Source organism: Crocodylus siamensis, chromosome 5 (assembly GCF_052110815.1).
Source record: "Crocodylus siamensis isolate JL-2025a chromosome 5, ASM5211081v1, whole genome shotgun sequence".
In the NCBI taxonomy this organism is placed as follows: Eukaryota; Metazoa; Chordata; order Crocodylia; family Crocodylidae; genus Crocodylus; species Crocodylus siamensis.
In genome coordinates this window covers 135,015,536-135,159,714 of record NC_143399.1, presented here as the reverse complement: position 1 = coordinate 135,159,714, position 144,179 = coordinate 135,015,536, and the positions used below count along the sequence as shown (strand labels likewise).

Below are 144,179 nucleotides of genomic sequence, written 5' to 3'. Positions count from 1 at the left end.
AGTAAACAGGGAAACCTAGGCTTGCCCCACTTACCCAGACCCACCTCCAGGATCTCTCTGGATACATCTGGGTAAGCGGGAAAAGCTGGGCAGGCATTTGCAGGGCTTAAGGGGCCCTGCCCAGGAATTTCTAAAACATGCAAGACTAGGCCTCTTAAACCGTGGGAGAATGCATCACCCCTTATCATGCTGGGACAAGGGGTGACATGTTTCGCCCAATAAAATGAAGCAGCGGTGCCGTGACATGTTGTACTTAATGTGACATGCTCCATTTCATTTAGTGATGTCCAAGAGACTTGTTGTGCACCCCCATTGCAGCCAAGAACAATCTAGCAATTATCCTTTGGAAATGCATGTCTGACCCTTCAAACAAAGTATCCCCATTCACAGGCAGTGTGAAATTCTAGTGCTTTATTGTAACCAGCTGTGATATTTAGCAGGTGTACAGTAAAATACTTCTTATTGTTTTTTAGGGGAATGAAGTCTAGTTCCATTGGATATGAAACAAGCTTCTTTATGCATCCAGATATTACCTTACCTTTCCCTTTCATAGGAAGTGATAGTGTTTGACAGATTAATAAATTCATGAAATCTCATGTATATGACCTTTTTGGCATTGGGATCTAATTCTGTAAGGTACTGACTACCTATGTCACCTGGTCAGAGTCCTAAGGAGTTTAGAAGATGTACTCCAGTACCCTGGGAGTTTGGTACATGGGAAACATTGTGGAAACATCCAGTATCCCTTTCCAGAATACTTAGAATAACTGGAATAATTGTTTGAAAACATTGGCATCTTCTTTTCTTTGAACATCAGATTTAAAGCAAAATGAAAAGGGGGATTGTTCCCATTTATTTAGTTCTCCTGTGTATGCATTGCACTTTACCCGGTAAAGTTTCAGTAGCATATTAGTAAAATTTCAATTTTTTTGAACATCAGCAAAACGAAAAGGGGGATTGTTCCCATTTATTTAGTTCTCCTGTGTATGCATTGCACTTTACCTGATAAAGCTTCAGTAGCATTTAAATTATTACCAAAATAGGTTCACAACTGCTCCCAGAATTATGCATGAACCTTCTGTGACAGATGCTTTTAGAGACCTTTAAATGTCATCATAAAAGGCCTTTAAGGTTCCTTTTCCAAGTCATACTGAAGTCAGCAGTAGTGTTTCTATTTGTTTCAATGGATCTTAGGCCTGCACTGAAGCAGAGATTGCCACAAATAATGCCAGTGACTGAAAACCGGTAAATAGAAGAGGAAGCAATTATAATGTAATAAGACCTAGTAGTGTGAGTTTCTGAGCCCGTTCTGTGAATCATGCATTCAATTCCTTTTAACTTCCGTGGGACTTAGGATGTTGGTCCTCTTGCAGGGGCCTGCCTTATAGTTTTCTGATTGTAATCATGCCTTAAATTTTCATAGATTATTAGAAATATACTAGAAATATTTATGTTATAGCATAGGGAACTATAATGTGCAAAACATCATGCCACTTGAGTTCAGGTACTTGTTCATCGGTTCTCATCTACTGTTACTTAAAAAGAGAAACCCTAACTAAAGTTATGTTCACTTACAGACAAATGTAAACCAGATGACCTTTGCAAGGGTCCAAGAGCCCTTTCACGACGGGCCTATGTGGATGCGACTTTCATTTTGGACAGCTCCCAGAAAATGAGCAGTGCGGAATTTGGGAAAGTAAAAGACTTCCTGAGCAGATCACTTGATGTCTTTGACATTTCCTCTAACCCAGGAGCTGTTTCTACAGGTGACAGAGTGGCTGTGGTGAGCCATGCTCCCCCAGGTTTCAAGCCCAAGAATCGAAAGAGCCCGGTAAAGGTTGAGTTCAGTTTAATCACCTACAACAGCAAAGATGTAATAAGGAATCATATTGAAAAATCTCTTCAGCAGCTGAGTGGAGAAGGTGCTCTTGGCCATGCCATCGAGTGGACAATGAAAAATATTTTCTCAATGGCTCCGAAACCAAGAAACCGCAAGGTTATTATTGTTATATCTGCTGGAGAAACAAGTCCATGGGACAAGGAAATATTAAAGAAGGCATCTCTGAGAGCCAAGTGCCAAGGATATGCTGTGTTTGTAATTTCATTAGGACAGTTTCATAATGCCAAAGAACTGGAAGAGCTCACTAGCATTCCCTTGGAACAGCATTTGGTTCAGCTTGGTAGAACTCACAAACCTGATCTTGAATACGCGGAGAAGTTCATGAAAGCATTTGTACGTCTCCTCAGGGGTAAGTAGTTATTTCATCCAGTGAGCCTTCCATGCTCAATCAGTCCTAGGATTTTGGTTTTAGTGTCTGGGAGGGTGGCAGTCTATGCTACTGACATGGCCACTCTACCACATTATGGAGGTTATGGTATGGAGTTGTAGTCTCAAGCAGAAATGTTCACATGTAACAGTTACAGACAGCATGAAAATCAGAGTTTTTGAAAATGCCCTAATTCCACTAGAGATCAATGGGAGTATGGTGCCTAATTTATTTAGCTGCCTTTTTGTTTACATAGTAAAGTAATATAACATGTTTCATAGCCTTTTGCAAATGTAAATCTGGCATAGGGTAACTAAACATATATATTATATCCCCATAATGTGGAATATCCTTCCCAGTGCTTTGTTGTGTACAGAACCCAGGGCAAAGGAAAACAAAGATATGATTTGGCAGTTTGCAAGCTGCTTTTATTTTCAAAATGGACAGAATAATACACAATGAAAAATCAGCTAGCAGTGTTTCCTCATACAGTTTTTAGAACTTAAGCATAGAGGTCTCATTCCTTTATCCATTTAGTGGGAATCTTGATAATGATTTTAGGGTGTAGAACCAGACCCTTTAACTTCACTTTGCTATTTTCAGTGTACCTAATATCCCTATAAAATAAATTAATTCACTTATGTAAGAAGAAGGTTTTAAACTAAAGGAAAAGCTTTTACAAAAAATGTTAAATTCTATGAAACTGATCAGTCTCATTGCCGTGTTATAAACAGATACAGCCAAGAAGTATCCACCAGAAGAGCTTGGGATAAAATGTGACAAGTCCAACTTTCAGAGCCAATGAGCTGTGTAAGTGCAACCATGTTGTTTCATAATTTTTTGAAAATAGTAAGAAGACGAGTTTGTAAATGAGAACTACTTGAAGAGTTCTCCTTGTTTGAGGCTTTCCAATAGGTGATAAGATTCTCCTTTTAATACGTCATTCATGCATATTAAAAGGCACAACCCAAATACTGTGTTCCACCAGGGAACTGTCCAGCCACAAGAGTCTTCTGAAGAGTGTTGGCAGTCAGGGGTGTCAGTGTTGACATTGAGATCCACCATTGCTGAGAGCTCTGCTCAGGGAATCTGAGGAGACAGGAAGGAGGAGGCACCTTTAAGCCACAATCCCAAGGGATATTAGAGATTCCTCCTAAAATAATTAGCCCCATAGTTGGCTTGTGCCATGCTTGTTATTGTATGGGTAATTACATTCACTGCAAGTCTCTAGAGCATACACTGTCCATGGTGTACAGAAAGAGAGCACAGCAGTATCTATTAGGCTAATTCAAGATGCTTCATTTAGGGCAGTTTAACAGTTCCATGGTTCCAGGGGTGGTCATATGGCTCCTGTTTGGCTCTAGCTGTAGGGTACCCTCGATTATCTCCTGCCTGCCATGCCTTGATGTTCTTAATTGATTTTTGAAAGGGAAGCTGTCCAAAGGGTCCTAGAGGAAGCTCCATTCTATCCTACTAGCAAATCCCTCCTAGGCTTTTCTGGTCCCTGTGGCAAGGTGGGCATCTCTCGCTAGCTGCACCTGCATCTGGGCATGCTGCCCACCTGTCTTTCCCACCACACCTTGATGGTAATTAATAAAGTTGTTAACTAAGGCAGGAGGCTGCCCATTGTTGCACCCCAGTATTGGGGGGGGATCTATCCACAGCTCTGTTCCACCCCTGCGCCATGGCCAAGCCTCACAGATGGCATCTCAGGCAGTTAGCTAAACCCCCACCTTCACCCATTAGCTGTGGCCCCCAACTGTGGGGACCTTCAGCTTTCATAAGCCCTGGCCCTGTCTCAGGCCCAGTTGGGACCCCAAGCTTCTACGCTCATCATGGCTGTCCCTCATGGTGGGCCCCTGGCCCTTTTGACCCTTAGGTCCTGGACCCAGCATTGACCAGTCGAGTCCCTCAGTGGGGTCTTTGCCTCCTACCTGCACTTCTGGAGTGGGGTTCCACATTCCCAGCTCAGGTGTTCCTGGGAGTGTGCCTGCCCCTGCAGGTCTCTCCCCAGCTGGCTCAGGTGCTTCCAGAAGCTCACCTGGCCTATACTCTTCCTTTGATGTTACCCTTCGCACACACTATGACTGGTGCTCCAGGGTCTTACAGGGACTCTCACTCTCCACCTGGAGCAGCAGGTCACTGTGCTTGACTACTGATCTTATTCTCAACCCACCCAAAGGTGAGGGGTGGGGTTAAGGCGCCCCTACTCACCTTTCACCAGGGTGGTCACTGGCTTGGCATTTCAGGCCACCCACTCCCAGCAGGGTGCAGTTTTAGGTCATGTCCAGGACCAGGAGCCTCCAGCCATCCCCTACAACTCCTGGCCTTACCTCCAGGATAACAGCTGCAGCCTTGCGGCCAGTGGATGTTGCTGCCTCTTCTGCCAGCAGGAAATTGATCTGGTTATAAAGGCAGCCAGGGATCTAAAATGGCTGCCACAAGCAAGCACCTGCTGGCAGCTTGGCTCAGGCCCTTAAAGTGGAAGGCACCTACAGTGCCCTGCCACAGCCCCCAATTCCATCCTAACTCTAAATTGGCCCTCCTAGCCTGTATATGCCCCCAGGTCACCTGTTGCCTTAGGCAGAGGTGGGCAAAATGTGGGCCATGGGCCAGATGCAGCCCACCAGGCCATTCTGTCCACCCACAGAGCCCCTAAAAAGTTTAGAAAATTTATATTCATCACCCCCTGGCTGGCTGTCATGCAGCCCTCAATGGCTTGCCAAAACTCAGTAAGTGGACTTCCGCCCAAAATAACTGCCCATCCCTACCTTAGGGACTATTCATGGTATCTGAATAGGCCTTGCAGGTGGTATCACTCAGTCATTTCTGTTGGAGCTTTCTTCTTCTCAGCCTCTGCCCCTTTTCTCTTGCTGTAGCTTAGGCCCACAGTGTTGGTCCTGGCTTCTGGGCTCCATCCCTTGCCTCACCCTCTCGGGCTCTTATCTTTGCCTCTATCTGGACTGTGGGCTTTCTAGCCCCAGGCTCTGCTCCTCTGGTGTTGCAGGCCTCTGTCCCCACTGTCTGCCCCATCTGGGGCTCTGGACTTAGCCTTCTTGGCCTCAGGCCACTTCTCTTTCACTTTCTTAGGTATCAGTCCTCTCAGATTCCAGTTGCCTTTTTCTTGACCCCAGCCCCATTCAGGGCTCCAAAACACTGGTGCCCCTGATACTGTGTGGCCCCAGTTAACTGCAGTGCCACACAGACACCCCACAGTGTGTTAACCAGAATGCACCCCCTCAGACACCTTTCTGTGGTCTCCACATATTCCCCTTAGAGATGCACCCAAACCACCACTGGAAAACTGCCAACAGAAAAATATAGGCACCATGACTTTAACATACACTCTCAACCCACTGGCTCACTCCAAAACTCCCTCTTCCTTCTGGGTCTCAGTCCCCTACCAGCCCTCAGCTCCTTGCTGATCTCAAGCTGAGTGGGGTCTTAGTCATCCCACAAGGTATCTTACAGTAGAGCTCCTTTCCCTTCGGCGTCTGGGGCTATACTACCTTCCCTGCCACAAGCCTGGGTTTGTGCATCTCTCAGGCCCTGTCCCTTTTCAGTCAAGTGACTTCCCTGGGCTGACTGCAGATCTTCCCTAAGTAGGCTTGCTGTATGGCTTGCAGAGCACCCATAGCAGTGCCTGGTCTCCTATGCTGGGTTCTGCCTTACAGTACCATTGCTGAGAAGCTCACACTGCAAAAGACACTCTGCTGCCCCTGCAAAGTCCGCTTTATAGTACTGTTGTGGCACAGCTTGCTCTACAATAAGCCCTGCTAGCCTGAGGGCTCTGGCGAATGCTAGTTAGGTGCACTGCAAGACTATCTTATATGCAAGTTATATGGAAAACTTTCAGTTAGCGTGGAGTGGCTTGCGCCTCCTGCGCTTATCAGTCTGTTTGCATGCAAAGCTTGCCAGTAGGCACAGCTGCTGGGGTTTTTTCTGCAGATCCACATGTGCTGCTTTGTGCAGGTACAAAAAAAGTCACTGGTCTTCTGTTCACTCCATGCAGTCACTGTAGCAAGGGCTCATAAGATGATGCTTTAGTCTTTTTGAAACAGATAGACAAAAAAAAAAGTCTTGGTGGCTAGGAGGAACAGTGGCAGCTGATCGTAATGGGAAAGTCCATGGGGACTGTGGTTTTGGAAGAAGTCTAGAAGGAGGGATTGGTGGGTGGAGAGAGTCTGGGCAAGTGTGAACATGGGACAGTGGGAGCTGGACCATGTTTGGGTTGTAGATTTCTGTCTATAACCTTCAATTTTCCACCTCGGTTGCTCTACTTACTTAGCCTGTTTGTTCCCCAGACACTGTAGTTTGTTCTGGTACCAGCACAAAGATGGGACAGAGAAGCACTGGGTTCATTTCCCTACATGAAGCCATGCATCACTGGGGCTGCTAGTGGCTAGGAGAAATAGCTCCAGCACCCTTCCTGGGGCAGATGTGAGACCTTTCAACTGTGCTGCAGAGTAGCTGAATTCATGGGTGTCCTAAGAGACGCATAACACCTGGTAACCCTGAAAAAACAGGCCCAAATAAGGCATCAAGTAAAGGCAGGAGAACTAGGGCAGAGCCAGAAAACTTTGGTACAAGTATGGGTTGCGGTGGGGATGGCTGTTAGTAAGGGCTGTTGCTTAAGAGGAGAGATGCAATAAAAACTAAACTACACTAACATAAAATACACAGAAGCGAAGGGCAGGGCTTTATTCTAGTTCGTGGTGTGACTGCATAGGCAGGCTTGGTATAACAAAAATAACTGATTTTAGGAGCTTGCCTCTATCATGTTACAGATGAAGGTTGTAAGACAGGAGCAGTGAGCCAGTAGCAGGACTGCTGACCCAGATGTTTTTATTACCAGTAAGTAAACCAGAAGGAGCAGGCACTGCAGGCTATGGGCCAGCCAGAATGATATGTTAGCATACCCTACTACACTGAGCAACTGGCCTGGAGCTGTCATAGTCACAGCTGTATCGGCAGCTGTCCCTACTCTATTTCTTCTAAGTGAAGCCCAGAGACAAACACTGTCATGCTCCTTAGCTAGAAGTAGGAGTAACATGTAACCAATAACCATACAGTTGTTTGCTATACATATTTATTTCCATTCACCACCTTGCACTTGAGCACTTCAGCCTTGCCCATGCCTTGTCCATAGCAGACCTGCTGGCTTTCTCCTGTAGTATACAGTTGCCTTTACAATTAGGAAATCTTTAAATCTTTAAATAAAAATGAGAGCTTGTCAAGAAAATTGCCTGCAAGGGATGAGTGAGAGAATATTACTAGGGTGCTCTGAGAGAGCTTAATCTGCTGCTATATATTGTACCTGTTCTGTGGATAAAGAAAATCCATGGTACATTAATTTAATTCTCTTTGGGTGCATCTACGCATTCAATTGGTGTGGCACAATAAACTCCAGTGCAGTTTGCACCAGAGTTAATGGCTCCTGAGACCACGGCAGTTTGAGCTGGGGCAGCGCATCCCCAGGCTGATAGCAGGTTCAGTCAGCCCTGCTGCTTCTAGGGAAGGCTATTCTCCAGCTGGTTCAGACTCTGATTCTCTTTTTTTCTTTGTCTGTTCCTTTTTTTTTCTTTTTTTCCATTTAGTACAAATATTCCTCCTCCCTGTTAAAAACTTAAGAGTCAGCTATAGGCAGTACAGTTTTGACCTTTTTTGTTTTTTTAGTCATGTTAGTTATTTCTTTATACTGTGACTGTCCAGGACTACATTTTAATCATAATACTGGGAGGATTGTTTCTTTCCCTTATCACTTAAATTGTCTGTTTGCTGTTTGCTTGTCCTGCTTTTTGTCACTTTAGAGTCCCTTTTTTGGTGGTTTATTTTTTTTTCTCATACTGGTGGTAACTGATAACAACATGGACATTTGCCTTGTCCTGTTTGTTTGTCTTAAAGGATCTGTAAATACTTTGTACATTTTTGTATGAGTCCACTGAAGTTTTGTGTTCTCCTACTTGATCTTTAACACATTCACAGTTCCACTATCCAGTGATAACTGGGCTTTTAACTGACTTGTTCCTAGTCATTTACCAGAACAGTGTCATTGCTAACACATAGGTGGATATTCAGATTTCAAGCTCAGCTACTTCTGCTTGCAGTAACTGACTTGCTGGTTGGGAACTTGCATTTGAGCCCTCTCTGCTAAACACTTTGATTTCCAATTTTAGATTGTATTTGTAGCTGTGTGGACACCTCTTTTCTCTCTTATTTTCATAGCACTGGGTAGAGATGCCTAAGCCCCAGTAAAGCTTTTGCTAGGGCTATTTTGGCTATGCTGTAAACCAGTGGTGCAAATCCCTTTCCTCTTTGGAGAAGAAGGAGAAGGAAGTGTTTCACCACTCACAGCAGAGTTTCATCTTACTGGAAGTGCAGTTGAGCTTGTAGTTTTGCTGTAGTTGCTTGCCAGTGTTCACCTCCAGCCTGCCTTCTGCCTGACCTCAGACTAACATGACTAACTACCTCTCTGTAATGAGCATGGGAGACTGCCCTTTTCAGCTCCGGTTCTTCTGCATCCCTTTGTCTGGGGGGACATCCCCCAGTTTCTTTGCTATCTCTTGCAATTGCTGACACTTCTCAGAGAGTACTTCTTTCTTGCTGGTCACTCATCCCAGCACCTCCTAGGACAGCTGGGCAGCCTGTACTACCTGCAGGTTATGTTAAATCATTTGCTGGGCTTGCTGCTTGCCCATAACTTGTCCTTGCAAAACACCTAGTTCTGCCTAGCCATGTTCTAAACCTGTCAGGGTTCTCCCTATTCGCTTGCATCAGCCTTGGAATAATGCCTTGTTTTAAATGTAGCTGTCCCACATTTAGTAGCCTCAAGCTTTCCCCACTGTTTATAACATGGATTAAGGATGACCAGGAAAGGAAATTTAAAATACCAGTGCTTAATTGTGTCTGTTATTTCTTATTTGTATACAGAAGGCAGGCATATTATTGTTGTAACATATCCCAAGGTGATCAGTTAGGATCTACTAAAATATGTCCTGGAACCAGTAAGATCTTCCATGAGAGGAGATGTGTATATCAACTAAACATATCAATTGAACATGAGATTACATCTTTGCCTTGCTAAACTTAGCAAAGACATCATTTTTTTCAGAGAGGCATTTAGCAGTGTTAGTCTGAAATAAGGCAGAAGGCAGGGTGGAGTTGGATGGTTGCATACAAAAGCTTGTGCTGATTTAGTTAATCTATGAGCTGCAGCTCTGTTTTTCATACTGTTTTGTTTTCAGTCAGGCTGTCTAAATCACACTTATTACCACTTGGTCTAGGTCAAGGGTAGGCAACGTTATTTGGCCAGACTGCCGAAAAACCCACAGTGTCTACCTTGGAAGGTGCCGGAGTGCTGACATGCTGCAGCCTGGAGCAGCTGTTTGCAGCCTCCCGGCTGCAGCTGGCCCACAGAGCCTGGTCTGCTTGCAGTGGGGCTTGCAGCCTCCCAGCCTCCTGCTGGGAGCAGCCTAGGCTCCGTGGCTGCCAGCAGCTGCTTAGAGCCTGGGCGGGCGGTGGTGTGCTGACCAAAATGGCCTTGCGTGTCATGCTTGACACATGTGCTGGGGGGTTGCTGACATGTAGCTTAGGTTTTAACTGGTTGGCTTTACCTACAAGATTGTGGTTTTTTCCCCTCACTTTGAAGTTGCAGAAATTGTTGCTTTCCCAGGAACTCCTACCAGATGTGATCTGAAAGGGGCTTCAGGCTCTGAATAAGATGTCCCAGAATTGGGTCCTATGGTTCACTCTGCTTAGTTAATGGGTTCCAGCTGGATTTTGGCCATCACCAGTTGCCTTGTAAAAGCTGAATCAAAGGTTCCCGGAACGATGTGATTAAGAAATCGTGTCAGGCCTTCATAACAGGATGGTTTAGTTGTTTTGCTTTTCAGATGGCTGGAAAGTGAGAGCATGGTTCCAGCATGAAAATAATCCTGTATTTATGCTACCCAACTCCCCTTACTGTCCTCAACAAAGTTGCACAATACATCTGGGCATGTTCTGTCAAATACCTACCTAGTTCTCCCACTTTCTGTTATTTTTATAGAAACACAAAAATGCCATTGTTTTAAACGGTTTGAAAAATCGAAAATATGCCTTCATTGAAAACTGCTAAGTGATCTTTTTCATTTCACAGAGTTGACGATACGGGTATCAGTTCCTCTCAGGATCAGACTCTTGAAGAAATATTCTCTGTCTCCTTCCTTGGTTAATTTGGACTCTGTTAGCATTGGGCAATAAGAACTTTTTGTACAATGTTTCATATTTCAGCTATTAAACTATTGGGAAAAAACCTGCTCGTTTCAATGACTTCACCCTCCATTTTGCTTTCATGAGCATACAGACAGTAAGAAGGTTGATTAATCACTATTATAGTAACTATAAAGAGCAGCCATATTTTTCACGTTTGTATGATTCACTTCAAGTAAGGGGAAACTATACGGTAAGACAAATTTTAAATCTTCATGAGAGCACAGTCTATATCTCTTCTGCAACAATTTCTGTCTCATGGATTAACAGCAGCATGTCAAGAGAGGCCACAACTGAGCAATGTAGAAATAACAGACAAAAAAGTCTTAGAATTTTTGTACCCAATAGCTGCCAGCTAATAACTGGGTTTAATGAAGTCCTGATATACGTGGTATTTGTATTTATGTACCACACATGTTTCTGAATACTACAATTTCAAGTTGTCTTGAGAAAAAGAATTGATGAATAGTCAGGCTTGTTATATATTTACAAAGCTTCAAGGTAATGATTGTGCATAGAAAAATGCAATAAATTCAAGTGGGCATGTGCTATAGTTCACTTGAACATTTTATCTGTAAAACTAAAAAGCTTGAGGAAAAGGTCAGCTCAGCAAAACACCTTCCCCCTTCAGTGGTTAAAGTAGCTGAATGCTGCACATGTTAAACTTTTGAATGCAGAATTGTGCTGAGCCCAACATAGCATGGGAAAAAATAGTTCTATAATGTATATTTTACCTGTGTATGTTTGCTCCAAGAAGAAAGAAAATACATTTTTTAACAAAATATCACTGAAGTTTTTTTAACTATTTTTCTGAAACTTCTGCTGCAGTTGTTTCATGGTCTCATAATAAATAAAAATAAATAGGAGGGATTCATTTAATGAGTTTACACCGATTAAAAGAATGGATGCAATGTATAAAGAGGCATCTTTTGCTAAAAAGGTTTATATAATAGCACTAGTAGGAACCACTTCTAAAAACAGTTTTTTCATACTAAATCTGTACCTATTTGTCAGAGAAAAATTGGAACTATGTGCTGATAACAAATCTCCTCACACTACACAAGTGGCTGCAAAAGATGTCCTGTATCTGGGATAAATCATTTTATCCTGAAGCAAAAGTGAAAGCATATAGACATTCATATCCTTTATCCTGGGATAAATGATAAAAAGTTGCCTGGATAAGAAGTAGGAATGACTTGTTCTGGGAAATTGCAAAATATATCTGTACAGATATCCCACTATTACATCATTGAATCAATGGCAGAAAAGAGCACTGCATTCAGCAATCAACTAAAACATGATTAGAAGAGTGATGTTTCTGTTCGGGACAAACTCAAGCACAGCTTACCCCAGTACAAATACAACATCTGTTCCTAGCCAATGTTCCTTTTCTCAAACTCTCTTTGAGCAGGGAGAATATGTGAAGGTGGTAGAACAGGGGTAGGCAACATTTTCTGGCCAGAGTGCCAAAAAAACCACGCTGGTCTACCTTGGAAGGTGCCAGAGTGCCAGCATGCCAGAAAAACAAAATGAGGGCAAGGGGGTACATGGCAGGATGCACTGCATACTAGTATAGTTAATAATCATAAATGTTGCTTTTTTATGGTAAATACCAGATTTTCTAAAAATTGTAAACCTGGTAACAATAAATAAAACTGTTGATAATGCCTTCAATCTCGTGTATTTGTTTTGTGCGGGTCCCCACACAACAGCTCCACAGCCCTGCCCATGCCCCTTGCCCCCCCCACCCAAAGCCCCTGGCCCCTAACCCTGCCTGAAGGGACCCCCAGCTGGCAGGGCTGTGGGGCCAGGGACCCAGGTCTGCAGCTCCCTGCCTGCCCCCAACAGAAGGCAGTGGCTGCTGCAGCGGGAGCACAAGCCGGATCCCCCACTGCTGCTGTCTGCGAGCTCACAGAGGGGTTGCACAGGGAACCTGCCTGCCTCTGCAGGCTCTGCACTGCCCTGGTCACACTTCCCCTGTGTGCACAGGGGCAGCGCAGGCAGCAGTGCAGGGTTGCGTCCCTCATTGCTGCCCTGCCTGCAGGGGAAGTGTGGCCCAGGCACCGGGGAGCTCAGAGTGGCAGGCAGCTTTCATGTGTCCCCGCCGTGCCCTGCTGCGCTGGTTCCACACGCCGCACTGCAGAGGCAGTGAGGGAGGCCAGCGTGGTGGGGAGCATCACTGGTATCTGCTGCCTGCCCAGGGCTGGGGCTGGGGTAGGGAGGCAGCGGCCCAGGCTCTGGGTAGCTGCTGCCAGCCAAGGTGCCCAGGCTGCTTGCAGCAGGGCTTGCAGCCTCCGGCCACCTGCTGGGAGCAGCCCAGGCTGGCAGCAGCTGCCTAGAGCCCAGGCTGGCGGTGGCATGCCAAACCAAATGGTTGCCGACCCCTGTGGTAGAATATAAGAAGTCATGTGTCATTCTTTCTGTGGCATGAGAGTTTTTGCAGATGAAGGTGGAGATCCAGCAGTAAAACTCATTCTAAACTCATTTCTTTTTTTTACAGTACCATTGTGTTTTCAATCTTTTTTTATACAAGGCATTCAAATAAATAGGACAGTGAATGCTGAAATCTGGCTTAGCAGATTTCCTACAGGTTTCCCATACAACAGAAACTTGTTTGATGGAGCAGTATTGTAGGAGGTCTGCAGTTCTACCTCTGCAATGATAAGAATCACTATTGTCAGTCTTAAGAGTATGGATTAGCAATGCTACCAAAGAACTTAAAGAAAAACTCTTTGGACTTCAGGTAAGATTGGGGCAACACGGATGCTATTGTTTTCTGTGTGATGTTGGGTGACTCAGAACTCTCGGAGTTGGTCGCTAATTGTGTGTTCTTTATTTTTTGGATATTCATGTTGGGATTGCTAAGGTCTTAGCTTTCAAAGGCACTCAGCTTCTGCAATTCCTACAATGTCTTTCCAGAGTGGCTTACCAAAGTGGCTTACCAAATATCACTCGTCGTGTCTGTCCATGGCTAGAGAGCATAGTTTTGAGTCCCAGATTCCTGCCTAAAACCTGCCATGTTTTTACTTCCCCTTCCCTCATTTGCAAACAACTTTCAGTTTCTATAGAAAGTGAGTGAGAGAGGAGCTCTATAGATACCAGCCTCTTTCATTATAGATTCACTGTCCCTCTTGTGTACTGAGTAAAGCAGGGTTCATGAATAAAATATAGCATGATATCTCATAAACATGAATGCCGCCTGCCCCTGGACACTGGAGGGGCACAGCAAGCTCCCACAGGTGGCAGTGGTGCTGTCGGTGGCCGTGGTGCTGTTGGTGGCCGTGGTGCTGTCAGTGGCAAGGGGAGGTGGTGCGACCACCCACCGGTAGAGCCTTTTCACAGGGGGTGCACTGCCACATTCAGGGGGTCCATGTGCACCCCCTACATGTCACCAATGCTTCTAACTAAAGGTTATTTCATAACAGAACTATACACTACAGTGGAGCAGTTTTATACCTGGTTGGGTATAACTTGTATTTCTTTTCTACAATACTACAAGTTTTCATTGCTGCAAAGTTCACAGCACTTCCAGCTAGATCCCCCAGCCTTTACAGATAATTTGTTGGTGCTATTTAGCTTTCAATGATTTATGTACTCCTCTCATAAACCCCCCTACTCATTTCATCTTGTTTCCTTCATCCAGCTCCACAAGAATTCCTCAATATCCTTTTCTACCAAACACAGTCAATGACCTTTCCCATGTCTTGTACCTCTCCTGTAAACTTCATTTCTCTTCCTTACCCATGAAGTCCAGTTACAAGCAGGACTCAAATATTGTTAAGCAGGATGAGCCTACTGAAAGAGATGTTTTGGATGAAAAACTATGTTGAAGATTAGCTACTTCTAGGTTAAAAGGGAGTGGACTGATCTAGTTTTTATCACAAATCTGGAACCATTTTTGCCAAAGTTGCTGAGTACATATGACTCAGAGAGACCAGCAGGTTGGGGAGGGGGGAAGATTTTAGCTTAAGGAGAAATCAGAACTTTACTGTAGCTAGTACTTTTTTTCTGATTATAATAGTGCCATCATGCAATGTAAAACATTGTTACACAGCATCCTAGAAATACTTTTTCCAAATAGAAAGCTGTCTTTAATGCAAGCAATAGCTTTGGATCAATTAGAAAGCAAGAGAAAAATTATAATTGATTTATATCAATTTGTACAAACAACTTTCCTAATGAAGGAGCATCCAAATATGACAGGGTATGAAAAGAAATGAGCTTTGGTCAGAAAAAGTGATCAGCAACCTTATATGATAGCACAAACATAGAATTTCAGACAGACCTCACCCCTGTCAGGTCAAAGTACAGGGAAACGGAGAGAAAATGAAAAAAATCTTATGAAAGTTGTTAAGAAAAAAAGGATTTTATGCACAAAAGTGATATATGTTTAGTTAGAGACTATGGGTATGCAAAGTATACTAAACTATTACAAACGGTCGACTGTTTATTAGCAAATGATTTCTTGGGAGTAATCCTTCTGGGATTTCTGTGTGGAAATTCGAATGGTGAAGGAAACGAAGAATTAATTTCTTGCCTGCTGGTAACTGCTAAACCTTCTATAGTTTCTCTTTGGCTTGTAGATGAAAAATTGTCCCAAACTAGAGGAATAGTTCAAAATAGTTCAAAATATGGGAGGTTGTTGTGGAAATTAATGTCTCAAGTACATACCTAGGTAGATATTACTTATTCAGCCTGCAGAAAAAGAACAGTTGCCTGCAAACGGGTTTTTAATAATGCTGTTTGATGGTCAGGCCTGCTTTCATAAACAGGAGTAAAGTCAGTAGTCTCACTCAATTTAATGGAGTCTCCAGAAACAACATATCCTGGGTGGTATAAGAAAGGTCATTTTGTAGCACAGCAACACCCTGTTAAGTAGAGAGCATATGATTACATTCTGGGATTAATGTTTTTCTAAATATGAAAAAACCCTCATTCGTAATCACTTTTTTTAGGTATTTACATGACAAGTGACTCGCAAAATCTTCTTAAATAAATACATTTTTTAAAAAGACCTTGGACTTGATTTGGAGTTCAGTGAAGTCAGACTCTGAAAATAGGTCCCCAGTTGGTTTCAATAGGACTGGGACGTCATGGGGATAACACTGCGGAAGATAGGTGGTTTGAGCCAAACATGAGGTATTTTGCTTTGTGTTGTTGGTTCTCTCTGCTGTATTTTCTTGTGTAATCCAAATTTCATATAACATTGCTCTGAAGGCAAAGGAACTTAGTTCATTAAAAGTTAGACTATGCCCTTTCTTTTTTTTCTCTCTCTCTCTGCAAGCCTTCATGTATTTAGTTTGCCAGATATGCCAGCAAACCGTAATGCAAAGAAGTCAACACTCATTTTAAGAATATAAAGAAAGACCTATGCAAATCAAGATGGACTATGAGGATCACCTTGCTCACCCCTGACTCTGACAGTACCACTCCCTTCCTTGTATCTCTCCGCTCTCTCTCTTTTTCACCACATAAAATTCATGCTACTTATCCTCACTTCCAGGATGTTTCGTAACTGCCTTCCACTGCCTTGTTTGCTCTCCTTCCTCACCATCCCCTGCCCCTTTCACTCTTCTGACGGTGCCAGTCTTGACTACCTGTTTGTCAGCTTGTACCACAGCCATCTCTGCATCTTCTACATCACAACTTTATAAAGAGAGGCCCATCTTCCCTCCCAGCTCCAGATCTCATTACCTTCCTCTGTTACAAAACCTACTAGGAATCATACAACAATTGATGGGTTGTGTTTCAGTTGGGATGGAGGGGGTTTTGTTTCTTTTAAGGAAATTAAGACTCAAACTAATAAAATACTTGGAAACACCTGTGTTGTGTAACAGCTTGCTTAAATGCAGGTAAATGTTTGTTTCTCCTAGTTTTGGAGACATCTCTGGGTGCCATGGCATGGTTGAGGATATCACTGCTATCCACAGTAAATTTTACCTTATTGACATAGCCTTAATTACCCTTGTGCTACCTCTTTCACTTCTGTTTGTCACACTTGGTTTTATATTTTGTAGGGCTTTTAATTAATTGCAGTTAGCACATGCAATTAACACATCAATTGGTTCTCATATTAATTTTTTTAACACCTTAATAGTGTACATGATTTTGGAGCCCATGCCTTGGCTCCACTCTGCCACCTCTGGATCACCCAGTGGGGCAGCAGTGGCAGCATAGAGGACTGGAGGGCAGCCCAAGCATGGGCTCTAGGTGGCTGCAGCAGAAGGTTGGATGGGGGGAGCGCAGTGCCAACAGGCACAAAGACACACAGGAGCAGTCACAACCTGCATGCTGCATGTAGAGCAGCACCACACCAGTAAGTCTATGGAGGGAGAGGGGTGGGGCAGGGGTTAATGGGGCCCAGGGCTGGCATGGGTTGTGGGCAGCTCATCCATGGGTGAGTGGGGAGCGCCTCCCTGCCACTGAGCACACTCCTGGGGGAGGCATGGGCGACACATGCCCCCCAGATCTGTGCATGGGGAAGAGGCATGCAGCTTGATGTAGGCTGGGGCCCTGTGCCTTTCTGCCTTTGCCCCAGGAGCTGTGCACTGGCCATGCTGCATCCCCTGCCCACCCAGAGCATGGCATCACACCGCTCACAAGGTAAAGGTAGCAGGGCACAGAGCCCCAGCACACAGTAAACCACCTGCCTCTGCCCCATGCACAAATCCAGGGAACACATGCCTCTCATGCCTCCCCTGGGAGTGAGCACAGCCTCAGGGAGCCATACAGTGCCAAATGTTCAACCATAATTTGGAAGTACTGGTAGATTTTTGAATGGTTTTGTTGCAGTTTAGCAACTATACATCTCTGTCCACTTAAGCTTTACAGTTTTGCCTATCAGCAGCTAGGGGTGCAGGGCCCCAACCTCCTCCCCCACCCCACACCCATCTCCTTAACAGCTGGAAGGTTTGTGGTCACAGCAGGGGCTAGCAGCCAGGCCTGCAGTAGTTCCCCACCACCACCACCTGCCCCCATGCCCCAAAACAGACAAGGTTATACAAGCACCCATGTCACGAGTTTTACCAGTCAGCAGCTAGAAATGGAGGGCCCCAGAACCCAGAAGCCCTGCACCTATCTCCTTGACAGCTGGCAGACTTTGTGGCCTCAGCAGGGGTTAGCAGGCCTTCAGTTTTGACCCTGCTGGGCTAAACACATACATGACATGAGTTTTCCTTTCAAAAATTTGGGGTGCAGTTTCCCTGAACCCCCTATATCTATCTCCTTGAAACTTGACAGACATCTTGCCCTCAGGAGGGGCTACCATTTCTGCAAGCCAGAAATGACAAAGTTATAGGCTGTTTTGTCCTTCCTCATTGTATCCTATGGGTGAAACATCGAAACAGTTTCGCCATTTCAACCCTGTTCCGACAGAACAAAATGGAACAGCTGTTTTGAATCAAAACAAAGCACTGTTCCACTGAAATGTCGAAACAGTGGTTGAAAAGGAACGCTACCGTTTCACACAGCCCTACTGCCCGGAGTCATGCTGCAGCTGCCAGCCAGGCTCTGCACAGCAGAATTGCCACTGCTGCAACCCTGGCAGGCCCCCAGAATCCCAGATAAGGCTGCTGGGGCCAGCACAGTGCTGGCCCCCGCCTCCCCTACTGCCCCCAGGGTAACCTGCTATGCATCAAAGCATCCATGCCATGTGTGGGTGCAGCCTGTGAGTTAACTTGAATCTGGAGGGGACCTGGGACAGAAGTTCAGTAAGTCAGTTTGAGGGGGGAAGCAGAAGCCCCCCTCCCAACATGTCCCAGGATCCTGCCTGAAAGCCCCCATACTCACCACAGGAACCGGGATGAGCAGCAGTTGTGAGAACACACCAACGCAAGCTCAGCAGTTCCACAGTTGCCTGAGCCTGAGGATCAGTGAGCCCCAGGGGCTCAAAAAGCAGCTGGAGAAACACCCAGCTGGCCAGAGGGAGAGGAGGACGCTGCCAGCAAAAGATGTGCGGTGGAGCCAAGCGGGGACAAGCAGGACACCAGCTGAGAGAGGCAGAGCGCTGGTGGGCAGAGACAGGGCTCTGGTGGGGGGACACAGGTAGCAGAGCCGGGTAGGAGCAGTGGAGCTGGGTGTGGGGCAAGAAGCCCCAGTGCTCACCAGGGAAGCCCAGTGGGGAGAACCACAGTGGAGAACCACAGTTCTGGGCTCAGGGAGCTGAAGCTGGCTGGAGGGACACAGCAGGGAGGCAGAGGTTGTGCCCGAGAGAAGACCAGGCTGCGCTGGAGCGTTCAGGTACCCTAGTGGGGAAGGGCAGTGAGCAATGGCAAGACCCAGTGGGTGGCTGGGTGAAGAGGGAGGAGTAGGTGGCTACAAGTCCCGAGCACTGTGGGGAAGAGGTGACCCCCGCCAGGTGGTGGGAGCAGGAGTGATTAACTCCTAGCCTGCTGGTCCCAGGGAAAAGTAACCAGAGGGACAGACAAAGATTCCTTCTCCCATCCCAGGAAGGCAGAAGGGGTCCTGGGGAGCCAAAGTCCCCTTATATTTCACTGGCAGATGCCGAACATCTTCTAAGTTATTGTTACCCCAGGCAGGGGCATGTTTAGTTATGCACAGGCGGACCTGAAGACAAGGGTCAATTCAGGAGAAATTGACGGCCAAACATACCCGACCCAGCTCGGAGCAGGCCTCATAGGTGAGAAGAAATCATCCCAGGGGAGCTTACAGGGAGCAGAGCCCTCCCAGGCCATGGATGTGGTAAGGGTGGGGTAAAGGGGAGGTTTGGAGCCCCGCAAAGAAAGACCAGGGCCACGACTTCTCTGGGACCACCGACAGGGAGCTGCCTCCCTATGTATCGACATCAAAGTTATGGCAGGCAAGTAGGGGCAGCGCTCAGAACCATCTAGGTGGCCCCAGGGTGAGGTCTCACCCTGACGTCGCTAGGGAGGAAGGCGCCAACCAAAAAAGGGCCAAAGCCTTACAACACCTACCAGCAACAGTCAGTTTAACCTAAATTGGTCAAATCTGCTACTACATCCATCCAGGTTTATCTTAAACCAGTTTTGGCTATTTTCAAAGCTGTTTCTGTGCACTGAACTTCTGTTATGATACAGATTTGAAACAGTTTGTGATCACTTCTACCATTTTTGTGTAATTACTATCCCTAGCCCAAATTACCAACTCATTGTGTAGGTGGAAAACTTTTTTTCTTTTTAAAATGAATATTATGTAAGTCCTGATAAGCAGTTTCCCCAGAATTTCTGCAGTACTCCAGGGTGTCCTTAGCTGATGAAATGAGAGCCTTCCAACTAATTCTCCCTGGGTGAACTGTCAAAAAGAAGATAGAAAATGTACTTGGTACATCATCAAACCTGAGTTCCCGCAGTATGAATCCCTACAGAAAAATGACAAAAGTCCAGATAATTTCTTTATAGCATACTCCATCAGCTGTGGGGATCACTTAATACTCCAGCAGGAAGAAGAACTTGTGATCAGAGGCATGGGAAGGAATTAATACAGCTAAAAAAAGAAAGCATCAGCACCCTGATTAAGACCAAACACTTACCAATAGCTGTTACCCAGCCCTCAGCTGCAGAATTTACTGGAATTAGCTAAGATCAGGTTAATTGGAAACCAACAACAGCTAAGTGAAGACTGAGTCCCACCCTGACAGCTGCTGTTGCTGGCAGTGAACACAGCATTGAAGACCGGCCTTGTTCACTGTGTCAAAAAAAAGGGGAAGTTCATTTTGGTAGTTTGGAAGACTTTAAAAGACATACTTGCATTGCTGTATTTGGAGGGCTTTTGTAGCAAACTGATAATAGAGTTCCTTTGAAAAGAGTGTGCATCTTTCCTCAGCCGCTTTGAAGGGGATGAAGTTTTATACTGAGCCTTTTATGTGGTAAGTATCACCAAGGAAAGTGAAATACCATGTTTTTCTGACTGCAACAATATGTTTGTTTTGATCTTAAACTTTTACTTTTAAATTTTGTTGATATACCACTTTTTTCCCTAAAATATCTTCAATTATTTGATAATGTATATAAAAATAAGCTGAAGATATATCTTTATATATGAATGGATATACAAATTAAATATACTCTTGCTCTCTCCTGATAAACACACACATGCTTGATGTCTATATACATATTTAAGTTTAACTTTTTAACTTAGAATTTCCCAAGTTTGCATTGCTGGTTTTTAGATTATTTCAAAATTCTTGTATTATTATATACCATTTAAGTTACTGATGTATATGTTCTCCCTTAACCCTAGCATAACATTTAGTTTTATCTAATAAGAATATGTTGACACAATCAAAACATCCTTTAAATGGTTTTTTTTCCTTCCACAAATAAATACGGAAATGCAGTATGTATATATATCACTATTTATACCGATACTAAAATGCAAAGTTCACCAGCAACCTTTAAAATGCAGTAAAGTGTAATGATGTTATGTATAGACATAGACTACATGATGATCAGATACGTCAGTTGATACAGGACAGTCTGAGGCTGAAATTAAGATTTGCATTAATATGCAAGTTTGAAGCTGGGGTATATATAAAGGGGGATGACAGTTTGAATGTTATTGAGCTTTGCAGTGTGTTGCTGATGACATGACAGCGACAATGAATGCTGGAGGCCTTTTCTTTAATTTGGTATTTCAGTGTTTTAAGGGATGGGTGAATTGGTGACGTCTTCGTGTCAACCTTACCTGTCATTTTTTTGTTTGTGGTAACTTTATTATATATAGACCTATATACACATGCACAGAACTTTCATTATTAAAAGGTAATGATTTGTAAATAAGGATGTTATAGCCTTTGAAAGTCAAAAATACCCCTAGGTATTTTTCTTCTCTTCTGCTCTGACAGTTTCACAAAACTAGCTTTTTGAAACCTACTTTTTTAAGATTTGAATTTTACAAATCAATGTAATATATAGAATAATAAAAAGCCTGTTAGTTTTATCGTGGTAGTTTTTAATTTATAGTTTCACTTTAAGATAAGGAGTCATGCTGAGGTAATTTATATTTGAGAAATTATTCTACTAAAAATAGATCCTGTTGACCCCCAAAATATAGTCCAAGCGACCGAGGTAATCTAGTATCTGGTTATAAGAAAACTTTAATAAAACTCTTAATTTGAAAATATCACAGGGGATTACGCAACCATACAATACCAGTGATTTAAAACAAAAATTGTGTTACTACAATTGCAGCCTATCAAATGTTCTTAGATCTGGGAAAGTGATGGTTCCAAATGATTATATAATTTAAAAATGAAAGATTTAATGAAACTAAAGTTAGAAACCCGGAAAAATTTCAAATAAAATGTTTAAGAATCTGGAAAAACCCATAAATGGTTATAAAACTAAAAGGAGAAAAAAAATCCTGAAGAAGTGTATCTTAATACCCCAAATGTACTAAGCTTTAAGGTTTTAAAATTACTAACATGTGGTCACCTGTTAAGGAAACCTACTTCACCCAAGTTTCAGAAACAGAGTCCTGAAAGCAAGGGCATCTAACATCTGCACACGGGTTCCTCTGCCCAAACAAGGTTTTGGTGCAAAGGGAACACCACGCAAAGACAGAAGCTCCTTTTTTATTAGCCAACTGAAGAAGCTGACATGCTTAGTGCTAATATAGAAAGTGAATCTTTTATTTTCTGTTCTATTGTTTTGCAATTAGACTAGATACAGCTGGTCAGATTGAACTCGCATCCTTTCACTTTCCTGTTCTCGTCTCATATCTCATCTTGTACCCTGGTCCTACACATCTCTCACCTGTGATGTTCCTTAAATTCCTTACATTTACCCATTCCTTAAATTTCATTTCCCTTAGCCCAACTGTCTGAGGTTTGCTTGTCCTGTCTTATCCTAATCTATTACTAAAAGGCAGCCTAAAGTTTACTACGCATAAACCCATCTAACAGAAGGATTTTTTTAAAACGTACTTGATAAATTCGTGTTTTAGCCTGATGATTATATAGGCAGAGACCACTCAGTTTATCAGAGCTGCAGGAAACTGTGATAGTTTGTTTGTAAAGGAATAGATTCAGGCCTGAAGTACATGCCTAAGTAGGCAAGTAAGATCTTCTGTAGGCTTCAATCTGGGCTTCCCAGACCTAGATTCTGGGAATATTGAGGTCCTGGATGTTACGTGCATGCTTGCGCTCCATTTTCTACACACACAGTTAACTCTGGAAGAGGGGAATCGTAGAATCATAGAAAATTAGGGGTTGAGCTAGATCATCCCACCCAAGACTTTGTCTACCCAAGTCTTAAAAACCTCCAAGGATTCCACAACGGCCCTAGGTAACCTGTTCCAGTGTTTAGTTACCCTCCCAGTGACAGAGTTTTTCCTAATATCCAACCTAAACTTCCCTTATTGCAACCATTGCTCTTTGTTTTGTCATCTGCCACCACTGAGGGTGTATACAGAAGTTGCTTGTTCTGCCATTTAAAGTGCTTTATTGCCATGACTTAACAAAAGCGTATGACTTAATAGTACTTTAAAAATAGGTAGTGTTTTAAATTAACCCTTGTTAAATGAGGTATTAAATTTGAATTGTACATAACTTGTACAGCATGTTACATAACTTTTGCACACTGGTCTCATTTCTGATCAGTGGAGAAGTCCCAGGGGAATATGAAGTGACCCCTGCCTCCTAGCCTGGAAAGTGTATGGAGGCTCAGAGGCCCCCTCCACCAAACACTGCACTTCTGTCATGCTTAAGACTGCTGTACCTTTATTGTGCTGTACAAAAGTGCTTTAAAATACAGTGCTGTAAACATGCACAGAGTCAAGTTGATATGCAGGGAAATAATTTAGTGGAGACAGCGACTGGCCAATAAACAGAAAAACCTCAATCTGAAGTACAGCTTGCTGTAACTTATTGTGACATAGGTCAGTGTGAAATCTAGTCCCGGTACAAAATATTTATATTCTGGTTGCTGTCCAGATGAACTTAGCATGGGAAGGAGTGCTGGCTACATTGTATCTTTCTCCTTTCCAGCAATCTTATGGAAGCTGTTTCTTGGGTGTATTTCAAAGCATAGGCTCTGCAAGGGAATCATGGAGGGAGTCCCATTTAAGAAAATGGACCCATGCCAATGCAGACTTTAAATAATTTTAATGGTAATGCAAGGTTTTCATGGGGGGTGGGGGTGGGCATCATTTCCTTTACTTGTCCTCCTAGCCTCCCCTACCAAGAGGCTTCTAGCACTCTTATCTCCCCTGCCAACATTGACTACCCCACTCTTCCACTGTCTTCCTATTAAGCAAAGCAGTTTCCATTACTCTCACTCCCAAAACATAGGCAGACAGCAGGCAAAATATGCCACGTGTGTCTACATGTGTGTGTATCTTTAAGAACAAACTAAGTGTGGGAAAAAAAATTGATTTGAGTTGAAAAGGAAGCAAATTGTTCCAAGGAAACATTTTGACCCCAAATTAAAAAATGTGTGTTTTTTTAGGCTACTTAACTCTTTCTGAAACATTTTCTTTCTTTTTTTCCCTTGTCCTAAATTTAGGCTATTTTTTAAGCAAAAACAGTTGTTTTGAAATGAGAAGTCAAATATTATTTTGAAGAGGTCAAAATGAAACATGCCATTTTCCAATTTCCCTCTGTTATGTGCCAAATTCTATCCAAATGTAATCTCAGTGTTGTCACAGATAATAAGTATATTGTTTGTCAAAACAAATTCACTGATATCTACTCCCCATAGATCTCTTTGCATTGAGCAAAGTTACCTAAAACAGTGCTTTCTGCTAGGCCTGTGCAAATAAGGAAGTATTCAATTTGGATTCAGCCAATTCGGAGGACAGTGCTTCAATTCAGAGATTCAGATTGCTGTCCTGAATTGATTCAGCCGAATTGGCTTTGGAAGATTCAGTGGTGATTTGGACAGATTTGGGCATTTGGATCAGCCAGGAAGAGGCAGGCACAGCTGGGCAGCTGTAGGTTCTCCCACGACTCCTCTAGCTATGCCTGCTTCTGCTCCAGTGGGGGGAGCCACAGGGGCTATGCCCTGCTGCCGCTTGCCCAGCCAGCACAGGGCAGGGGGCATGTGATGCAGGTGCGGCTCGCTCTGGGCAGCAACAGGGCATAGCCCCCACTCCCAACACTGGCATGCCTGCATCAGCACTAGGAGTAGGGGCTCTGCCTTGCTGCCACTTGCCAGCAGGCATGGCAGTGCTGGGAGCGGGGACTCTGCCCTGCTGCCACGTGCCCCCTTCCACATGGAGGGAGCCATGCCCCACCCCACCCTGGCTGGGCAGCTTGTCCCAGTCCCAGCCCCAATCCCTCCCAACCCCAGCAGACTTACCAGCTGAAGGCAGCTGTGTCATCTGCCTGTTTAGTCTATGGCTGAATCTCCAAAGCAGCTGAATCTTTTCTGAAGCTTTTCTTAGTTGACTTGGATGCTTCAAATTGATTCAGAGCTTTTAATTGGTCTCCTGATTCAATTCAGATTCAGAGATTTGGTCCCCGAATTGGGCCAAATTTCTGAATCCTATTGGCTACCAAAGCTTCTCACAGCCCTACTTTCTGCACTCCCCACTTGGATCCCTCTCTGAAGAATTTTTTTTTTTTTTTTTTTGCTGGTATGGCTACTGGGCTCATGGCATGCTGATGATCATGGAGGCAATACTACCCATGGGTAAAAAGGCTGCCGGAGAAGTGGCAAAAAAGAGCCAACTTCGGGAGGCTGTGAAGCTGCTTCTTCCCTAAAGATCACCCCCAGAGATTCCAGCTGAGTCTGGAAGATGGTGCCATCCTTAGTTCATGACCCTTTTGATCTATTTGAGTGAGGAGACAGTTTGAAGCTAATCCTTGAGAAGAAGCTTGTGATGTCTTTTGCTCCTCCTGAGGGTGGAAAGAGGTGTCACCTTTGTGCTGTCATAAAAAAAAATAATAATAATGACAGTGCAAAGTGAAAGTTAACAGATGTCCACAACTTCTGTCTTAGCACAAACTCTCAAATTTGTAGCCATAACAGAAGACAGTGATCAACTGAGTTGCTTTGTTGAGGCTCTTTGTTGGGAGAGGGCAAGCAGCCTAAAGCTGCCTGTGTTCTCCAGCTGCCCGGGGCAGGGGTCTGCAGGCCTGAGGAGCCGGTTGTGCATACTCTGGGAAATCCACAGCAGGATCAGGACCCCTCAACCCTTGGGAGTGCCTGCCCCATTTTCCCTGCTTACCCAGATGCTTCCCAGGGATCTCTGGGGATGCATATCAGAAAGTGGAGAAAGTCAGGGTTTCCCCACTTACCGAACTGCATCCCTGGGGTCTCCAGGGTGTATCTGGGTAAGCAGAGAAATTTGGAGCTTCAACCTAACATGGGGCATGTGTCGGTAAGTGAGGAGTCCCTGTTTGCAGACATGTGCCTGTATTGGAGCACAGTGGTGATAGGCATGCCAGGGGGATCCCGCTGCAAGGGAGTTCCCCAGCAGTGTCTGCAAGCACTCCACATTTGCAGACTGCTAGCAGCAGTATGGGTCACAGGCTGCAAACATGGATGGGGCCCCCCCTCTTGGGGTTTCCCCTCTCCACATTTGCAGATGCATCCCAGGGAAATCCCTTGCAGGGGACTCCCCTGCTTACCAACATGGGGGGGTGGGCATCTTCAAGGAAGGGGCTTCCAGTACCCCAAGTTGTGGCACGGCACCTGGAGATGTGTTGTGGCACAGCTGATTACACTTTACAGAAGACATCTGTTTCCAGCCTCTGTATCTCTCGCATGAGCATTTACCGGAAGGGCACAATTTGGCTCTTTGAGTGTTGATTTTCTGATATGATAAAAGTGAAGTCCTGTATTTTCTAGCAAAATCCTTCTAACAATTATGCCCCCTTTTCCTTGTAAATCTCTGTTTCCTCTGCTTCCACTTGTGGATCATCAAGAACCAGGTGGCATAGCGATGTTGCAGAGCAGGGTGGCCAACCTGCAGCACAGGTGCCACAAGTAGCATGTACAGCCCCTGCATATGGCACCTGGCAGACTGGGGACAGGACAGGCAATGCAGTGGCAGATACGGCAGGAAGCAAAAAGCAGAGCAGAGATGAGGCAGGAAGCACAGGGCAGGGAGAAGAAAGCAGAGCAACAGATTAGGCAGGGGAAGGGAAGCAGAGTGGCACTTGAGGAGGGTGCAGAGCCAGTATGTGGTAAGCCTGCCAAAAAGGTTGGCTCCTGCTGTAGTAGGGGACAATGTGGTGTTCTCCGAGGTTACTTCTGCACGTCAAGCGACTCCTAGGAGGAGCTGCTCATGCCTCTCTCTTGTGGAGTCTGCTGTTTTAAGTTCATGGCAAACATCTGTGCTATGAGGTTTTCTATGGAATCTTAAAATAGGCTTTAGCTAATTTCCTTGCCAAAGACATATGAATAATGGTTGGCATAGTCTCATTAATTAAACTCACACATCCATCAGAGCATGCTTTTGAGATTAACAATTACATTATGCTTCAGCAAGATATCATGCACAGCTTCAAGTTACATGGGGTACATACAGCTATTAAACTTACGTCCACCTAATTAGTGTTAGGTCAGTCTAAGTGCTGATCCGTACAGATATTTGGGGAGGTTAGATTGGGCAAAAAATGGCTGGCTGAATCTAAGTTCACATGAAAAGGTCTAAGTTGGATCAGGAATGGGTTAGTCAGATCTAATGAACATTTGAATATGTTTGGAGCACGGTCCCAGGTCTGGGAAAGCCTCAACGTTTGCTCCAGCCCTGAGGCAGCTCTTTTCCTACCTGCCCCACACCCTGACTAGGCCAATTTTAGTGTATCCCCCACTTCCTATTCTTGGATTGACTCCTCCACCCCCAAACCCACCCCCAATCCTGGCAACTCCCTCCTCTGCAGTCCCACTAGCTCCCTGCCTGATCCCACCAACCCCTCCTCTTACCCTGACTTACTTAGATTGGTTCCTAGCACAGCTCCCAGCACTGGTGAATATTTTTTGCACAAAAGTGGGACCCAATCTGTAATCACATGGCTTAAAGCAAGCTATGTGATTGTAGATCAGGTCCCATAAATGTGTACACATACTTATGTAAAGTGATTCATGCACAATCCCGTGGTTATGAATATAGGATCCTAAGCAAGAAGAATACCCTGTGAAGTAAGTATCATGATTAGCAGTGATAAATAAAATTTAGTTTAATGAAACCTACTGTGAATGTCAAATATGATTTGCAAATAGTAAATTTGACCTACCTCATATCCCTAAAACCTTCTTTATTTTATTTTATTATATTTTCATTTTTATTTTGCCATTGGGCTGGTACATGCACCTTCTGTGAAAGTTTGTACTTTGTGTCAAACAATGAAACATGTCCACCTTTCAAAAAAATGAACATTTCATACATTACCTTTTTGATCTAAACATAATTTATGCAGGACTGAATTTGTTTTCAGCTCTTACTTAGTCTGCAATGATTACTTAAATAAAGTGCTAGAGTGATAAATTATGGCCATTATTTTGTGACTTTAAAATACACAGGATAATAGGCTTGTTTGGCCTCAATGAATATTATTTTTTTGTGCACAATTTCCATTATCTGGATTCAGAGCTCTACAGTGGGCCAAAGAGAAAGCAATGCAACTCCTTTTGCCTGGAGTTTGCAGGAACTTGCCAGGCCTCCAGCATAATTTAGAGCAGGCCAGTAGTGGACCTCTAACGATCTGGCCAGAGTCCCTGCCCTTGCATGGCTCTAGAGTCCAAGGGGTGAACACTGCTGCTGATTTCAGCAGAAGGGGAAGGAAGGAATGAGTGAGTAGCACCAGTGGCAGCGGTGCTTACCCCTGGACTCCAGAGCTGTGTGAAAGCAGGGGCTGTACCCAGGCTCCACACGGAAAGCTTACATGCAGCACAGCCAAAGCGGTTGTGACTCTGCCCCTGCACCCCACTCTGGATCTGCCTCAGGGGCAGGCCTGATCATTGTCTTAACTTGATGCCAGCCCCTTGGATTCCTGTGACCATTGTCCACAGCTCTTTCCCAGCTGCCACAGAATTGTCTCTGCCACACTTGTCCTATTTCCAAAGTCCCCCAACACACTCCCAATGCTGGGAACTTATGTGACAGGGACAAGAGCTGGCAGAACTGGAAAAGCTGACTGCACAACAGTTTGGAAATCCTATTGGAAAGAGACATTCAAGGGGAAGCCAGAAGGCAGAGGGAGTCACCAGGAAGGGGGAGAGACCTGCATATACTTTGCACAAAGGTGTGGTCCAGAGACCACTGCTAATTCTCAGCATCTTGCCACCTGTGGGGATTCTGGTTTTCATCCTCCAGTGAGCAAGGAGAATGAGGCGAGCAGGAAAAGGCTGACTTTGCACTGCGTGTGTTGTGTTCATCCGTTCTGAGACATGTCAGCGAGCGCACATCCATTAAAAACAATGTTCTGTAGAGCCCTCTGTGAAATGGAGGCTATTCTATAAATAATGTTATTCAACAATGTTTTTCAACATTATTATTCAACAATGTGAGCTCACACCACACTAATAGTAGGGCCTGAGTTTTGGGGTTATCCATCTCTCCTTTCTGCGTTCACTAGTGTGACAGGTTGCAAACGCAACACAGTTTGATTTCAGTGCTCACAGAAAGGAGGAGGAGGCAAGGAACCTACACCAACTGCGTGCCACAAAGTATAGCCCCAGAGGAGCTCCATGCACAACAGCACAGTGAACATTGTGGAATACAAGCGAGTGAATTTGCTTTATTCTGGAACCAATTAATAGTACTCCCTATGTAGGAAAGGAGGGTGGGGAGAACAAACACAGTGACTCTTGTGGACTTTTGTGGCAATGATCACAGAAGGAGCACTTACTGTACCACATTTCCTCCCCCTGCCTCCAACCCCCACCATTTTTTTGTTTCTAGTTACGTTTAAGTATTATGTTGTGTTTTAATAGCCGTACCAAAGGATCACATACAAGTGCCCATTGAACATGAACTCTTTGCTGTCATCTGTTTATATTAAACCTGAAAAGCAGAGAAAGAGAATAAAGAACACTGGCGTGAATGATACCTGTAATTTTATATGAGTATTATATGATCTTCTATGTGTTTGCTTAGGTCATGAGTTAAGTCAGTCTTCAGTTAGCTTCGTCGTCAGGGTTTTGGACAGGTCATTCACTGGCATACTTAGTGGACAGTGCAGGTGTCAAGGTTTTTTTTTTAAAGTTTTTTTCCTGTTAAAGCTGAGTGAATCAAGGTGAGGACAGCTATCAGACGCAAATACAAGTAACAAGAGATTCCCTCATTTTGATTGATGTTCTCTAAAGCTCAGAGCAGTTGAAGAAGCATATTCTAGTGGAAGGTGCTGGAAGGAGCCCCATCCCCAGAAGCAGGGGTACAAAGCAAAAATCAGGCCTACCCATGTCTTCAAGGAAATACTAAGATGAAGTAAAATGATAAGCATGGGTGGTTTTGTTATTTTAGCTCCTCTCTCCAACTTGTTCTGATTCAGTGGATAAAAAATATGTAAGGACTTAGTGTTTTCTGTATAGGTATCTTGCAATCCTGCTTAGCCAGCTTCCCCTCTTGTTGACTAATCTTGTTTAGACATGTATTTCTTTGGAGGCAGTGGGTGCATCCACCTGAGATGCTGGACTCGAGATTACAGTTAATTACTGCTTAGTAATCATCTGCAATGTAGACTGTGACACTACTGTGGAGTAATTGGCTCTAATCATGAGTAAATTGGCTACCTGAAAATGCAAGTAACAAATTAACTCTTGACTGCTTACTGCACAGTAGCACACATGTAGATGCCTGACCAGGAACACATTTGCTCCCAGTCAGCCAGGCAGCAGGGGGCGGGAGACTGCTTCTTGCTCCGGGAGCTGCCTGATGCTGGGGCAGACTCTGCCACTACAGTCCAGATGGGGACATTGTCCCTCTGCCCCAGAGCAGGCAGCTGCCAGCCCCCATTCCATGATCATGGGACCAGTACTTGGAAATCCTTATCTCCCAGCCTGAGCCCCGTGATCACAGGACCCAAGCTGGGAGATTCTTATCTCACAGAGCCAGCTCCGCTGTCATGGGGCTGGTGCTTGGAGATGCTTATCTCCCAGCACAAGGTCTGCAGTCACAGGGTCATGCTGGGAGATTCTTCACTACCAGCACCAGCTCCACAGTCATGAGGCCTGAGCTATAGGTAATTATCTCCCAGCCTGAGCCCCACAGTTGTGGGACCCTGGCTGGGAGATCTTTATCTTGTGGGTCCTGGGCTGGGAGATCTTTATCCTACAACTGTGGGGCTCAGGCTGGGATACAAGAATCTCCCAGCCCTGGCCCTGCTATCACAGAGTGGGGGCTGGGAGCTCCCTGCTGCCAGGGCTTGGAAACATTGTCCCTTCCTGGGGTCTGGTGGCAGAGCCAGCCCCAGCAGCGGGCAGCTCCTAGGGGCAGGGAGCAATCTTCCAACCTCTGCTGCCCAGCTGATTGAGAGCACATTTTCTCCCGGTCAGGCGTCTACAAGTGCACTACTGCACAGTTACCAATGTTGAATAAATTTTCTACTTGGATTTGCAGGTAGCAAATTTACTCATGATTAAGTCAAGTACTGTGTAATAATCATCTGCACATGTAGACATGGGCATAGTAATTAGCTCTACTGCACAATTAAGCATCTCATGTAGACGCATCCACTGACTGCTGTTTTTGCTATTGTCAATACAAATGCACTACTTATTACAAGTGCTTTAACTGTTTTGCCTTCTTTTTCTATTTCTTAAAATACCAAACTTAAAAGATTTTTTTTCCAGTAATAAGCAGGTGTGTAGTTCCTGGGTAAAGGCAATGTATATTTTACAATTTCTCTCTGAGTCCATAAGACAACCAACTGATATCAGACTATATCTCTCCAAATCCTGGAAGGCTACCTTTATAGTAACACACTACACAATTTTGTGTCAATAACCTAGTGATACTTGGTATACGGGATTTTAAACATCTTTATTTCCCCCCCAGAATTAAAGCTTGAAGCTTCGTTTCACAATATGAAGATGCTACTGACTTTGTTCCTCCTCTTTATTGGGATTCAGACTTCAAAGAATCAGGACACTGGTATTTTAGTATCCTTTTTTTATTCCATTATGTTGCAAGAGGTTCTTTTTTTCCCTTTTTCTTTTTTGATACAGTTTTCTGTCTCCACTTTATCCCTTAAAATTGTGAAGTCTGAGCCTCTTGAGTTTGGATCCTTCTGTGTTGTTAGAATATACATAGCTCACTCAAGTCATGTTTGAATAATGGAGATGGGCTCTTGGTTTAAATACTGGAAGTTGTGACTAACATGGTCAGAAAACTTGATGTTCTTGCACAGATGGAGTGTCATATTCAAACTTCAGGCTGAAAATGCACGAAGTCCAAGCACTGTGCTTAGTTGTTTCAGAGCTATGCCTAGTATTCAGTGGGGCAGCTGTGGTCCCGTAGAACACTGAGGGCTCTCTTGAAGCTGAGAATGATCATCAGCTTACCAAAAGTACTCAGCACTTGTGAGTGACAGATAATTAACACAGGAATCAAGACAAAAAGAAAAAGAAGCTTTTGCCATGTAGCAAGTAGCAGAATGGAGCTCTAAACAGGGTGGTGCAGGGGTCCATAGTCACTACACAGAAATATAAAAAATATAAAATCTATGTTCTCAGAACATGGCAATAAAAAAGAGAAAATGGGTTGGGTTAGAAGAGCAATTTTTAGCTTTTTGACATGTCTTTCTAAAAATCTCAGATAAACTCTTCTACGTTATGTTGTTTTATCTATTGTTTTATTTATCTAAGTATTGTAGTAATAAAGTGTAAGTAATAAGTAATAACATTTGCTTTTCTAATTTTTCAGCCCCTGAGTCTGCAGATATTGTCTTTTTGATTGACAGCTCCGATACCCTGGGAAAGAAGGCATTCCCTATGTTAAAAAGTTTCATTATCAAAGTCCTTAATAATCTACCAGTTGCTCCTAAAAAATACCGCATTGCACTTGCCCAGTACAGTGATGATTTGCACAATGAATTTCTGGTAGACAGCTATAAAACAAAGCCCCTTATGATAAACCACATCAAAAAGAATTTGGTATTCAAGGGTGGGTCCTTAAGAACTGGCAATGCTCTGCAAAAGGCTCGTGCAACCTATTTCAAAGAACCAATTCATCCAAGTGACAAACCACAGATTTTGGTAGTTGTGACTTCGGGGACCTCAGAGGATGATGTAAAGCAGGCTGCCAATATTTTAAGAAGAAGTGGGGTGAAAATCATAGCTGTAGGACTACAGAAAGCTTCTCGTGAAGAACTGCAATCAATGGCAACCCATGATTATTTTTATGAGTATCCCACATTACGAAACCTCTCTGAGTTTTCTCAAAATATTCCCATGATCATAAGGGAAGTTATCCAAACAGATGTTAATGGCATAATCCCTACACCTGTGGTTGACCTTGATACTGTAGAAGGTAAGAAATGCAATGTTGTAATAGAAAGATTGATCAAATTGTTCAAGAAATGCATCCAATTTTTAAAAGAAAAAAAACCTTAGTAATGTATTTTGGTCTGATTTTTTTAATATATTAGATGATAGGCATATTTTAAAATAAAGAAAAAAGCAGACATGCATGTAGCATCTGTGCACCATTAAATATGCATGCGACACTGAGCTTCTGAAAACCAGTACCTATGTATTCATGACTGTACGCATGATTATCTCTGCACTCTGCAAAATTGAAGGGAGAGTGGGCAGAGTCATAAGTATTCTTACAGTTGTGGTAATTTTGAAGAGAGTAGATTTAGACCTCTTACATTCACATGAATGACTGATAATAGGTACCAGTTTACTATAATAAGTACTAGATAGCTGCAAACCTGTGACCTGTTTGCAGTGTAAAACTGTTTATGTTCCTTTCCTAGTTCCTTTAACCACTATAATCGGGGACCTACTGAATTCATGATTTTGTGGAAATTGTGAAACTGGGCATTGTCTGTGAAATCCGTGGGGGGGAAAGCTTACTAAAAATAAAATGCTAGCTCCCCAGTGCTCCTCATGGCCACTGCAGCCTGGATGTACAGGAAGGGAGTGGCTACCAACACAAAGGGGAGCAGCCAAGGCGTGTGGGGGACCCCACTGTAATAAGCCCACAAAAATGGCAGGCAGTCCTGCAATCTGTCTGTGAAATTGGCCGCCTGCCTCCTCAATTTGGGTAGGTCCCTAACTATAATTAGTCTGGATGTTGCAGATGGCGTATGTCTTTTTGTTGAATCCAAGACTGGTCTAGGACCAAGGTCATTCAAAACAATTGTCAATGCTGTCTCTGAAAGGAACGTTCTCCATCCTCCAGACCCACAGCTGGAAGATCCATGATAGTTTTGTCTGCCTAATAAGAACTTTCAGAAGTACATTTGCCAAGTTAAAATGAGCATGCATATGTGCATACATGCACACGCACGCACACACATACCCAGTACTGCCATACCCCAAGAATTTGAGTGCTCTAAACCTGTACCCTTCAAGGCATAGACAGCAAATGCTAAATGGTGAAGGAATAAAATTTCCTGTCGGCAGATTACTTTATAACTGCCTCCTTCAGGATTTGGTAAACTTTCCTGTAAAGCAGGTGGTATTGATTGACTACTGTTAGAGGCAAGCTACTACCTTAAGAGGAATTCCTAGTTTTGTTGAGCATGGCAACATGGATGAGAGGAGTTATTTTAGAAGATTATTCCATTAATTGGGGTGAAAGCAAAAACACCCATGACCAAGGAGTAGATAAGTAATATTGCATTCTTTTCCTTTTTTTCATTATTGCAGTCTGTGAAAGAGATTCAGTCTCTGATGTTGTGTTCATAGTGGATGAAGGTGTTCCAAAAGCAAACTTTGAGCATGTTAAAACGTTTCTGGAAAGCACAGTGTCCTTGCTTGATGTGAAGAAGGACTGCATAAGAACTGGCCTGGTGACATACAGCTCTGAGCCACATGTGATATCTTTACTCAAAGAAACAAACCGTGCTGAGATTCTAAATAAAATACGGCAGCTTTCTTCCAGGGAAGGGAAGGCCAATATGGGCACAGCCCTTGAAATGACAAGGAAAAAAGTTTTTGCTGAATATGCTGGAAGCAGAAAGACTCAAAGTGTAAACCAGGTAGCCATACTGATCACTCACAGATCCTCAGACGACCCTGTGAGTGAAACAGCTCGTGATCTTCGTAGGGCTGATGTCACTGTGTTTGCCATAGGTGCTGAAAATGCTAATGAAACCCAGTTGACTCAGATAGCATCACATCCTCACCTGCAGTATGTTACTACTCTAAAAAAATCTGTTGACTTGACAAAAGAGGATATAATCAGAAGTTTTAAAAAGAAACTCTTCAATCAAATACAGAACAAGCTCTATGTCCAGACTGAGAGAAGCAATGATCTCAAAACAGGTAGAGTTTTCCATTGTTTCCCAATAACGCTATTTCTTTCCTTCATAGCAGTGGAAGAGTTTTGAACCAGAGACACTCCAAAAACAAAATGTGGATCCAGAAAATTCCAAATTGTGGATTATTTTCTAACTTTTGCATTTGAACTATTTCTGTTCCTTGGCTGAATACCCTAAGACTTTAGAGAAGTGCAATTCTTGCCAGGAGCTTGGACCTGTCTCTCAGACCTATGTGTTGTCCAGTTCATTCTATGTCTTGGCTCTGGTTCAGGATCTCCTAAAGCAAAAAAAGTCTGTCTTGAGTCCCAAAAATATTATGTCTAAATTACTGCATATTTCATGGGTTTATCAAGGTAGGCAGTTTCTGAAAAATGTATTACATGATATCATAAATGTGACTGGATGTTCTAGATGCATCGTAGGGTACCTTATTGGTTTTGAGATGTGAAAGTTTCCAAAGCCAAATCATCCTTTCTTTAATCTAAAATATATTCAAGATCTGTTGCCTGCTATTTGCAGAATATAGAAATGAAAAATTCCTAGCAATGAAATGTTGAGTAAATGCTGTTTTTATTAATTCTTTTAAAAGTTGGGCAATTCCTAATAAACACAGTTACCACAGTTTTGTATATTCTTAAATATATAAAAATGTATTATACTATCTCCAATCCCAGTTCATTATTATTCTTAATAACAATAACGATAATCTCACCTTCCATGGAATTATGCCAATACAGAAAAGGAGTTTTGCAAATTTGAAGTAAAAAAAAGAAAATGATATGAAACCATGTAATGGGTGGTGAGGGAGAGTGGGGAATGATGGGATGCTCGGAGGATCAAGAGACCCCCTATAGTGCTAAAGTGTGCTGAACAGATGTTATACATAGTGCTACAGAGAAGTTCCTATTTTACCCAGGAACACTTTTGTGACACTTCTCCCTTTTTTGTAGTATTATAGGGGAGGTGCAAGTCTTTCCAATCAACTTTGGTAGTGCTAAAAGGCATTTCTGGTATCACAATTGTAATGTCTATCCATGGCCTTTATGAAAGGTTTGGGATGAAACTGGGTCTTTGCCTTTTTGTGTTTGGAAGGGTGTTCAGCCTAGGAGAGGACAGGTTGTCTCCTCTGCTGCTCTGGCAAGCATGCCAGCAAGAAGATAATATGAAATGTCAATCTATTTCCTTTGAAACCTTTGGTGTATGGGTGTCAAAGTTATGGTTTGCAGGACAGATACCCATCACTGAGCCCCCAGTGCTGCCTGTAAGTCTTAGGGTGACCCACAGGCAGCACTCTGGGCATACGGGATGGTGCTGCCTACCACATGGAGCTCCGGAGCAGCCACCACATGTAGTGCAGCCGCTCTGGGGCTGTTCCTCATGCAAAGGTTGCTTCGCTGCTCTGGTACACAAGCACCCACAATGCCCGCTCTGGATCCAAAATGCTGATCTGCAGTCTCTGATGTTTCTTTCTCTCATTTTCCCCTCCACACTAACATTACATACATTTTCTGCTTCCATGTAGGATGTATGGACACAGAGGAAGCTGATATATATCTTCTTATTGATGGCTCATCAAGCATCAACGTCCCTGACTTCAAGGACATAAAAGAGTTTGTGAAGGGAGTGATTGAGATGTTTAACATAGGACCAAATAACGTTCGGTTTGGAGTTGTGCAGTATTCAGGCAAAATACAACTGGAGTTTACACTTGATCAATACCAGAAAACAAGTGATTTAGTGAGGGCCATTGACAATGTTAGGCAACTATATGGAGACACTTATACAGGAAAGGCTCTAGAATACATGCAGCCACTGTTTACAAAAGCAAAGGAGAAGCGCAAGCGGACAGTACCTTGTCACCTCATCGTCCTCACAGATGGAGAAGCACATGATAGGGTAAAAGAACCTGCTGATAGACTGAGGGCTGACCAAGTTAATGTTTATGCCATCGGTATAAAAGGTGCTAAGGAAGCACAACTAGAAGAGATTTCAGGCTCAAAAGCCAGGACCTATTTTGTAAATGACTTTGACTCCTTGAAGGTCTTAAAAGATGAATTAGTTCAAAAGATCTGTTCCAAAGAAGGTAAGGGAAATGTTGACTTTGAACACAGTCCACAGGTTGCCTTCTGTTGATTTACCAAACAAGTATTTCAGATTTCAGAAAGGATACTCTTACTCTAGTCTCAACAACTGAAACTTTTAAATGGAGATGAACACCTATTGAACTGAAGCGTACAAGACATGCCGTTTTGTAATAAAATTCTCCAGTGCAGGTATTGCAGGCACTTTTAAAAATTAAGGTGATTCAGGACATGTGTTTCCCCAACAATGTGACAAACAATATGGTTTTTCAGCTACAGGGAGTGGCTCAATAACACACCTAGAAATGGAAATTTGGATGGACCCCACATATGATGGATGGGCCATAACCAAAGGCTCAATGCCACAGCAAATCATTTATATTACAAATGATTTTAAGTTATTAAAATTCAAAGTACATTAAACATTGTCCATATAAATTCCAACTTCAACATGCAAATTGGGAAAAAAGAAACCCAAATACTCTACATCAATTGACTTCATCTTTGCATACACATAGTCTGGGTGAGTCTGCACTGAGCTTTTTTTTCCCTCTCACCTTCCCTCTGCCCTCCAGTACTTTTGTGTTGCTGGTTTCCCAGTATAGACAACTTAATTGTACATTGTGCCGCTGTCCACAGAACACTTTTTTTCTCCTGGTAGGTGGTACTCAGATGGGATGACATCTGAGATCTTTATCTCTGTAAAGTCAAATTTTGATGCCTGAAAGTCTTCAAAAACTCCCAAAAAGTAGGGGGAAAGTTAATAAAGCTGTCATGGATTTAATAGGGGGTTTTTTCCCCTTGAGATACCAGTCTTAATACAGTGTCTCTGAGCTAACCTTGAAGCAAGCTGCAGTCACAGCTTCTTTATAAGGCTGAGCAAAATGGCTTCTTCCACACAGAGATTGCGCCTTAAGGTATAACAGCTCTGTATATCACCATGGCTCCATCAGCAAGTCCAGTTTAGCTTAACTTCCAAAGATGATTTTATGCTTACAGAAAAGGCCACCAGAAATAACTACAAGGACACATGCAGCCTTACTAAGACAAGACAACATTTATTAGTGGCTCTTAACCAAAAAACAACATGCAAAGATTTTAGGTTAGTGTGGCCAAACCAACCTTATGCCAGAGTCCATAGACACAGAGTAACTGCCCAAACTACCACGTACTTTGGGAATCCATCTTGTTAGACTGGCCTATGTCTTTCTGCTTCTGGGCTGCAGCTGAACTTATCAGGGTATGCTCACAGGCACTTTTGGAGCAGTTTCAAAAGAAAAGCATTTCAAAAGGGCAGCGGCTGTTACTTTCCAGTTGTTATGGGTGAACAAGCTGAGAACAATACAAATGAAACAAATTATTCCAACTTTATCTTCCTTTGGTGGGCAGACCCATTCAGTTGTTAAGAGATGGCTTTCTACCAGTGAAGGTACCTAAATGCTGTTCACCCACACTTTACTTTCCTCATTATGGAGTGGAGGTTAACCATTTTACCACCGGCTTCAACAGTTGGGGAAGTTGTGGCAAGAAAATTATTCATTTTATGAAATGAGAACATTCTCTGTTAGGCAAAATCTTCTAGCAATGAACTTTATACAGTTGGTACCTGTAATAGATAGATATGCTTTCTTATAGTGTTGTTTGCTTTATCACCTGTAAATCCTTGAATCTTTTGTGCCTGTTTTGCTTTGAAAATGATTTATTTTGCTTAAGTGGAAGTGAATTACACAACAAACTGCAAGATACAGCTCTCGCATGCATGTAGTTATATGTGCTCAGCTCTTCTCTGGTATTTTACTTAAGCTGTAGCAGGGCTGTCAGCCCTTTGACATCTTCCATCAGCCCAGATGTTTTCGCACACATAAGGACACACATCTGAAATAATGACAGAAGCCTTAAATAAGGCAGTTGGGCTAAAACCAGACAACTTGTTTAATGCAGCTCAGATTGATCTGGGATATGACTCCCCTCCAAACAGATATGGCACAGTCATTATTTACACATGGGACAATTAATTCAACTTAGCCCTGGTGATTCTGAGGCAGTGTTAATTCATACCATTCACAGGTACTTAATGTGGAATAATAGGCTTGTCCCCCTGTAGAGGCCCTCTCTAAGGGGTTTGTTGTGAGATAAAATGCTTAAGTGCAAATCCAGCTGGTTGTCTGTTTATAGCCTGGTACTACCAGAGAGTGATGCTGCAGGCACTGCCCTGAAGCGGGCTGCACCTAGTCTGTCAGGGCTACCTCTTGAACTGGGAGGTATATAGCTGTCTCCATGCACTGCTGTATACCATCCTGGCGTGGTATAAGTTACTCAGCAGTGTAATATATTCATCTTCTTGGGACAAAATCACTAATTTTTAACAAAGTTTGGGAATGCCTGGGTACCCTTTTTTCAAGTTGAGACTGTCCCAGCTAAACCCAGAAATTTGGTAGCTCCACTGATGCCGCCTGGTGGGCTGCAGGGATCTCCTTGCAGCTGCCTCGTCCAAAAACCACTATGGCATTTCAGGTGGTCATTTCACCTTATTTCTCTCTGCTCCTCCCCTTCCCCCTCAGTGGAATCTAATAATGAAGTAGGTAGCAACTGTAACCAAATGTAACGGGGGACGTCATTTTTGTACAACACATTTATCCTTCAGGCAGCACATATATGTACCCATTTATTCTTCCATGTGCCAATTCTCCTCCGCCATTCTTTCCCTATCATGTTTTAATTAAAAATATAACCTGGGTTATACTAATTTTAAACAAATTCTTCTGTAGCCTGCAAAGAAATGAAAGCTGACATCATGTTCCTGGTCGACAGTTCTGGGAGTATCGGAGATGAAAACTATGCCAAAATGAAAAGCTTTATGAGAGAACTGGTGAACAAATCTGACATTGGCACGGGCCAAGTGCAAGTTGGGGTTGTCCAGTTCAGTGATGTTCCCAAGGAAGAGTTCCAGCTCAGCCAATACTCTTCCAAAAGCGATATTGTTAGTGCTATTGATAGAATGTATCTTATAAATCAAAATACACTAACTGGAAATGCATTGACATTTGTGGCTCAGTATTTCCAGTCTTCCAAAGGAGCACGTCCCAATGTCAAAAAAATTCTCATCCTGATCACCGATGGTGAAGCGCAAGATGCAGTAAAAGAACCAGCAACAGCCCTACGACAGCATGGCATTATTATTTACTCAGTTGGAGTTTTTAATGCAAATAAAACTCAGCTAGAAGAGATTTCTGGGAAGCCTGAATTTGTTTATTATGTTGAAAATTTTGATTCGCTGAAGCACATAGAAAACAATATCATTTTTGGGGTATGCAATCTTCCTGACGGTAAGTACTGAAGTTTCTAGTACCTCACCTTGATCTCTGTGTGTTTGGGTGGCAGCAGTTTAGATCATGAACTCATCTGTTTCAATGAAGAATAAAAAAAGAGCATCTTTCCCTCTGAATGTCAGCTTGTTGTGCAGAGGTATACAAGGATGAGATGTATGGGCTTAAACAAAGGTAGGTCACCTTACCAGAAGGCCTAACCAATGAGTTTTCAAAGCTATTATATTTCTTAGGTAATAGAAATGTCAAAATCTTTAAAATATAATACATACAATAACATGTGCATTAAGGCTGAGAAGCATTTACTGTACTTATACCTAGGGTCCTTCCAGCAGTTCTGGCTAAGTTAAGGGATTTCAGGGACTGATTCTCATTTGCACTTTCTGTCTAATGTTGTCCTCTTTACAGAGGTGCAGCTTCTATTGAAGATCTTCCATAGAAGACCAACTTGTAAATACTGGATGAATCAGGCCCTATGAGATTGTATTTTCCTGAGAAATGTATCATTTACACTGAAACCCTAAAAAGACCAGGGTATGGTTTATTTTCTAGAAGTTTGGCTCCTCTCCAAGCTAACCAGTAAATTAATATTGGAAACCAATTTTGTTGGATCCATATTTAAGAGGATTAGGAACAATATTTAAAAGCTTTTGCCAGTTTGGTTTTCAAATACGGTTCAGTCCCATTGTACTTCAGACCTTCCTTTGTTTAAGCCCAACCTTCAAAAAAATGTATTGGGAGAAGCAGTAGAGGAAATGGATGGAAATTGATTGAGAGTAATGTACACTCTTCATGATAACTGTTGTATATTAACTACAGTGTAGGTCCAGTGGAAGCACTGAAAATGTATTAGTTCTGCTTGATGTATTAGTTCTGCTTTATAAGTGCTACTTCAAGCATTATGCATCTTATAAATTACAAGTAATGTTGTTGGTGGATTAAAACTTGTTGCACCTGGTAGATTGAACAGCATCTCTTTATGTAAGGTATCTGTAAGTGGAGTATTAAGATATAGCATGTACTGAAGGAGCCATTATAAATTTTGCAGTAATATGCACAGAACATTGGGCTACATTTTCAGCCTGTGCATTTGTAACCAGGTTGAAAGAATTTGGCCTGTACAGAATATAGCTTATTCTTCTGGCAGAAAATCCAGGAACGCTTTTACACGTGCTACAGGAGCGGGGGGGGGGGCAGGAGCAGCACTTTAATTAGAGTGGCTCTGAGAACCATCCTAATTAAAGTGCCACCGCGCCTTGTGTATCAGTATCCCTGTGCTTTAAAATGGCAGTGGGGAGTGCTTGAACTAAAGCTCATCGAACAAGCTTTAGTTCAAGCATCCCGCCAACATTTTTAAGCACAGGGATGCTGATGCACAAGATGCAGGAGGCTGCTGGAGCATGGTAATGGCCACGCTAGAATTCTAGCCCCAATGCACTGGAATTCCGTTGTGTTGGAGCAGCCTCTGTGCTCTTGTATAGGCACCCTCAGGGAGCAACCTGTAGGATGAAAAGAGAGGCAGCTGCCCATAGCAATAAATTAAAACATTGAGCTAGATTGCTGTTTAGCTTAGGTGTGAAAGAAGCATCTGATTGTTTTCCTTTGTGAAAAGAATGCAACTATTTACAAAAGGATCCATAGACTTAAGAGACAGGTGAAAATTTTCCCTATATATATTTTGTGAAAGCATTGCTTTATGTACTCTAAGTTCAATAGAAACAGTTTCACCATGATATTTTAACTCCAGGTTTTTGTTTTCTTAAGGCGGGTGGGGTGAGGGCTGAATCAAAAGAATAGTATAATGTTTTCTAAGTGATAAGAAGTTTTATTCACATGGGGGCACATCATTTTTATTAGAGTGAACTAAATGCTTGTGAAGTTGAATCTGATCCATGTTCTGAAAACCACTACTTGACACTGGGCATGCTTAGGAACTTAATTGAACTTTTTACATGGTCAGTTCCATATAATATTCTGGGCCACAGATACCTAAATGCTAGACCGAAGTCCCGTCATGAAGACAGTGGTCAGCAACTTTGCTTCTGTGCATCATGGAACTTTCTAAAATAAAGGTAAAACTCACCTTGGCAGAAGACAAAGCTTTCTTGATGGCCAGCAAAGACTGTGGAAAGAATTCCCACAGAAACTCAGAGCTATTGCATATCATTATAGAGCTGGGAGGCTTGTTCCCTGGCCAGTTCCCTGTGGAGCTGGGGGGGTGGGGAGGGGGTCCAGCTGCGGGGGAGCTTGTTCCCTTGCCAGGTCCATGAGTGTGGAGCTGGGGGGGGCAGGGAGGAAGCAGGCTGGAGGGCTTGTTCCCTGGCCAGCTCCATCAGCGCAGAGCTGAGCAGGGAACAAGCTCCTTAGTTCCACGCTTGCCCGCACCAGAAGAGAGCTTCCAAAGCCAGTTCCACAATCACAGAGCTGGCACTAGGAGACCCTTACCACGGGGTCAGTGCTAGGAGATCCTTATCCCCAAATGCTGGCTCCACAACTGCGGGGCCAGTGCTGGGAAACCCTTATCTCCCAACGTTGGCCCCGTGGTCATGGAGCCGGCACTGGGAGATAAGGATCTTCCAGCCCCGCATTCCCTAATCTCAATGGCGGAGCAGGGGCTGGGAGATAAAGATCATAATCTCAGAGCAGGGGTCTTGGAGCTCCCTGCTGTCATAGCAGGGGGACGTAGTCTCTGCCTGGGCTTTTGTGGCAGAACCCACCCTGGCAGCAAGCAGCTCCCAAGGGCAAGGAACTATCTCCTGCCCCCGGTAGACAGCTCACCAGGGGCAGATTTTGCTTCTGGTCAGGTATCTACACGAGTGCTACTGCCCCATTACTAATCTCGAGTAAATTTGCTACTTGATTTGCAGGTAGGAAATTTACTTGGAATGAAGGGGGTTTACTGTGTGGTAAGCATGTGCACATGTAGACCCACATGCTTACTTTGCAGTAAACTGTGCTAATGCACAGTTAAGTGTTTCATGTAGATGTGCCCACAGAGTAGTATATGGTATGTTAATCTTGAAGTAGCTTTCACCCAAGCATTACATTTGAATATAAGAACCTGAAAAATAGAATTGACTGGATACTAATTATAAACAAAACACCCTACTTCATCGCCTCAGTGAAATAAAAACAAGATACAAGATGCAGATAATGAAAAGTATATTCAATATTTCAAATTATTTTACTTCTAAAAAGCTAGAGCCAAACCATACCTGGGTCTTTACATGGAACTGCAATGTGATGGCCCATATTGCATATACCAGTCACAGTGCATCTACCAGTTTTTTCAGAGGCCGGAGAAACTGAGCTCTACAGTGTGTATGCTTTGTTGCTGCATCTACATGAGATGCTGGCTGTGCAATAGCTAATTACTACTACTCTGTAGCTTGTTTCTACTGTGCAATACATCACATGGCATGAAGTGTGATGTGACACTACTGTGCAGTAGTAACGAGCTACTGCACAGTTCTAACGAGCTACTGAGAAGTCAGCATCACCAAAAAGCCATTCGGGGATGCTACTGCGCAGTATCTCTGGTTACTGTGCAGTTTATACTTTAATATGCAAGTACTAAATGACTGCACAGTAACAACTGCACAGTCAGTATCTCATGCAGACACAACCAGTATATCTGATTGCAGAAAAGACATGTTTTCTGTTGCAAAGGGAGAGAAGTCTAATAAAGATCAGAGGTCCATACCTGCTATTGTGTTGGCATATCTACATGTGCATTTAATGGGAGTGAATGTACTCTGGCTCAAACTGAACCAGAGTAAACTAATCCTGATGTCACTGTCTACACATCATTTATGTGCAGTAATTTACTGTGCTGCCAGATACCAGTTGCATCTGACTGGAATATTTGGCTGTGCAGTAAATTAGTCTACTGCACCCTAATTGCCATGCGTGTGTAGATAGTGATACTTTACTGTGCAACAAATTAGTCTGCTTCACAGTAAAGCATCTTGTGTAGATGCGCCTTGTCTTCTGCTCATGACATAGCAGATACATTTTAAAGGATTATAATATCCTTTTCATTTATATGTTAATCAGGTAGTGGCTAGTGATCCCCCTCCTATTAATATTGATTTAATTTAACAGTATGGGCTTTACAATGAGTCTCATTCAGACCTTTTTTGGTCACAGCAACATGGAGTCTTGGGGCTTGTGTTCTGACAGAAGAGGGAGAAGTCCTTAGGCTCTAAAGTTAGTAAAGGTGATGACTGTCTTGACTACAAAAAGAAAAAAAAATTGCAATAGATCCAAAGAACACAGACCCCCGGACTATTTTTGCGGGGATTGATACATGTGGAACTTCATTCATTTCTATAGGGTTCTATGGGTACAGGCTATAGTAGAATATGCATCGACTACATTAGCTACTGTTCCAAAAGCTGTGTAGAAGAGGCAGCATGCGCAAAAGTGACTGAAATGTGGTTAGTTTCAATGATATTCAAGTATATGATATGGAAAGAAAGTAAGTACTTTTGCATTCTATTTTGATACAGATTTCATAGATATTAAAGCCAGAAGGCACCAGACTACAAAAAAACCCCCTGATGTGACCACCCAAGCATGCTCAGCTATATCACAGACCATTTATTTTCCTCATCACTTAGACTACAGAACACACTGAAAAAGTAATTTTGGTCTTAGCCATACTAGATGGCTGAGTCAGTGGTACAAAAAAAAAAGCGTTCCAAATTCACAAGCTTTGCTAGAATATAAATGGACTGGCATAAAAAAGTTGACAGGATTTGACATGGTTTTTTATTTGTTTGTTTTACAGAATGCAAAAGAATACAACGTTTAGATATTGTGTTTGTCATAGACAGTTCTGGAAGCATAGGTGAAACAGAATTCAAGACCATGAAAGACTTCATGATTGCCTTGGTGAACAAATCCGATGTTGGCCCAGACGGAGTTCAGTTTGGAGCTGTAAAATATTCTAATACCCCAATAACAAATTTTTACCTTAATACATACAGTATAAAATCTGAAATTATTGATGCTATCCAGAAAGACGAACTTATAGGAGATACAACATACACTGCCATGGCACTTAAGCATTCACACAGTCTGTTCACTAGGGCACGCGGCAGTCGCATGAGTGACGGAGTTCCACAGATTCTTATAGTGATAACTGATGGCAAATCTCATGATAAGAATGAACTTCTTGATGAAGCCCAGAAATTAAGGGACAGAGGAATTATTATCTATGCAGTTGGAATAAAAGAAGCAAATTATGAGGAACTTTTCATGATGGCAGGAGAGGAAAACAAATGCTTCTATGTGGATACATTTGATGGGCTCAAAGACATATCCTTTAATTTAACAAAAGAAGTATGTGAAAATCCAAAACCACGTAAGTGTTTACTGTTCTATTCATGGTAGACTTTTCTTATCATTTTATAACAAAGATAAGACGCATGCCTTGAATGTTAAAATCATTTGCCAATTTGGCTAGAATGAATAGCTATCTTTGGTATTCTTTTCTTATTTAACAAATGTATTCTGGGCAAAAAGGAAAGTTTTTGTTTTACATATGTAATTGTATCTATAGTTGTTTTGTTCAATTGCTTTACTCATTGGGGAACAATTACATTACTATATTACAAAGCACTATATCATATTGCAAAGAGAGAAGCCCTAACTTCCACTTGCTCTCCATTGGACCTAAGACCACATGCTAAGAATGAGTCTGGGACAGCTTCATTGAGGCTCTTTCAGGCTGGCGTAATGGCTGTGAACTCAGGTGGTGGGGCATGCTGTAGCCCCATAGCCTGATAAGGTTACCATTGAATTGAGAATTCCAGCTTGGTAGTATTTTCATACCCGCTTTACTCACTTTCACAATAGCCCATATGAACAGTTTTCAGCCTTTGGGGGTTTTTGTGCTTTTTTCTGTTCATTATGCCTGCGTACAGATATTTGGGGAGGTTAGATCAAGTTAAAAATAACCACTTGATCTAAGGTAAGTCAGGATGAGGGGCAATGGAGTGGGGGTGAAGCAAGCTTGGGAGAGTGATCGGGGGTCCACAGGAAGATCAGGGGAGCAGGTGGGGTCTGCAGAGTAATTGGGAAGCAGACAGGGTCCATGGTGAGGGATCAGAGAGGCAGGCAGAGTCTGCAGGGAGGATCAGGGGGGCGGTGGGGTCTGCAGTGGGGTTTCTGGGGTCCAGAAGATTTTGGCAGGATCATAGGGGCTCTCAGGGGGGGTTGGAGGGATGGGTGACTCTCTTCCCCACCCCTTGGGCCCAGTGGCTATTTTTAGCCTCCCTGACCCTGCCACCCCCAAACAAACATCTTCCCTGGTGAACCTACCCCTCGATCCTGCCTGCCCCTCTCCACATCCCAACTTACTTCCTCGGTTCCTGGCAGCTGATAAAGCTAGCACTGGGAATAGCTGGGAGGATTTTTTTTTTTTGGGAGGGGGGTTGTCCTTTGTGGGAGCAGCAAAAAATAGCCCAGTACCAAGGATAGGGGAGGAAAAGAACAGCCCTGGCCTAGGGCCAGCAGCTGGGCTTTCCTAGCACTTGGGCTGCATTGTGAACTGTGCAGAAGCTCCATTAGATCAGTCATGCTGGACCTGAGCTAAGTTAGATCGCCTTGGAGTGCAGTGAACTAAGATTGAGTTAACCATTTTTAGACCGATCTAACTGTCCTGAATTTCTGTACAGTTCACATGTAGTGCCACCTATCTAATGTAAAGTCCACACATGTGCTGTTGTGTTCATTATGTAAATTGCGTGATATTATATCTGCATCATGGATTGGGCAGCTAACTTTTTAACAAGAGCATAAATAATGGCAAATAGTAAGTAATGAATGACAAAGGAAGTACTTCTGGTAAATCTGATGGGACCACTGGAATGCTGTTGTCCAGCAATCTCTTTGGATATTCAGGAATATGACAGGTGTAAAACAATTCAGAGGCAGGCACTGTGGACGTTTCAGTAGCTAGCTTCAACGGCACCTGATAAGTCTGTATAAACATTTAGACACTGTCTCAGTCAGAAGATAATTTACTAGGACTAGATCAGTCAGGCCTTTTTTGCAGCACTTCAGTTACCATGGAAATTTCTAACTGCCTTAGAGGCAATCCAAAGGAAGTTCAGGGCTCCTGAAACCTACTGCTTGTTGTATCTTTTGAATCCACCCAACTACTTGAAGACAAACTGCAAAGCACCTGTAGGTTCTGTTGGTCCTGGCAAAAAAGTTCATGTCGCTGAGGCTGAAATTCCCTCCAAGTTCCTCTCTATTCAGTGTAGGTGCAGAACCCCCTTTGCTTCTCCCTGTATGTTCTGTGTGGCTTATAACACCCTTCTTTTGAAAGGGTTTCTGCATCTCACTCTAGCCATGACTGAGATTGCAGCCTTGAAGTGCTGCATGTATTTGCTACCTCAGATCCCAGCATTGCATACATATAGAGGAGGTTTTTGTATTCCCCATGTACATGACTTTGCACTTATCAACACTGAAGACCGTCTGCCACTTCTTTGCTCACTCATTTAGTTTTGTGAGACATCACTGCAGCTCGCTTCTTACCATCTTGACCATCTGGAACAATTTAGTATCATCTGAGAACTTCCTGATTTGACTATGCACTCCCTTTTCCAGGTCATTTATGAAAATATTGAACAAAACCTGACCCATCACAGATCTCTGAGCAGCCCCACTATTGACCTTCCTCTACCCTCAAAAAATGACCATTTTTGACCCTATCTTTTGTGTCTTGTCTTTTAACTAGCTTTCAGTCCACAAAAGAACCTATACCAAACCCATAGCAACTAAATTCTTTAAGGAGCCTTTCTTGAGAGACCTTGTCTAAAGCTTTTTTGAAACTCTAAATATATACTGTCAACTAGAACTCCTTGTCAATGAATTTATTAACATGCTCAAATAATGCCAGTAGATTGGTAAAACAGGATTTCCCTTAACAAATACCAGGCTGACTGTTCCCTAGTATATCATATTTGTTCATGTGACTACTGATTTTATTTTTATTATAGATTCTACCAATTTGCCAGGGATAGAAGTGTGACTGACTGCTTTGTAGTTCCCAGGATCACCTCTGACACCCATTGGGAGGCAAATGTTTTGTTGGCACAAGCCAAAGACTATTTGTGAAGATAGGTTATATGTTATTCCCAAATGTGCTGCAATTTGACATTTGAGTTCCTTCAGAGCTTTTGAGTGAAAACTGTTAGTCCTGGTTACATACTAGTGTTTAGTAAGGACAAGCATAACGTTATGATCACTTCTATCCAAATATAATATATATATCACATAAAAAATGAAATCAGCCACACTAATGCAGAACTACCAAAGCAAATATATGATTTGCCCTGCTCTCCACCTTTATGTTGTGTACGTCCTTGCCTGTCTAACCTTACCTCTTTTTTCATATAAACTCTTTGTATCCATCTGTGGGCTTCTGATATATTTTGATAGCCATATAAATAATAAATTAACTTTCCTTTTTCTCACTACAGCATGCAAAATTAAAGGAAGTCTAGTTTTCTTGGTTGACACTAACAGCATCCCAATAATGGAATTCAGCCTAATGCAGGATTTCATGAGCGATGTTGTCAATTATGTCAACAGTTCTGAACATTTTCGAGTTGGCCTTGCTCAGTACAGCAGTATATATAAGGAAGAACTCAACCCGGATGACTCTCGAAACAAAATAGCAGTGGAGAATACAATCAAAAGGATGAAAAGGGAGGGAAAAAATGAAATAACACCATCTTTTGGAGCTGCACTTAAGAAAATAGACCATTACCTTGAAATGATTGGAAATGAAAGCATGCATGAGAATTTCATAAGGTTGCTGATAATCGCTAGTGGGAACTCACGTGATGAAGTTGCTGGTCCAGCAGAAATGCTGAGAAATAAAGGAATTAAAATATATGCTATAGGCGTTGGAAAGATAAATCATCCACTGCTTAGCCAAGTAGTTGGCCCTTCAGACAAGAGGAAATACAGTGTTACTGATGTTACTCAGCTGAGAAGCCTCAAGAAAAGGTTAGCTGATGACTTCTGTGAAAAGGATAAAGCAAGTAAGTATGAATCAGAGGGAAACATGAATTTCACTTCCAGCTTCTTGTCTGTGTCCCACCATTAGAATTAACTATCTTTAAACTTATTTTGGTTTCTAGTCTCACTGAGGAATTTTAAACAAGCAAGATTTGAATTTTCTATTTCTTGCTATTTCTAAGTTGTGTTAGTGAAATATTACTGATTGGAATACTTAGGTGTGGGCTTAGGAGCCTAACGCCAAGCTCCTGTTTTGAAAATGTTGGTTTGGTCCTATATACAAGTTCACAGTAAGTTTCATAAATGTCCTGAAAGTTTAAGGCAAGGATTTTTGTTGGTAATTTTTTAATCAGACCACCTGTATGATTGGCAGTACTAAATAGGCCTGTGCGTAGCAGTTGTATTTGCTTCGGATTCAGATTTGGGGGACAGTGACTCAATTCGGTGATTCGAATCACTGTCTGGAATTGATTCTGCTGAATCCGATTAGTAGATTCAGCTGCTGCTGAATCTCCGAATCACACAGGCCCCACCCCCCCGTCCGCCCTCCCTGCCCTGTCAAAGGCTGCCCTGCCTGCCCCAGGTCCCAGCTTTTTAAATAAAAAGCCGCACTCACCGTCTGTTGCTAGGTGGGAGGTGATCCTCGCTGTCCCTCACTGCCCCATGCTGCACAAGGTGGGGGGTGGTTCTGCCATGAACCTCCCCCCCTCCCTCCATGGCTGTCCTGCCCGCCCCAGCTCTAGCTCTTTAAAAAAAACAAAAACAGCCAAGCAGTGAGGGGGACAACCCCTGCTGCCCCCCACTGCACTGCACTGCACAGGGGGCTCTGCCATGGGTCCCCAGAAACCCCAAGTCTGCTGCAGGGGGGGTTGTTTTTCTTTTAAAGGGCCGGGAGCCTGGGCAGACAGGGCAGCCATGGGGGGCCTGAGAGTGCAGGTGGGGGTTGGGGGCTTGTGGCAGAGCCCCCCATGCAGTGGTGGGCAGCGGGGCTTGCCCCCCACCCGGCAGCAGCTGGTGAGTGGGGCTTTTTTTTTAAACAACCAGGAGCTGAGGCAGGTAGAGCAGCCATGGGGAGGGCTGGGAGAGCAGGTGCGGTTCGGAGGGTGCTCGGGGGGCTGGGAGAGCAGGCAGGGAATGGAGCCTGACAAGGGTCCCCCCATGGTCCCTTCCCTCCTCCTCCAGCCCCCCCTCCTTCACCCCCTACTTACCGGCATGGGGTCCAGGTCCAGCTCCCTGCTGCAGCAAGCGAGGACTGCCTGAATCACTGAAGCTGTCCAAATCTTTTCTGAATTGATTTGGAGAGCTTCAAATTGATTTGGACCTTTTAATTGGTCCCCTCATTTGATTTGGAGTAAAAGATTTGACCACCGAATTGCGCCAAATCTCCTCCAAATCGAATCAGAACCTGAAGCTTCACACAGCACTAGTAGTAAACTCAAGGCTTACTCAAGGCAGTAAGCTTCAAGGGTCGAGTTTTTATTTTTCAATATGTTGGAGGGGTGTTTTGTTTGCATATGGCAGTTTTGCAAAATTCAGAGAGGACACTCCAGCTGTAGTGCCATTTAAACAAGCACCATTTATTATTTAGTGCAATATAAGTTTCAATAAAAAGCTGTAGTAGCCCATCGTTTTAAATTATTTTTATAAGCGATATGTTTCAAACAATATATTTCAAAATATTGCTTTAAATCACTTTGGCTTAAATTGCTTCAGCCTCTTTACTAGTACTGACATGGATGTGAAACATAAGTTTCTACCTTGCTTCTAGGTATACCAAGTAGGATATCATTTATGAATTTTTAAAGCATTTTAAACCACAACACACAATGAAAATATTAAGTTTTAATTTTCCTAGGTATAGCTGAGAGTAGGGAATAACATAAAACTAAACCTTGCTTTTCTATTTAAGTAAATTGCAAAGCTTCCTTTGACTTCAAAACAGTAAAGTTTAACTGGCTCCAATTGATTACCAATGTAATCGAGAAAAAGAAAGTGATTTCTTTATCTGAACCTTGATTTCTGTGCATCTGTCTTAAGTGCATCTTTTCCACCCCTCAAAATAGTGCGCAAGTTAATTAACCTATTTTCTTTTTCACACTACCCTGAAATAGTTTGTTTTGTGGATATCGTCCTGGGATTTGATATCTCTTCACAACAGCGAGGACATAATTTGTTTCATGGACAGCCCCAGCTGACATCATATCTTCAGGAGATTCTGAGAGCCCTCACATCCCCAAGCAGCGTGAGCTGCAGTAAAGAGACAGGTGCACAGAGCAGTGTGGCGGTTCAAGTGAAGAACACAGACCAGCCTGTGCCCTCAAAATTCTTCATTGATAGTCAAGAAATCCTAAACAGCCTGAAAAATGTTGTGGTCAATGGGGCATCCCATCTCGATGTCAGCTTCCTGGAGTTGCTTTGGCAAACATTTGGAAACAAGAATGATGATCAAAGACGAAGTAAGGTAATGTAGCTCTTTATCCCAAAATAACTTCAAGAAAAAGACCATCCTGTTTCTGACCTGTTTTTTTCAAACTCTCTGTTCTTCCTTAGGTGATGCTTGTTTTTTCAGATGGCTTGGATGATAAGGTGGAAGTACTTGAGCGAAAATCAGAAGAACTCAGAAAACAAGGTAGTTTATAGAATGAAAATATTGAGACTATTTTTAAAAATCAATAATTGCATTACTCATCTCAAAAGCTGAAAAATCAGGTCCTGTTTCATCATGTCTATATTTCCCCTTTTTAGTAGTTGCATTGCAACTGATGTACTAGAACACATGCTGCTAGAGAGAGTCCCACCATGATCTGATTATTAAATCCTAACTGTGTTTGTCAACATTTGCTCTGCAATGAAGTTTTTAAAAAATATGAGTACAGATGTAATGACCCATATTCATCCCCAAGTGATACAGTGTCAAATAACAAATGTAAAAGCATGGAAGTGTTCAGTACTTGCAACTGGGGTATATTTTCCAAAAGGATGTGGTCCCACTTATAACTATAATTGAGGGCCAGGCTTTCAAAACTGCTTGCATGCACCCAGTCTGATGAGCTGTTTTAAAACTGGCCAATTGCTTAGGCATATAAATAAGTCAGGCTCTTTCAACTCTCTGGACCTATGCATGGGGTTAAGCTCCTTTGGAAACTTCTGGCCATTGTATCCAGATATGCAGTAGATATATTTTGCAGTAGATAAATGATACTTCTATTGAAGAAGTACTTCTCCAGTTTAGGATAAATACTTGCCTGCTTTGCTTTTTTTCCCTCCCCTTATACTTTTAAGTCCATTTTAAGTCTATCACCAGAGCTACTTCTTGTCTTACAATGTTGGTGTGATTTATTGTTTCTGTTTTCCATTTCTGTTTTCCTATATCATCATAATTTGTTTGTATTGCTGATTCCTTAGGGCTGAACAGGTAACAACAAAATGTGGCAAGTAAGTTGGCTGAAATTGTAGAGATGTGATCCAAAGCCTACTGAGATTGATAGGATTTTTTTCCTTTAACTTTATTGGGTTTCAGATGAAGCCCTAGGTGACTTAAGAGAAATCTACAAGAACCCAGTTTATCCCATCATATGAGGAAGCACACTGAGCAACATGACTGAGCACAGCTGCCGGTACACAAAATGACAAGTGACTGTCCTGACTAATGACAGGCAGCCAGAACAACACCAGGATGTAGTACTAGTAATGTCTCTAAACCCGGCCAGCATCCTCGGGTTAGACGCTTACATATTACACATTCAGCCATGCATTGCAAATAACATTCCAAAGTACAATCCAACCTTTCAGCACCTCTTGTATTGCTCATTTCAGCACTGCCAAAGACAAAGCAATCTAAACTCAACAGTCTTCTCAATTACCTTTATGGCCCAGCTCATCATGGATCAGTCTGTCTCCTTTGTTTTCATTGTATTTCTTTGGTGCATTTAAATAAGATAAAGATCTAGCCCAACATGTGTTTCTCTTCATTTTTTATACTCATTTCAGTAAAAAGACTTTATTTTTTAGGAAAAAAATTTTCAGGGAGGTTAAGAATGTGTCCTGTGAATAACTGTGCTGACCATTAGGGGTGTATGAAATGGGCCATATTCAATTCAGATTTAGCCCGAGTTGGGGACAGTGATTCAATTAGTTGATTCGAATCACTGTCATAGATTCAATTTGGCTGAATACGCAGATTCAATGCCGATTCAGAGAATCAGCGATTCAGAGATAGACACAAGTTTAAATGTTTTTTCTATATACCTCAAGGCACCAGGTACAACTCGTGATCACTGCAATACTGGAGCGTCCCACAGGAGCATGGTGTGGCCCCCTACATGCTCGGCAGCGAACTTGGAAGTGGACTGGAAGTACTTCCGGTACACTGGGGAGCACACGGTGGGGCCCCCCCGTGCCTCCTCAGCTTGCCCTCCCAAACCCAGGAGGCACCAGTTGCTGAGCTTGGGGGGTGGGTCTTCCCCCCCATATGCCCCTGCGGATGCTGAAGTGGACCAAAAGTGCTTCTTATCCATTTCTGGGTCTACTGCTAAGTGCGCTGGGGACCCCCCCATGGTCCTGTGGGATGCTCCATCTGCCCCAGCATTGCAGCATTTACGGGCCGCCTGGTACCTTGAAGTATGTAGAAAAAACATTTAAAGGTGTGTCTGTGTCCAAATATCCAAAACTTTCCAAATCTCTCCAAATCTATTCAGAAGGTTCCGACTTGATTCAGAGAGATTAGAGGGTTTCCTGATTCAATTAGGATTTGGAGATTTGGCCACCGAATCAGGTCGAATCTCTGCCGAATCAAATGAGGGACCAAAGTTTTGTACAGCACTACTGACAGTGACACTGTCTTTGAAGGTCATGCTTTATTCAAATTTGTTCGAATTTGTTACTAGACTGCTACTGATTATTGATTGACATCGGGCATGTCTACACATGCATTTAGGTGTGCCTAAATTTAATGCTCATTAAAGTGATTTAGGCTCACATCTACTCATGCACGCATTAAAATACATTAACGTCATGTGCACGGACTGACATGGGACTAAAGTTAGTCCCAAGTCAGTCCATATACAGCATTAGCACATCTACATATGCATTAATGTATTTTTGCGATTCACACCTAAATTTGATACCTGCTTTTAAATAACCTAAAATCACCATTTTTAAGGCACATTAAGAGCATGTACTTGTGCCCTTAATGCACCTTATATCAGGCCAAAGCACCTTAAATCAGTGCATGTAAACATGCCCATTTTCAGCCATTTATTTTCCATACATTAATTATGGACTGATCACAGTAAAGTGCAAAAATGAGAAATAAATTGTATGCTGTAATCTATGACCTTTATTTTATACCCTTATGATAAGATTACATTATGTGCCCATGGTTCCTATCAACTGAATAAAGGTTTTTTTCTTGGATAAATGTAGGACTTTCTTACATTGGTAATTAATGTTCTTAAACAGGATTGGATGCACTGATAACCATTGCTCTGGAAGGAGCCTCTAACATTCACGAGCTTCAGTTCATTGAATTTGGAAAAGGATTTGAATATAGTACTCAGTTAAATATTGGCATGAGAAATATTATGAACCTGCTGTCCAAGTACGTGGTAAGTCATTCACAGAAGCATCAGTGTGTCTAGTTAGATCTCAGATTAAGGCCTTTACGAATTCACAGAAATTTAGGGCTGGAAAGGACCGTGGGTGATCATCGGGTCCAGTCCCCCTGCTCTGGGCAGGAAAAACTGCTGAGGTTAAATAACTGAACAAAGTGTGTATCCCGTCTCCTTTTGAAGGTCTCCAAGGTAGGTGCCTGCACCACCCCTGCTGGGAGTCTATTCCAAAGTCTGGTCACACGAGCTGTGAAGAAGTTATATCCAGTCTGAAACCTTCTTCTAGGAGTTTATGACTCTTGCTGCTGGTTTTCCCCTGGGGCACTTTGGTGAAGAACTGTTCAGCTAGCCCCTGATGCTCACCTCTGATACATTTGTAAGCTGCCACCAAATCCCCCTGAAATCTACTCTTTTCTAGGCTGAACATTCCCTTAACTGTCATCCTTTCATCGTATGGCTTGCTCTTCAGGCCTCTAATCATATGAGTGGCTCTTCTCTGGACTCTCTCAAGCTTTTCCACATCCTTCTTGAAGTGCAGAGCCCAGAACTGGATACGCTACTTCAGCTGCAGCCTCTACCAATGCCAAGTAGAGTGGGAGAATAAGTGCCTTAGTTTTGCTTGAGATGCGTTGCTTGATGTATGCCAGTGTATTGTTTGTTCTGCTAACTGTAGCATCACACTGGTGGCTTATATTCATTCTATGGTTAATTATAACCCCCAGGTCCCTTTTGGACGTGGTGCTATCTAGCGTAGCACCTCTGAGCCTGTAAGTTTGTTGCAGATTTTTCCTTTCCAGGTGGAGCACTTTATGCTTCTCAGTGTTGAACAGCATCTGGTTCTGGTCCACGCATCTAACTAATTTATCTAGCTCTGCCTGGATTGTCAGCCTATCCTGATGCATACCTACACTTCCCCACAGCTTAACGTCTCTGGTGAACTTTGCTAGTGTACTTTTCACCCCCACATCCAAATTATTAATGAAGATGTTGAAAAACACTGACCCAAGTACCAAATCCTGGGGGGACTCCACTGGCTACCTTCTGCCAAGTTGACCCCTTATAAAGGCCTTATTCATTTCCCTCAAGGATTGAATAAAGATATTCTGCTAAGATTAGCACAATAGTCTCAGAGGGCAAGTTTTTCTGGTAGGTTTGCCCTGCTTTGCAGAATATGACTGGTTCTCATTAATGAAGCAGCCCTCAGCTGAAATACCCCATCATCTGCATAGATGTAGGTGGCATTGGAGCTCTCCCACTTTGTGGGTCTCAATGCAGGAAGGACTAGCTCAAGAAAGTGTGGTCAGAAGATTAACAGCCCTCCTTCTTTCTGATTAGAATGGTCCCTGGGAGTAATGAGCAAATGGTGTAAAGTACAGCAGTCTTGACACAGGTCTAATTTAGACCTGGGCCAGGCTACCTACCAGGTAGGGCTGGAACCAGGTAGCTAGAAAGAATCTAGCTTATTTAGCAGAAGGTCCCAGTCTAGTCCTTTTGAATTGCATACAAGGCTCTTAGTGGAGCTGGTAGCAGGTAGAAAGATACTTCTGACAACCAAAGTATCTCACACAGTTGTTTTCCTGTTTTTCAAGGGTGTTGTTGCTGAAAGGAAATGCTGCTGTGTTTTCTGCAAGTGCAGTGGAAACAGAGGTCCCGTTGGACAGCCAGGAAGTAAAGGAGAGCAGGTAAGAATGTTTGTGTGATACTTCATAGGAACTGCAAGAAGCCAACCACATCTAGAAACATTCAAGCATAGGTTGATCTTGTATTGCCTTTGCTTACATTTATTTCACTTGGCAGAATACCAAAAAATAATAGTACATCTCTTGTAATCCTTAGTGGCTGTTGTTCTGTGAGATCTTTTACCATCAGGAGATAAAAACAGGTTTACCTGATATGATGCTGCTGTTTGCAATTTAGTACATAGGACTGATGATAAAAGTTGAATTATTTTTTCTGTTCTGATCCCATCTTATTACTATCACTAATTGTATTTCCATAGATTCATAGACATTAGGGCTGGAAGAGACCTCGGAAGATCATTGAGTCCAGCCCCTCACCCAAAGGGCAGGAAGTCAGCTGGGGTCATAGGATCCCAGCAAGATAAGCATCCAGTGTGCTCTTGAAGGTGTTCAGTGTAGGTGCTTGAACCACCTCCGATGGCAGGCTGTTCCAGACCTCGGGGGCTCGGACAGTAAAGAAATTCTTCCTTATTTCCAGCCTGAAACGGTCTTGTAGTATTTTATGACCGTTCGACCTTGTCATCCCTTGGGGCGCTCTGGTGAACAAACGTTCCCCCAGATACTGGTGGTCACCCCGATAAACTTATAGGTGGCCATTTTGGTAGCCCCTGGAGGACCCAGCCAAGATTAGGTAAGAATGCGGCTATATATTATGCAACCCCATTAAAGGAAGCCCCTGCTCTGAAGAGTTTTAAATGAACAAGACAAAAAAGTAGGAAAAAAGGATCTTAATAACCTTGTATTACATATAGGGAATTGAAGCACAGAGAAATCAAAACTTAAAATTTAATGTGGTAAATGATTTTGGGTGACTCAGTTGCTGGGTGTCCAACCAGACAAACCTCGCCCGGGGCCCCAAAAGCACCGACTCCCCATGCCCTTTGAACATCTGGGTTTTTTTTTAGATAACTCGAGGTGGGCAGCCTGTAATTTTTGAAAGCTTAAATCCAGAACGGCTTGCCCGGAGTCCTACTGGGAAGTCTGTGGCAGAGCTAGATATTGAGCTTACTGAGTCCTACCCCAGTTTCTCACCCTTCATATCTATCCTCCCCATGTATATAGCAGACTTTTCACTTATGCTAACTGTTTTACGTCTTAGAAGATACTGTCAGGAATTTTAGAGGAAATAAATATTTAAGGAATCACATTATCCACCCACACACCCACAGACTGGTTCTGTGGAATTATACTTACAATATAAGTCATGCTAGAGGTAAAGAAAGGCAAATAAAACATTTTCACCAACCTACAAAGAAGTGGTGAGACCAGCTCTGGGTTGGAAGTTCTGCAATTTTTCCCTTGGGGGTTTCACTGGCAACAGATATGTATGCAAAATCTGTCAGAATCTGAATATAGGATAAACTCAGTAAAGCTCCTGAGATTTGCATGTACTTTTTTCAGTACATCAGGGAGCTATTTATGAAAAATGAACAAAATTAGACCTTTGGGTTGGTTTATTTGTATTAATAAGAGTTTACTTGGCTTCTAAAGCATGCAGAAAGTCAGAGACAAACACAAGTATTCAGACGTTAGATATATCTTATGTCACTCTGAAGGAGCCAGGATCCTTCAGAGTAATGAGTAAGGAGTAATGTTGTTATAGCAGGAAGGATCAGATAAAGTTCAACATCAGACTAAATAGAAAGTAATATCACAGATCTGTCACACAGTTTTAGACAGTAGTGAAGATCAAAGATAAATATTTTTCTCCTATTGCTTAATCGAAACTTTAGATAAAATTGTCGTGTTTTATTTATACATTTCATTCATACAAATATTTACACAAATATTTCAAAATTTAACACTTTATAGTAATGTCTAATCCACTAGAATTTCAATTAAGAATTTCTTTTAGAATTTCTGAAAAAAGCTGTGACCTCTGGGAGATAATTTTACACAAATTGTTGATAAATACATGTCCAACTATGTGAAAAGTAAGACAGTATGTTTCTGATAAATATTAAATACACAAAAGAAATCAAGATAATCCAATCCTGAGAGGTATCCATTTAACCTGCTGTCTGTTCCCTGAATCCATTTCTTCAACATTTGTGAATAATGCTTGTGAATATACAGCCAACAAATGAAAGAAAGTTTATTTGTAACCTGTGGACTGAAACTGCCCATTGCCAACTTTTACCCATGCCTCGATAAAGGACTCCATCTGGACAGTCCTTAACAGTTAAATATTTTCAAGCAATAAAAAATAAGATGATCTTTTCCTTTGCTGTCTTAATTTCAGGGGCAACCAGGCCTAAAAGGCAGTCCCGGACACTCAGGAGAAGAAGGAGATCCGGTAAGTCATGGCACTTGGATGTAGAGCATTGGGGAAAATTATTTCAAAATTAAATGTCCATACAAATTTTTGGGGGGGAGGTGGGGGCTGGGATCAACATGAAAAAAGCATCTCATAACCTGCTGGGTCTAGTTTCACATATCTTTGTACCTGCTCATCACATAAGTAAAGACAAAAGAGCATGTAGGCAAGTGCCACCACATGAATTACAGGCGTAAACAAATGTTACCTTTGTGCCCCCATAAAAATTGTTATGCCCCTTGTTCTGCCATGAATGCCCAACATCTGTGGTCATGACATAGGTGGTATCAATTTGTTACACTGTTTGGTGGCACATGTCTGTTTGCTTTAAGGTGAGAGAGCACTGACAGCCTCAAACGGCCCATGCTCTCCAGTGGCTCTGGGCAAGCACTCTCAGGGGTTCAGAGGCTCCATGCTGTGGGATGGGGTCCCTGAACCCCTGGGAGCTCTGAAGCCAGTTGAAATACTCCAGGCATATATTTCTGCAAATGACAAAACACCAGATTTCCCTGGGGATAGTGTTTCCCAATGTTTGCAGAAATGTGCACCCTGGACATCTCTGGGTGCTCCTTTGCTAGTGGGGAAACTCTACAAACAGGGGAATTCTGAGATACATGTCCAGACTCGAGGCACACCTCTGCAAGTGGGAAACCCTTGGATTCCTCAGGTACTTCTCTGCTAGTGGGGAGACCCAGAGTTTCCCCATTTGCAGATGGGTGCCCCACATGTTGTCCTGCAGGATCAGACCCCAGGCACTCCCAGTGTGACAGAGGCCTGACCCTGTGGGATAGTGGATAATGTCTGTTTTGCCCAATGAAGCAGATTAGCCGTGCTGGGACACACCCCAGCACAGCTGATTTGCCTCATTGGGCAGTGTCTGTTTATATCCTATGTGCCTATTTAGTAACAGTACTTCCAAGCCGAAATCTGAAAATTGGTGCAGATGCACATTTAAATCATAGCCCAGTTAGGTAAGAGGTTATCTAACCGTATAAAAAAACCTCTCCAATAACGTGACAAGCAAGCACTCACTATAGGTTGCAGATATTTAATCTCTCTTGCTTGTGGGCTTCCAAGATTAAAAGCACACAGCCCGAGACAGACACTAGGAAATGCTTTAAAACTGATACATGTAAATCCATTAATAAATAATTGGGTTTACACACCTTATGTATCTTGTAATACGATTCATCATTGGATGAATATGATTAACCTTTGAATTACCTATGTTTATTGTGGGTTTTTTAATGTCCTTCACTTAGTTTGACTTGCCTTGCAGTGAGTCAGACCTGCTAAAAACAAAAAGGTAGTTTCAGTGTCAGTTTTCTTCTGTTTCAAAGCATGGAAAATAACAGGCAAAGAAGAAATAGTATCCACCCTCTCCAATAATAAGAAATTAAGCCTGAGGGTTCAGAAATTGGACTCCATGCAAATTATTTAATGCTTCAATTCTCATGTTAATTAATATACATTATCTTGCTGAATGAAAAATTGGGTAGCAAGTTTTTACTGGGAGAGCTTTTTTTCTGTTGTTTTAACTTTGCCAAACTTCACATGTTTGGGCTGAAATGTCCCTTAGTGGGACAATTTAGCCTCAGGCTAAATTTTATTTGGAAAGTTTCAGCTGCCCAATCCTGCTGTTACCAGGTATGTTAAGTAAACATTTTTTTAATGTTTTACTTCTATTTAATTGCTAAACCCTAGTGCTTCTATATTTTGGTGGATGGGCTTGAAACTAATTCTTTGGGATCAAGTATGTGCCTTTTGCTATCCTTTTAAAAATGTGCTCAAACCTTAGCTTATTCTAAGCTTTTGAAAAAATTTCAGCTCAATTGTTGTCAGCAGAGAAGAGGTGCTTTAGAAGGTGGTTTGCATCTGTATTGAACATGCTCTACCCCCAATGTCATGTATATCCTAGCCCTTACAAATGTCATATTTCATATAGTAAGTAGGATTTACTGAGATGTGCTGTCATTCCACTCTCCCTAGGGTCCAAGAGGAAGGATCGGACCAACAGGAGAAGTAGGCACTCAGGGCTGTCAAGGTAGACAAGGTATTAAGGTAGGTCTTTACTGAAAACTCACAGCATACGTTCTTTATGTTTAGTTTTGGTTGCCTTATTTAAGCTAATACTTCTTATTTTAAATCTTTTTCAGGGGAGCCGAGGAATAAGTGGTCAAAAGGTACAGTACTGATATGCATATTTCCTTAACTCTATTTCCTTAACTCTGGTTGTTTCAGGTGGCTGGAAGTGTAAATAAGAGATGCTAGTGCAACGAGATGGAGAAAACACAGTCTCTTTCACCATTTTTAAGCATCCTTAAGATTAAAGTTTTTTATTATTATGTGATTCTACTTGAAGGCTGACTTTTGCAGTCTTTCTCTATTGAGTGATTATTGTTTGGGTTTAACAGAAAAAAAAAAATCCTGTTTTAAGTGACCAGGACCAATGTTACAAAGGATCTATGTGTGTTTAATATGTATCAGGAGGCACATTTGTTTTTGGCAGTAAGATTTTAAAAATGTACATAGAAATACCAAAATATGATCATATTATTTCAAATATAATATGAAATGGCCCTTACCACATGAGCACTTGGGGCTCATTTGTGCAGAGCAATTTTTTTTTTAAATATATTTTTAAAATTTAAAATGCATTATATTTTAATATATTTTTAAAAGATTTTTAATATATATACTATATTTTTCAGTGTGACAGTCAAGAAAAAAGAATATATAGAGACTCACTAGAAAGAAAATAGAGGTCACTGTTGACATTTCCATATGACAAAGACAGCAATAAAATATACTATGATGACAAAAAGATCTGGTAATATTCTGATTTTCAGATTGTATTTGTCATACTACAGTGTTTATTGGCAATAGTTACTCTTGTCTCTTCCCTTCAGTGATTTGAGTGTGACTTCATCTATGAAAGTCTATCTGGATGGTAAAGATAACCAATAGACTGGAGCTTTACAAGAAAATAAATGGGCCAGTTTAGAACCCTGTCTTGCTTCCACTGACGTTCTTGAGGGTTTTACCAGGGACTGGTGTGTAGAGTATTGCAGTTTTAATCCTTTTTTTATCCTGTCTTGAAGACAGCTGCTATGATGCCTATCCTGCTGTATGTACATGTAAGGAATTAGACTTAAAGCATTTGTTCACATATTCTCAAACCTGTGTTTGCTTTTTACATCTGTAGTCAGCTGCAAGTGTGCACATGGATCCATCGCTGCTGTGCTGGGAATACTTTTCTTTAGGGGCTCATCTTTCATGTGACTTTTCCTACCTCAGGGAGAAGAAGGGGACAATGGAGTTGATGGAATTGATGGAGAAAAGGTAAATAGCTTTTCTTCTCATTTCCTGTTGACAGCAATAAATGTTTTAAAGTGAGAGAAAAGAATTACCTATTTTTTCCATTCCTTAAAGGGATCGTATGGGTTTCCAGGGAAGAAAGGAGAAAAGGGTGATGATGGTTACCCGGTAAGGTTTTATACTACCTTATTTGAGTTTGAAATAAAGGATAATGAGATGAACATCTCATGAGGCTGTCTGAGGAGCAAAATTTCAACTAAATACCAGGAGAGGGGGAAATGACTTGTTACCACAGATTACTGACTAGTATATGAACTTGTTAAAACTGTGATCAGAAGACAGTCATGATTCCTGCTGTATTTGTTTTGATCCAAGCAAAAACGTCACAGGGCTGATGGCTGGAATTATCAACTGCAACTTGGTTGGCAGCTCAGCACAACCAGGCTGGACCCATTACTATCAAGAGTAAAATTAATAATGTAGTCAACTTCCTATGGTATGGAATGATGGTTTAATAGAGCTGTGTAATTTCCAAATCAACTAATACCCCCATCCCACCTCTAATATTCTCTCTGGGATGGGGGACCTCAAATTAAATCATCTTCTTGTCACATTTAGCCAGATAGGGTTTTTGTTGTTGCTGTTTGTTGTGCGGTGGGGGGTTTAACAGTGGCACCTCAGTCTGATGAGTAAACTAAGATTCACTGAAAGATTCGTACACTTTGGTTGGAAAGCAGATAACATGCACAATGCACACATCTAGAAGTAATTTCTAGTAACCGCTTACCAAAGCCTATTATTACAGCCTTTTATAAGCACTTCTATTAGTTGTATTTTGTTAGTGAACCCTATCTGTATGCACGATGCCATACAAAACATCATTCTGATTAATGTTTTACTGGCTGAAATTCCCCTCGCATGGACTCAACCAACATAAAGGTTTTTGCTGACAAGCAAAGCACACACATCATTTAAAATGTAAACAGCCTGCATAACACAAGATCCTAATCATCAAAGTAAAATAACAGGTAAGAAATTCCAGATTCTGCCACCTTTATCTTAATTACCTTCCATTGCTGGTGACTTCCCTGGAAAAAATTGTAAACTGCTACAATGGTAAAGCGTGAGGAAGGGTGGCAAGATCTGGTCCATAATGTACAGACAGAGGACAGAACCAGACTTCACTGACTTTAAAAATTAATAATATTATACTTAGATTATTTTTATATGGTGTCAAAAGAAAATTCAGGAAAGTAACTTCTGTTTTATTTTTAAAATTGAAATACATGCCATATTTAGGGGAATTCTGAACCCAATCCTTGGCCTGGGTCCATATTTGCAAAAATCCTATATCTTTATAAAGGACTGAGAAAACGATCCTGGATTAAGACAGCTTGTTGGTAACTTGTGGGGTCACTTGTGGATACTCTTGTTTTATCATCAGCATCAATTGCAGTCACAAAAATGATTGTTCAGAATCTAACATTTATGATTTCAGGGTAGTCCAGGGCCAAAAGGACCCCCTGGTGAGCGTGGTGAGAAGGGTTTTCGAGGAGATCCCGTAAGTTTGTCCAGGTTGGAGGTCTAAACATGGCAATAGTCATTGGTCAGATAAAGCACTGCTGGGTGTAACTTATGAATACAATGGTCACAAATAGAAAATGGGAAAAGGAGAAGAATATAACTAATAGTTTGTATTTCCTGTTCATTCTTATGTTAAATTTGCTGTCTGGATTGTATAATTTCTGCTGGAAAAAACAAGTACTTCCTGCATAATATTAATCAGTTATTTGTTGCTTGTAAATGTTTGTCAGGGTGGGCTCTGCTTCAAGTAGCTGACCATCTAAGGACATAGGCATAACAGCAGATGAAAGTTAGAGGGATAGAAGGGAAACAATACAACATAATATTATCATTCCAGTCAAGTAAATTCACTGTAGGCAGAATGGTGAAAGAAGGGGATAAGATGTGTGAGCAAAGAAGAGGCTTTGCAGATGGTCTATTAGAAGTGGCACCAAGCATGCGGGTCACACACAAAAAGGCACAGAGATGATTAGAAAAGCAGCTGAAAATTCATAGAATCATAGAAAATGGGGGGTTGGAAGTAGGCCTGTGTGAAGTGGCTAGCATTCGCTTCAGATTCAGATTCAGCCAATTCAGCGGACAGTGATTTGATTCGGTGATTCGAATCACTGTCCCAAATCAATTCGGCCGAATCTGCTTTGGAGATTCAGCTGGTGCCATATCGGCTGAAGCTCTCAATCACATAGGCTCATCCCCTGCCCGCTCTCCCAGCCCTGGCAATGGCTGCCTCGCCTGGCCCAGTTCCCGGCTCTTTGAGGGGAAAAAAGCCTGCACTCAATCCCCACTGCCCCACACCATGTGGGGGCTCTGCCACAAGCCCCCCAACCCCCATGCTCTCTCAGCCCCCCATGGGTGCCCTGCCCACCCCAGCTCTGGCCCTTTAAGAACCTCCCCCCAGACTCACCGATTCTTGTCTGGTGGGGGGTGAGGAAAGTAACATGATCAGATTGGGGGTGGGGGTGTGAATGAAGGGGGCTGAACAGCTGCATTTTGCCTGGTTATATAAATGCAAATTAAAGGTCAGACCTTTGAGATACTGAGAGGGAAGCACCGAAAGGTAAGAGGCAGAGCTGTAGTCCACCTCCCATTGAATCAAAGGAATTAGTACCATCTGTGAGATTTCTTAATGCTTTAGTTTTTTCATGTTTTTAAGTATGCTTTTGTCTAAAATTTGCCCCATTGTTTTTAGCATTAGCATCCTGTACTTCTTTCAACCTGTGCTCCCCACATGAAATGTTCATTGATTCTAATGGGAATACTAGAGTTTGGTCACTGAGGGTAGGATAATGAACTCCTTCATTATGTTCATCTCCCCAGTGCTTTATGAAGTGTCTTCTGTGAAATCTTGCAAAGGTGGTGGCTTCATAAAAATAAGAGCTACTAATATTTTACCACAGAACATTTTGTCTTTGTTTAGGGGACCCCTGGATTGGATAGTGAAATAAAAGGGGCTAAAGGTTCAAAAGGAGAATGGGGAAGACAGGTAACAATTTATACACGTGCCTTTTCTTCTAGTAATATTTTCAAATATTGACCTACACTCTAATCCTGCTCTTTTTAGAGTATGAAAAATAGCTCTTTTTAGAGTATGAAAAATAACACCATGGGTAACCACAGTTATTACAAATAATATAGAAATTATTTAGCACCTAATTTTAATACCAAAGAATGTACCATATAGGTGATTTGATATTTGCGAATTTGCATGCAGCTCTTGAAGGTGACTTATGCTTATTTCAAAGGGGTGGAAAAACAGCTAAACTTAACTATATGAACAATCATTCCTGCTTCATATATGACAGAGTTGGCTGATCTGTACATAAACTCAGTGTCTAAAGACAAGAGAGAATGAGAACTGTGATGGCTGACATATGTAGCACTTTCTATCCAAGTACATTTTGTGTATAGCCTAACTCTTTATTTTTATATTACTGCTTTTCTAAATATACTGTTTTGGAAAGGCTTGCACAGTCATGTTGTGTAGATGAAAATTAAAATGGCACGCTTCTGGATTTTACTCTGACAAATGAACAAACGCAGATGTTGTATGACAGAAACATGATGAAAAAACTATTTTTCCCTACGGATTTGCATGTCTACTTATGATTTTTTGGCTTGAAACTTTAAGAACTACAGCTACACTTAAGATATGTAGGCCATAAAATAACATTGCTCATTTTACAGGGTGATGGAGGACCAAAAGGGTCAGCTGGCTCTCCAGGCTCTACAAACTCTTTGGTAAGAACTTAGATAAGCAAGAACATAAATCCACAAAAGAAAAGAGTGATCTCAAGGTCCATGAACTTAACTCTAATGGGTGCCTGTAGATGTGCAGGACATTTGCTCTGACACACTGTAATCACAGCACATTGGTTCAGACTTGATTACTACTTGCTAATTAACACACTCCAGCAGCTTCACCATCTCAGGTATTCAGCGTCCCCACACTTCAAAATGGTGGCAGAGGTGGTTTAACTAAAGCTCATTGAATGAGTGACTACATGGAACCGCTCAGGAGCTGCTCTAATTCAAGCTCCCCCCACTCCTGGAGCACATGTAAAGATACCCAATGTCTCTCTGTCACTCCCTGCAGAAAAGTAAGAGAAACAGATCTCTGATTACCCCCAAACTTCAATAATGGAATCTCAGGCAAACTCTTTTGAATATGATTCTCCAATACAAGTGAGTATCAGAAGAAAAAAATAAGTTTAGTGAAGATGTTCCCCCTCCCTCTTCCCGCTTCCCAGCACCATCACTCCCTTCTCTCAAAAATGGAACCTACTGCCAAACTCCCTAGTTTCTGTCTGCTGACCTTTTTGTGACTTCCTCTCTTTTCCTCTCTCTTATCTTTCCAAAGAACAAAAAAGTATGCAGCAATAAGCATTCATGTTAAAATGTTCTTTCTTCGGGTGCAGCATTAACCAGTAAGGACACCTATAGATGAGTAATGAGGCTGTTCTGGCACACTTACAGTGCATCTTAATCAAGTCCACCAGAGCATGATAATTACAGTGCTCCAGCAGACTCCAGCATCATGTATATTAGCACCCCTGCCCTGAAAAATGGCAACAGGGTGCTTTAAGTAAAACTTGTTTGACAACCCCCACCACCATTTTTCAGCATGGGGATACTGATACACATGATGTGCTGGGTGTTTTAATTAGAGAGGTTTTCAGAGCAACTGTAATTAAAATTCCACTCCCGCCCCTCACCCCCACTGCCTTCCAAAGCACATGTATAAATGCCCAGAGATACTAATGAGGTTAGAACCTTTTCTATTGTATCGTAAGAAATGCCTTAATGCAGTACTGTTAAAAACAGTTCTTGTAAATACCTCCATTGTGCTGCTGTAGACAGGACCTAAATGTTTTTATCAGAGCTGAATAGAAGTCTGTGTGCAGAGAACAAAAATATAAGCAAAGAACCCCCTCCCTCCATGTATTTCATGCATTTACCTTCATTAATCATTTTTCAGAAGAAAGTTTTATTCTTTCATATAGTGCTCATAGTACTGAATGCATTAGGTGACCAATATTTATGCTTCAGAGTTCTGATGACACACTCACATATAGTCTTAAGTTGGAGAATGAAATTTCTCAATTAATATTTTATTATGGTGCTGTTGAAGAATAAAGATGCATTCAACCATAGATTTTAGCCTTCAGTTGCACGTTAACAGTTTTAGATTGCTTTTTTAGAAGTTCATTTGTTGGGAACCTCCATTCCGTGGTACAGAATTAATAAAAAATAATACTAACATCTTGAGCTAAATTCTTCAGTTCTTATGGGGACAAAATATCCATTGAAATCAGTTATGATTTATTATCAGCTTTGTCTTCTGAGTATTAAATAACAAGTAATATCATAGACATACATAGACATCCATGAAAACTTTCGCATTTGCTTTTACTCCCTCACTTTTCTATCATATATAGTACTTGAGTACATTTTGAAGTATTGTGGGAACTTCTGGTTATTTACAAAAAATGCTGAACAGTTGACAAAAGTTATTCTCCAGTTATATGATTCAAATAAGAAAAAAAAAAAAGGTCTAAAATTTCTGTTTTGTGCCTATTTGATCTTAGAGTCCAGAAGGTCGAAAAGGACAACCAGGTATACCGGTATGTTTAATTTCTTTTCATATGTGCAATAGTACAAACATGGGGGGGGGTTTGCCTTCTAGAACATTTTAGAAAGGAAGTTCAATGCTTATTTTAGATTTCTTATAGCATATGGGATAAAGGCCAAATCTCCATTTGCCTTATTCATGTGCAGGGATCCTGGTTTTCTTGGTTTAAAAAAAACAAATTCTCTGATTCAAAATCTGCATTTTTTCATGATTACAATAAAACACCACTATATATATATAGCTCTCAGTTGAAACCAATGTTTTATTGATATATTTACAATTTTAAAGCAGTCTGTAAGCCTACCAGTGCCTCATTCAGAATAAAAAAATATATGATAAATACAGGCAGTCCTCGGACTTATGACACAACTGGTTCCTGAAAACTGCGTCTTAAGTCAAAACGTTGCAACTTGGAACTAATTTTCTCATAAGAAACAATATTATAAATGGGGGTTGGTTCCTGAACCGAGGCCTGATACCCTGTTTTCACCAAAAATACCCCAGAATTTTGTACTCGATCAATTATAGATGAGTAATATAGCTACTTTAATGTATTTATATTGTAAATAGCGATCATATTGATTTGGAAGGACTTCTCTGATGTGACTTTGCTGGACTTTTTGAAAGGCTCTTGGCTGGACTTTTTGGAAGGGTCCTTGGCTGGAGTCTTCTCGGGAGTCTTGGCTGCAGGTTTTTCTGGAGTCTTGTCTGCGTTCTTAAAGAAACTGTCCAAGAAAGTTTGGACAGATGTTCTCCAGAGAGATGAGCGATGCAGTGAACTTGTTCACTGGTGTGGTGTTGCATTGGATCAAGCGTTGTAAAGTCCAAACTGACATCATAAAGTTGAAACAGGGTGTCAATTTATAAACGTAAGTGTGAAACGTTGTAACTTGAAATGTTGTAACTCGAGGACTGCCTGTACGTATAAATTTTGGTGTTTGATTTGGGGTTTTTTATAAAGGAAAATCAGAGCTCTCCCTGCCCCCTTCACTCAACAGGACACAGGTCCAGCTGAGGCTGTCTCTCCACTGCTTTGTGGTCCTGAGCAGCCCTAATATGCTGGTTCCCTGGCCATGCCAATGCCCCTCACTCCCCACCCACAGCCCCACAGCCCTGCCTTTGTCCCTCATTCAATACCTATAGTCCTCTGACCTCTCAGCCCTACTTGAAGGGGCCCTGAACTGCCAGGGCTCCCAGCATGTGAGCCCTAGCTGCTGCCTGCAGGAAGCACAGAGCATAGTTTTCCCTCCCACACAGGTAGCATGGCCGGAGCAGAGCCCATGTAAGGGAAAGTACATGCTGCCCACAGTGGGCAACCCATACCCTCCCCTGCCCTGTGCACTAAACTGGGGGGGGACATGCCCCCCAGGAGTGCGCACAGTGGCAGGGAACCACACCCCCTACTGGCCCTGGATGAGCTACCCATGGCTCCATCCCATTCCCCACCTAGGCCCTGCAGCTAGAAATGGTTGCAGGCTGCAAGTCCCATGTACCACACCAGCTGGGCAGCAGCCCCAGCCATACCCAACTCCCTCCCTCACCCTAGGGGCTTCATTTCCCTTCTCCCTACCCCCAAGTTATCTGTGGGAACTGCTTCACACATGCACAAGGTGCCCTCTGCCTGACCGCCCTCCTCCCACTCCCTCCAGCCCCTCCCAGGCTGGAACTCTGCCAGCCTGCAAGGGGAAACCCATAATTTCCCTCATTTTTCATCTTTAAAGGAGAAAATCCAGGTTTTACCAATTTTTTCCATGGCGAATGGAAAATCCGGATCTCTGTTCATGTGACTAGTCTCAGAGTTTTCAATAGTCCGCATACAGCAGCATAGTGCAGAAGCTTAAACCACCTTGAGGTTAGTGGAAATAAAGTACGGGACTAGATGTTCTGTTAAAAAATCTTGTATCTTGAAAAGGCTTGAATCTGAGCTTGTGCTCTTATACTATAGCCAGGACACTATAGAAAACCATATTTTGAAAAATAAGGTAAGAGAGCTTTCACAAGGAAAATATTTAATTTAAGGGACACTTACCAGTCATATTTGAGTCACAATGAAATCTCATGAAAGAACCTGATGCAAAACCTAAGAGAAAAAGTAAATTCCCATACTCCTTGCCATCTCTACCAGGCATAGGTAGAGAATAGTCTAACTTAAACTTAAAAAACCTTTCTCAAATACATGCTTTCAGATGTATTATTTGAATTGATTTGTTTGTAAATGCTTCCTTAAAATAATAAGCTTTTTATTATTATTTGTTTCTAGATTTTTTTTTTTTTTACTAAATCATATTAAAATGCAGATGTTGTGATAATTCTGTTGGGACATGCTGATAATGCCTTCACAGGTTGTGCTAAAAAATGTAATTTGATCTAACTGGTGACCATTTAGAAGAACATCACTCAATGAAAGGAACAAACTGGAGTTGTTAGAGATTTTAAAAAAGATAATATTGTTCTACTAACAGATTTATCATGATAAGTTGAGAAACTCTTTACAAGATGCTATCTCTTGATACAGGGTGTGAAAGGAGAACCTGGTTATGATGGCTTTAATGGAGATCAAGGATTTAGAGGACCCCAGGTAAATAGTAATGCACACCCAGATATTTTTAAGGGGACAGAGGAGTTCCAGTAAGTGGAGAATCTTTGTCCAAAGATAATGCAACTCTGAGGATGTACTCTGTGTGAGCACAAGCACTACAGAGAAAAAGAACTGCAGCACAGCATTAACTACTCTACCTTCCCTGGATTTAATCCTTCAGAATCTACAGATCTCCCTAGTCTTCAGCAAAGATATTCATCTGAAAGAGTGGATGTGCCCCTTACTCTTTCAGTTCTTCCATTTGGAATACCTACCTTAGTGTGGATGTTATACAACACAGAGCTACCTAATCTTTACACTTTTGAGAAGTTCCATGCTATTGAAGTGCTAAGTGGTGTTATTTTGTAAAGAATGGTCTTTGGTATGTTCACTTGGAACATACATATTTGTGCATTAGCTGAATTTTCTATGGTGTCTGCTTTCTAGGGACCTGGAGGAATTCAAGGTGTGAAAGGAGATCCGGGGAATCGAGGAAATAAAGGTCCTCAGGTAAAAATATTGCACATAGACCCATTCTGCATCTGCTCACTTTGTGCATAACTGGTGGGGGAGTTCAGTTTTTAATAACTTGATTAAATTATTTCTGTCTCTGGACTACTGTGAAGTGTACCATCAGGAAAAAACATAGATGTATTTCATGAAGGGGGGAGGTAAGCAATTTTACAGCTGTCACAAAAATAATACGTTATTTAACATTATAAGGAAATGAAACAAATTCACCATGTCAATAACAGTCTATTTATATCATGACCCACCAATTTACTTGAAGATGTGAAGGCACATGTGGGCATAGGTATGTTACCATATATACATTGCAGAAATACATCTAAATGTTTCTAAGGCTGCAAAGTCAATCTCAATTTTTTTTCCCAGGACCAAAGTCAGACTATGACTGGTCTTTAGTTTGCAGGGTCATCCCTCTTCCCTTTCTTAAAAATAGGCACCACATTGGCCCTCTTCTAGTCATCTGGGACCACTCCCAAGATCCATGACTCTTCAAACAACTTTGTCAGTGGCACTGCTATAAGCTCAGTGAGATCTTTCAGGGCTCTTGGACGCCGTTCATCTAGTCCAGCAGACTTAAAAATGTCCAAGTGCTGCAGGAGATCCCTCACCTGTTTGGAACTGATTTTATGTAGTCTGTTGTCTTCCCCATATTCCCTGGGGCCTCTGATCAGGTGAACAGCCCCCATTTGATTTCAGGAATTTATGGTGCCTGTGATGTATTTGAGACAAAATTTTGGACCAGATTCTACCCTCATTTACACAGGGATATCATCCACTGGAGTTAGTGATATATTCAAAATCAGCCTGAGGGAAAACATCAATATTGCATTGATATAACTTTAGCCTTCTGGGTCAGTATATCTGTTACACATACACAGATGTATTTGGACTGTGGGGATGAGAAATCGATAGTAATTTCATCTAGGATTTTTTTATTAATAAAGAATCAATTTAAAACCAACAGCATAATCAGCTACAGGATGTACCTCTAAACTGAGGCAGCCATATTTGATAGCTTCATAGACTGAAAAAATAAGACACACCCATCAAACTACTGAGTGATGTTCAGCACAGACAAAGTTGCTGCAGTGTTGGGAGGAAAATAACTCTTTGATCCAGACTTGAAGGAGGGAATCAAAGGGTTATTTGTGTTGGCTGTACTTGTCAGCTGCCAGATATAGTCAAATGTAGTTCTGTCGGTGCCTGTTGAGCTTATTGTAAGTCAATAGGAAATGCAGTAGTGCATAATTTGTTACTAAAAAGAATTAAAGTGATGCCTCTGTTTTTCCCCCCAAATTTTCACATGGTTTCTTAATATTTGTTTAATTTTAGGGGATCCCAGGAAGTGAAGGTCCAAAAGGGAATCCTGGAAGTCCTGGACTAAGAGGAAGTAAAGTGGGTCGCATTCCATACCCTATTCTGATTTTGTTATTGAGATGGGTTTACAATTAAATCTGTGTATTCCTGCCTGATAATGTTGCTGGAGGATCAGGTCTTTGTTCTCAGCAGCAGTTGCATGAACAATACAAGGAAACAATGTGGCCATAGCAATAGAAATGAGATTTACTGTAAAAACTCTGGGACTTTGGGTTGTAGGTTTTACTGCATTCAGTAGATTTTAATATCGAAGAAATCAATCATGTCCAGTAGGGCCATGCAAACTTTTACCAGCTGTTTCATTTTAATGCTGTTTCAACTCATTTCAAGCTTGAAGCAGCAAAATTGAAGCAAAATGAAGGGTTTTGGAACAACCTGGAAACGAAACAAGGGCAATCAAAACATTTTGAAATGTTTCACGTTTCGAAGCTCAAGCTGGGCTTGCCTGCAGGGAAACAGAAAGTAAGTAGGAGGGGAGGGAAGATGGAAAAAGGACACAGTGAGAACGTGCCTTAACACACACTCAGGAGAAGAAGCTCCTGCAGGAGGAAAGAAAGGTTCTGTCACAGTTTGCCTGCCTGAGATGCTGCTGATGCTACTGTGCTGGTCACTAAGTTTCATAGATTTCATAAGATTTCATAGATATCAGGGCTGGAAGGGACCTCAGGAGATCATCGAGTCCAGTCCCCTGCCCAAAGGGCAGGAAGTCAGCTGGGGTCATAGGATCCCGGCAAGATAAGCATCCAATTTACTCTTGAAGGTGTTCAACGTAGGTGCTTGAACCACCTCCGCTGGCAGACTGTTCCAGACCTTAGGGGCTCAGACAGTAAAGAAATTCTTCCTTATGTCCAGCCTGAAACGGTCTTGCAGGAGTTTGTGACCGTTCGACCTCATCATCCCTTGGGGCGCTCTGGTGAACAAACGTTCCCCCAGATCCTGGTGGTCACCCCTGATAAACTTATAGGTGGCCATCAGATCGCCCCCGAGCCTACGCTTTTCCAGGCTAAAGAGTCCCATGTCTCTCAGCCTATCATCATAAGATCTGTTTTCCTGATCTCTGATCATGCGCGTGGCTCTCCTCTGGACTCTCTCAAGCTTCTCCACATCCTTTTTGAATTGTGGAGCCCAAAACTGGATGCAGTACTCCAGCTGCGGCCTCACCAAGGCCGAGTACAAGGGGAGAATGACGTCCCGGGATCCGAGAAGCATCTATGGATGCAAGCCAGCATTTTGGTAGCTTTATTAGCCGCAGTATCGCATTGCAGGCTCATGTTCATCTTGTGGTCAATGATGACCCCCAAGTCTCTTTCTTCTGTAGTGCTATCCAACGTAGCACTACCAAACCTATAAGGATGCTGCAGGTTTTTCCTCCCAAGGTGGAGATCCTTGCATTTTTTGGTGTTAAACACCATCAGGTTCTCATCCGCCCATTTGCTGAGCTTGTCCAGGTCAGCCTGGATCACTCGCCTATCTTCTGGCGTGGATGCTTTGCCCCAAAGTTTGGTGTCATCGGCGAACTTGGCCAGTCCACTCCTGACTCCAATGTCCACATCATTAATGAAGATGTTGAACAGGATGGGTCCAAGGACAGAGCCTTGAAGGACCCCACTGGTCACAGGGCATCATGATGAGTGACTGCCATCAATTACAACCCTCTGGGTCCGACCACGGAGCCAATTTCCCAGCCAGCAGATCGTGGTGGAGCCAAGGCCACAACTGGCCAGTTTGGCCAAGAGGTGATCGTGGGATACCAGATCAAAGGCTTTTTTGAAGTCAAAATATATGACATCAATCTCTTCTCCCTCGTCCAGGTGATAGGTCACCTGGTCATAGAAGGAAATGAGATTGGTCAAACAAGACCTACCTGCAACAAACCCGTGCTGGCTATCCCTTAGGATGTTAGCCTGGGCCAGTCCATCAAGGATGGCCTCCTTAATAAACTTTTCTAAGATCTTCCCCAGGATAGAAGTCAGGCTAATGGGCCTGTAGTTAGCAAGTTATTGTTTTACCTGTTGTCATTTAAAGTGGTGGACTGGATGAGGCTGTAGGGGAGGAGGAGACTTCATTGATGCACACTACCATGTCATGTAGAGGCCCCTGCACCAGTGAGGGCGTGCCTTAACACACACACACAATGTCACACGTCATAAGTTTTGCTTGTGAGCAGCTTGAAATGCAGTTTCCAAGAAACCCCTGCACCTATCTCCTTGAAAACTTGCAGGCTTCGTTCCCTCAGAAGGGGATACCAGCCCTGCTCTTTTCATTCAAATCTGCCAAAAAATGACAAACGTATAGGCAGTTTATGCTTCCCCATTATAGCCTATGGGCAAAACATTGAAACAGCATTGAAATAGTTTTGACGAAATAAAACAGAACAGTGCTTTTGAAATGAAATAAAGATCAAAATGAAACACTGTCCCACCAAAACAGCAAAACAGAAATCAGAATGAAACGATGCTGTTTTGCACAGCCCTAATGTCCAGAGGGTTTAAGGTGTGAATTCCAATTCAGACATCTGGCATCATTTAAAAATTTTAATTAACAGGGTAAAGACAGGAGAGATTCTATGACAAAGCAAGCTGTTGCCTATGAAAGCTTTATGCCTTTTTGAATGAGTTAGTCTCTAAGGAACCACCCTTCCCTGCCTTCTGCCTGATGTCAGACTAACACAGTGCATTACTTCTCGTTATTCACCAGGGAGAAACTGGTGATCCTGGACCAAAAGGACTTGAAGGACCATATGGTTCCCGGGGGATGCAGGTATGTAATTTATTGTCTCTTTGGGCAGCCCCTCCTTGCATTTCCATTTATAAATCATTTGTAACTTCTGCCCTCATAACATCTGAATTTTGCTACCAGCAGGGACCAACTGTACAGTAAATTAAAATATGAATATGAACAATAATATTTGGGTTAAAGTGCAGTAAAATAAAGATACATGATTGAAATAAAATGGTCTGTTCATAGGGAGAAGATGGTATTGACAGAGAAGGTAGAGTAGGAAGAAAAGGCGTAAAGGTAAATATGCAAAAAAAACTATGTATGGATACTCTGTTTATGACATTATTTTTTACATCATGTACAGCAAAAGAAAAGTGGTTTTCTATTGATATCTGAGGTCAGCCCCCAAACTCTTGCTTTTTACCATAAACCTTTCCATTTCTGTTGCTATCCTTTACTATGTAAATCCTGCAATCTGATCCATACAAGTAGATCACTTTGCACACAGATGGAGTCCCTTTGACTTCACTAACACTTGTATGGTCATGAAGTTCTGTCTGTCTGGGGCATAGTGCAATAGAAAAGGAGGGTAAGCAATTTGAAGAGCAATAAAACAAATATTGAGTGACCAGGCTCAGTGCTCAGAATAATTACAGGTGCCTGGCAAACTAACCAATGCCTGCTTCTTGTTCAAACCCATTCTTACAGGAGATCGAGACAAATATATCTTTTGAGTACTTTAATAGTAGCTTCTTGTTATTTGACCAATTATAGGCTTATGTACCAAACAACACAGTTAAGTCCACCCTTAGTGTATTCTTTTTAAATAATACTTATGTAAGAAAACTAGAAAAAGTAGAAGCCCCAAAGCTGGATTCCTCAGCTTTTCTGTTTTTATGGGTAACAACTCCCAGACACACAAGAATTTTTCATTCAAGTCTTTTAATTCTATCAATGCAACTCTGTCCTTCATAGCTCCTCCTATCAGTATTAACCCACTTTACTACCCGATTCAACCCTCTCTCCTCCTCGTCCATCTCCTCCTCCCCATGGAAATTATCTTCTAAGCACATAATAAAAAATACAATTGTTTGTGTTGACTTTTAACAATGATTGGGCCAGGCTTTTTCTGTATGAATGGTTGTTTCATCCTGCTTAGACTATAAGTTCCTTGCTTTAAGGGTGGTCTTTTCTGTATTTTCTACAGTACATGTTGGCACCTGAAAAATAATAAATAGCAGTAATAAAACTTTCTCCAGCACACTCAATTTCATTGTCCCTGTCTGGCTCTATCCATAGTTCAGAGAAACCAATGAGAAATAGGGTTAAAAAAAAACTGAACAGGAAGAACAAAGTGATATGTTTTATGTCTCTCTATATATGACACACTATATATGTATATCTATATATTAATAGTATAATAACATTTTAACTTTTCTACTGTAAATAACAGGGACAACATGGATGCCCTGGAGATCCTGGAATGCAGGTATTGTACTTTGCATCAGGATTGCAGCTTCCTAATTCTCCATTCTGTTATAACATTTTTGCACTCATAACTCAGTTGTAGTTCAGGTTTTACTAATCTAAGCCCAGGGTAACAGAATGGAGATTTTAAGAATGGAAATAAGTTTTCTTGGTAGTTTTTTGGTAAAATAGCAGGAAACGGTCCTGCCTTTTTATGCAAGGAATATCCAGTCGCTGTTCAGGAGTTTATGCTAGAAATTGCCCCAACTGCTTCTCCCTGCTACCTAGCTGTGGTATGGTATAGGGAAAGCAGCCCTCTGATAGAACCCATACTAGTCAACTGCAGTGCAGTGGAGGGAGAGAGCCTCCTCCACTAAAGCCCCCATGCTTTGCTTTGGCCATGAAGGCAGAGCCCCTTGAAGCTAAACACTAATAAGGCCATGGCTCCACAGACTTGATCTAAATGCTGCAGCCTAGGCTGTGGGTTACCAACCCCTGGCCTGGACTATTTTAACAATGTTTAACCCTTTAGACATGTTACCTGTTGGAGGTTATCTATGAGTTTATTTGTAAAAATGGCTACAAGTCAGGATTATCCAAATTTGGGAATTGCTATGAATTGCACCTGCTTATTGAGAAGCGGTGCCCCTATCTCGCATCTTTCTGTCACTAGTGCAACAGGTAGCAGACAGCGTTAGCAATTACAAAGCCTAGCCATCCAACTATATGCCAAAAATCCATTATTTTGTTTCTTATCCATCCATGTGGACCATCGTATAATGTGTAGAGATCTGTATGCTAAGCCTATATTGACTATTAAAATCATTTATACAAAAACTGCGCTATATGAAAATTTCTTATAGTGGTCTGTGATCCCCACTGGCCAACACCAATGGTGCTGGTGGTAACTGCGGGTGCTCGCCAACCCTTGGTTGGTGCTTGCTACCCCCACGCCCCCCGACCCTGCTGCCACTAACAGCACCGGCAGCATCTACTGGAGCTCCCTCATTTACTGCTGCCACCACCGCACTCCTGCTGCTACCACGCCCCCCAGCCACTGGAGGCATGCGCCGTTCATGACTTGAACCATAATCTATTCTACCCCTGATTCTCTGCTATTCTGGGGAAAGAAAATAGTATACCATCAGTTACTCTGGCTTAGCACCATCAAGACATTTTCCTATTTATGTCAACATTTCTGCTGCCCTAGTAAGGTACCTTTCCACCTAGTTTTCCACTCTCAAGACCCATTATGTGTCCCTGAGGAAGTATAAAGTAGCTAGAAGAGGCTGGAGAATCTGGGAGCCTTGAATCTAGTAAGCAGTCATGCAACAAGCTTATGCAGCTGAGCATCAGTGAAGTAAAGCATTCAGACTGTTACGCTTTAGTTTATAGTTTCTCACAGGTAGATGCCAAAATCAACCTAACCTGAAGAATATTTTTATGCCTCCACCACTGAACAAATAGGGCTTCCGTACAAGTATTAGTTAAAAATAATAAAATGTAACAAAATCCTCCCGCTCACTTCTGACTATTGTGTAGTCATTAAACAATACTTGGAATATTTGTTTTGCAGTTGAAGTGTAATTATAATACAGTACTGGGCCAACATCCAGTTATATTAGAGGAAAACTTAGGCTGCAAAATTCAGAATTGGATCTGGAATTTTGTTTCAACCTTTAGGAGAGAACAGGACCAGCTATAAATTAAATTTTGGATCCATATCTGGGATTGAACTGTGAGCTTGCCCCACTCCTTTGAAGCTCAAAGATGTTCTGATCTAGAGTTTTAATTTGGGGTCTAGGGGCAAATCTTTCCCAGGCACTTTTGCTGGAGGGCTGGGTAGGGATAGGGAGAAGGTATGGAAAAGTCTGTACCCAAGTTATCCTGGGTGTTATTCTGGTAGCAGACCAGAAAGCAAAGTATTTACAGAGTGCAGGGGTAAGAACGTAAATGTTTCCCATTGGCTCAGCTATGTCTTATGTCAAAGTTGCACCTCGTTTTCTGTTTTTCTGAAGGTTTTCTCCTGCAGTTGACATGTGAAAACACTTCAGCTGTATGGTGCAGTATAGGTTTCCTGTACAAGTATGTAGGCCTGTGTGTGTTGCTGTAAAATTCTCATGTAACCTAACCTAACCTATATGTTTTTCTGCCTCTGGAAGTGGAATGTAAAAATGGGGAAATAAGCTGCAATTTAAACTTCTTGCACGAATTGCTTTTTTTGATCATGCTTCAATTTTGCTGTTTCCAATTTTAATTAGGGTAAAAGAGGTGATGCAGGAATTCCTGGTGAGCCTGGACCAAAAGGAAATGTGGGAAAAATGGCAAGTAACAATTTATACTAAATTATCAATGCTGAATTGTTCTTGGAGCTGACGTGGGTTTAGGATAGGGTGGAAAATAATGCTGCTGTTACACCTACCCAGTTGCACCATTAACTCGGCAGCAGCTGTAAGTTGAGCTAGAAGAGGCTCAACTCATTCCCCACGTATGTTGCAGATGTCCCAGGAACCTAGTTGTGTTGTTACCCGTCTGAAGTGAGGACATCAAATCAGTTTTCAAATATTTGAAGAGCTACCTCAAAGAGGAGAGAAAGCAACTGTTTTTCTTTGCCACTGGAGGCAAGGCGAGAAGGATGGTTTCAAATTGAAGCAGAGCAGATTTAGATTAGATCTCAGGGGGGAAAAAATCTTCCTTGCTATTAAGAACAGTAACAGTGGAGTAGACTGCCCAGGAAAGTTGTAGAATTTCTTTCATTGCAGGGTCACTTCAGGACTTTTGCTGCATCTCCATGAAAAAACAATGAGACTAATGGTCCTAAATCATCTAGGCACTTATGAATATTTTGTTCGCAGACATTAACAAAATAGATCCAGGGCTGACAGCTGCATGCCATTGGTGGTAAAAGTATACATTTGTTTGTAGTCTACTTTTGTCACTTCTAGGCCAAGAGAAGCTCTTTCCAAAGCACTCACAGAAATAGGGGCTATTCCTAGGTCAGTCAGCTGCTGAAGCAGAATAGAATGAGCTTTAAAAGCAGTTTTAAACTGGTTTGTCTGCATGAAGAGACTGTGGACCAGCATATCTGTTTTACCGCAGCCACTCCCAGCCCAGCCTCTCTGGTGCAAACCTTGTGCAAAGGCTGTCTGAGATCAAGAGGTGCATAGCAAACAATGCAGATCTTCAGTTGCACTTTCAATCCAATTATCTCAATACTCATGACAAACGTTAATGAATTACCTCTGGTGTCTCTGAGGTAAGCAAACATTTTACCAGGGAGAAAGCTGAGTCAAAGGAAATTACATGACTTTCCCATGGTTGTACTGAGAGGGAAGGGAATCCCTGTCACTGTTCAGTAAGCATTGCTAGGATTCAGCCACAAAAAGTAGGAATGTGATTCCAGAGGCATAGCTGCACTTGAGTGCATGGGTAGCAATGGTACACAAGGCTGAATCGGGGGATGCACTGCCTGTGGCCAGGCTAGCAAGGCAGAGACTGTTACTTTGGCATCTGCCCTGTTCCACCCCACTTTGTAACACCACTGTAGGATGCCACCCTCTACACTTTTCCTCTTTCAAAAAGGTTACACTTGAAATTATATAGGCCCTGGCACTAAACCAGGAATACCTTTGCTGAATTCAGTGGAATTAAATGGACAATATTAAAAGGATGGTATTAAAAGGATGTCATTACGAAGTGGTATTAAAGAGATGAAGAACTGGGCTCAAGACCCGGAGAAAGCTCAAAAAGGTTATACCATCTATTGTGATTGTTGTTGTGATTATCATTTATTCCAACGTTTGCAGGGCACTGCAGGGGATGCTGGGAGAAAAGGTGATCCAGGAGACCCAGGGCTTCATGGACATAGGGTATGAACTTATTGTATAAAGTGTGTGTGATTTTTACATATGTATGTATTTACTTTACATGAAAACCTGCTCTTTTAAATTTAGATAGGAGGTTGCTCAGTGATGACATTAGCTTTTGGGAGGTTTTTTGTCCTAGATTTACAATCTGGATGTAATCATCTAAACAATTAATACAACAACATTTATTTGGAATGGGAGCTTAGCTGCTTGATTATGTCATTTTGAAGTGTGAATTCTATATTCTCGCCAGCAGAATGAAAATGCGTATTTGTTTATATGAAAATATTGTGTAATACTCTGAGCTACCATGGCAAGGGTCAGACTGTCAGAAAAAAAGGAGGACCCAGAGTTCATGAATACAATTGTCTCTCCATATTAGTGCTCGTGAAAACACCAATCAGGGCATGCCATGCATAATTTATTATTTAGACACCCAAGTATGGGTAGCTGATTACACATACAAATATGATTAACTTTATATGCAAATTTAAACAATATTGATGTCCCTAAGTGTGCCTCCTCTGAAAACAGGAACTTAAAGTGCAATATCCAAAATGCTAAACAAGTATTTTTTTATTTTCTTTTTCATTTTTTTAAAAGCATTAAGTAAGAAATATATGTAACTCTCTGCCAGGCACCAGTCAACAGCACCAACGGCCAGGCTCAAATTTCAGGGTATCCAGTTTCTATCAAGCTTGAAGTTCGAATCATGGCTTATGTTGGGTTTCAAATTAGTCTATAATACTTAACTGGAAAGCTAGAATCAAAGTAGCTATGCCAAGATTTCACTCATCTCTGGGTGCATCTACACATCGCCATACATCTACGATGTTGCTACGGTGCTGTGCTGTAGTGCTTCTTTTCTGGAAGTACTAAAGCACAGCACAGTAGCCGCCTGTACCTCTCCATGCGGGTGGTGCATGCTTAAATTTGCCTGCTACGTCGCCATAGCAAAACACTATAAGCAGGGAATGTGCTGCTATGGAGAGGTAGCAGGCAATCACATGGAGATCCACATGATCACTTCATCACCATAGTGGTAAGTAACAATTTATACTAAATTATCACCATAGCACGATAGAGTGACATCATCGCAGTACAGCAATATGTAGACACTCCCTCTGAAATTGTGTCTAGACTCCACTCAAAACTAAGTCTTTTTTTAATCCTGGTCAAATAAAGTGCCCAGTTAATTTCCTGCTATGATACATTGATGTTTAGGAGAAGTGATGTTATATCTGAATTTTAAGCATGCTGGGCATATCTACATGAGATGTTTACTGCAGAGTAAACTAATTCGCTTTGCAGTAAATATCCTGTGTCTACATGTGTGGCCCTATTAGGCCATGGGAAGCTAATTAACTCCACTGCAAGTGTAGTACTATCCTGCTGTGGAGTTGTATTTTTTTTACTCTGCAGCACTGCACAAGTAGATGCTGATGTGACTGGCTGGGGCACAAGGGTGCCTCAGTGTGAGGGCTGCTTGCCAGCTAGACCCACACTGGAGCACCCTCATGCCCCAGCTAGCTCCATCACAACATGTTGAGCTGGGTTGGAGCAGCTCCAGACTGGCAGGTAGCCCCAGCTGTGAACATGGTGTGGTCCTGGATGCATCTGTAAACGCAGCACCCAAGAGCAATAAATTCCAGCACAATATGTGCCAAAGTTTATTGCATCACATTAATATGCATATGTAGATGCGCCCACTGAGTACTTCTCCCCATGTACATTTTTATTTATTCTTTGTTCTTTCTCTCTCAAATTCCCCAAAATAAAATATCCAGACTGAAACAGTAGCAGCTGTAATGATTTTGGAATTCTTAAGGTCACAACAGTATGATACACAATCAGATAAAATAGTTCAATTGGCTTATCTCATGAGCCATTCTTACAGCTTATTGTCATTAACTATGGAGTAAAACTATTTGAAGAGAAGTAGTAATCTGTAATCTTTGTTTTTATAGGGGCCAAGAGGACCAAAAGGAGAGCCCTCATTTCCAGTAGGTATCTCTAGCATAGTCTATTTTTAGGAGTTTAGAAATCACTTGGCCAGATGAGCACTTTTATTTTTCCTTTTTCTACCCACAGGAGTGTGGCCTAATTAACTATGTGCGCAACCACAGCCGTAAGTACTGCATCTTCCTGTGTAGTGTTAACAGCTAAAATGATATGCTGGGGGAAGATAAATAAGCTCTTAGTAGGCACTTGGGAATAATCAATGCTTTGTTGAATAACGAAGATGGCTCATGTGTCCTTCAAAGGAATGCATGTGTCACAATTACCCAGCCTGCAACTGAGTGGCATAAATCAATCCTTTATAACAGTGGTACTCAACCTCTGGCCTGTGGGCCAAATCCAGCCCACAGGGCCATGTCATCTGACCTGCGGGGCTCCCCACAGGTCTGGAAATTTGGTGATGGGGGAACAAGTGTCAGTATTAATTACTGAGGCTCTGGAAGCCACTGTGATGATACTACCACTGATCCTCTGGGGTGCCACTATATTCTGGACCCATGGGGGTGATAAAGTGGTCCTGCATGCTAAGTCACTTTGGTGCATGGAGCTGGGCTAGCATGTGTTGGGCCACTCCAGTGTGCAGGGTCAGATCCAGTATATGCAGGGTCAGATCCATGGTGCACGTGGCCAGATCCATGGGGTCACTCCATGTCTAGATCTAGTGTGCTAACCCCATGCTAGATACAGCATGTGGACTGACTCCACCTGCATGATCTTGCTTGTGGAGTTAGAAGGTTGAGCACCACTGCTTTATACAGAACATAGGCCTGCTCATACATCCTTGTTCATAAGAGTAGTCCTAATTTTCAGTGACAATTCAGATGAGTTGGGAATATTTGGGAGCAGAGAATATTAGAGAGCATATTGGAGTGTTTTAGCCCAGTATCTCTAACTATAGACACTGCCAAAGCACAAACTCAGGAGTTTTGCTGATCTTCTGAGTAATATCTATTATTGCCCCAAATGCTGTGGAAAAGCAAGAACTGTCCCAATCTACAGTAGGTACATATAGAGCAAAATAAAGGCCAGATCCTGAACTCTCAGTACATGTAATATATGTAAACTGAGAGATTTTTTTTTCATTCACAGGGTTTCTGGGAAATAACGTGTGGGCAATGTCTATCACTAATTGTTTTATTTTTAAAGGTATTTTAGGAATATATTTTTTTTTAAATCTGCTAATACATATTTTTCCTTTTCCTTTCCTTCTCTTTTCCCTTTTTATGTTCAGCTTGTTGGAGTGGTAAGTACCACTTATTTTAACCAAAATGGTAAAACTTATTAATGCTTCTAGTGAAGGTAGTTAGGCAGAGGCCTGACTAGCTAAAACCATTTTTTTTGTTCTGGAGTTTTGCTTTTTGGTAGATCAATTACAGCTTTTCTCTGACTAACTGAGCACTAAAACTATAGTTCCATAAAGAAAGTATGCTACTTGCTCCCTGCCCATTTTGTCTCTGCTTTTCAAACTATCAAACTTTTCTTCCTGCAGCTGCAGTGTTTTGCTTTTCTTTCTCTTTGGCTTTCCTCTGAGCATGTTATACTGATGGAGATTTAAAAATAAAGATTCACTCTGCTTTGATTTGCTTTTGCTTTTGAGCACCTCAGCATGTCCCGATCATCTAAATCCAGATTGACTAATATCAGAAGAGTTCAGCAGCTTAACATAGCCATCAGATAAAACTGCATAAATAAGAGTTATTTTTCCCCCTTTTTGCCTATTTTGTTATCTGATTTTCTAGGTGTAGCTAAAAAATAACCAAGCTGCTAAAAGGGACATCTGTTGCTTCAGTCTCCTAAGTTATTTCATTTCTACTTATGACCTGATTTTTGAGAGCTGCTGGACACCTTCAGTTATTAAATTCAGTGGAGCCTACCTCTGATCAGCATCTCTGAAATTCAGGCCACTGTTGTAAATCGTTGCATGTCTCTAAATCACTTGCCTTCAAATTACTAGCATTTCCAATCCTTTATTTCATTTGTTTCTGGAGTTGTTAGGCCCCATTTGGCTGACGCTCTCGAATGTTGCAATTGCCAGATTCAAGGCATTTTCTTTTTCTTTATCTTAATAGCATAGCTCTTTCCCTGCATTATTTTCTTTCCTTTATGTCTTCTTGTTGGTGTGTCTTAAAGATGCAAGAGACTGCTCCAGTCCTTGAACCTATGTATTTCTATGTCCGCTTGCTCTCTGCGTACTTTGTCCTCTATTCACCTCCCCTGGCCTTCTCACTCTATCTGTTTATATCTTAATTTCTTCTCTGTCCACCTTCTTTTTTACATTCTGCTCCCCAGGGTTGCCAATTCTTTGGTTTTTTCCCTGTGTTCTGATCTTCATCCCATTTTCCTCCCTCCCTTTCCCTTTCAATATATTTCAGGTCTATGTCATTATCATCTGATCTCCCCGGGGCACTGATGCACTCTATTCCAAATCAGAATCAGCGTTGGAAGTGATACTGATAACATAGGAAAAGTCCCCAGCAGCAACAACAGTGTAGAAAGTTTAGAAATCATGAGCTGGGAGAAAGGTTTGAAAAGCTTTGTTTTTAAGTGCAGGTTAGATGCATATTTGTCAGGGATGGCTTAGGCATATGAGGCATATCCTGCGTGAGTTCTGGCAATGGATTAGAGCAGTGGTCTCCAAAGTGGGGTGTGCAAGATGATCCACTGAACTTCTTATGTAAGAACTTCCAATATATGTATATTTATATAAATATAATAGGAGTGCATGCTCAAAATTTTTTTACTGATAGGGGTGCGCAAATATAAATATACATATATGGGGGTACATGCTCAAAAATTTTTTACTGATTGGGGTGCGCAATCAAAAAAGTTTGGAGACCACTGGATTAGAGGACAACTTGAAGTCCATTATAGCCCTACCACTTAATGATTCTGTGTTTCTCTCAAGTAAACTACCTTGTATCCTACTACTGACTCCCCATTCCAGCCCACTTAGCTGATCATCTTCTGATGCTTATATCTTCAGAGTATTTCTTCCTGTGCTGTAATGTTCTCTGGCTGAGAACCACCTTAATCTGCTTTACAGCCTCTGCCTGCCAAGTGTTAAAATTATAGTAATCTTCGTATTTCACTGGCTTTCTTTTAAGTCCTGTAGTCCAAATAGGAGTGTTGAAGTGGTGTAGCCATGATGGTCCAGGAAATGTACAATACTTCGTGGTATCTTTTATTGGACCTACAGTATAGATGGGAGAGATGTTTAACAAGCTTTTAGGCATGAAGTGCCCTTTTTCAGGTCTGGCAAAGCAGCAGACACAGACTATAAGCTAAATAACCCTTCCCTTGAAGTCCAGTATCTTCTATCTTCCTTACCACATGCCTCTGCCATTTGAAGTCATTGGAAATACTGAAATGTGTTTTTTTTAAATGGAAATTACCAAAATGTATTGGTGCTGTTAAGTAAGAAACAATATAAACAGTCAGCTTGCTTGTGCTTGACACTGTTAGGTCCCTGCAGTGGGAACAGCATTTTCCACAGGCAGAGCTCCAGAAATGCTCTCAGGATATGTTACGGGAAGGGAGAAGCTCCCTGCTGATCTCTGAATTTTGCCAGTTTTGTAGGCAATATAGTTCATGAGAACGTAAAGCAGAAAAAACAGTTTTGAATTCTCCCTGCCCTTTCCTTGGCTCCTGTTCTAAAAGGAGCAGTCTCTCTTTTGAAAGAACGCAGGGACTGCGGCTGTACTTAAGGAAAAGGCCATGTTTCAATCCTGAACTATGGCCCAACACAATCTACCTTTGTACCATTTTCTGCATGGTGAGTTTGTATCATCGTGTTATATCACAGCTCCATGGGAAGTAAAAAATAAATAGTAAACACCTGCTTTTTTAAAATTTTTGGTTCAAAAACCATCTGTTTTTTTATGTTTTAGAGAAACCGGAATGTCCAGTGTATCCAACAGAATTGGTGTTTGCCTTAGACTTATCTGAGGATGTCACCCCTCAGATATTCCAAAGGATGAAAGACATAGTTATATCAATAGTGAATGACACCAGAACGAGAGACAGCAACTGCCCCATTGGAGCTAGAGTTGCCGTGATGCAGTATGGTTCACATACACACTACGTGATCCGATTCTCAGAGTTCTACAACAAGAAACAGCTCATTGAAGAAGTAGAAAATCTGTCTCATCAGAGATCCAAGACTGTCCGGCATATTGGCAGTGCTATGAGATTTATTGCCAGGCATGTCTTCAAGAGAACGCTGCAGGCTCCTAATGTAAGAAAAATAGCAGTGTTTTTCAGCAATGGGCCATCTGCCGATGCATCTTCAATTAACACAGCGGTTCTGGAGTTTAGAGCATTAGATATCATTCCAGTAGTTATTGCTTTCAATGATGTACCCAATGTCAATCAGGCCTTTAAGGTAAGAAAGCCACTAATGTTTTATTCTTTATGTTTGATAAAAGACCTTGAAAGAACATAATATTTTACAGTATTCAAAACCCATGGGGTCAAATTAATCTCTGGTATAACTCATGGTCTTCTACAGAGGTATACTATTGCACAAATTTGGTCCATTTGTATTGATTATCTGTAACTATATCTGGGGTCAAATCTTGCAACTCCTATGTTAATGATTTATATCAAAGCTAGTGATTTAATTCACTGCAATAAAACTACTAGAATAAGGACTTTGAATACAGTGAATAAGAATTTTAGAATGTGCCTCTTAATCTAAGTATTTTATCAAAATGCATTCAAGGCCATGAGTCTGAATCACTACTGCCTTATAGTTTGTGAGGTCATTCACTAGACTTCATAGACTTCATAGACATTAGGGCTGGAAGGGACCTCAGAAGATCATTGAGTCCAGTCCCCCTGCCCAAAGGGCAGGAAGTCAGCTGGGGTCATAGGACCCCAGCAAGATAAGCATCCAATTTGCTCTTGAAGGAGTTCAATGTAGGTGCTTGAACCACCGCCGATGGCAGGCTGTTCCAGACCTTGGGGGCTCGGACAGTAAAGAAATTCTTCCTTATTTCCAGCCTGAAACGGTCTTGCAGTCATTTATAACTGTTCGACCTCGTCATCCCTTGGGGCACTGTGGTGATCAAGCATTCCCCCAGATACTGGTGGTCACCCCTGTGCGAGTTGGCAGCAATCTGATCCAGCTTCGGATCCAGCCACTTTGGATGCCAGGGATCTGATCCAGAGCTCCAGACTGGGTTTCTGCTTCAGTCTGGCCGAAGTGGTTCCAAAGCTTCAGAACTGCCTCAGAGATCTGGCCATAGGGTATAATGGGGAATCAGTGAAATATCTATAACTTTGTTGTTTAATGTCTGATTTGGATGAACTTTGCAGGGGTGGTAGCCTCTTCTGAGAGCATGAAGCTTGCCAAGTTTCAAGAAGATCGGTGCAGGGGTTTGGGGGAAACTGTACCTCAAATTCTTAAAAGCAAAACTCATGTCACGTCTGTATGTTACAACACAGGGGGGTGAAAACTGCAGAGATGGTAGCTCCTGGTGAAGCCACAAAGCCTGCCTGTTTGGGGGGAACTGCACCTCAAGCTGCGGACAAGCAAAACTCGTGACATGGGTGACACTGTGTGCATTAAGGCACAGCAAGGATGGCAGCTGCAGGGATGGTAGCCCCTGCTGCAGCCACAAAGCCTGCCAGCTGTCAAGGAGATTGGTGCAGGGGGCATGTGGGGCATTCCTGGCTGCTGACAGATAAAACTCGTGACATGGGTGCTTGTGCAACTGACTGTGTCAGTCTTGGAGCAGTTGATTGTATTGATTCTTTCCTCTCCTTAGTCTCTGGTTTTGTAGATGTTAATTGATGTTAAATAACTGGTTACATTAGCTAGGTACTGTATATTGAGCTGGTCCCTGAGTGAATCATGATTGATTGGTAGCTGGTAACACAGTAGCTTAGCAGCCAGGCCTGCAGTAGTGTCTCCCATGCCCCAAGACAGACAGTTGCACAAGCACCCACGTCACGAGTTTTGCCTGTCAGCAGCTAGGGGTGCAGGGCCCCAGAAGCCAAAACCCCTGCACCCATCTCCTCAACAGCTGGCAGGTGTCATGGCCATAGCAGGGGATACCATCCCTGCAGCTTTCATCCTTCCGCGCCTTAACACACACAGTGTCACCCATGTCATGAGTTTTGATTATCTGCAGCTTGAGGTGCAGTTCCCCACAAACCCCTGCACTGATCTTCTTGAAATTTGGCAGGCTATGTGGGCTCACCAGAGGCCACCACCCACGCAGTTTTCACCGCCCCCCCCCCCCCCCCCCCGGTGTTGTAACACATAGCAGAGACATGAGTTTTGCTTTCAAGAATTTTTGGGTGCAGTTCTCCCTGAGCTCCTGCAACAATTGTCTTGAAACATGGTAGGCTTTGCGGCCTCACCAGGGGCCACAACCTCTGCAGTTTTCACTGCCCCCATGATGTAACACATACATGTGACATGAGTTTTGCTTTCAAGAATTTGGGGTGCAGTTTCTCCCAAGCCTCTGCATCAATCTTCTTGAAACTTGGCAAGTTTCATGCTCTCAGTAGAGGCTACAATCCTTACAAAGTTCATCCAAACCAGACAAAAAACAACAAAGTTATAGCTATTTAATCGATTCCCCATTATACCCTATGGCCAGGTCTCCAAAGTGGCTCTGAAGCTTTTCCGAAGTGCTTTGGAAACTCCAAACTGCTTTGGAAATCCTAACGAAGCCAACACTTTGATCCGGACATACTGCTTCAGATGCAGAAGTGTCTGAAGCTTCTCTGAATCCAAAGCTCTGTCCAAAGCCTCGCACAGCCCTATCATTCATCCATGTGCAAAGTGAGTGCATTACCACAATGGGGAAAGGCAGTAAATGAGAACACGAGGTGCAAGGTAGTGGAGAATAAAGGTCTGAGAGTTTGACAGATGTACAGCTTTCTACCTGGGCTCTCTTTTTAGCCAGAAATAGTTCATTGAGTAACAGTCATTGAATCAAGAAATGGTAGAAATTAGGTTCAATAGTCTGTAAAGAAAAATCATGATTTGTAATTATGTAGTAACCTATGCATGTCACTGATGAGATAGATACCTCAAGACAAAGGGATTGCACAGCTGAAACAGAGGGCACACCTTGGTTTAAAGAATTTTCATTACTACTCATGATAATACATGAAATGGAAAGAGCCCAGTTTGATAGTCATGGATGAGGTTGCATTGGTAAAACTTCCACACAGAAGCACCCTATGGCAAACTGGGCAAATTTGGTGTGGAAATCCCTGAACATGGAGTCCTACATTTTACAAAATCATCTTTTAGCAGAAGAGTTTAACGAAAAAAAGAGGAATTGGAAAAAAATATATTTCTCCAGAGAGACTAAGTTATGGTTGAATAGTGGCAGGAAATACCAGTTTTGCTTTTTTTCTCCTTTTTTCTGTCTTATACTTGCTCTGACATAGCTTAGTAAACTACTTTTGGATATGGTTCCTGCCCAGCAATCTCTCCTGTTCTTTGGTGAGATTTCCAGGTATTTATAGCCCTACTATTGTATTAGGATAGTGATTCTCAACCAGGGTGCCATGAGATGGTTTCAAAGGTGGCACAGGGTCCTATGCAAATGTTAGCACTGTTAATTGGAGAAACACAATTCACAAGAGAAACCCAGATATTTTAATTAGGAATTGATAGTACTAAAAACTTTTGACCTGTTGTGGTCTTTCTGAGTTCTTTGCAATGGAAGAATTGCTCTATTATGTAGCATATTCAAAAAAGTGAAAGCTAAGAGCTCATATTTTCTGAGGGGCTCCTTGATTCTAACAAGGGGTAACCTTGAGTCTAAAACAGTTGCAAACTGCTGTATTAGGATAATACTTTTGGGGGCTAAATATTACAAGAATATTGCAAGATGTTCTTTGTCATAGGAACATGTCAGATTCATTCCCTTACATGACTGTCATTACTCAGGGCACATTAGACTCATTTGTCCTGCTGGGACATGATAGAACAAGGAAGAGATTCAACTTCTATTTGGAAGAGAAAAAAAAGCCAGTGGGAATTTTACAGCTTGTATAGTCTCTAGAGTAATATTGCAGCTAAAGTGATTTTTCAGTAAAACATGTTTGCGTCTGCCATAGATTTCCAAAGAAATCATGTAAGAAGAGGAGCTGGGATCCAAAACCACAATGCTATAAAGATACTTTTAAGGGAAAACAGTTTAATACAGCAGTGTTAAAAAACCTGCACAAACGGGCAAAACACTGGAGATCTTGGCTTTAGAAAAGTTGAAAGAGTTCAAGGCACAATTTGGCACAAAAAATCTGGAATTCGCAGATGTCTTAAATAATTCAATCTTAACATGCCTCTACATCAGTGTTGGCTAAAATGTAAAATCCTTAAATAGATGCAGAAAGCCTTTGGGGAATTTTCAGTATAACCCTCTTCTTTTTGAGACTCACCCCATGGATTGAAATCTGTTTAAGATGCACAGTGCAAACTTTCATATACAAGAGGCAGTAAGGCTTTCTTAGGGTGATATCTTTTATTGGACCAACTGTGTTGCTTTCATATGTCCTTTACCTCATCATCCTTTATCTTTCCTCATGAAGTAATTATTTACCTCACTTTGCTTTTCTACTCTGGCAACAAATATAAACTGTATTGTTGGGTTGTCCAACATTTGAAAAAATCCCAGATTCAGAATATCATATGTAAATTTTTGGAGACAAATTCATCCCAGATGTGACTGACACAACATGAAGTTATATTCAGGGATAAGCTGGGTGCCCTCTATATTGCTTGTCATATTTAACATTCACAGAATGTCCAGCACAAAGGTTACAAAATTAAACTAAGAAAGAAATTATATCAGGTTTAGAGAATTTTTCTGCAAAAATAACAAAGGCATTGGCTTTTTTCTATTTGTACTGAATTAGTTTTATACTGTTCATTCTGTCCCCAAATAAGATGAGTAGTAACAAAGTTATGGAAACTCAGTTACAATGTGAACTTCTTTGTCAGTCATCAAACCATCCAAAGAGAATTAAAGTGCTGGCAGGCAAAGCTTTACACAAAGTTCAACTTTATTACTAGAGTTCTTCCAGACTTGATAAGTAAGTTGCACTAATTCATAGACAATTGTAACAAAAAAATATGCCCGCATGGAATATATTAAGAGTTTAAATATTTGTGATGATTCTGTTGGCTGTGAGACTTGATTTACCAAAAGTGATTATGAGGTACCTTGCATTGCAGATTCTTAGGACACTGCTACATGTTCAAATTAAAGCTGGATAGAAACGAGCTATTAAATTCTTACACATTTTCAAGCATTCGTTTTGTAGCTGGTTGTCTCATTTTATAACTGGATGGATATTAGGGCTGTGCAAAGCTTCAGGTGGTGATCCAATTTGGAGATTTGGCCCAATTCAGTGGCCGAATTGCCGAATCCGAATCGAATCCAGGGACCAATTTCAAGGTCTGAATTGATTCAAAGTTCTCCGAATCTTTGGAAAAGATTCAGAGAGCTTTGATGATTCGGGCAGTCCCCAGTGGCTGCAGCTGGACACTGTGCTGGTAAGTACGGGGGGGGGGAAGGGACCATGGAGGGACCCCTGCCAGCCCTCTGGCTCCCCCAGCCCCGCCACAGCTGCCCCATCTGCCCCAGCTCCCAGCCCTTTAAAGAAAAGCCCCAGTGCTTACTGGGTGCTGGCGGGCAGGGGGGACAATCTCTGCTGCCCCTCCCCACAGCCTCACACTGCATGGGGGGGCTCTGCACAAGCCCCCTAATGCCCCCTCACTTCCACAGCCTCCCCCCAGGGGGGCCACACCCAGGCCAGCTCTGGCCATTTAAGGAAAAAAAAATGGAGAAAAGCCCCAGGCCTAACCACTCCTGCAGCAGCCTCAGGGCTTCAGGAGGCTCATGCAGAGCCCCCACATGGCTCAGGGCGGTGGGGTTGTCCTGCACCAGCAGGAGTGGTGAGTGTGGGGCTTTTCTCTGTTTTTTTTTTCCTCAAAGAGCCAGAGCTGGCCTAGGTGGGACACCCATGGGGGTGGGGCTGGGGGAGTTAGGGGGGATCAGGGGGCTTGTGAAGAGTTCCCCATGCAGTGGGAGGCAGCGGGGGGCAGCAGGGATCACCCCCCCCTGCCCAGCAGCACCTGGTGAGCTGGGGCTTTTTTCCCAAAGAGCAGGGAGCTGGGGCAAGTGGGGCAGCCATTGCCGGGTTGTGGGGGATGGGCCTGGCTGATTGGGAGATTCAGAAATTCAGCAGCAGCCAAATCTCCAAATCAGATTCGACTGAATCGGTTTGAAACAGTGATTCAAATCACCAAATCATAGATTTCATAGACATTAGGGCTGGAAGGGACCTCGGGAGATCATTGAGTCCAGTCCCCTGCCCAAAGGGCAGGAAGTCAGCTGGGGTCATAGGATCCCGGCAAGATAAGCATCCAATTTACTCTTGAAGGTGTTCAATGTAGGTGCTTGAACCACCTCTGCTGGCAGACTGTTCCAGACCTTGGCGGCTCGGACAGTAAAGAAATTCTTCCTTATGTCCAGCCTGAAACGGTCTTGCAGGAGTTTGTGACCGTTCAACCTCGTCATCCCTTGGGGCGCTCTGGTGAACAAACATTCCCCCAGATCCTGGTGGTCACCCCTGATAAACTTATAGGTGGCCATCAGATCACCCCTGAGCCTACGCTTTTCCAGGCTAAAGAGTCCCATGGCTCTCAGCCTGTCATCGTAAGAGCTGTTTCCTGACCTCTGATCATGTGCGTGGCTCTCCTCTGGACTCTCTCAAGCTTCTCCACATCCTTTTTGAATTGTGGAGCCCAAAACTGGACGCAGTACTCCAGCTGCGGCCTCACCAAGGCCGAGTACAAAGGGAGAATGACGTCCCGGGATTTGCTCGAGAAGCATCTATGGATGCAAGCCAGCGTTTTGGTCACCTTACTAGCCGCAGCATTGCATTGGAGGCTCATGTTCATCTTGTGGTCAATGATGACCCCCAAGTCTCTTTCTTCTGTAGTGCTATCCAACGTAGCACTGCCGAGCCTATAAGGATGCTGAAGGTTTTTCCTCCCAAGGTGGAGAACCTTGCATTTTTTGGTGTTAAACACCATCAGGTTCTCATCCGCCCATTTGCTGAGCTTGTCCAGGTCAGCCTGGATCACTCGCCTATCTTCTGGCATGGATGCTTTGCCCCAAAGTTTGGTGTCATCGGCGAACTTGGCCAGTCCACTCCTGACTCCAATGTCCACATCATTAATGAAGATGTTGAACAGGATGGGTCCCAGGACAGAGCCTTGAGGGACCCCACTGGTTACAGGGCACCACGATGAGTGACTGCCATCGATTACAACCCTCTGGGTCCGACCACGAAGCCAATTTCCCAGCCAGTGGATCGTGGTGGAGCCAAGGCCACAAGTGGCCAGTTTGGCCAAGAGGTGATCGTGGGATACCAGATCAAAAACTTTTTTGAAGTCAAGATATATGACATCAATCTCTTCTCCCTCATCCAGGTGATAGGTCACCTGGTCATAGAAGGAAATGAGATTGGTCAAACAAGACCTACCCGCAACAAACCCATGCTGGCTATCCCTTAGGATGTTGGCGTCCGCCAGTCCATTAAGGATGACCTCTTTAATAAACTTTTCTAAGATCTTCCCCAGGATAGAAGTCAGGCTAATGGGCCTGTAGTTAGCCGAATCCACTCTCCTCCCTTTCTTGAAGATCGGCACCACATTGGCCTTCTTCCAGTCTTCGGGCACTACACCAGAGCGCCAGGAGTTTTCAAAGATCCGTGCCAGGGGCTGGGCTATGACGCTCACCAGCTCCTTGAGTACCCTGGGGTGCAGATTGTTAGGGCCGGCTGACTTGAAGGTATCCAGCTTCTCAAGGTGTTCCTTCACGAGGTCAGCATTTATGGAGGGTAGGGGATCCCCATCACCCAGATCTCCCTGTCCCACAGCAGGCATGGGCGTCCCATGGGACTGATGAAAGACTGACGCAAAGTACCTATTTAATAGGTTGGCTTTTTCCTGGGCGTCAGTTGTCAGTTGCCCCATCTGGTTTAGCAGGGGTCCAACGTTGCCCTTGCTTTTCCTCCGGCTCCCCACATATCTGAAAAAGGACTTTTTGTTGTCCTTGATGCTTGAAGTTAGTTGGAGTTCAGTTGCAGCCTTGGCTTTCCTGGTTTGCTCCCTGCAGGACCGGACCAGTGCAGAATAATCCTCCTTGGAGGTGAATCCCGTCCTCCATCCTTTGTAGGCTTTCCTCTTTAGCTGCAGGAGGTCCGCTAGGTCCCTAGAGAACCAGGAGGGCTGCTGTGCCTTCTTGCTGCCTTTCCTCCGTGTTGGAATAGATTTAGCTTGTGCATTGAGGATCGCTTCCTTGAGAAGCAACCACTCTTCTTGAACTCCCATCTCCCTGGGGTCACGGTCCCTGAGGGCCTGACCGACAAGCCTCTTGAGCTTGTCAAAGTCGGCTTTTCTGAAGTCAAGGACTTCTGTGCTGCTGACTGACTTGCCAGCTTTACGGCGGATGGTGAAGTTGATCAACTCGTGGTCGCTGTCACCCAGCTTCCCATCGATCACTAGGTCGCCGATTAGGTCGTCCCCCATAGCCAGTACCAGGTCGAGCAGTGCTTTGCCCCTCGTTGGCCCATAGACTTCTTGAGTCAGGTAGAGGTCATCCACGCACGAGAGAAAGCTTTGCAACCGCTCAGATTTTGCTGAGTGATCTTCCCAGGAGATGTCCAGGTAATTGAAGTCACCCATGACAACCAAGGTCCTGGAGCAAGCTGCCTCAGTCAGTTCCCGGGCGAACTCCTGGTCAAGCTCAGGACTTTGAGTGGCAGGTCTGTAGTAGACTCCCACCATTGTGTCCCCTGTGCCGTTTTTCCCATGAATTTTTACCCAGAGGGTCTCTAGCTGTCCATGCCGGTCACCAACATCAGCTTGCAGGGACATGTAGCTTTCCTTCACATAGAGAGCTACACCCCCGCCCCTTTTGTCAACACGATCCCTCCTGTACAGGGTATAGCCCTCTATACCCGTGGTCCAGTCATGGGTGGAGTCCCACCAGGTCTCCGTTATCCCAATGACGTCATAATTCTTTGCACTGAGCAGGAGGACGAGCTCCTCCTGCTTGTTGCCCAGGGTCCTGGCATTAGTGTACAGGCAGGCAAGTGTGCCCTTAGGGGCTCTTGCCTTGCCCACAGATTGTGCCAGGGCTGGGGCAGGGGTGGGCTCCCTTAAGTGCCTTGGTCTGCTGGCTTTGCAAGGGCCGCTCAGCGGGCCAGCAGTGGCAGTAGTCCCCCCATCCCCCACTGTGCCCCAAATCAAATCACTGTGCCCCAAATTGGCCAAATCTGAATCCGAAGTGAATACTATACTAATGGATATTAGGCCAGCCTAAATTTATTGCCCTAATAACCACTTAATGATGTAATATATGTTATCTGTGGCAGGGACCTTTGCTTCAGCAAGCAGAGCACAATCGTGTAGCTCTTCTGCAGCAGAACTCCCACTAAGATGGAAAGATCCATTTAAAACTAAGGCCCAGCTACTTTGTAAGGAGCATCTTGTACTTTTGAAGTAGTTATTTTTCACTGTGTTTGAGACAGACATGTTCTTTCTGTTTGGAAGAGAAGAGCACTCAGAGACGGATTCTTGGACACGTATCGGACTTAATTCAGCAGAAACCTGACATGAACTCAATTTTGGAAGAAATGTTCTAAGTAACAGGAGCTGGCTGGTTCTAGGATTTGAAACGCTCCAGCTACTAAGGAATGAAAAAAAATTACTGTTAAGATGCCAAGCCAAAGCCCAGCACAGCTGGACTGTAAATTCATCACTAAAGTTGTGGTTAGGAAGAATTTGGTAGCTTTTTTCTAATAGAAGAAAAATTGCAGGGTTACAGAGGCTCGTCATTGCAGAGACCATATATATTATTTCTGGTTTTGTGCAAATTTGTGATTGAACTTCTGGTTGTTGTTTTAAGAGTGAATATGCTTCTCTAAGAATGCCTAAAGTGAATACAGTTCTATATCTTTCATAAATGGTGCAAGACAGATGCACTTGCCTGCTTTACTACCGCCTTCTCTTGTTCTGTCTAGATGGATGACACTGGAATGTTTCAGGTAATAAATATAGATCCAGAAAGGAACGATACACTATTTTTACAACCATTTCATCTCTGCACACTGTGTTATGGTAAGATCTGTGTTCTATTTAAAATAACAATGTTAAACTGACTGAGATGTACTAATTATTTGGTGATACCTACTAGGGAGGCTAATATTTCTGATTTAGTTAGACTATAAGGTACAAATCTAACCTGCCTTGTGCCTGGCTTCAGTTTAATGCAGCTAAATACATCCCTTTGATCAAGGACAGTGTTAAAGAAAGTACTGAACTCCTTCCTGTGGTGTTAATTGGCTTATCTGGCCTTATTTCTTTGTTACATGCTGAATTTCTAAATGAAATGTAGTTAGCAACTACAACAATACCTTTTCATGACATAAGGACAACTTGCAGTTAGTCTGATCTGTGTTGCCAAGTTTAAAACTTATGAGAAAATATACTCAAATACATTAAAATATTCAAATTCTCAAGATGCTTCATGGGTTTCATGGTTAAAATGCAGTAGTTACTTATAGGTCAGTGGCCCACTGACTATATTTCATGCAGGATCAGTAGTTGCTCTGCCATTCAGACACCAGGATCAATGTCCTGTTTGGTCAAGGGTCTGCACCTACATACACACTAATGTGTAGTAGTTACTGCATATTTAATTTGTACTTGCTCAATAAACTCTTAACACAGAGTTGGTTAGCTGTGTTAGTCTGAAGTCGGACAAAAAGCAGAGCAGGGTAGCAGATTAGAGGCTAATTTATTCAGAGTGGTATTAACTTTCATAGGCAACAACCTACTTCATCAGATGCTATGGAAGGAGTGGTAGACAGAAGGAAAAGGGAGATGGGGTGGGGAGGGAAGGATGGAACAGATGCTGCTAAAGAGAGGTAATGACCTGGTTGGAACTTGAGATCCATTTTTGAAAGGTGGTGAATATATTTTGCATTCTATGCAGAGGTATGCAATATGATCAAGGCTGAGGAAATCTACCTAGTAAAGAGCTCCTAGAGGGTCCTTTGAAACACAAAGTATATGTCTTCACATTCAGTGTTGATAATTGCCACTACAATTCAAATTAATATCTTTCCTCAATAAACTTTGAACAACTCAGGAAATGATTCTTAGTGCTCTGATACCTACTACAGCTTTTAGATTACTGTGTTTATATATATATAGAGAGAGAGAGAGACTTTAGTCTGTTCAAATATCTTATTCCTTAATAGCCCAACTAAGTCTCAGAGCCACTGGATGTCTTTATAGTCCTAAATTTGTATTGAAATACATATAGCCAAAATGGTCACACATCATCTGAAAGTAGCAGATGGGAAGGAATTTTAATATAGTGAGATTTGCTCCTATAAAAAGCTGAACACTTCACAAGATCAACCCCTTAATTTTCTGATTTAATTCTACATTAAAGTTCATTAATTTACGATGTTGTTATGGTTGTGATGTGAATTCTTAAAGGTTAGTAGCTCTAATCCACTCATAGAACTGAGAGCTCAGCCATTCTCTTTTTACACTTGCATAAAGAGAAATACATACTACTTTTCTAGACTTATGGTTGAGGTGATATCTTTTATTAGACCAACTAGATTTTTGCAAAAAAAATCTAGTTGGTCTAATAAAAGATATCACCTCAACCATGAGTCCTGATTAGTTTTGCCACTAGACCAATACAGCTAAAAACCTACTACTTTTGTGTTTTTTTGCAGACAAGTGTAACCCAGATGCCTCCTGTATGCTTCCTGAACCCTCTCCACCACAGACCTATGTGGATGCTGCTTTCATTTTGGATAGCTCCTGGAAAATGAGTAGTGATGAATTTGAGAAAGTGAAAGTCTTCCTCAGCAAAGCACTTGATGCCTTTGACATTTCCTCTTACCCAGTTATTTCTGCTACAGGTGATAGAGTAGCTATGGTGAGCCATGCTCCACCAGGTTTCAAACCCAGGACACAGAAGAGCCCAGTAAAGGTGGAGTTTGATTTATCCACCCACAACAGTAAAATCTTAATGCAGAATTATATAAAAAATTCTCTTCAACAACTGAATGGAGAAGCTGCTCTTGGGCATACCATTGAGTGGGTAATGGAAAATATTTTCTTAGAGGCTCCAAACCCAAGACAAAACAAATTCATCATTGTTATATCTGCTGGAGAAACAAGTTCATGGGACAAGGAAATATTAAAGGAAGCATTGCTGACAGCCAAGTGCCAAGGATATGCTCTGTTTGTAGTTTGTTTGGGGCCATTGTGTAATGACAAAGAACTGGAAGAGCTTGCTAGCATTCCCTTAGAACAGCATTTGGTTCAGCTTGGCAGAACGCACAAGCCCGATCTTGGATACATAGAGAGATTTATGAAAGCATTTGTACGTCTCTTCCGGAGTAAGTTATTACTTTATAGTTCCATTCTTGGCTATCTAATTAAATTTCCATATTTATCCATTCTTAGACTTTTGTACTATCAACATTGGAGCCATTTGGTTTTTGTGACTGGCTTTACACATATGCAAATATGTCTAGAAGGATCTATACTAGCCTCCCTAATCTTGTTTCACATAGATTGCCTGGCTAGTTTCAGACAGCAATTACTGCTGGTCAATTCTGGCCTCTGCTAGTATATGAATTCATGTCTACTGATACTATTTCTGTAGTATTTAATCAATAGACAGCCAAAATGCTGACCTAATAGAGCCACAGAGGGGTGTGTTGTGAAGATTGTGTTGTTGTGATGCTAGGATATAAATTAAAAGAAACTGCTGATGAGGGATAGATCCAGTATTCTGGAAGGGTAACAACCTGTGCTGCTTGCAGGGGCTGATTTAGAGGAAGTTACTATATGTGTTTTGGCAGTCATCCTGACATGCTTGCTGTCTTAACATTGACTTGCTAATTGATAAAGTTAGGGGTTTTTGTATTAACATAGAACAAATGGTAAGATTTCTAGACCTCCAGGTAAAAGTGAACCTTTAAGGTACTGAACAGGGAGTGTGATCGAACAACTGCATTGTGCACCATTCTTAGGCATTATGCATATGCACAAAGAAACAAAAAATATTTGTACCAAGTCTACCAGTAGGGCTGCTGTCAAAATAATCCAATATGGATCAGATCAAATGTTGTAAATATAAGAGTGGTAAACTTCAAGCATAGGATATAGTTTACAGTATTCATTAAATGCTTGCCTGTTGAATGAAGCCAATGTTGGTAGAAAGTATTTCAAATTCCACTGAGTGGGTGTATTTCATGACTGCATCCTGCTTTCTTGTCAGGTTCAATTAACAGGTATCCACCAGCAGAGCTTAGGACACGTTGTGAGACAGCCAGTTTTCCAAGACTAACCCTGTGAGTCCACTAATTTTATTAAGACTTTTTTACATAAATGGGAAAATTGATATGAAAGTCTAAGGGTTCTTAGTGGTAGGGCTAATTCCTATCAAAAGCCCTGATCCTGCAGTCACTTGTATATATGCTTCACTTTATTTGAGTACTTCCACTGGTACCTTTGGGTTGGGAAGCAATTTCATTTTTTGCTATCAAAAGTAAGAGCCAAACAAAATTGTTTTTGGTTTATTGGAAGATACATCTGCAATTTTAAAAAATGATTTAAAACCAGACAAAACATCTTACCCCACACAAAATTTCCCCTCTGCAAAATTGTTCCTGGTTCCTCAGACTCCATGCTGACAGAGCTCCAACTGCCTTAGTCTCACAATAATTTATTTGCTTTTGTATGCTGTTTCAGATCCTGGTCCAATCAAGATTCTTAAATTCCTGGGTTGATCATTAGTTAAGATGCAGCACAGAAAAGGGGAAAGTCAAAAGAGCATGTTAACTAATCAGGCCAGTTATTTTTTCAGAGTACTGCCCTATGAAAATACTTCCTGTTTTCTAATTACTAGTTCTGGCACCCACACCGAAGGCTCAGCAGAAGAGTACGCCTCAGATGCACATCTTGCAGCTGTAGGACATTTATTCAGCATGTTACAGGCTGACCTCCATGACGACTTTCTAGATACTGATTTTATCAGCACTGCATATGAGGATTCAGCAACTGGAAACGAAACGGAACATGTGGATATAACAAATAGCAGTAATGAAGACTTATCCTGTATATGATTTGAAGTAAGTGGCACAAAGTTGGTCCATGGGCTGGATCCCACCTCCCCACAACTTGGGCTGAGGGACCAGTGGTGTCTGAGCCACAGCTTCTGTCAATCTTCCCACACCTCCCCCTGGCCCCAAGACTGGCTGCATTGGGCCAGTCAAGTCAGACTTGTTCCCTTCCTGGCTCTTACAAAGGGTGGGCCCTACAACACCTTCTGCCTACTCAGGTTGTGGTATAGGGCCAAGATTTGGCTATCATGAATTGTTTTTGTAGGGTAATATTACCTTACTACAAAGCCTATAGAAACAAGAACTAAGAAAGAATTGTTTTAGTTCTTTTTATGGATATTGTCATGTTTTGCTCTTTGTTTTGATTTACAGATGGACAGACTTCAAAATTCAAGGTAGTGACTGAAACTGGACACTGGCCTCAGGGTGAACAAAACAAATTATGAGGCATGATTCTGATATGCAGTATTTTTCCAAAGCAGTAATTCCTCTTTTCTAGATCTCTTTCAAGGTTGGGCAATAGCGAACAAGATTTCTTCTAGGTGCATCATGGAAGAAATCTTGCCATGATGTTTCACATCCATTATAACCTTCATTTTTTAACATTAGGCAAATGTCTTTTCTTTAAAGAAAAAAAAAAAAGAAAAAAAAAAGGCGGCAAACACAAATTCCAGGTCTGATTCTCTCCAGCAGTAAGTGCTCTCAACTCCCATTCACTTCAGTGGGAGGTGGAGGCATTTGGTAACTTTCAAGACCCTGACTTTAAAGAACTACCAGCTTTCATTCTGCTGGAACTCTTGGTGGAGCTGTCTGACAACAGAAGACACTGACTTGGTTACTGGAGAGAGGTGTTATACAAAGGGCTCCTGTACACGTGCACGGAGCCTGCTCTGATGTACTGAAAATCCAGCGTGTTGGAGCAGACTCAATTGATCAAGTCTGCTGGAATATGCAAACTGATGCGTCCCAGCATGTCTTCACACTAAAAAAAATGGTGGCAGGCCACTTTGAACTAAAGCTGATCAAACATATTTTATTTCAAAGTGCCCCACTACCATTTTTAAGCACGGGGTTGCTGATACACGAGACACCCAGGCAATTTTTAATTGGCATGGCTTGCTAATTAAAGTGCCCAGTGCCACATGCCACAGCATGTGTAACGCCTTGAGCCGTGATTCAGGTTCATTACCATGAAATTATTTTCCTCATACTGCTTTTACAGGCATAAGTTTCACTAACTAAAGATAAGAAGGCAATTTATTTGCTATTATGCTTCTTTAGACAAACAAAAACTAATTATAGGGCTGCTTTTTGACTGATTTACTTAAGACAAAGGAGCTAAATAAAGTAAGAATGCAGGAGTGCATCTCCTTGAAAGCAACAATTCTGCTTCAAATATGGCCTTTAATTCTGCATGCTACTTGGGTATTAAAGAACGGAGGAAAGCCTAAGTTGAACTAGTAAAAATTTTTGAGGGAACAGTTTTCTGTTTGAAAATGGTTCAACTAACCTAAAACAATGCATGGAAATGTTGACAGGGAAATTGGCTTGTTAGCTCATAAATTTTCAAAAAAAAATGTAGCTCTTGCAGAAAGTGCTTTTTAAATTGTTTCAATTTAGGGAAGATTGTATATTTCTGACTTGGACAGAAAAACTTCAGAATTGCAAAATTTCACACGATGGAAGTGCTGGTGCCTACAAAGCTCTACTTGAGGCAATTTCATTCTATTTGTACTTTAATATGATTTTGATATGAAAATGTCTTAGGATTTATTTTTATATAGTGAAACGTCAAGTTTAACTGGCATGATATCAAAAGTAGTATAAAAAGACTATGGTAGTGCTAAAGTGAGGTAGCTGAGAAGGTCCAGGAATGATATGAAAAGTAAGATATTTTGGGGGGGGTGATATCTTCTATTATAGACCAACTGCATGGCTGGAATAAAGCAAGACAAGCTTTTGAATGCAAGATGTTTTCAACAGGATCTAAAGTACTTCTCTCAAGTTTCATACATGTAACAGTATTATGAAAACAGCGGAAATTGCTAAACAGAATTGCTAAAACCAAATGTGTTCCCCATAAGCAGTATTATCTGTAAGGCTAAGAGTAAATAAAGTCATCTTAGATGAATATGGGAAACAAGTTGAGCCCAAAACACTCTTTTGTAATATAAAAGTCAGTGTCAACAGTACCATACTCACACACTATACTGTATATAATTCAGATCAGCTTAACGTTTTATGGCTGTTTTTGAAGTTTCACTGCTCACCTCTTTTCTGTATAAATCTCTCACCTTCAGTGAAAGCCATTTCAAAGGGGATAGTTTTACAATGTACCTTCTGTTACTTTGTTACTATCATACTGAACATTTTTAATGCACTTTATACATGTCATTACACTAATTAAAACTACTTACCTGACACATCAGTTGGTGTTTTGTTTTACAAGATAGCAATAGCTAAGAGCAAATGCAATGCACGTATGTCAGTTAAGACATCAAGCCTAGTGACAGTAAGAGGAACATTTACTGGCCAGCCAGCGCATCCACACAAAAGCCAGTTTGGAACGGCTTGCTGATAGGAAATAAAACAAGCCACAGAATCCACACACATACCAAGCTTATTACCCCTTCATTTTTCTTGCCTCAGTATTATGGAATTGGAGAAGCCATTATTCCATCTTTGTGTTGCTTATGATTTCATTACCACATGAGGAATAGAAAGGCAATGTGTAGAAAAGAAATTCTAAGCAATAGGAACTGGTTTTCTGTTTCCTCTTATATAGTAAAATCAAACTAATAAGATGACTGCTGGTGACACAAGTAAAGCAGACTCTTGCATGTAGTGGAACAATATGCCAAACAGGTGTTAAAGGTCCAGTATCCCACAGGGATATAGGGACAATAGATACTGCAGACAAAATAACTGTACAAGAAAGCTCAAATGCAGTTTATTATGCATGTTTAATCAGAGTATACATAGATGCTAGTGCAACAGGTTCTTTTTCAGTTCTCAGACTCAATGTAGAAAAAAATCCGACTTCATGCTCTTTTTAAGAGTTAGTAGCTTTCTTTGTTTAAGAAGCCTCACATTGCAAATTATAAACTATTTCCTTAGAAGTTCCTGAAGAATACTATGGTTACCACTAGACTAAAGACAATTTCTTCATGAACCACTTTTGTTTAGTTCTTCAAGGAGTACTACAGAAACCACGCAGCTTTAATAAAATAAGGGATCTGCAAAAGAGTCTTTAATGAGTTTGGTTAATATTGATATCTGTCTTATGGTCACCTTCATATTCTTCAGACTCCATTCTGTTCCATGCTCTGGAAACAATTCTCAAAAGTTTTAGTATAATTCTATTTCTTTATTACAAATATTTACAGACTATATATTAGTGCAACTCTTATTTCCACACTTTAACAATGCCATCTCTTGATGCAGTTACTATAAATCCTTGAGTAGTCTGGAAAGTAGCAATATCTGTGATGATGTCATGGTGTCCGACTGGAAGAGACTCTGGACCCCGACGCGGAGTCTCATCTGTAGGTCCTGCCTTCTGCTTGTTTTGAATTTCCTATCCAGAAAAAATAGAACCATTAATTTCAGAAAGTTTCATTTATAAAATGTGGAAAATCTGTTTTTGAGAGACAGGTTCTCATACTGACAAGCTAGAAAGACACATTTTAAAAGGAAAAAAATTACTTTTACAGAAGTGCTCAGCCTGCAGTTTCTGAACATAGGTCAGTGCAGATGTCTGTCCCTTTTCCCCCTCATAATCTAGCTTCTTTATCTTACACTGAAGCCACTGTTCTGTCCTTTGTGATTTAAAAAATGACACTGGTACTCTGACTACTACAACACCAATGAAATGATTAACAGAAAATATTCACTTGCCACCCTGATGGAGAAATCCTAACAAGTGTCATTGCAGTTAGCTTGTCTTCAGAGTTTTAAACCAACAGCAGGAATTACGGTTTTTATTAAGCTTTGTAGGAACAAATATTCAAGTTTTGTACGTTTTTATTACAATCACTACATAAAACAAGTACTTTTGTTTTAATTGACTCCATAAAGGAAACTTATTTTGATATCTGCTTAAAAAGGAAAAACTTTTTATGAAAAAGCTGCACTGATTTACATTTTAAAGAGATAGGTAAAAAAATCTTCCTTGGTATGTTCAGGCGGGTCTTATCCAATAAGTCAATACAACTCATTATAAAGTCATATATAACAATCAGTAGTATTGTTAGTGACAGTGGTTGTTCTAAGGTATACATTAATGGGCGCAGAATTCAGAGATGAGAATGTTTCTATAGTTTTCTGATGTATTTTGTTCTGCTTGTTTTCTAGCCCTCATAACAGAACATAATTTAGTTCATTTTAACAGCATTTATTATTGACACATTTATTATTGACAGTATTGTTTAAATATTTTCTGTACCCATCTGATACAGCCTATATAACGACCTACATATAGAACACCTTAATAGTGACTAGCAAGCCAAGATGTTCACTGTTAAGTGTCTCAGTTTCAGTAACTTTATCACAAAGATTCAACTAAGGTACTAGGCACCCCCCCACCCAAGTATTTTGTAAACATTACCTACTTCTTTTTTTTTTTTTAAATAATCCCTTCATTATTATTATTACCTCTAAATAATAACTCAATGATTAAGAGGATGCCAGTCTCTATCTATAGAACACTGACAACTGCAATACAAGTTTCCCCACCAACATGTCAGTATACTTGAACTCTGACATGGCAGAACCACCCCTACAGACAAACAAGATATGATTGTGGGTGAAAGAAGGACTTGGGGACAATAGGATACCTGAACCACTTCTGTGCCTTCGATTATCTTCCTATAATAGGATACTGATGGACAATTAGCGCTTCCTGCAACAACGTATGATCTCTCAGGATAAGCCAGATCCCAAAACCTACAGAAAAACAAGACGGACAAATGTGAGGACAAATGCTCAAATCTGCTTATATTTTCATGCTATTTTCCCAATAGTCTTCTTGCTTTCTGTGGTAAGATTCAGTTAAAACAGAAACACTAAAGCAAAGTTCCAGGTTATAAATACAAAAAAAAAAATACTAGTTTAGTTTCTATCTCGCAATACACCAATAATTGCACTACTTCTTCTAACACAACACATCAACCACTTCATTAAAAAGGCAGGCAGTAACTCCATTCTAAAGATAAGGAAGTGAAGTCTCCTAATGTAAAAAAAAGAGTAAGCGGCACTGTTCTCTACTCGCTGTTGCTTTTATATAAGAAGTGGACATAACCAAATACTGATGCCTAGTGTAATGGGACTACAAATAATAAAAGCAATAATACTAAGAAGCAAACCCTTGTAGCACAAGATTACATATCTTAATACTCAGGCACATCTCATTCAAAAAGATTGCTCATATTATTTTTACCTTATTTTCATATCTGAACCTGCTGTCAGTAATATGGGATTTCCAGCTGCAGGGCTACAGTATATTCCATGAACACTGTGAGGTGAAGGCTAGTGAGAAAAATGAGGACATGTTACTTCTTTCAAAACCACTTCTGTGTGTTGCCTGACTTCACAGAAGGAAAACCTTCTGTACAGCTTGTGAAACACTGGTTTTCACTTTGTGACAAAATACTAATCCACTTTGTTAAGTGGTTAAATCTTAAAATGTACAGAGATAAGTAACTTCTGGTTTTGTATTGTTTTGTGAGCAAAAGGAACAACAGACCTAACTCTTCTTAGGGAGGACACAAAACTCCAAGTTTCCAAAGAGGTATTCCCAAGTGAAATTAAATTATCTTTGACAGAATTGGGTGCACAAAATCAAGTTGAAAAGCATGGGGTACAACTAAAACCTTGATAACCCAGTGGTATCAAAGTTGTAAAAAAATGCCACAGATTACTAATTAACCAAATCATGTAGTGTTTGTATATTTGGTTATGAAAAGCCATCATTATAGTCTTCAACTACCTGAAGGGAGGTTTGAAAGAGGATGGAGCTGGATTGTTCTCAGTGGTAGCAGAAGAGCAACAGTCTCAAGTTGCAGCAAGGGAAGTTTAGATTAGATAGTGGGAAGAATGTTCTCACTAGGAGGGTAGTAAAACACTGGAACAGGTTACCCAGAGAGGCGGTGGAAGCTCCATCCTTGGAGGTTTTCAAAACCCAGTTAGACAAAGCCTTGGCTGGCATGATCTAGTAGGGGCTGGTCCTGCTTTGAGCAGGGGCTTGGACTAGATGTGACCTCCTCAGGTCCCTTCCAACCCTAACTTTGTATGATTCTAATCCAGCAGTAAAGGAAACCTACAAATTTGTATGAGTAGATAATCATTTAATTAAGTACAGGATATTTGAATTTCCAAATTTATAAAAGGAAAAAAACCCCCACAAAAAACACATAACGGCTGTGGTCAGAGAGGGATTTTTTTTCTTTCCTTCCATACATTTCACATCCCTGGAAAACAAAGGCAGCTCTCACAGCTGAACAGCAGTTAAAAAAAAGCCATACAATACCGATTGCTTCATAGTAAGGTATCTTTTTCCTATTTAAAATTAAGTATTAAACCTAGTGGTGAGTCTACACTGTAAAAAGGAAAGTGAAAAAGAACAAGGCATTATAATCTCAGGACCAGCATTGAGAAGTAATAAAGAAACCTTGACACAATACTATAAATGTTGGGAAAATCTGTACACTTTCACCATATTTCAGATCGCTGGTTTGTTTTTTTGTGAAAACATGAGTGAAAACTATGTATCATTATCATCTCCTCTACAACAGATGAAGGTGTAAGGAAGGAGAGGTTGGAGGGGAAATAGGGAAACATTTCTGTAAGGTCATAAAGCCTTTAAATACACTAAATTGAGTGTTGATAGCAAAAAATGACTATACTGGTAAAAATAAGCCCAGGCTGAGAAGTTACTGAAAGAGAGAACAGAAACTTAAATTAAAGGCAAAAGTGCTGAAGTGCCATTTGGTGTCTGAGGACTTCTTAAAGAGAGTTATGAAACAAAGTAATGGGAAAAGAAAAAGGAACCCAGACCTGTAATTCTGAAAGAGGAGGTGCGCTGCTGGCCCACAGAGTAAAGCGCCTATCGCCGGTTTCCATATCCCACATGGAGACTTCATTATTGCCTTGAACAGCTACAGGAAACACATTGCCAACACAATTAGATACGCCAGATGGCTTGGCTCTTGCACCTCTTCTACTGAGGTGCAGTATAAATACTTGGCTTGCTTTCCTGCAGGATCATGCTAGTCAAGCCTTTTTTCAGTTTTGAAAATATTTTGCCATTTACATTGCTACAGCAGCCAACTTCACTGTGGTTAAAGGGCCCCAAATAACTTTAAGGTCATTTATACTGTTTAAAAAAGAAAAATCTCCATTTTTTCCAATAATCTTTTAAAACTGTGATTATTTCCAGCTGGGGAACAATCTGGATCCTAGTCTGTGGGTGGCAATTTGGTCTGCATAGATACTGGGGCTAGTTGAGCATTGTTCTTAGGGAATTTAAATAAGAGTCAAAGTTCACTTCAGCCTGCTAAAAGTAGTTCTCCTAAGTCTACAGAAACTCCTATCCGGGTCATGGTCTTGACCCAACAAAGGTACATAACACACACATAAACTTTAAACATACAAACAACTCTGCTAACATTAAGGAGATTTCTTTAACAGATCAGAACTCCAGTAACAGTCCAGCAGGCAAGTTATGCAAAACATCATTTATTTGTGTGTCAGAAGGGGACTGGGTTACATTATTCTTAGACTTAGTATCTACAGTCATTAAACTAAGAAGTCAAATTCAGAAGTAAGTTGAAGTAAACTCCAAAGCCCAAATTTTAAAATTTAACTCACAATGTAAGAGAAAACTGAAGTTTTCTTCTTACTATACATACCAACTTTGTCTATTTTGTTAAAGCAAGATATTTTTAGGCATAAAAACATCCTACTACAGAACTGAACTGTTGTAACCACTATCTAAATAATGTTGCCAAGTACTACAATGCTGTATTAAGCAAAAATAAAACAGCTACTCGCAAAAAAGTAGAGCCTTGGGAGATTTTCAAAAGTCACAAATGATGTTAGATCCAGTGAGATTTGAACAGCAAACTTCCCTTTGCCCTTGAAAGTCCCTAAGCAATAATATGCTAAGCTAAGCACGCACTTTACCTGCAATTACCCATGACTGATAGAGAGGGTGCATAAGCAGACGTCTGATCCGAGCCCTGGAAGGATGGGAATGGCTGGAGATGGGTAATTGAAACCTCATGTCCCAGCATGCCATAGTGCCATTGCTTGTACCTGATGAGAGACAGAGTTAGTCATAGTTAGAGGAATTTTACCTATATCCTTTTTTTCTCTTCCCATGGTAAAGGGACTTGTTTCAAGAAATAATTTGACAGAGTACCTCCTGCAAAGAAGTCCATTCTTGCAAAGCTGTTTTTCCTTTTGTAGCCATTTTAAAACAAGCATTGAGCGCCAGCTTTGTAGTAACTTTATGGGAACTTCATTTAACGAACAGTAAAATTAAGCTTACCAATACATAGCCAGCACTGGTGTACATCCACAGCAAATGAGGTTATGAGACCTAACCTCAAGTCATGTTTCAATGTCCAGGCATTACTAGAAGATCGTAGGTCCCATCCAACTAGGGAACCATTCACAGTGGCATAAGCCAGCACAGACTGTGCCCCTGAATTGAAGTGATGCATATCAACCACACACCCATCATCCTTCAGATCTAAAAATCTGGGAGGGGGGGAAAAAAAAAAGACCATTATTCTCCCCTTAGCTGAAAATGGTTTCCTGGCATTCTCACCTTCAGATGTTTTTGGGATCCCTTACAATCGCAGTTTGGACCCAGCTCCGGTGAGAGACGCATGGGCAGAAGCCCACTGCGCCCCAGGAACCCTAACAGGATGCCAGCGGACCACTGATGGCCCCCAACATAGCCAGGAGGTAAGCGGGGCCTATGTTGGGAAGGAGTTAGCATAGCTGTGGGACAACTAAAAGGAGTCAAGGAGGGTCACACTTCCCTCCCCAATGTGCCATACAACTAGAGCCTTGCAAACAGAACACACAAACAGGCGTGCTCTTAGCCCAGCATGCAAGTTTGCTCAGGAGGGGTACAAGGCCCTAGGTGGCGAGCCTCAAGGGAACAGCTGGCACAATAGTAGCCAAGCTACTAATTGTACAATGGTGGGTGGGACATGTCACAACACAAAGTTCCCCCCTGCGGCTGGGTTCCTCCCCTCTGGTATTTCCGAGGCCTTCACCTAGACAGAACCCGTAGTTCTGGCCTCCATTCAGATGAAGCCCCTGGCTCTCGGCTGTGGAGGCTGCCTGAGGACTCCAGGCACATGGGATCAGGAGCATTACAACCTCCCCTTGTGAGGTTTGCCCTGCAGTGGAGTCTCGGGAATGCCAGATACTAGAGCTCCAGACCACGTTGCAGAGCCTGTGTGCCATCAGGGATGGCAAACAGGAGACTGACTCCTACTGCCAGGCCCTTCACCCCAAAAAAGAAGAGGGAAGATCTAGGTCGCCTGCCAGGACAAGGCAGGCCAAGAGGCACTCCCATACTGTCCAGCCAGGGGGTTGGACAAAGGTTGTCTCCAGCCCCAAGACTCACCATACCAAGGCCACCACCACCCCCGGATCTCTGCAACAGGTACAAACCCCTTGAAGCACCAGTAGAGCCTGCAGAGCTGCCAGCTCCTGCAAGTGAGGAAGAAATGTGACCAGCTATCATCCCCAAGATGAAATACAAAGTGGTCATTGTGGGAGACTCTGTCTTGAAGGGGACAGAGGGAACAATCTGTTGCCTCAACCCCTTACCTCGGGAGGTCTGCTGCCTCCTGGGAGCCCATATCTGGGATGTGGCCAAGAGGATCCCAAAACTTATCCGGCCCTCTAATGACTACCCCATGCTCCTTATCCACATGGGCACAAATTACATGGCTCAGACCAATCCCAGTCAGGTCATGAATGGCTACAGGACTCTGGGAGCAGGGCTCAGGTGTTTTTTTTATCTTGGTCCTTCCAGTTACAGGTCATGGCCTGAGGAGGGAGAAATGAACTGAGGCAGTAAACAGAAGACTGCAGCACTGGTGCCATCGTGAAGGCTTCAATTTCTGCAGCCACAGTCTGCACTTCAGAGAGAGAGGCAGTAGTCTGTTGGGAAGAGATGGCCTCCACCTCACTCCACTGGGAAAGAAGCTCTTCTCAGCCAGAATGGCTGACCTGCTTGACCAGGCTTTAAACTAAGCTTGCAAGGGGATGGGTGGATAGCCACCAGAGCAAGCTCAACAAGCATCAACCACAAAATCATCAGGTTAGGATGCTCAAGTGAACCTACTCCTATGCCCAGGAACAGAGCTTCTCCATGAGTACAAGGAAACCTAGGAACTCTAATGGCATACTTACTTGCCTGTACACTAATGCTAAGAGTTTGGGGAATAAACAGGAGGAACTGGTCCTTTTGCTAACAAAAGTATCTACAATCTCATAGCAATAACGAAGACCTGGTGGGACTCCTCTGACTGGACTATCGGTATAAATGGCTATACCCTGTATAGGAGAAATCGTGCTGAAAAAAGGGGCGGTGGTGTAGCTCTCCATGTAAAGGAAAGCTACACGTCCCTACAAGCTGAGATTGGCACCCAAGGAGGACGACTGGAGACCCTTTGGGGAATATGATGGGAACATGGTGAAGGGGATACAATGGTAGGCATCTATTACAGACCTCCAAATCAGGAACAAGAGCTTGACCAAGAATTTGCCAGTGCATGGTTGTCATAGGAGACGTCAACTGCCCGGACATCTCATGGGAAGAGCACTTAGCCAAGTCCAATCAGTCTCAAATCTTCCTTACATGCGTGGATGAGCTCTACCTGTCCCAAGATGTTTAGGGGGTGACAAGAGGTAAGGAGCTGCTGGACCTGGTACTGGCCAAAGGGGATGATCTAATCAGCAACATAAGAAATCGAAGGGAAGCTGGGTGACAGTGAACATGTGCTGATCACTTTCACCATCCATTGCAAAGCTGGCAAGTCAGCCAGCAATGCGGGAGTCCTCAACTTTAGGAAAGCTGACTTTCATAAGCTCAGGAGGCTTGTTCTTGAGGCCCTGAGAGGCCATGATACTACAAATAGCCCAGTTATGCAGTTGATTTTGACACAAAATCAAGGTTTTGTATTTCAGACAAAAGAGTACAATCTAGTAGGGATATTTTTAAGCTGGGCTGCTAGCATGTAGGAGGCCCCAACCTAATATGGAACTTGTATTCAAGGGATCAAAAAGACTGAACCATAAATAATATAAAGCAGCACAAAATAGTTAAGAAAATATACTATCCAATATGACCAGGTTCAGGCTTGATATCAGGAGGCATTACTTTATGGTTAGGGCTGCCAGTCTCTGGAATGGGCTCCCAAGGGAGGTGGTGCTCTCCCCTACCTTGGGGGTCTTCAAGAGGAGGTTGGATATCTGGCTGGGGGATTATGATCCCAGCACTCATTCCTGCCCATGGTAGGGGGTCGGACTTCATGATCTGTTCAGGTCCCTTCCAACCCTAGAAACTATGAAAAGTTTAGCAAAGGCTCCAATTGGCATTAATCTCTCCACTGTTTAAAGCCATCTCCACACTACCTCCTGCTTGTTTATCCTTCATTCCAGAAAAAACTTGAAGGAATATTTACAAGCGCAAAGCCAAAGAGCATGACATACATTGTGAACATGATTTCACAGATTTCACAGACATTTGGGCTAGAATGATGTAAGACTTCAAAAATTTTACAAATGATATTTAGCAGTTACTGAATGCCTCTGGGGACTTCAACTTGCTTTAGAAACGTTAATTAAATGAAGTGAGGAGGCAAGTAAATACCAGGCCTCACTTTACAGAGAAATACTGAAGAACAAGAAAACTGAGTAATTTATTTAAGATTGAAGGGAAGTTAGCAAGACATCTGGATAAATAGCCTATATCAACCTGCTCTAATCCCTGTACTTCAGTGATTAAAACTGAATGCCCTTTCAATCCTTCTTTACTGAAGTGGCATGGCATTACTGATAAGAGCACACTAGTACAATACAGTACATGAACTCTGCTGTAGATACATACCTGCTCTGTATTGGGTGAATTTTGGGGGATTTAGGAAGCTTTGAAGCTTCAATCCCAAGAAGCTGGATGGCACCATTATCTGACGCAATAGCTAAGTAATGAGAGCCTTGGCAAAAAGTAAGCGTCTTGACATGTCCTCCAATCCGAGAGTATGTCAGAATTGACCTAAATGGTGGTGGGGGAGAAAAAAGGGAAACTGTTTCCAGCAGTGACACAAGTTACCTAGCAGACTCAAAAAACCCCAAACCTGCTTCTCTCCACCACCAAAAACAACAACTGTTCCTTATAAGAATAAGAAGATCCTACAGTTAACTGCTTCAGAATTGGAAACTGTTGATATACAAGTTGACTGCACAACCTTAACTCTCCTACTGTACACATGTATATCACAAAAGGTCTCTCAACATCACACTATTCAAGTTGCTTCAGCACACACTAGTCTATAGATACAATAAGAAATAAAACGCTTGCAAACTTAGGGTGCCTATACATAAACAGTGCATTGGAGCAGACTCAATTAAGAGTCTGCTGGAGCATAGTAATTACCATGCTTCAGCAGCCTCCAGTGTCTCATGTATCAGTGTTCCCATGCTTCAAAATGGCAGTGGAGGAGCTTTATCTAAAGCTTGTTCAATGAGCTTTAAATAAAAAAAATGCAGGGACATTGATACATATGACACTCCAGGTTTAGTCAGAGCGGCTCTCAGAGTACATGTATAAATGCTCTTAAATTTGAGTTATGACAGCAAAATTAAAACTAATGGTCCAGTGCATCTTTGCTGAGTTTTGTACACTTAAGTATTCAAACCTAATGGTCTCCCTTTAACAGCTCTAAGAGCAATTCCAGGTTTAGTCGCAATTTATAACCATTTTTTCCCAAAAACAGAAGCTGCACAATTCTGTCAATCTTAAAGATACCTAGTTGTGGTGGTTTTTCCCTCCATTTTTTGGCTGTTCCAGATTTTCACCGTGCCATCGTTTGAGCATGTGGCAAAAATGGAATGTTCATCTGAAACTCGAATGCGGTTCACTGCCGACTTGTGCTCATGAAGGTGAGCCACCAGCAGCCCTTTGGGACGCCATCCTACAGAAAGAGCAACAGGTTCGTGGTTTACTTGCAAATACAAATGAAAAATGGATATTTCTGCCTGATCTTCCTCACCAAGCAATCGTTTGAAATGTGCTTGGGGAATATGCAACACCAGAAACATACTAAGTAGGGGTGCACCGATAAGAGATTTTTGTGGCCGATACCGATAGATGATTTTTAAGGAAGGATATCAGCTGATACCAATCCAATTTCCAATACCAGCCTCATAGTACTGAGAGCTGCCTTTAACTGGTAAGTCTGGTGTGGGGGGAGGGGGAAGGGGAAGAGGCAGGGAAGTGGTATAGGGGGGCAGATCAACCCCATGGGGAGGGAGAAGTGGGGCTGGAGCTGGGGCAGGCAATGTCCAGCCGGGGCAGGGCAGACAGGGGACAGAGCTGCGGCTTGTCCGGGGGGCATGGGGACAGGCCTGTGTCCCCAGATCTGCATAGGGCTGCAGTCACAAATTCACTGTAGCCCCTTCCCAGCGCCGCAGCCGCCTGACCCAGCGCAGCCCTACCCAGCCGGTAAGAGCTTGGCACAGCCTCGGCCCTGGCCCCGGCCTGCCCCACGCAGATCTGGGGCACATGCCCTCCCCTCCATGCTCTCCCAGACAAGAGGCAGGAGCCGCTGGATGAATAAGTGAGTGCAGGACGAACCTCTGGACCAGTGGCTCCCAGCCAAGTGGCGCACAGCAGTGGGAGCTGCCCCCTCATTTTTTCCCCGCAGGGGCCTTGATCTGGATGAGCTGCAGCTCTGTCCCACACCTGCCCCGCTCTGGCTGGGCAGTGCTTGTCCCTGCCCCATCCCCACTCCTTCCTCCCTGCAGGAGCCTCCATCTGCCCTCTCGCCACTTCTGTCCCCCTTCCCTCCCAGACTTGCCAGCTGGAGGCAGCTCTCCACACTGCTGGGCTGTGCTCCTCACCACCTGTGTTGCACCGCGGCTGCACACATGCACGACCCATTTATTGGCCAAATTATTGGCCTGATATGGCTGATTTCCGATATAGTAAATTTTCTTTATATAGGTAACGATCCAATACCAGACTGATGTATCAGTGTACCTCTAATACTAAGCAAACTGTACATACATCAAAACACAAGATTTAGCCACTAACACCCAGATCTTCAAAAGGTATATTTACACCTGATACCTATTAATATCAGTGAGAATTAGGGGTGCCTGGAGGCTGCTCCAACACACTGTAATTACAACACGTCAGAACAGACTTGATTAATCGAGTCTGCTGAAACATGCCAATTAGCATACTGCAGCCAGCCTCCGTGTCTCAGTTATCAGTGTCCCTGCTCTTCAAAATGGTGGTAGAAGTGCTTTAACTAAAGCTTGAACGAACTTTAGTTAAAATGTCCTGTCACCATTTTGAAGTATGGGGACCCTGATACACAAGATGCTGCAGGCACTTCAATCAGAACAGCTTTCAGAGCCACTCAAATTAAAGCAACCCCTCCCTAACCCCCAGAGCATGTGTAAAAACACCCTAGATGTCTAAATACCTGGGAAGAATTGGTCCCAGGTTTACCAGTACTCAAGAGGATATTTTAGGATAGCCAAAAGCAAGAGACAATATTAGGGGGTTTTTTGTTTGGTGTTTGGGATTTTTTTGGTTTGTTTTTTTTTTTTTTTTACTTATATACGTTCAAATATGTTCTCTTACATCAACAGTCTTTGAAACTAGTCTCTGATGATGGTGAATCTAATTTCAGCGTAAGAGAAATCCATAGAAAAGACTGAGGCTTTAAGGATATTGTGGGCCAATCTTCCCCTCTCAGGACCCCCTACTCAAGTGCTGGGAGCTGCTCTGAAAACGGATATCTCAATCATGGGCTTTTAAGATGTCAGGACCTAAACAGAAGCCACTCCACTGGCATTTGGAAAACAGCAGTGCAGTGCCATTACTTGGCATCGTGGGGTAGAGGAAACCAAGCTCTGAAGTTCTGCTAGGCTCAGAGCCTGCTACAGAATGAAAGCTTCCCAACCACCTTGGGAGGAGTCACTTAGGAAATAAAGTTCAAGCCCATGGACAAAAGGCTTTGCTGCTACTCTGCCACCAACTTCAGGGCTGCTACCAGCAGGAAGCTTAGAGAAAGCATAGATTGGATGTTAACACCACCAGCTTGATGCATGTTAAACAAATAGGAACAGGTTACATCCTGGCAGCAAGCTGCATTTAATATACGTCTCCTACTCCTGTTATTAGCCACAGCAGTACCTTCACACCTCTGGCTTTCAGTCATGAGAGACACATTTTGACTGCTGGAAGAGGGTTGCCAGAGAATTCGCCAATGTCGTCACTGCTTGAACCCGGAAAGAGGGTTTTATCTTTGCTTTATGACAGGCACCCACTTTATCTGGCAGTACTAATGGTCAGCAGCAGCTCTTGGTGTATGTGTGTGTGTCACTGTTTCTTTCTCCCACCCAACATCTCATTATAAGCCCATCACAAATACTGCTCATAAATCAGAAAGGAACAGCAGGTACCATTAAAGTGAAGGCTTAAGCTCAAAGACTTAAGCTCAATCATGAATTTTCAGAGTTACTGATGGTAGATTAAAAATATCACAAACTGCAGAGCAAAAACAGGATTAAAATATCTCGTGGGTTCTCAAATTAACCAGATCAAAGTTGCATGACTACAGAAAAGCAGAGAGCCAGAATGTACAGGTAGTCCACATTTACTTGCTTGGATCTCAATTCTCAATCTGCACACCAGTGTCCAATATTCTTCAGAAACCAGACTGCAATTGCAGCACTGTAACTGGCAGCTCTGCTTACTTTGTATATTATGGGGTTCTGATCAACCTTAACATCTGATACTGACTGACTGACTCTGGAATGCTTCATGTTGCAGCCTTAATGTTCCATTGACAATATTTTCTGCATTATTTATATATTCAATAAGACATCGTGGAAACTGTTCTCACTCCATATGAAACCTAGTCAAAGTGCTTAAAATCACTGCTTCCGACTGCAGGGCCAATCTAAGTGATGCAGCATTCTTTTTTCTCACAAAGGGCAATGTATCTGGACTCATTTCCTATATGTTTCTTTCAAGGAAAGATTCTAGGAACATTACCAACAAATGGAGATTAATAAGGTATGAGATTAGTGTTGGGAGCAAAATATGAATATTTTCCTGGCACTCTTTAGGGTAGAACAGGTCAGCTGTCTGCTGTCCCTGGGACACGTTATGCTTTTCACGCTCATAAGACTCTCTTCAAAAAAGAAATGTATGGCTTAGCAGAAAGTACGCCTCATATGAGGAATCACTTTATATATCAGTCAAAATGATCAAGATTTAGTGTTTACTTCTTGGACAACAACCTCCCACATGTTGCTTCGTTTAAAATGGGAGCTACAGATGTTTAGAACTGAGCATTACAACACTTCACAATTGGCAGATTGACCTCTATGGAAGTCCCAGCCCAAGTAACATGCCTAAGCTCCATAGGCCTATAAAAGGCCTGGGGAGAATTAGGCAAATCCCACTCTGAAGCACAACCACCAGCATGGTGAACAGGGCTCACTACAGATCGGAAAGCTGGGCTAGGGACAACGGGATGATGTGTGAGGCAGACAAATATAAGATGCTACACTTCAGTCCCTGGCACATATTATATTTATGCTTTGATTACTGCGTTAATTCAAAAAAAATGTGACATCTTTGTGGCTGGTTTATATGGTGCCATGTTGCATGTCCCATTATCCAGATGCTGCCAACCAGCTAATTGTCAGCACTGGGACCTAGGCAGCACCAGGAACCTGGCTGGTCTGCCAGGACCCAGCACCTTAAAGAGCCTTACTCTGAAGCCCCCAGTCTTTAAGGCACCAAGTACCAGTAAGCGTCAGGGCATGGGGCAGCTCCAGAACCTAGGACACAGCCATCCCCCATCTGATACTGAGGATCGGCCAGTGATCGGCCAGTGAACCAGAACCAGGGCTTCCCAGTTCTGAATCCCCACACTCAGCTGGGCATCAGGTTGTAGCACTGGGCAGCTTTGGGGTCTGGGACAAAACCACCCCCTGCCCAACTGGTGGTACTGATCTGGAAGTAGCTCTGAATTCCAACCCTGCTCTATCCCTGAGGAAGCTGGGCACATTTGAAGGAGAGGCCCAACACAAGCAGTGGGGATGAGAAAGTTCTTTAAACCGGCTCAAGCAACAGTGGGAACTCTCTCCAACCCCTACTGCACATGCTTCTTTTAAAAAGGGCCCAGAGTGAGCAGCTGGAGGTGGGGGAGCATCTCCTGACCCCCACTGTATGTGCTAGTTTAAAGAGAATAAGAAACATCCCCAGCTGCGCTCACTTGTTTAAAGATCTGCCCAGCACTATCAGTTGGGGATGAGGAAGCTCTCCCTTTTCCCACTTCTTGTACCAGCACCTCTTTAAAGGCTCCAAGACCTTTAAAAGGAGGCATAAAGTTGGGGACCCCAGCTCCACACCCACTTTTTTTTTTTTTACACTCCCTGACACCCATAAAAGTGACACCTAGAGCGTACAGAGCTTCTGGTTCCCCAGCTGCCACTTTTGTTCATGGGTGGGGAAGCTTCCCATTCCTTAGCTGCAGGTTTTCCCCAGCACTGGCAGCTGGCACTCATGAAATTGGAATTGGAGGAATTTTAGGCTCCATTCCCAAAATTGCATGACTTGCCATCGGCGTTCTCTCTAAGCTGTGTGGTGTGAGCAGCCATGCAGATGCACTCATGCTGCACTGCCAGATGTGCTTGCGCACACCACACAGCTTAGAGGGAATGCTGCTTGCTGTACACATCTAGCAAGGCAGGTTGCACAGTTTGGAGAATGGGGCATAAAATTCCTGCCTCCAATTGTACAACTGCCTTAATGTCTGCCTGAAGCCTTAGGGGAGAATAATGAAAGCACACATACTGAATGCATGCCAACTAGCAGTCTGGCTGGATCACACACACACACACACACAACATGAGGCAGCAACGTGCCACAGTTGCAAAAACAAAAAAATCCCCCAATATAAATGCAATTTGGACCATATCAACAAGAGTATTAGGTGCAAGACTCAGGAGATGATATAGTGCAACTCTACTCAGTATTGGTTAGGCCTCATCTAAAGTATTGTGTGCTCTTTCGGGTTCTGTTTTTTTGAAGGATGTGGACAAGTCAAAGGGGGTCTCTGGAGACAGGCAACAAAAATGATCCTGGGGTTGGAAGGTAAGTTGTAGAGGTGTTCTTTCTAGGGAGAGAACTAGACATATTTAACTTGGAGAAAAGCAATTACAGTCAGAACATGCTAGAAGTCTTCAAATATGCCAGCCTTCAATGGTTTGAAATTGAAGCAAAGTAGATTTAGATTAGATGTCATTCAAAACTTCCTCATTGTTAGAATAGTAAGACAGTTGAAAAGACTGCTGAGGGAAGTTATGAGATCTCTCACTGGAGGCTTTCAAGAGGAGGCTAGGTAAGCATTGGACAGGGATGATTTAGGAGTGGCGTTCCTGTACTGATGGTTGGACCAGATGAGCCTTGTGGTTCCTTTCAACCCTCTGTTACACAGCCAACCACAAACACTAAAGAGGCATGTGTTAAGCCCCAGGCACCTAAATTCTGAGCTGTAGGGAGTTACCTATTATGACTCCTTCTAGAGTTGATGATCAGGAACTTATTCACTCCTCAGCTTTTTAAGATATTGTTGAAAGAAAACATAACAACGATTTTTACACAACAGCTTAGTAGCTAGAGCAGTCAACCAAAGAACTGGTGAGCCAGGTTTAGTTTCTTCCTCTATCAGAGGAGGTTCAAACCTACCATTCTCAACTCCTGGAGGAGTGCCCTAACTACCAGGCTGTGGCCTAGACCAACTTGATGAAACTGTTCATTTCTTCTGTTGAAGCTGCTCTACTATGGAGAAAGAATTCAAGATTTGATGAGCCAGAGAGAGCGAGCAAGTAAGCATGCATGTGTGATTCTAGTCCAGTATTTAGGGCATCACTGAGAAAAAGTAGTTTCTACTCCTCTTCCAAGAGCTCTTTATGTATTTTATCCAATTACAGTTTAATGTAATGTGCAGATTCCCTAACCAAACAATTTTTCCTCCTTAGCATTTCAACTTTCCCCAAGGATGAATGTAGTTTAAAAGATTTCAACTTCTATCTAATGACACCAGGAACTTGGACATTACCTGGAGGTGGTGGCTTGCTTTCCCATTCAGCATTCTCCATCATCTGTTTGGCGAGCCTTTCTGCATTGCACTGTTCTCGCTTCTGCTGAATTAACTGCTGGAGTTCCGTTTTACAAGTAGTGATGCGTAATTGGTAAGTGGAGGGGGATGCTGTACTGCTTAAAACCTGTATAGTTGGTTTCCTGGTTTGGATGACAGTTCCATCACTTGCCTATAAGCCGTAAGCATTAAAAAAATTGCATAAATCAATTAACACTTCATGCTGAAGAAAGCAAAAAAGCATCATCTCTTAAACTGTTAGTGGTAACTAGAGATAAAAATTAAAACCTAAGAATTCAGTATGTAAGCAAATTATCAGCTTGAACACAAAAATGAAGGCCAAAAAGTGTGGATGTTCAGAAGCCACAACCAACATGAGACTCGAATCAAAGTGTCTCATTTGCATGGCAACTTAAAATACAAATATAAAATTACTAATGAAAAATGGAACAACAATTTTGCATTAACTGCACAGTTTCCATTCTGTGTTTTTTACCAAAACACAACTCCTATAGCAGCAGTTACTGCTTTCCTAACACAAAGAATGGCAGTTACCAAATAATAACTTGCTTACATCAGACTAAAAATAAAAGCTCTAATCATTTCCACTGTAGTTCTAGAATTAGAAAGGGGGTCACAGCTAGCTAAGACAGTCCCAACCCTGCAAAGTGATCCACTCAGACAGCCCCTTACCTCCACACCAAACATTTAGAAAGGTCATAAACCCTCACGTTCCAAAGCAGAAGTCAACCCTGAACTACAGAAGGATAGAAATGGTTCTTTTTCATCTGGCTACTCCATTGTTGTCTACTGCCAAGATTTTTGCATCTTCCTCTGTTCTGGTACTGACTGCTGTTAGGCACAGGGTATCTGAGTAGTAATCCATCTGCTCAGGAACTGCTCTACCAGATCATATGTTCCACTGAAATTCTGGATATAGGGATTTACCCACACAGAGCAACATTTGATATTTGGATAGGCTGGACCACATAGAGCAATGTCCGATGCTTAGATATTAAAGTGAGTCCTCCTATTTAAATATATGTAATTTAAAAAAATGCAATGTGAGGTTTTCAGGAATACCTGTGGAGAGGATGACAAAGCAGCACATATACCAGCAGAAGACTCAGAACGAAGAGGTTTTCCAGTCTGAATTGCCTCTTGGTCAGTAGGTTGTCCGTGCCCTTTAGGTAGGGGCTGGGAGATGTTAGATGGCTCCAAAGACCCAAACATACTCTTCCATTCTTCATTTACATTTGATTCTTGCTTTGCATGTTTTCTAGCTATACACAACACCAAAGAATAAAGATGACTTTAACATTTAATTTATTCATCATTCACTTAAATGAATCATGACTTTAGCACTAGTGTGACCTCATGTATATACATGAAGATTTATTATGACATTAAGTTTACCAAAAGAAAAACAGTCTGTTGGGTTAGTTAAATCAGCTGGTAAGGCAACAAGCGCAAACAATACAAACAAATAGTAAATGTCCTATTTACACATTCTTAATCCTCAGGCTGCCTTGTTCAGGATCTTGCTAAATCCCCTTACAATTTGAATATCTAGAAGGGATAAGGGATTAGGCTCTAAGCGATGACATATTTAGCCTTTTAATGTCAATCCAATATTGGCCCTGGAGAGTGGCTAGTTTATAACAATGTTAGGCAAAAAAAAACAAACAAAAAAAACCCTTTTCTAGCATGACGGCAATCACCATCTAAAGGTCAAAGTTTCCAATTATAATTAAGAAATGTATTTTAAAAATTCCTTTTGAGGTTATTTGAAAGCTGCAAATGAGAAAGAGACAAGCAGAAAATGGGATAGATTAAAACCAAGCAAAAGCAATACACAACTAAAGGCAAGATGAGTAAGCAGGCCAATAATTTAAGATGAAGCACTGACTTAACATGTTCACTTTTTAAACTAGTCTAAAGTTGAGCCTACAGCATGAAAAAAAAATATACTTGTATTTTAAAGTTATATGGTGTACAAGAAGGACATGTTTTGCTTATTACCATCCCAAATGGAGATGAATAGATTTAAACCCCAGTTACTTAGATGTAAAGTGTTTCAGTCCACTACTGACCCAATGGAGGTAACCAATCTCTTTCTCAATACTTATAGAGCAATTCTATGAGTAAGTTTTACTTCAAATAACAGTTTAGACTGAATTTTTGGGAAGTTTCCTGAACATATTGAAGACTTAACAGCATGACCCACCAGAAAATAAAACAGAGTACACTAACCACGTTTGTCATCAGGTTCCTGTTTTGTTTTAACAAGATCAACTTGTCTCCCAGTTATTCCCAGAGCTGCCAAGTCGATCACTCCTTTTTGAGAACTGTCATGCAAGTGGCTCTGGTCCACAATATTGGCCTTCGCTTTATTGGATTTTAGCATAAAATCTTTTAGTGCTAACAGCTTGTCTTCCTCCTCTTCAGTCATCCCCTACAAATAGAATGTCACTTCAATTCAAACAAGGAGAGACAGGAAGCAGCAAGATTTATTACTAGTTCAGAAGTAAATGGAATGAGACACTCCCAGAACTTAAGATAAATTTCTACCCTTTAACATGCATTGAGAACATTGCTATATTGTGAGAATAATTGTTCCCTGGCATCCTCAACCAGCAATACAACTTTAGGTATGGTTAAAGAGTAGAACAGTGACAGTGATGGTGGCTTATGTGTCCTCTCACAGGAGTTTAACTTTAGCTGACAATGAAAGAGAAGGGAGCAAAACATGGAAGGTCTTCACTTTTTCATTCAATGCATCAGGCAGGGCCAGCCCACTCTGCCTTATGACCTCTCACCAGTCAGTGAGAAGGGTCCAGTGTTGGGTCTTCGCAAAAATTAAGTTGTCTTTCTTTGCAGGGTTGTTTGCTTCCGTTGCTTGAAGGCCTCTAAACATTACAGCTCCTCCCCACTGCTGTACCTGTTTATGGCACATCTTTTTAAAATGCTTCCTTAACTTGTAAAAGCTACATTCTGTAAGCACAAGTCAACACGACTAACTTCTGGTTACTGAAGAAGTGTTTGTAGGATCAGGACCTTAGATTGTGAGAGCTCCTCATAATGGGGACTGTTTCCCCAAGTGTTTGTGGAGGATCTTATCACTACAAATCTTCCAGTCTAGTGGTGTGGAGGGGAGGGGAGGTTATGGAGCGGGAGGAGAGGGGGCACATTCTGCATTACTAAGGACAAATAAATAAATTAAATTAAACTAAATTAAATTAATAATCACTTGAGAAAGCAGCTTTTTTAGCAGCTGTGCAATTGCTGGGTCCTCAGGAGGTGGACAGTCAGGTAGAGTGCCATTCCGTTTTTTCTGACGCATCTGAAGATGTCTGAAAAGGCTTGCAATGTCTTTTGATCTTAAAACATAATCAAATATGGAGCGGCTTACTGGTTCTTTTAAGACACTCAACAGAACTATTTCTTTATCCATCTGCAATTCAGGGGAAAAAAAACACAGAGAAGCTATGAGCAAAAACAAAAGCATCTGACATCTGCGAAAATGAACAACCAACAGCCAAAAGGTCATTGAAAAGGTCAGGTTATCACAATTTAATAAAAGGAAAAAGGAGCAGTTTTATGAAACACTAACAAACCTTCAGAGGAACAAACCACATTTGTTTAAAGAATCTACTACCAACTCTTCTTAATGAAGCCGCTTTCAAACTAGTACTGCAAAAATATCAGCTACTTCCTAATAACTGCACTCATTAATACTAAGCAGCAAACTGAATATAAATCCCGCTTTATATTTATTTAAAGATAAAAATAGTTTTAAAATATAAACTAAAAAAAGATCTCTCATGTTTCAATAACATTCCTTTGTGCTCAGAAGGATGCTCAAGTAGTTTTTAAAGTAGTAAGTGACCTGTATATAAAGCATACCATGGCTTTGGTTTTTTTGACCATGGCACATTCTTCCATGAAGAATTGCTAGGAAGAGACAGGATCCATCTGACAAAGAGAGGGAAGAGCATCTTTGCAGACATGCTCGCTAAGTTAGTGAGGAGAGCTTTAAACTAGCTTTGTGGAGGGATAGAGACCAAAATCCTGATGTAAGTGAGGAAGTGGGAGACCTAGAAGAAGCACAAGGAAGGGGCAACAGAGGAGGCCTCCTTGTTCTTCCCAAGAAACTAAAACAATCAGCTAGTTACCTCAGGTGTCTGTACATGAATGCACAAAGCCTGGGAAACAAACAAGAAGTCCTCACACTGTCAAGGAACTATGATGCGATTGGAATAACAGATTCTTGGTTGGCTAGCTCACATGACCAGGGTACTGTCATGGATGGCTACAAACTGTTTAGGAAAGACAGATAGTGGAGAAGAGGAGAAGGAGCTCTGCTATATGTAAAAGAGCTCCAGTGTAAAACTGGAGATAGGGCTATTGAAAGTCTCTGGGTTCAGGTCAGAGGACAGAAAAACAAGTGTGATGCTGTGATGGGTGTCTGCTATAGACCACCAGACCAGGAAGATGAGGTAGATGAGACTTTCTTCAGAAAACTAGCAGAAGTAAAGGGGGGGTCTCATGGGGGACTTCAATCACCCCAACATCTCCTAGGAGGGCAATACAGCAGTGCACAGGTAACCTAGGAAGTGTTTGGAGAATGTTGGAGATAACTTCCTGGTGCAAGTGCTGGAGGTACCAACTAGAGGCTGTGCTCTTCTTGACCTGCTTCTCACAAATGGGGGAGAATTGGTGGGCGATATAGAAGTAGATGGCAACTTGGGCAGCAGTGACCACAAAATAACAAAGCTCAGGATCCTGACAAAAGGAAGAAAGGAAAGCAGCAAAGTACAGAGCCCTGTGACTCTCTCAGAGAAATGATGGACAAGATCCCCCGGGAGGCCAGTCTGAGAGGGAAAGAAATCCAGAACAGCTGGTTGTATTTTAAAGAAACCTTACTGAGGGCACAGGAGCAAATCATCCTGATGTGCAGAAAAAAAAAGCAAATATGGCAGGCAACCAGCCTGGCTTAGCAGAGTACTCTTTGGTGAGCTCAAACAGAAAAAGGAAGCTCACAAGAAGTGGAAGCTTGGACAGGTGACCAGGGAGGAGTACAAGAATATTGCTTGGGCATGCAGGGATGAAATTCTTTTGTAGACATTTGGGCTGGAACGGACCTCGGAAGATCATCGAGTCCAGCCCCCTGCCCAAAGGGCAGGAAGTTAGCTGGGGTCATAGGATCCCAGCAAGATAAGCATCCAATTTGCTCTTGAAGGTGAATCAAGAAGGTCAAAACGCAATTGGAGTTGCAGGTAGCAACGGACCTGAAGGGCAGCAAGAAGCGTTTCTACAAATATGTCAGCAACAAGAGGAAGGTCAGAGAGAGTGTGGGTCCCTTACTGAATGGGGGAGGCAACCTAGTGACAGATGATGAGGAAAAGGCTGAAGTGTTCAATGCCTTTTTTTTACCTCAGTCTTCACAAGACTGTTTAAGGAGCACAGTATAGGGAGAAGGTAAGTAGCCCTCAGTGGTGAAAGAACAGGTTAGGGACTATTTAGACAAGCTGGATGTGTACAAGTCCATGGGGCTAGATGCAATGCATCCAAAGGTGCTGACGGAGCTGGATGATACAACTGCAGAGCTATTGGCCATTCTCTCTGAAAACTCATGGCAAATCGGGGGAGGTTCCGGACAACTGGAAAAGAGCAAATATAGTGCCCATCTTTAGGAAAGGGAAGAAGGAGGATCCAGGGAACTACAGACCAGTCAGCCTCACCTTAGTAACTGGAAAAATCATGGAGCCAGTCTTCAAGTAAGCCATTTCTAAGCACTCAGAAGAGAAGAAAGTGATCAGGAACAGTCAGCATGGATTCACCAAGGGCAAGTCATGCCTGACCAACCTCATTGTCTTCCAGGATGAAATGACTGACTCTATGGATGCAGGGAAAGCAGTGGATGTGATATACACTGACTTTAGCAAGGCTTTTGATATGGTCTTCCACAGCATTCTTGAAAGGAAGTTAAGAAAGTATGAGTTTAATGAATGGACTGTGAGGTGGATAGAAAGCTGACTGGATCAGCAGACTCAACAGGTAACAATCAATGGCTCAAGGTCTAGTTGGCAGCCAGTATCAAGTGGAATACCCCAAGGGCAGGTCCTGGGGTCAGTTTTGTTCCATATCATCATTAACAAACTTGTAGATGGGATGGAGCGTACTCTCAGCAAGTTTGCAGATGACACAAAGCTGGGGGAAGTAGTAGATATACTAGAGGGTAGGTCTAGAATTCAGAGTGATCTACATGAATTGGAGGATTGGGGCAAAAGAAATCTCATAAGGTTCAACAAGGATATGTGCAAAGTCTTGCACTTAGAACAGAAGAATCCCAGGCACCACTAGAGCCTGTGGACCGACTCGCTGGGCAGCAGCTCTGCAGAAGAGGACAATAAGTCAGATACGAACCAACAGTGTGCCTTTGTTACCAAGAAGACTAACAGCATACTGGGCTGCATTAGTAAAAACACTGCCAGCAGATTGAGGGAAGCAATTATTCCATTCTATTCTGTACTGGTGAGGCGATATCTGGAGTCGTGTGTCCAGTTTTGGGCCCCCCACTACAGAAATGATGCAGACAAACTGGAGAGAGTCCAGCAGAGAGCAACGGAAATGGATTAGGGGTCTGGTCCACAACAAGACTTATGAGGAGAGGCTGAGGGAACTGGACTTATTTAGTCTGCAGAACAGAAAAGTGAGTGAGGATTTGATAACAGCCTTCAACTACCTGACAGGTGGTTCCAACGAGGATGGAGCTAGACTTTTCTCAGTGGTGCCAGATGACAGAACAAGGAACAATGGTTTCAAGTTGCAGATAGAGAAGTTTAGGTTGGATTTTAAGAAAAACTCTGTCATTAGGAGGGTGGTGAAGTACTGAAATGGGTTTCCTAAAAAGGTAGTGGAATCTCCATCCTTGAAGGTTTTTAAGTCCTGGCTCGATAAAGCCTTGGCTGGAATTATCTAGTTGGAGATGGTTCTGCATTGACAAGGGGGTTGGACTAGATGATCTCCTGAGGTCCCTTCTAACCCTAATTTTCTATGATTAATTACCAGCAAAAAGAAGCTAAGCCCTTGAGGTAGAGTGAATGATTATTACTCAATAAATGCTTAATGAAGAATTGTTTATTGTTTTTAAATAGAAAATAAGAGAGCCATATGGTTGTAGAATTGTATTTTTCAGTTGGCACTTTAGTGTCAATTGCTACATGTAGGAACCATCTAGAAATTTAAGGTCTTGAATTCAATCAAAATTACTTAAAGTTGTAACATTCCATTTAGCTTATATATTTGTTTGACCCTTCTGGTTTCAAGAGCAGGGCAAAATTCTCTCAGGAGTTAGAAATGACTAATATCCATGATACAGAGCCCCTATTCTGGCTAGGATGCCAAGACGTTTTATTTGGCCAAGGACACACTTGTCACTGCCTGTGCAACAGTCCAAACACTCCAAAAAAAGTTTGTAATCTCCACCCTACCCCCACGATTGCTTTTGGCATTTTACCATTTTTAAAGAGAATCTCTATCTCATTATAACATAATGTCCTCTTGTTTGTTCATAAGGGCATTGACAAATGAATCAATTAAGAATTTAGCTATTAATGGATAGAAATACAGAAATAAGATACTTGCACTTTAGCACATGGACCACTCATCTCCTCAAAAATAGAGCCGTAATGGCCATTTCCTAGTGTCCTAAGTTCTTATGAATCTTCTAGTAGAGGTCAGAGCCAGAGATGACCATAGCAGGGTGTGGAGCCCAAATCAGCCTGTGCAGGGCCTTGACTTGGCAGTGGAGGTGGGGGTTCGAGTGGGGGGTGGTGAGCGCCTGGATGCAAAGCCAGCCCAGATCCACGGGCCCCCCCCCCAAAGCACAGGGCCCAGGGCAGTTGCCCCAATTTGCTCCCCCTCTCCCCCAGGGACAGCCCTCATCAGAGCATTTAAGTGCTTTTAACTTAGAACTAGATTGAACTTTTTACATTTTTTTAAACTGGACACTATTGCTATGGCAGAACTAATAGGGAGGATTTGTTCACATCAGTATGAATGATTACCTGAATTATTGGCTGAGTTATAAAAGGGTGGAGATAAGGCATCAGTTTGCAGTAGACATCGGCAATATTTAAATGCTGTGCTACCACAGTGATAAATCCTACTGCACCATAACGAATCCAAAGATTAGGATGGCACAGGAAAGGTGCTGGAAAAAGATTAAGATGTTAGATGGACTATTTAAAAATATACGGTTCAAACTGAAAAGACACAGCTGTCCTGTATTTGCCAGATTACACATCCACATTTGGATACCCCCAAACCCCCAAAGTATCATTTCTAAGTTCAGACCTTCCTTCTTAAGGGTGGCATGCTCAGGCCTCACAGCAATCTTTATAATGATCTTGTGGTCTTTGGAACAGGCATCTGAGCCAAGATCTTCAAATGGTATATACCTAACACTCTGCTGGAAGAATAATACTGACAGACTCTAAACAAAAAACAGTTCCAAGCCAGCACAAGGAAAAATGAGCAATACAGATGAGAATCAATCTAAATTCACACTCAAAGTATACTTGTACATGTGATAGGGGTTCAATCCCCCAAGTTTCAATTTAGGTGGCATAAAACAAAATGGTGGTTTTTAATGGAAACCCTCCGTTTCAATTTTTCCATCACAACCCAGTCCTTTTATTTATTATTGTCGGAGCCAAAGGCTGCCCCAGAGATAAGCCAACTCACTCCTGCTGGAGGGTGGGGATCAGGGGGAAGGATTGGGCTCCTTGCCACTTTTGCCTTCAGCAGGTGCCTACAGAAGGCAGTGAGGGGGCCAATCCTTTCCCCCCACCATGAAGCCTGCCTCCCCCTCCTGCGGCCGGGGTGGGAACTGCTGGCATGCTGAGTGGTCCCTGAGCTGCAGAGGACCCCGGTTCTTCTCTCTGCAGCAGCTGCAACTCCTAACGCTGCTCAGGAGGGCTACTAGTGGGCTGGGTGCTGCCCTAATTCCAACGCCGCACCTGGCCCGATCTACCTGTTCCCTAAGCCCACCCGGGGAACAATGCCCAGCAGGCTTCCAGCAAGCGGGCTCAGGGAATGTCTAGATCAGGCAGGGTGCTATCTCCGAGCTGGGGCAGCACCTGAAGTGAGGAAGACATCAGTCATAGCACAGAAGCTGCAACTCAGTGCATGGAAGAAGGAAATACAAACACAATATCAAGGAACTAATACAGGATTACAGAATCATATATCTGAAATGGACTCAAGGCCCAAGCCTGCAGAAGACCCATGCCTCTTAATACCTATTTCTGTCTGATAAATGCAGAAGAAGTAGAGAGAGAAGTGAATCTTATCGAAGCCGTACTGAAATCAGCACAAACCTCTCCAAAGCACAGACTGACAGCATGAATGAGAAAAAAGTTCTGGGAACAGAGGTTGGTTTATTTTCTTTCTGTTGCTAAAAGTAAGCTTCATTTGTTTCATAGAAATGGTTATTTTAAAACTCTAAACAACAGGCTTTGGATTAGCAGCAGGTTAGCAACAAACTGGGAGGCAGTTTTAAGAAGTCTAAGACATCTTGAGGTAAGTCATATGCTGAAAAAGTACTCTGACAGTGCAACTTTACGCACTATAAGGCCTTTTTTTAAACAGAAAAAACAGTTTGCCAACTTACCTATATCACAAGCAAAATCATAGATGTGTGGTTTTTGCAACAGCCCTAACTGACACATACATGTAAGAGCATTGAGGGCCTTATAAATGACAAATTCTTCAGCATCGCTGAGTCCTTGCTGGAGTAGTGGTTTTAGAATCGATGAACTTTGCCAACCAACATAAGCAGCAACACCTGGAATCCATCAAGAACAAGCCTTCATTGAACAGTGCAAATCAGCAGTATCCCCCCAGAAGTCCAACCAAGATAACTTACTCTGTATATACAGAGTCAATATACATTTTTTGTGAGTATTTTAATCTTTAAACATCTTTAAAGTTGATGTTCTATTCTTTTAAATTGATGTTTTCTCCACATATATTGTGTAACTTACCCCTTTTAAGGGGATTATGCACATGCATTAATAGTTGCAGAATTAGGGCCTAAGTTACTAACATTATATAACACATTGTGTTATATAGAGTCAGGAAAAATATAAAAACAAAAAGTTTGTTTGTTTCTGCTATACTCCAGGAACTTATGGTAACTGAACAAAACACGAAAAATGGAGCTAGGGAATTTCTAATATTGCAAGTGCTATGTTTTCCTCTAATTCTAAATGCAAGAAAAATGTTCAAAATGTAAATTTTCTTTTTCAGTGTTCATATCCCTGCTTTTATTAGAGATGCATAGAAAACTGAGAAAGCTGAGAATTTGGTCATAACGAAAGGAGGAGGCTATCTTTTGTATGGATTTAGTCCTGGAGCCTGCAAACTGTTTGGCATGGGCTGACCCATGAAATCACATAGAGCCTCATCAAAATCAGATTTGGATGTACATTATTACTAGCTGTAGCTTTGAGATGTTAGGATATTACAAAATAACATTTGTTGTCAAAAAACATAGGGGACGTGAAAGGATTTTTATGATGGTGTCCTTAAAAAAGCTGACTACTTTTTAATATTGCTCATCCTGGAGCAAAGTTACCCTTAATTTCAAGATAAAACCAAATTTAGAGAAGTATTCTGCCAATATAAACAATGAATTCATCCAAATCTCTTGAGCCCAAGCGACCTAAACACAACAGCAGTTTTTTAGGGAAGAACAAAGAAACATTTTTTCCTTCGAACAGACTGCCAGCAGAAATGTGTTCTTCTCCCTGCTGGGATTATCTGTCAGGATGTTATGGGTATATCCCATATGATCAGCCTCTGGCAACTGAAAGGATGCCAGACATTAATGGAGCCCAGTCCTTCTCCCTAGCTTTACCTCCATCAAGTGAACATTCTTTCCTACAAATGGCAACCATGAAAATTTTCTAGCTGATCTCAGCAAATTAAGGAGGCCATCCTTGAGGGACTGGCCCAGGCTAACAGTCTAAGGGACAGCCAGCACGGGTTTGTTGCGGGTAGGTCTTGTTTGACCAATCTCATTTCCTTCTATGACCAGGTCACCTATCACCTGGACAAGGGAGAAGAGATTGATGTCATATATCTTGACTTCAAAAAAGCCTTTGATCTGGTATCCCACGATCACCTCTTGGCCAAACTGGCCACTTGTGGCCTTGGCTCCACCACGATCCGCTGGCTGGGAAACTGGCTCCGTGGTCGGACCCAGAGGGTTGTGATTGATGGCAGTCACTCATCATGGTGCCCTGTGACCAGTGGGGTCCCTCAAGGCTCTGTCCTGGGACCCATACTGTTCAACATCTTCATTAACAATGTGGACATTGGAGTCAGGAGTGGACTGGCCAAGTTCGCCAATGACACCAAACTTTGGGGCAAAGCATCCACGCCAGAAGATAGGCGGGTGATCCAGGCTGACCTGGACAAGCTCAGGAAATGGGCAGATGAGAACCTGATGGTGTTTAACACCAAAAAATGCAAGGTTCTCCACCTTGGGAGGAAAAACCTGCAGCACCCTTATAGGCTCGGCAGTGCTACGTTGGTTAGCACTACAGAAGAAAGAGACTTGGGGGTCATCATTGACCACAAGATGAACATGAGCCTGCAATGCGATGCTGTGGCTAGTAAAGCGACCAAAATGCTGGCGTGCATCCATAGATGCTTCTCGAGCAAATCCCGGGACGTCATTCTCCCTTTGTACTCAGCCTTGGTGAGGCCGCAGCTGGAGTACTGCGTCCAGTTTTGGGTTCCACAATTCAAAAAGGATGTGGAGAAGCTTGAGAGAGTGCAGAGGAGAGCCACGCGCATGATCAGAGGTCAGGAAAACAGATCTTACGATGACAGGCTGAGAGCCATGGGACTCTTTAGCCTGGAAAAGCGTAGGCTCAGGGGTGATCTGATGGCCACCTATAAGTTTATCGGGGTGACCACCAGGATCTGGGGGAACGTCTGTTCACCAGAGCGCCCCAAGGGATGACGAGGTCAAACGGTCACAAACTCCTGCAAGACCGTTTCAGGCTGGACATAAGGAAGAATTTCTTTACTGTCCGAGCCCCCAAGGTCTGGAACAGTCTGCCAGCGGAGGTGGTTCAAGCACCTACATTGAACTCCTTCAAGAGCACACTGGATGCTTATCTTGCTGGGATCCTATGACCCCAGCTGACTTCCTGCCCTTTGGGCAGGGGACTGGACTCGATGATCTCCCGAGGTCCCTTCCAGCCCTAATGTCTATGAAATCTATGAAATGGAAAGAAGTTTTCTGCTGGATAAACAAGGGTGCTGATCAGAACTGGTTGTCCGAGATCATGAGACTTCATCTCTTGTAGGGGTCCCAATCTTTACTAGATCATGGATAGTAATAACAAGCACATGATGTGCTGTGATGAACATCAGACTTCACTCAGTCTTGGTTTAAATTTTTAATTTCCTGAAGCTTTGAGTAACATTGGAGAGTATGGCAGGAAAACATGTTGCCCATATTTGGGGAGCAATGATTTCTTGTTTCAGCCTGGTTATGTGACGTTAACACAAATGTTATTACAACATCAGCTCATGCCAGTTACTTTCCTACAACAGCCAAGACAAAACAGGAACTAACTATTGTACCTCCGCTAGCCAGGTATCTAAACTACTATTAACACTGGATACTATAATTAGCAGATAAAAAAAAGAAACAGTGACAAGCACGCTGGCAGAGACAGGAAAAATGACAACCCCCAGAACACAGAATATATCTTTGGAGCATTACTTAAATTTTTCATGGTGGTTTAAAGAAAAAAAAAAAAGAATCAGGGCTGGGAAAGGATGTGTAGTTTAAAAACCACTCTTGATGGTGCACATTCAGCAATGCGTCTCACATTTCTTTATACCCCTTTCTGCAGGGAACCTGGAATGCTCTGTGTACCTAGCCTTTGGCCACATCTTTATCATGCAACAATTCTACTATTTATCAGTCATATCTACAGCAGCAGTGTCAAAATCCAGCTAGTGAGCCAGATCCACCCAAGGAGCCCCAAAAATATTACATGAGGCAAGGATTTGTAATCAAGCGATTTAAAATAAGAATACTTGCATTCAAAATAGGATTATTTTAAATCACTCTACCTTGCTACAAAAACAAAAACGGTCATGAGCAGTAAATTGCTTATTGCTCCATTTCTAAATTACTAAAATCTCTACAAAAAAGGGGTTTTTTTTTTGTGAGTGTCAAAATCTCCAAAACTTGTTTGATGCTTAGATGTAAATCAAATATTCAGCTAAGAAGCCAAGTACATACCAACTATGCTGTCAAAGAAAGCTCCCCGGAGATGCCAGTCATTCTTATCATTCAGGAAAGTGATCATATGAGACAGGAGAACATCGTTTGCTTTTTGACGTCCAAAAAAAACGCAGAGACGTGTTATTCCGTTTTCCATTAGAGTCTGTTTCACAATGTTTTCTGGGTCACTAAGCAAAGTAACAACTTTCTGCTGGACCATTTCATGCAAGGCCTGCAACTCTGCAACAGACACACAATCAGCTAGAAATTGAACTGTGGGCATTTATTATACAGTCTGTTAAATGATGTAAACTAATAAATAATTCTGAAGTACAGCTGACACGGTAAGACAGTCATGCATCTGGCTCACTACAGTACAAAAGCAAGGCTTACAAATGAATTCTTGTTCACGTTCTGAATTGGAAGGTGCTGGGCAGACATCTTATTTGTACTCATAATATATCTTAAATCGCTCCGTTACTGCTTCCACTGAGATAACCAACTCATTGCACTTATAGCTCAAGCATAGCTCAAAATGGTAAAAGAAGCATAAGTCAATGGTTCAACAGCAACTGAAACACTTTGAGGCAATAGTGTAGGAACTGCACGTTCCTTTGATAAGTCAGTTGTTTCATATTTCCTAAACAGATCATTAAAAATAAATCTACCATCTAGGTTGCTTATCTTTATTAGGAATACAGAAACAAATAAGCACTATTAGAAGGGGGTAACAAAGATATTTCAAGTTCCATTTAGTTAACAATTATCCTTGCTGAATGGGAGTCCAAAAATGATAAATGAGCGGCAGGCATTCATTGCCAAGTCATACACTAAGATAGTTCTATTCTGTGACTTCAGCGAAGATGCAACTTTATTTAAAAAAAATCTCTCATCAGGAAAGATATCCAAGTGAAGGTAGGTTAAAAGGAGACTCAAAGACATTTCAGTTATTGTCATGTCAGCTTTTCAAGGCAAATTTTGACTCAATCCTTAGCCAATCAAAGGCAGTGTAGTTTCTTGAAAAAAAACACACAGAAATTTAACCACGTATGTGATGCTTGTTCCTGTAGGTAATTTTCTGGGGGGGTTTTGCAGTCCCCTGTGTACAATCTTGCTTCGTTCTTCACAAAATTATAGACTTTACAACTGCATCAGACATGGGGGGAGAAGAGTAGGGGGCTGGAGAGAGTCTTCCTGCCTAGTGAAAAGACTAAATCCCCAGAAGTAAAGAACACTCAGAAATGGAAATCAAAGGAAAGTATGGTGGTTCATGGCTTCCATGCTTTAAAAGCTCAAACTGTAATTCAGAAGCTTCCCAGAGGTAAAAAGAAATGTCACTACCTGTGTCGTAATTGTCACTAGGGTGAGATGCTTCATCCATTTCTTCACCATTTGGCTCATTTTCCATGTTTAGGTTTTTCAGCTGTACTAATTCCAGAAATCTCAGAGCTGTTTCTGCCAGCAGTGCTATGTTCTCTGTAATGATAAAAATGTATGTCCATATTTTTTTCATTTCAAATTAAGAACTGTGCAAGTATGGGGTTTGCAAATTTGAAAACAACACTGATAGAAAAGCCAAACACTGTAGTCAACTGTTGTGAAAGTTCCCATCCATGTTCTGCAAACCCATCTTAGTTGTAACCTATTACCTTACTGCAATTGCAGCCTCAGTGGAAATGCCAGGTGCCACAATTCACTTTTGTGACATGAAGAAATGGGGAAGTTATACTAGTTTAGGTGCATCTCCAAAATTTGTTTCAGGATATATATGCATGTAATCGTAGGGTAATCAACCATATAATCCTGGTGTATCTAGACCAGCACATTAAATGCAGTCAAGTATCAGTGAATTTAGGAGGAAAAAAAAAACAGATTTAAATTAGTTTGATTTTTATTTTTTCAAGGCTTAGACTTACTACACTCATCTGAATTACAGAAAAGTTAGTAGTGTAGCAATACATGTTTTCTACCAACATTTAAAAGAAAGTCAGACCAACAATCCTCTGGCAGTCACTGACAAAGCACATTGCAGTAGAACTTGCAGAAGTGCTGAGAGAAGCTTTTTCTTCATTTCAGTTTATTTGACTAATTAATACAAAGTTAAAAGAGAGTGGCATTTAAAAAGCAGAAACCTTGATTTCCTCCTTCAATCTCTGATTAAAAAAAGGAGGGGAAAGGGTAAGTTCTAGTACTTTCAAAAAGTTGAAGAGAGAGTGGATTTGATACATATCAAATTGATTTAAATCATGAATGAAATCACGGTTTAAAAAAAAAAAAAACCAAACAAACAAAAAAAACACTAGTCGAGAAGCCCCAATGTGGATTTGTAGAAAACAAAGAATAAATTACTGTTGTTTGATATCCTTTATTCATTTAACTTCTTGAAACTTTGGACTTTTAGAAAAAGGTAAGGGCTTGACAGTATGTATAAAAAACTTGCTAAGAGACAATAGGGCTGATGGGTGGGTAACCTAACCAGATCTCCATATACTGCTGGTAGAATAAGATCTCTGGAGACAACAAACTCCCTATGACTGAAGAAGGGTGTTTGTGCCCAAAAGCTTGCAAAGAATAATTTCTCTAACTATTTAGCTGATAAATCTTTATTAATCTATAGGCCCCATAAGATTGGGCCCCTAGTATAGTCCAGACTCTAACAGTTTGCTGTTCATAAAACTTCTAAAAAGGCTACATGAATATATTGTCTCAAATGGTATATAATTAGAAGTTATAATCCCGATTCCATGATGCTATCTTTGAGCTTAAATATATCTTAAATTAAAACTATGTTTGTTTTTTAAGAGCATCCTAGCCAAAAAAGAAAAAAAAAAAATCAAAAATTGAATTAAATAAACAAACCTGATTTAAATTTTAAAAAATCCATTTTTTTTAAACCATTGATTTTTATCTACCTTGGTAGAAGAAAAATGCGGCCAGAAACAATTAGTTCTATTTGCTAACTACAGCAAATACTTTCGTTAGTTTTAAATACAAAAGACTTTGACAACCTTTCTGTTTTCTTATGTTATTTTATTTAAAGCTAATAAAAACCCATTGAAAAGCCTGGGTTTTTTGTATTTTGAACCGAATTCTAAACTTGCAGTTTAACCATAGGCTGCCACAAATCATAAATAGAAGGGGGGGGGGAAAAAAAAAATCAATCTAGTAAATAATTGTTCATCCATATTTTAACAAAATAAAGTACAAAACCAAAGACGATCATGAGCCATAAACTGCATATTGCTTCATTTCTAAATTACTAAAATCTCTACAAAAAAGTATAAAAGAATTTGTGTAAGAGTATACAAATTCACAATGAACCTGTGCTAACATCTGAATAACAGCTAAGTTATACAACTGCTTAAATAAATGTGTCGATAAAGCATAACATATTGACTGGTAAAAACAATTCATTTTACGGCAACCACTGGAAAAAAATCAAACTTTGTATTCCTAGTACTGCTTACAAAAAAAAAATTCAAATCAAGGATTTAAATGAAGGTTTCTCCAATGGCTGGTTTCAATCAAAGGGATTTAAAGTCTGTTAATTAGTCCTAATATAAATTATCTGTTACTTCAAGTGAAAACAGGTTCACAAAGTCTGTGTGGAGCAAGAGAAGATGACAGAGGAAGGCCTATTTACCCATTCAGATACTTATTGTAAGTAGAATGAGTGCTATGAAAACTTCTACTCTACCAACTCTTACTTTCTACGGGAAAAGGGAACACCCCCTCCCCCCCTTGTGTTGTCCTAAATATTCCCAAAGGCTCAGGAATGGGGAAGAGCCTGCCACTGACTTCCTGTGCTGATATGCTAAGAACCCCAAACTGCCTTAATTTCACCTGAGTGACAACCAGTACAAGCAGACAAAGATTCAAATGCTACTCCATCAATAAGATATCCAAGTGCTACTCTATTTCACCCTATTTGAGTCCCTGAATTCATCAGTGCACCTGTGTATATATAGTATTTGATCATCTTAGGGTGCAGACCAACATAACATTTGAACCATTCCAAGAACTTCAACAACTGGAAACAGGCTCACAATTGTTTTGAGTGAGGGGTGTCTGCATGTATGTGGCTAAATGCAGGCACCCTTTATGACTGCAGTGCTGTCAAATTGCCACCAGGAGGTAGTAGTGAACACCCAACCCAACTGTAGCATTCTGTCCACTTTTTCACTAACAGAGTTTAATAAAAGCCTATTCCTGCACTTTCCTGAAAGCTATGTGGCAGTACCTGTCTGGGAATGCCTAGATGTGTATACAGGACAGAAAGGCTGCCTGGACCCCTGCCTCTGGGTTCCTTAAAGGCTGGGTGTTTAGGAGCTGCCACAGTTTTTGTCACTTTTAAAGGCAGATAAGGTTCTTTGGGTAGATATGATATCTTTTATTAGACCAACTATATAGGTGGAAAAATTGTTCCTTGCAAACTTTTGGGCACAAACACCCTTCTTCAAGCATAGGGAGGTTCTGCTGCTGTTCTGTGTTCTCCTGGATGGAACAGAAACCAATATGAAAAATGCAGGTCTGTGAAAATGCAAAATATGTGGCAGTGAGGATCAGAGGCCATGAGAGACAACAAGTATGAGACAGGTAGGTGGGGGTAGGGAAGACAGGAAAATGTTGACCTGGCGATAGAATATAGCTGGTAAAATGTAGCAATGCTATCTGTCACTTTTAAAGAGCACTTTCCCCCAACCACTCAGCAATTCACTCCAGTTCCTAGAAACTGACCAGGATTCAGTGCATCCCAGACTAATTTGGGAGTAGAGGGAAAGCCACATAAGTGAGGGGAGTGCTTAAGTCCCTGGTTCTGTGCATTTGGAAGCTGCTCTCTGCTGCTTTTACACAGCTGGTTAGTTTCCTTCAACTTGTGACAGTGGAGTCCTTGGGCAGCCCCAATTAAGCCCCCAGGAACAAGAAGCAGGGGGCCAAGCAGCTCCTGCCACCTGGCTACATCCCACCCCAAATAAGCCTGCGATTTACCAAACCCTGGTCAGCTGCCAGCACTGGGAGGAAACTGACCACATCTTTAAAAAGGTGGCTGAGAGCTGTCCTCAGTTTCCAACCAAGGACACTGGGGCACTGGAGTTCTGGTTTTGTATCAGAGCATGTTCAGGGGTTGCCATGCAGGGATTAGGGCAGCAACTGTGTGGGACACCTGGATGACCAACCAGACACTAGTTACAAAGTGCTTAGTATCCAACACATAACCAAAGAACTGGTTCAAAATAATACCTGATTATCCAAATATAGTTTTGAAATGATTCCAAAGGTTTTGTTCTAACCTGGCTTGTTTGTGCACCTGGACGACTATGCTTTCAGAACTGCATTTAAACCAGTCTAAGTGTCATGTCTGTCTGCGGCTTTAGCCTTATGATTAAGTCACAAAAAGGCAGCAAGAAGGAAAACAACCAAGCAACTTTTTCTATTTAATGTTTTGTTTTTTTGTTTTTTTCCAGAGACTTATACCAGATGGAATAGCATCACATTCCAGCATCTAAAAGGTAAAAGTAGGATCTGGCTCAAAAGTGTTTTATAAAAAAATATTATAGAGTTTTTACACACACAACTTGAAGAGTGGCTCCTGACAAAAATTAATTCACATAAAGCAGATACTGCTGTCAACAAACTTGTATCTTTACAGCATGGAATACCCACCAAATCAAGAGCAGCTGCTACTAAGGGGAAACCAGCCTGCTGGGGGCACTCTTGCTGCAGTAGCTCTACAGCTACCAGTTCTTGAACCAGCTCATTTCAAAACTAGCAAAGGTAGCTCTACACTTGATCTGAGCTTTCAAGAGGCCATTGTAGCCGCTTCCAATACTTCAGTGCACAGAGCCTGAAGTGACTTTATGTATACAGCCAAACTATTTCAGGACAGTGGAAAATGATTGGAGTAACAAGAAGTGTAAAAGGGGGTTTCCCCAGAATCTTACCAGCATATGCCAGTCTGACGATAGTGGCTTCATCTTGTGCCAGATGTGCTATGCCTGGCAAAATGTATTCTGGGTAAATGTTGATGTCATTGCGTGGCACCTCTTTGACCAGAGCAAGAACTTTAGTTAGTGTTCTCACAGATTCTGCCCTCACCCTAGGCACAGAATCGTTGCTGAATTGTAACAGATATGGCGTAATGCGATCCAGCAGAATCTCCACACTTAATCTTGGTGCTAAATGGAGAATTAGTTCCAAGGCAGCCAGTTTTGAATCGCAATATTTGAGAGTCTGTAAACAGGAAGTTATCACGGACACTAGAATAACCAGCCCATTCTCTTTGGTCTCTCCCTCTGCTTTCTCAGTCCGATCATGCCCACAGAGATTGTGGATTATATTGTCCAAATCCTTACGTATGACCAGTATACGCTCGTCAGCTGATACAAAAGTTTCCTTGGCAAATTGTGCCATGTAAGGCTGGAGGAAAGTATAAAATAGTTCAGGAAATGCATTGTTACGCTGCTGTTTCAAGTAATCTTCTGCTGCTAAGCGTTTATCTGGCTCACAGTGGATCATCTGAGTGACCTTAAGAGAGGTAGGAGTGGAGAAGTGGGAGAAAAAGATGACAAAATTTAGAAATTTAAAATACGCAAGGCAGTTTATCACTTAAGCAAGTCAAATAGAGTTTCTATAGAACAAAGTGTTATTTACCAGTTGTCTGATACTGCGATCTTCAATTTTGTTCAGGACTTGATCAGGGGAAAAGAGTCCATTTCTATATGCCAAAAGCTGAGACAAGTCAAACAATGGTACACCTTCTGTGAAGAGCTCTGCTATTACACAGCCTAGAAAACATCAAACTTTTCTGAGCATTATGAAATAAGAACTTGTCTGCTATCCAGGGACAAACAAAAATATGTGTTGCACAATTCTCAACTGAAGAAAACCATGAGGGGATCAAATATCTGAAGTATCAAGGAACAGTTTAAAGCAACTTTTTATCATGAAAGCTCACTATATGACTTCTGTAGATTCAAAATCTTGCTTTTGAATGCAATTACTATGCTTTGCAAGCATGCAACGTCTTTGAAACATTTCATGCATTTAAACAGCAGAGGGTAGTAGTGTTAAGAAATAAGGCACTGCCTTTAAGCACCCGCTAGCCAAAAAATGCAAAACAAGAAAATGAACACATCACTGTCATGTGGAAGAAGAGCACTAATAAACAGCCCAGAATGCAGGCAAAGGAAAAGGGGAGGCAGAGCTAAGTAATTAAGCGCTCTCAGCTGAACAGCCTTCGTTACTCTGGAGATACTTAATGATGGTCTTTGTCAACAAAAGTTGCCAAATTATTATGATCAGGACCCTGATATAACTGTATTTGTTAGTTTGCTAAGAACAGAAAACCATACGTTTAAACTTTAAGTCCCAATTTTACAATCTAGCCCACATGGGTACAGTGCCATTAATGAGCAAGAAGTTGGACAACATGATCTCCAGAGGTCCCCTCCTAGTTCTCTAAGTCAATAGGACTCCAAAGGTGTCTGTGTACACAGATCAGCTTATAGACTTAAGACCACAAACTATAAAGTCAGACCCACTAACACCATTAAAAAGTAGTAAGGGTTATGACCAAACTTTGGATAGTCTCTTCAGGACATAAGTGAAGGTACACTGGCACAGCAGTTTATACTCCCACTGCTTGGGTACCATAGCCATATATGCATGATGGAAACTACATGAATTCATATATTTTTATACTACTTCTACCTGTAGGAAGTTTTAGGTCCCAGAACCAACACTAAAGTTTTATTTGTAAAAATATTTGTTTCTACTGTCAAACAAAAAAAAAAAATCCTCACTGATGATGCAAAACTGTAAGTCACATGGCACTTGTTCTATTTCCTCACCCCACCCCACACACAAATACCTGCAGAAAAGATGTCCATTGCACGCTTCAATTCCCCTCCTGTTCGCTGATTGCTGTTTGCCAAATCTACTAATGGAGTTGAAGGATCTCGTATGCTCTCTAGTTCTGTGGCAAACAAGCTACCATCAACAAAGCGCTCAGGGGCGATATAACAAGTCCTCCTTCGTGAAGTATCAAAGAAATAATTGAAGTCAGCCGGATTGTCCTCAGGAAGATAGGTTGGTTTAAAACTGGCAAAGTCGGTCAGAAGAACCCAGTTCCAACTGGTCACCATCACATTTTCAGTTTTGATGTCCCCATGACGGACTCCAGATTTGTGGGCCTGGTCCACAGCAGTCAAGATCTGGAAGGCTATCCACCTCTTTTCAATGTTGTTTAGGAACGGCCTGGTGCTGATTCGATCATAAAGGTTGTCCCGTACGTACTGCCTGAAGAGCATAGCTGCTTTCTCAGACAGAGTTGCCTTCTGGAAGGGAAGGCAGTTCTGTGCAGAGTGTAGCCTTATCTTCAACTCCTCCAGCTCCTGCTTGTAGCTGGTGAGTGGCAAAGTGGGATCCTGAATGGCAAACACCTTCACCACCACCAGCCCTTCCCTGTGCTTGGCCCGTGCCACTTTGAAGAAGCGTGTGCTCCCCAGGCTTTTGTCATACTCGAAGTCATGGATGTCCGAGAAATAGCTGTCCACCGAGAGGATCTGAGAAGGAGCGATGCCAGCCAGCTGATTCCCCATGGTGGTGCTATCTGTCCCGGAGGGCAGGCTTCTGTGCTTTGCTGCTCAGCCTGAAAGACAGTCCTGAGGCTATTTAAGCTTTCAAGTTGACACCTGTCCTTTTCACACCTCCCAGGTTGGTCAGAGCCCCCCACCCATACAGGTCTCCCCTTCCCTGGGGCAAACTTGGCACCTACCTACTTGGTGCTTCACGGGGAGGCTACGGGGGGGGGGGCAGTGCAGCCTGGCCCTTGCCTGTTTACCAGCAATTAACGGGGGGGGAGGGATTTCACAGTGCCAACTCTACCCTAAGAGGGCAGGCCCAAAGGCTGCTGATCCCCAATCCCCGCAGGGCTCCGGCAGGCAGGCAGGCAGGGATGCTGGGTGTGGAAATCGAGCTCCCTCCTCCCCTCATCTTTGCTCAGGCACCGGCCTGGCGCCAATCTCCCGGCGGGGGGAGAGATGCAGAGGGGCAGGAAAGCAAGCGTGGGCCCCCTGGGGTTCCTCCCCGCCGCAGCATCCTCCTCCCCTCCCTTCTCCCGCCTTCCCTCCGGCTGGCTGCACTCACGGGCGGGCGCTGGGCAGCTCCGCAGAAGCGGCAGCCGCGACGCGGACGGCGGGGGAGGCCGGGCCGGCGCCGTGAGCTCACATCCTGCGGGCTAGCGCTCCGCCCCTGGGCGGGAACTGAGGAGCTGGGCGGTGCCGCCCCGCGCGCTCAGGGGACGCGCCCAGCCCAGGCACGCAGCGCCCCCTGTCCCAGCACGGCGCTCGACGAGGTCGCTCCTTCCCTTAAGCAACTCCTGGAGCGGCGGGGTTGTGAGGGACCCCGCTCCCCCCACCCCCTCGGGTGCAGCTTGACCCCCTGCAGCCAGAAAAGACAGGACCCCTCCTTAGTTTTTAAGTCGGCGGGTTTGTTTGAGGCATTGGTGACGCGAAGGGGTGCACTCCCTGCGAATGGCACCGCCGGTGGTGCCTACTGGCAGTCACTGCTTGCCACCCGCCCTTCCCCGCTGCTGCTGTTGACAACGGCCAGCGGCATCTGCAGGCGATCCACAGATGCCACTGGCCTGCTGGTGGTGTCTGCGGGTGCCACCCCCCTGCTGCCAACAGTGCCATGGCTGCCTGCAGGAGCTCGCCGCTTACCGCCGCCACACTCCTGCCGCCAACAGCACCGCTGTAGCCTGCAGGAGCTTGCCATGCCCTCCAGCTGCTGGGGGCACCCAGCATCTGTAGTTTGGGGCAAGGGGGAGCTGGGCAGGTGGTTTTGGAAGTGGTGGGGTTGGCACCCTCTTCATATGCTCGGTCCAGGCTTCCCTAAGCCAGTACCAGGAGTAGGGTGGCCAGCACGGGGACATTTGGGCTTTCTGCTGCTCTGTCCTCTATTGGTACCAAACCCAATGCCTTTATGTCCTCTATTTTTCTCCTCGTGAGAAAAATAGAGGACATAAAGGCATCCAGTTTCATATCAAGAGGACAGACAACCAGATTGTCCTCTATGAGAGCCACCCAAGCCAAGAGCCTGGGGTCACGCAGAAGGCAGGGCAGGGGGCACGGCCCAGACTAACTCGTCCATAGATTTCATAGATTTTGGGGGTCAGAAGGGACCTCAACTGATCATCGAGTCCGACCCCAGCCCCAGGTGCTTGTCCTGTCTCCTCTTAAAGACCCCCAGGGTAGGGGAGAGCACCACCTCCCCTGGAAGCCTATTCCAGATTCTGGTAACCCTCACCATGAAGTTCTTCCTGATGTGTAGAGAGGCCCCCACCTGCTTTGTCAGAGGCTGCATCTCACCCAGAGGAGAGGGAGGAGCAGGGCTCTATCTCCCAGCTCAACAGTATTCATTCCTCTCACCCCATCCTGAATACCTCCCCTCAACATGAAGAGGCTGTGATACCCAGCAAAATCTTCCCTGGGGAGAGCGGGTGCTGCACCAGCTCTCTGCCACTCCTCTCCCAACCTTTCAGTTCCGCTTCTGCTCCTCTTAAAGTGAAAACAGATGTCGCCTGACAACTCTTTGTGCCACAAAGAAAATGTTGGTGGTGGCACAAATGGTGACCTGAGACGTA

At 42.4% G+C, this 144,179-nt stretch overlaps 3 protein-coding genes across 3 annotated transcripts in view; 2 read left to right on the top strand and 1 right to left on the bottom strand.

The window, feature by feature from the left end:
- The window catches only part of LOC149864633 (collagen alpha-6(VI) chain-like), a 64,193-nt gene extending 52,087 nt beyond the window's left edge, over positions 1 to 12,106 (top strand). The window contains 3 exon segments of the mRNA XM_090049796.1: positions 1,578 to 2,249; positions 3,002 to 3,077; positions 10,405 to 12,106. Of these exon segments, the coding sequence (XP_089905922.1) occupies positions 1,578 to 2,249; positions 3,002 to 3,072 (743 nt within the window). The 3' untranslated portion in view covers positions 3,073 to 3,077; positions 10,405 to 12,106.
- Positions 12,107 to 31,468: 19,362 nt separating this feature from the next.
- Positions 31,469 to 104,031, top strand: LOC149864632 (collagen alpha-6(VI) chain-like). Its single transcript, XM_090049795.1, has 36 exons — positions 31,469 to 31,535; positions 32,307 to 32,912; positions 34,262 to 34,879; positions 36,398 to 36,958; positions 39,725 to 40,282; positions 45,075 to 45,650; positions 48,781 to 49,347; positions 51,436 to 51,785; positions 51,875 to 51,953; positions 54,785 to 54,930; positions 56,523 to 56,615; positions 58,915 to 58,968; positions 60,979 to 61,050; positions 61,146 to 61,172; positions 62,287 to 62,331; positions 62,422 to 62,475; positions 63,806 to 63,868; positions 65,309 to 65,374; positions 66,076 to 66,129; positions 67,977 to 68,012; positions 70,536 to 70,598; positions 71,046 to 71,108; positions 72,459 to 72,521; positions 75,201 to 75,263; positions 75,471 to 75,521; positions 76,678 to 76,713; positions 78,953 to 79,015; positions 80,498 to 80,560; positions 82,525 to 82,560; positions 82,649 to 82,685; positions 86,464 to 86,957; positions 96,641 to 96,737; positions 98,375 to 99,046; positions 99,934 to 100,006; positions 100,564 to 100,786; positions 101,150 to 104,031. The coding sequence occupies exons 1-35, from the start codon at positions 31,469 to 31,471 to the stop codon at positions 100,778 to 100,780; spliced, it is 6,783 nt and encodes a 2,260-aa protein (XP_089905921.1). The 3' UTR covers positions 100,781 to 100,786; positions 101,150 to 104,031.
- PIK3R4 (phosphoinositide-3-kinase regulatory subunit 4) lies at positions 103,700 to 142,777 on the bottom strand. Its single transcript, XM_090046400.1, has 20 exons — positions 142,682 to 142,777; positions 141,405 to 142,184; positions 140,186 to 140,319; positions 139,477 to 140,059; positions 134,876 to 135,010; positions 133,553 to 133,774; positions 129,893 to 130,066; positions 128,286 to 128,431; positions 123,464 to 123,667; positions 122,467 to 122,668; positions 121,297 to 121,496; positions 120,175 to 120,385; positions 113,832 to 113,997; positions 112,914 to 113,078; positions 109,326 to 109,537; positions 108,959 to 109,090; positions 107,831 to 107,931; positions 106,215 to 106,303; positions 105,613 to 105,721; positions 103,700 to 104,354 (listed from the first exon to the last, which is right to left on the bottom strand). The coding sequence occupies exons 2-20, from the start codon at positions 142,132 to 142,134 to the stop codon at positions 104,184 to 104,186; spliced, it is 4,086 nt and encodes a 1,361-aa protein (XP_089902526.1). The 5' UTR covers positions 142,135 to 142,184; positions 142,682 to 142,777; the 3' UTR covers positions 103,700 to 104,183.
- Positions 142,778 to 144,179: the final 1,402 nt, after the last annotated feature.

What these genes read in the sequence shown, in the direction of transcription:
- PIK3R4 (XM_090046400.1), bottom strand. Translation starts at nt 142,134, where the DNA reads ATGGGGAATCAGCTGGCTGGCATCGCTCCTTCTCAGATCCTCTCGGTG. An exon ending in CTTTGTCATCCTCTCCACAG is followed by an intron (nt 120,386 to 121,296) that starts GTATTCCTGAAA and finishes TACGGCTTATAG; the next exon opens with GCAAGTGATGGAACTGTCAT. An exon ending in CCAGTGCTGGCTATGTATTG is followed by an intron (nt 109,091 to 109,325) that starts GTAAGCTTAATT and finishes GTCTCTCATCAG; the next exon opens with GTACAAGCAATGGCACTATG.
- LOC149864632 (XM_090049795.1), top strand. Translation starts at nt 31,469, where the DNA reads ATGAAGATGCTACTGACTTTGTTCCTCCTCTTTATTGGGATTCAGACT. An exon ending in ACCTGCTGTCCAAGTACGTG is followed by an intron (nt 54,931 to 56,522) that starts GTAAGTCATTCA and finishes CTGTTTTTCAAG; the next exon opens with GGTGTTGTTGCTGAAAGGAA. An exon ending in ATGTCAATCAGGCCTTTAAG is followed by an intron (nt 86,958 to 96,640) that starts GTAAGAAAGCCA and finishes TGTTCTGTCTAG; the next exon opens with ATGGATGACACTGGAATGTT.